General features: G+C 50.1%; 5 protein-coding genes across 16 annotated transcripts; 3 read left to right on the top strand and 2 right to left on the bottom strand.

Moving 5' to 3' along the window:
- Positions 1-7,982: 7,982 nt before the first annotated feature.
- KIF3C (kinesin family member 3C) lies at positions 7,983-21,087 on the bottom strand. 5 transcript variants are annotated; one of them, XR_007508285.1, is made up of 9 exons: positions 19,641-21,087; positions 15,125-15,226; positions 14,913-15,035; positions 14,716-14,834; positions 13,413-13,529; positions 13,011-13,119; positions 12,234-12,409; positions 9,688-11,310; positions 7,983-9,290 (listed from the first exon to the last, which is right to left on the bottom strand). XR_007508285.1 is itself a non-coding variant. In XM_049818387.1 (8 exons), the coding sequence occupies exons 1-8, from the start codon at positions 21,051-21,053 to the stop codon at positions 11,217-11,219; spliced, it is 2,253 nt and encodes a 750-aa protein (XP_049674344.1). In that variant the 5' UTR covers positions 21,054-21,087; the 3' UTR covers positions 7,983-11,216. The 5 variants fall into 5 exon arrangements, 1 of the variants encoding a protein (XP_049674344.1); XR_007508286.1 differs by having other exon boundaries at positions 7,983-9,082; XR_007508287.1 differs by having other exon boundaries at positions 10,231-11,310.
- An 11,976-nt stretch (positions 21,088-33,063) lies between these two features.
- RAB10 (RAB10, member RAS oncogene family) lies at positions 33,064-80,179 on the top strand. Its single transcript, XM_049818421.1, has 6 exons — positions 33,064-33,647; positions 60,009-60,069; positions 70,831-70,969; positions 74,276-74,365; positions 74,887-74,988; positions 77,019-80,179. Exons 1-6 carry the CDS (start codon positions 33,521-33,523, stop codon positions 77,100-77,102), a joined length of 603 nt encoding a protein of 200 aa, XP_049674378.1. The 5' UTR covers positions 33,064-33,520; the 3' UTR covers positions 77,103-80,179.
- A 3,668-nt stretch (positions 80,180-83,847) lies between these two features.
- On the top strand, positions 83,848-91,112 carry GAREM2 (GRB2 associated regulator of MAPK1 subtype 2). Its single transcript, XM_049818743.1, is given in 7 exon segments — positions 83,848-83,959; positions 85,914-86,054; positions 87,534-87,664; positions 87,922-89,037; positions 89,728-89,793; positions 89,795-89,892; positions 90,052-91,112. Coding segments are annotated over 7 exon segments (2,538 nt in total). The 3' UTR covers positions 90,926-91,112.
- A 1,178-nt stretch (positions 91,113-92,290) lies between these two features.
- HADHA (hydroxyacyl-CoA dehydrogenase trifunctional multienzyme complex subunit alpha) lies at positions 92,291-118,888 on the bottom strand. Of its 4 annotated transcripts, none has more exons than XM_049818789.1 (21): positions 118,779-118,888; positions 115,655-115,696; positions 114,407-114,448; positions 114,249-114,319; positions 113,308-113,441; positions 111,925-112,063; positions 110,789-110,908; positions 110,601-110,703; positions 107,611-107,733; positions 106,821-106,939; positions 105,916-105,972; positions 102,158-102,267; positions 101,732-101,866; positions 100,914-101,085; positions 100,285-100,371; positions 97,747-97,887; positions 96,403-96,471; positions 95,826-96,021; positions 94,806-94,920; positions 94,077-94,222; positions 92,291-92,916 (listed from the first exon to the last, which is right to left on the bottom strand). In XM_049818789.1, exons 1-21 carry the CDS (start codon positions 118,864-118,866, stop codon positions 92,771-92,773), a joined length of 2,355 nt encoding a protein of 784 aa, XP_049674746.1. In that variant the 5' UTR covers positions 118,867-118,888; the 3' UTR covers positions 92,291-92,770. The 4 variants fall into 4 exon arrangements, with proteins under 4 accessions (XP_049674746.1, XP_049674744.1, XP_049674743.1 ...); XM_049818787.1 differs by lacking the exon at positions 118,779-118,888 and adding an exon at positions 117,095-117,864; XM_049818786.1 differs by lacking the exon at positions 115,655-115,696.
- Positions 118,889-119,174: 286 nt separating this feature from the next.
- HADHB (hydroxyacyl-CoA dehydrogenase trifunctional multienzyme complex subunit beta) lies at positions 119,175-134,745 on the top strand. Of its 5 annotated transcripts, none has more exons than XM_049818926.1 (16): positions 119,175-119,227; positions 121,031-121,113; positions 121,501-121,542; positions 123,016-123,115; positions 123,750-123,794; positions 125,076-125,175; positions 126,424-126,511; positions 127,105-127,292; positions 128,592-128,772; positions 129,880-130,001; positions 131,305-131,384; positions 131,477-131,524; positions 131,941-132,028; positions 132,597-132,671; positions 133,176-133,340; positions 134,160-134,745. In XM_049818926.1, exons 2-16 carry the CDS (start codon positions 121,047-121,049, stop codon positions 134,193-134,195), a joined length of 1,425 nt encoding a protein of 474 aa, XP_049674883.1. In that variant the 5' UTR covers positions 119,175-119,227; positions 121,031-121,046; the 3' UTR covers positions 134,196-134,745. The 5 variants fall into 5 exon arrangements, with proteins under 5 accessions (XP_049674883.1, XP_049674885.1, XP_049674886.1 ...); XM_049818928.1 differs by lacking the exon at positions 119,175-119,227 and adding an exon at positions 119,254-119,278; XM_049818929.1 differs by lacking the exon at positions 119,175-119,227 and adding an exon at positions 119,327-119,334.
- The last annotated feature ends 1,398 nt before the right edge of the window (positions 134,746-136,143 follow it).

Genomic DNA, 136,143 nt, shown 5'->3' with positions numbered 1-136,143 from the left:
AGGGACGCTCAGGGTCACAGTGGTGAGCGTATTATGGTGACTGGTAATGGGAATCACGTTCGTCTTGTGATTCAATGGTGTACTGCAATTGCTGTTTTCTGCTAACTGTTGTTTGTACGTGCATTGTGATTTCAGTTCACTGCTGTACCACTCTGCTTAATCAAAATCACATGTAACATCAAATAGCTTCAAATAAGTAAATTTGGTATTAAACATTAAAGCCTTCATGTGTGGAATATCTATAAGATCCTGTTCAGAGAGTACTGGGCTCTGACAGGCCATAGGTGAAAAAGTTGACATGGGTGTCCTGAGTCATTGAATTGCCTGTAACCATATGTTTCCTCATGAGAGCCTTTACCTGATCTCCACAAGTTTCACTCCATTTAGTATAATTGTCTGAATATAATTTAGTAACCGCTTGTTCCTTCAGACAATCACAACTGTCTTTGCTGAGCACAAGTCTAGAATAAGATATGCAACAGAATGACTTTCAGTGTGCTTCCACGATCTGAAATGACAGTGAAATGTGCCTTAACAGTTGGGTCTGAGTTCATTTCCAACAGTATAAAAGCTCAGAGTTGGTGATCTCACCTGTCATACAAGATTCATCAGCATCCTCGAAATCAGGGAGCAATGAGAGCAGGTCTGGTGTTTCACTCATGCACGCAAGATTGTCATACACAATAACAAACAATAAGATCACTTTGTTCTATTTCCACAAAAAGGATGCAAACTTCATTTCCCTTTCCTTGGGAAGTGATGCACTAAGCCCCAGGTGCAACTTTCTGCAGCCTGGAGTCTGGAACATGTTAGCGGATGGGTCGTTTCATGCAGCTGGATTACGGGACCTGTCTTCTGGAGCTGAGTTTTCCTGTCTGCCTTCGCTGCGCACAGAAAGAGGAAGGGCAGCCTCCAGAGCCAGGCTCCATGGCCCTCCCAGGGGTATTGTTTCTCCCTTAGTAGGGGAAGTTGATGAACTGCTTTTCTCTTCTGTTCCAAACTTAGCTGAAGGATAAGGCAGGGAGCAATGTGACTAATCGTTTTGGTCTCTGATGGTTTGAAATCATCGCTGTACCAGGAACTCTGCTGCCTGGCTGCTGTGCTCATCATCTCATCTCATCTCATCTCATCTCATCTCATCTCATCTCATCATCTCATCTCATCTCATCTCATCTCATCTCTCCTGGTTCCACTACATCTTCCGACAGCTCACAGCAGGATGCCCCATGCTTTTTTGAGCAGAAAACATTCCAGTGGACATCTAACCGAAGGGGCTGTAATTATTTCCTGATGAACATCCACCCCAGTGGCTTCCATTCAATTTATTCCACTTAACACTTTAAATTACTGCTGGGGCTGAAGTACTCCAAGATCTTCACTAGCCTTTTGTAATACATTTGGTGGCTGTATCTGCCCCCACCCTCAGGAGGAACACTTCTCTCCTTTTTCCATGCTTTCAAGTTTGATGCTCCTTCAAAGATTTCCCCTCATTACACACCAAATTCCTTGGTGGTTTTTGAGCTTAGTCTCATTTCCTCAGCAGAGCTGTCATGCAAGCCTTTGGCTATCCACTGTCTTCATCTTTCAGTAAAGACAGACTTTTTGGTGGCTATCACCACTGGCAAGCAGAAGGGGATGATTAAAATCTGTAAGATTGACTCTTCTTCTGTTGCTATAATTTGGGACAATATTACTGATAAAATTCAACCTAAGTTTTGATTCAAGGTTTAGTCTGAATCTCACCTTGTCAGTACATTGACTATTCTTTTCCCCTAAAGTGCGTACACCTAGGTCTGATGTTTTCCCCATATGTTATGCAGGTGTCTCTATTCCATAGCATGGCCACCTCAAACTCTGTCCACATGTTAACTGCACTTAATACCATTGATGAGGTCTCCAGGTATGTTGCTGCTGTTGGAAGGATGTCCTCTGAAAACTCTGATGTTCTCATCCTAATATTTTGCCACTGAAGACTCTGATGCTCTCTTCCAGCTATTTGGTGGGGTTTAGGTGGTTCTGCTTGCATTCATAGTGTGAATTCAAAGGGAGATGAGCACTCATAGGAGAAAGAAACTTAAATTCCTACTTCTTCCCTTCCCTTAATATTTCTTCTGAGACTGAGGGAAGCTAAGAAGGAAAGTACTTCCCAAGTACGGACAAGTGTGGAATGGTGTGGGAAGCCAGTGGCTGCTGTGTGCCTCCACCAGCATTGCTCTTCAAGGATCAGCCTGATTGTGAGTATACCCACAATGTGAATAAGCATACAGACAACACATTTTAAGGCAGAACAGCTACAAATAATTAATATATCCTTCTGCTGGCACAGAAGTTGGGACTGAGGGGACGAAGGACAAGTATAGTCTTCCAAACAGAGTCTCAACCTGGGGAAATTCATTGTGAAGGAGGTCTCAAATAACCACAGTCCCAGTGGACAGATCACTTGGAACATCTGAAACCTGCTGCTGCATCGCAAGATGTGCCGTGGAGCATGCTTGGGCATGGAGACGTCAGGGTCACCCCACCATCTACTTGCAAAACAACAAATGTTAACAAGACAGCAATGCACAGGAACAGTGTATAACAAATAATATTAGAGACATGGCTCCCTTGCTAAAAGCCATTAAAGACTGAGTTGAGAGCCTGATGAAAAAAAGTCACTAGAGAAAAATGTAGGGCAATGGAGTAGAAGAGCCATTGGGGAGAAAAAGAATGAAATTCTTGGGTCTTTGCACACATACAGTAGTACAAGGAATAGTCCACAGGGTGTCATCAGAGCATCAAGGAACAGCAAAAAAAAAAAACCCAACCCCCAAAAATCCTTTCTCGAATAAAGGCATCCTGCACAGCTTCTGTCTTGGGAAGTCCATGCTACATGTTTATAGTGGCTGTAGTCACCTTTGTGCTGAAATACTTTGGAATCTACTCAGTAGTAAAAACATTTAGCTCCTTTGCAACTTTTTATAGCAAGTAAATCTCAAAGTACTTTACAAAGATGATAATAAGCTTTAGTACTGCTTTAGCAATAGGAAAATTTGGATTCAGAGCAGCTTGCTCATCATGACTCAGGAACAGGGTCAGGAGGAGAGACGAGCTCTCCTGAGAGCCAGGCGTCCTGATGGTCTTTGCGTTCCCTCTGTATGTGCTCCTGGGGCAGGCAGGAGAGCAGCAGCCTCTACCACCACCATCAAGAGTGGCGGGGTAGGGCTGAAAGAGAAGCAGGTCTCAGCGACAGCAAATGTTACCGGTTTTCTTGAATGAGACTGAGATATGAAACATTTGGTAAACCTTGCTTTGAGCTACCCTTGCCTATCTTAACCACACCTCCAAATGTTTTGGAGGTTTCAGAAACAAATCACTATCTGGGTGGCTCATTCTTCACACGCAAGAGGAGAGCAAGAAGAGGAACCAGGAGCTGTACAAATTTCCCCGAACACATCCTTCTGTCCTTGGCACGGGAGACTGAGGGGTGGCCATGTCACTTCCCCTGTCCTTCTCAGCACAGATGTTGTTTTGGTGACCCTGGCTCTAGTACCCAGTTCCACTTCAGACACAGAGTCCTAAATTCACATCACTTACCACATGAATGTCATTGCTCTAGGAGTGAACGTGGTCTGGAGACCAGCACTACTAGAACCAGCTCTGCAGCTGTCCCGTCACAGCGGTCACTGGCTGTGGAGTAACCCAACGTGTGTCTTGCAAAGTGCCCCCTCCAAACCTCTCACCTGTGTCTTACACCGCAGGGAACTGCGATGGTGCCGCAATCAATTACTGCTGCCCAGCAGGTCTGGGCCCACTAAAACCATCTTCTAACAGTTTGAAAGCAGAGCTGGATGCTCTTCAGGGAGTAATTATCTGCAGTAGTTGCAGGCTGTGGACCTTGCCTTGGTAGCCATCTGCCTTCATCCCATCACACTCACCATCTGTTAGAGTCACACAAGCTTCTTGCTGGTTCTTCTGCAGCTCTTTCAATCCATGTCTTCGAAGGGATTTCCATCTCCAAGAGAATCTGAACACCGCGGGTTACGTCAGTATTTATTTAATTTGTAAGTAGCTATCCTACTTCTGTGGGTCCCTGATCTTCACCACCACAAACTGGCCACCCAAGTGTATATGGCGTATGTTGTGTCCTTGCTAGTTCAGCTTCTACTTCTCTTGATCCTCCAGTTTGTACCATGCTTGTGGCTCTTGGGCGTCTCACACTTGTACTTTTCTACATTGCACCTGGACATGGCAGTCATGGAGGAGCACGGAGCCTCCATGGGCATTTTTCTTCAAAGGTGAGATGTAGAAGCTTGGCCCCTTTAAGATATCTACTTATGTTCATCATTGAAAATGTAAATATTGGCATATAGAACCATACAAATCTTAGGAATAAATTTTAGATTTGTGACAGAAAAAGTCCTATGACTTACTCCTATATAGTAAGAAAGAAACCAGAATTGTTCTAGTGAATTTACCCTAAATTTTATAGATTTCAGTTAGAAATAAGAATCTGTTTTGAACTGTCAGTAGATGGGACATAGCTCTTTAAAATCATGTTTCTATAACCTGGTTCAATATTCTCATAAAAACTGCAGGGTTCTGTGTAATGCTGTAGGACTACAAGGGATGGCTGTTCCAGGGAAGCAGAGAGATCTTCAACCTGAGAAAAGATTCTGCTCACTGCTAAAGCCACTGAATGTCATTATCAAAGAAATTGCAGCAGACATTTGTAAAAAGACAAACCAACCCCAAAGAACAAGGAGACAAATCACAAAACAAAACCAAGCTAAGGTGGAAAACATAGACACTCCTGGGTATTTTCTGCATTGCAAATGTTGCGAAGTTGGATCATCAATATTCATGAAATGCAGTAGCTGAGGGCATCTGGGTGCTGCACAAACCTTGTACACGGTCTCCAGGTGCTCGTGCCCTCTTGCCATTGCCGGGGGGGGGGGGGGGGGGGGCGGGAAACACAACACACGACAGGAGAGAGAACCAAAGACGGAGGAAATGTTCATGTTCTTGAAGCCAAACCAGCAGCTCTCTCCGGGCTGATGGTCTGCCACTGGTGTGAGCAAAAGAAAACGGCCCCAAGTCTGTAACATCATTAACCAGACACTGCAGGATTTGCAAGGAAAGAGTATTGTTGGTGACTGGAGCATTTTTACCTGCCTGAAGTCACCTTCTTGTCCCCTGGGACATAGCATGTGCATTGCCAAAGCTGACATTTCAGAATGCATTTGGCAGTTATACTTGGTGTGGAAAAATCCTTTGCCCTTCTCTGCACCCTTCATGCATGATTTCTGAACTCCTTTGGAATAAATAGAGCTCCTGACTGCGTGGCGATGCTTATAATTTGTAATTTTTGCCCTTTTATTCTCTCTGTGTTACCTGGGGACGTTGCTCTCTGATCTGCTCACAGGCTGCCTTGGATGGCAGCAGAGAGGTAAATTGAACATGGCAAACCCTGACTTTCTTCCTTCCTTATCTCGTCCCTCTCCATTTCTTCCAGCTCTGCCCTAGGTTCGGCTGTCCTCCCAGGCGCCCAGGCTGTACCTTGCAGTAATTTCAAATCACAGAATCACATAAAATAGGACTGGAAGAGATGGTCAGGGGTTACCCCATCATCCTTTGCCCTCCAGCGTGATTAACTGCCTCCTAAATGGTTCTTGACAGCTGTCAGTCTAATCCGCTCTGAAAAGTCTCCAGTGGAAGCAGTTCTGTATCATACATGTGTGAACTATCCTAGTGTTGTGTTAATCTTGGGGGCTTACAACAGTTTTCCAGAATGCTAATCTGAATCTTTCTTGCTGTGTTTTAAGACCAGAAATTCTTGTCCTGTCTCCTTTTGGTAGCTGAAACAGGAGCATCTCTTTGCAGGAGTCTTTTTCAGTATTTGAAGAACATGATTACCTCTCTTCCACAGTCTTCTAGCCCTAGGTGGAAACCACCCTGCTTCTTTCAATCTTTCATGTTTTCACATCATTCCCATTGATTTCTTGCAAAATTTTTCCAAATGGTCCCATTCTTGGTTGAAAAGTGGAACCTGGCGTGGCTCACCCGTGGAAGTGCCAGGCTGAAGGAGAACAAATCACATTTCTGTCTCTGCCTCCCTATAGCCTGTTTCTTTTGGAAAAATCTGCCATCGTTAACTCCACTTCAGCCTCACATCTGTGAGCATGTCAGAGTTTCACCAAAATCTCTCAATATATCATAGTTTGTGCTTCCTCCATATCTGCAATGTCTCTTAGCAGAAAATTACGTTGGTTTGATGTGATTTGCTTTGGACCAAACCATGCTGGCTGTTACTTTTCACCTTGTTCTCCTGTGGATACTTATAGACAGATTCTGCTGACCCATTCAGTGTCTTTTCAGGAGTCAAATTTGGTTGAGTATGTAATTCCTTGCATCCTCCTTTCCCCCATTTTAAAGATATTCTTTACGTTTGCCCTGTTCCTGTTTGGACACTTTGCCTGTTCTTTATGAGTTCCCAAAGCCCCTCACTTGCAGCTCCAAGATTGCTTTACCAACCTCCCTACGTATATTGGTGTGAATTAAATCAGACCAGGCTGATTTGGAAACATCCAGAACGTATGAGAAATCCTTAACCTACCGTTTTCTTATGTTAGCCTGAGTCCTCAGCCCTTTTTCGCTGACATTTATTGTAAGCCATCTGATAGCAGCTGACCTTTTAAATGAAGACTGAAGCAAAAAAAATGATTGCATGCTTCATTTTTTCCTCTGATATTATCATTCATTCCCTGGTGCATAGTGAAGAATCCTTTGATTTTTCTCTTACTACTAATGCGCCTATGGATTGCCTTCTTGTTCGCTTTCATTTTCCTTCTTATCATGGGTCTTGTCCCTAACTTTGTCCACATCCTTGCCCCTGTGCCCATGGGCACCCAGGCTGCCCGTGGGACGAGCATACGGAGGCAGCTCACAAGGAAAGGCCGGTGTTAAACCACGCTGGGGAGCAGAGGGAGCCGGGACAGCGGCCGGGAGCGATACCCAGCATCAGCTGCCCGCGCTTCTGGAGTGCCACGGGGGTTGCCAGGACAGGTCAGACTGCCATGGACAATCGCGAAGCATGGGAATTCAGTGTCTTTGCAGTGTTTTCTGAGTAAGAGCTTCGTTAACGCGTAAGACGTAAGAATTTCCCCATTTTTCCAATGGCATGGGGAAAAACGCAGTGGCACTTGGGAGATGCCCAGTCTCTTCCCTGCTCACTATTGCTGCTCCTGAAATGGTGAGGCTACCCAAACTCCTGTTTCGCCAGCAGCTTTGATTCACCTGAAAGTCCATGAGTCCTTCCTTGCTCTCCCCGCAGGCTGTAACTCCCCATTTAATCTCACTTCTTGCTTTTACCCCCAGGCTCTTCCCTCCCTCCTCTGCAAGAACCAACCTCCCCACACGTGTGATGTGCGGGTGCTCCTGGCTCCAGTCTCCTCTTTTACCCACCTCCCATGCTGTGCCTAATGAGGCTGCAGACCTCACTGAATCGATGCCGATAAACCAGACTGTGCCGGGGCCCATTCCTGGCATCGGCATCACCAAGCTGGAAGGAACTAAGTGAGCAAGTAAAATGAAATCCCACCGCCCCAAATCAACTTACCGATTTTCAATAGGCCTCTCCACACTCTTGGAGCCCATACAACGACTTTGAGAGAGAGCTCCTACCTAGCAAAACCAGCTTTTGCCACTTAGACCTTCTCCTAGTGAAGCTTCCTGCAAATTACAGGCGTTTTAGTACAAATGCTCCATCTTATACGAAACAGGAAAAATACATGGAGAAATCCAGGCATCGGTGCCCCTGTTTGTGCAGCAGCAGGAGCCCAAATCCCAAATCCTCGTCTCTAAACACACACAGCCCGGGAGGTCCCCCCGAGCACGGCGCGCGATGCGGACCTGCGCTGAGATTAACGCCATCAGCTGCAGCACCGCGGTGCCGGCGGGTTCCAGCCGGCCAGAGCTGCAGATGAACGAGGCTGCGGACGCCCTTTGCAATGATGCTCATTCCTTTATTGGTGTCATTGCCAGGTTTTGAAGGGTGCTGGCGCCTTCTGGTTGTTCCCAGCACTGGGTCAAAGCTACATTACAGCATATTGAAGAGGTGTCCATCCAAAGCCAGAGGGAGTGTGAGATTAATGACCTCTCTCCATACAGTATGTATAATATATATATATTTATAATATGTCCTGTATATTCATATGTATAGAGTGACAAGGATGGGCCACCATACAGTAAACTTTTGATTTCTAAATAAATCACCAGAGCAACAGGCACAAAAATTTGGTCCTAATCAAGGCCCTCACCTTGTCAATCCGAAACAGACCCGAACCCACCCCCTTGGAAAAAAAAAAAAGTCCAAACCTGAAATCCAAAATAACTAAACAAACAATTAAACAACAAAAAAAAAAGCCCCAGCCCAGCCCTGTCCCCCCCCTCTGGGATTTGCCCCCTGTACAGTCACTCACATTGACGGTAAATAGATCCCTTGGCTACACGCGCGCGCGCACCCACACACACCTACACACACTCATATGTAAATACACACGCACCAACATACAAAGACCAAAGAACATTACAAATATACATCTGGGGTTGCTGCAGCGATGCAGAGAGGCTGCGGAGCCACCCGAGGCAGAGGGAAAACACCGCCGCGAGCTCGTTCAGCCTCAGCTTAAATCACCAGCATCTGCTTACAACCTTCCTCGAGGTTTGTGCTAAGGAGGTCGGGAGGTTGTCGGCAGCGGTGGAGCGAGACAGAGCGATCGCCGGGACATCGCTTGACCCACGCGCACAATAGATGCATTACAAGCGGCACTTGGACGTTGAAAGCAGCTCAGCCCATCCCCTGCACCAGGTAGAGAGATGCCGGTCCTGTGCTCCGCTGGAAGGGCTTCCATGTGGATCCCACCACGCCCAAAATCCTGCTGGACCTGGACCCGTCCTTTGCCATGACACAGATGAGCACCAACGCGTGCCGTGGGAGATGGGTGTGGAGAACATCCACCCTTCAACATGATGCTCCATGGCCTGGGGCAAGCTGGGGGGAATGAGAGGACACCATCAGCTCTTGAGCTTTGTTTCCCATGGCCTGGGTAGAGAACGGAGGTAAAAGAGACTGTCACCAGTTCATCAGCTTCGGGCTCCATGAGCTGCTGATCTGGCTGAAGGTAAACTTGGGGCAATCAGAAAACATGGAAGGGAGGAAAATATATTCCTGCGGGTCACCCTGCAGACAGCTTCTCCCCTTCCTGAGGTCTGTGCTTCATGACGCTGACTCCCAGACCCTATCCTGAAAACTAAATAAAAAAACGGGTCTCTCATCCACAGTGTTTCACGGGGCCAGAGCTAGCCTGCTCCGGGGGATGCACACGGACAACCCCCCAGCTGCTGGTGGTACCTGCTGACAGGACCTCACCCCAAGCCACGGAAGGGACCGATCTCTCACTCCTAAAACGCTTTTCATCCCGCACCCTTCTCCCCAGGCTGAGCGCTGACCAGACCTGGCTGCTGCTCGAAGGGAGTGAGCTCAGTCCTGGGAGCAACGTCAGCTTCCAAAATCGCCTACGAGCCAGCTGCTGGGGTGGAGGAGAAGGGGACAAAGATTTCAAAGAGGCGGAAGGTGTTACGGGACACTGGCAGGGAAGATGGTGGCAGAGGGCAACGATCAAGAAGACGCCAGAAGACAGTCCCTACCTGCACATCTTCTCAGATGTGCCTTCCCAGGGACTGGCCTCAGCGTACGTCCCTCTGAAGACCTGTATCCTCCCATGTCAATCAGGGGCTTGCTCCCTCATTCATTAGGATCTCATCAAACAAACAGATCTCCCCCACCTCCGCACATCCAGAAGCCATCCCAGGGAAACCACAGCTGCTGGCCTGGCACTGCCAGGAATGGTCTTCAACAAGGACCCACCTTCCCTCAGTTGAATTGCTGAAAGCTAAATCACTCAGGAACACCGAGTGATGTCCTGGCACCAACACACGCTGCTGCCTGGGATGGGTTTCAGGTCGCCAAAGTGGCCTTATGGCTTGCCCCCTCCTATCCATTACCCATTTCACGTCCATCCCTCCACGACCCATGCAATAACCAGGAAATTTCTCCCAACTACAAGGTGATCTCCACATGGTATTACCCAGCCCAGAGGGCAGAAATGTTGAAATCACCCCTCTGGGCATCACTATCGTGTCCTGCATTTCTTCGTTGCCTTTAGTTGCCAGGATGGTGGACACGCTCACCTCTGGTTTCACTTAGGTAGCATTGCTCCCCTGACTATGTGTGTCTTTGGCAGGGGTGGGTGGAAGGGGACGGAGATTTCCGTCTCCCGTTCTTGCTGTAAGGAGTTAAACACCCACTCAGTCAGGGATGGGAGCAAGCTGAGTGTCAGGCAACCGAAGAGGACAGGGCCAGCCATCTCCCGAGCGTGGCACAGGTGAACAAAGTCATCACCGGGACTGACTTGGTTTGGTTAATCTGCAAGCCCTCTCTGTGAACGGAGCTGGCATTCCTGGAGCGACAGCCATGGCAAGAAGTCAATGAGATGTCATTGCTGCCACCAGTGTTGATGCAGGCTGGAGAGTCCCTCTGGGCCTCTGACAAGCCCAGCGCAAGGTGCTGCCACCACGATGTCTCCAAATCCTTGTAGAAATCGCCAAATTCCCTGGGATCCAGCAAAGCAAACACGGCACCAGTGTCCGGGGCTGCCTCACCTTCTGCCAAAGCCACCAGAGAGGGGCACGTGCTCTCTCCTGCCTGCTCTGGGGAGCACGATGTTGAGCAGTACGCCGGTGGTGCCCACCCCGGCGGTGTCCCCTTGCCCTGCCCTGCACGGGGGCTGCGGCGGTGCCATGGGGAGAGCTGGTAGCTGAGTGTACCCAAGGAGGGGTCAGCGTGGTGCCCACTGCCAGCCTTGGATGTCCTCCAGTCCGAACGCACCTCCTGACTCTGCGCATCAACCACTCCATAAATAAATACGTTAAATAAATAAAGTGACAGATCCAGATCGGGGAAGGGGGGGGGCAGAAGGAAGGAGGGGGCAGCTTCCCTTGCCCGGGGGGCTGTTCGTGAGCGTCTCACACAAACACAGGCGCACACAAAGTAGCTGAAGACAAAGAAGACGAACTGGGACCGGTGGAGATGCTGCCAGCTGAGGCCGCATCCTCGGCCATCGGCGGGGCACAGTCCTCGCTGCGAGGCAGTGTGGGGGGCGAGGGGGTCCAGGACGTCACTCCTGAGCTGGCATCGTGGCGGCGCACGGGGAGCTGGAGGTGAGGGAGACATGCGTGGTTGAGGATGGCAGTGACCGCGGCGTCTGGCACCTGGATGGGGAGACAAACAGAAAAAACTTGGTTTCCTTCTCTTTTCCCTTCCTCTGCCTCCTGCTGTCCCCGAAATCCAGCCATTTTCTCAGTCATTTGCTATGCAGGCAGCACCAAAGGACACCCAGTGTTGTGCAGGACGATACCTTGTGTCTAACCATCTGGGAGATATGTATATCATAGAATCATAGAATGGTTTGGGTTGGAAGGGACTTTTCCAAGGTCATCTAGTCCAACCCCCCTGCCATGAGCAGGGACATCTTCAACCAGATCAGGTTGCTCAGAGCCCCGTCCAACCTGACCTTGGATGGTTCCAGGGATGGGGCAGCGACCACCTCTCTGGGCAACCTGGGCCAGTGTCTCACCACTCTCAGCATAAACAGTTTCTTCCTTATAACTAGCCTGAATCTCCCATTTTAGTTTAAAACCATTACCCCTTGTCCTGTTGCTACAGGCCCTGCTAAAAAGTCTGTCCCCATCCTTTCTATAAGCCCCCTTTAAGTACTGGAAGGCTGCTGTATGGTCTCCACGGAGCCTTCTCTTCTCCAGGCTGCACAACCCCAACTCTCTCAGCCTGTCCTCACAGCAGAGGTGTTCCAGCCCTCTGATTATCTTTGTGACCTCCTCTGGACCCGCTCCAACAGGTCCATGTCTTTCCTGTGCTGAGATGCATCTGATGATATATGACATCATCACCCTGTTTTTAATACACATCCAACAACCGTTCCCAAAGCAACATTAGCTGTATTTTAAAATCTGACCACACCCCAACAACTCATGGCCAGTTTCCACCCCAAAAGGAACGGGGGGCTTGCGGCTCTGCTGCAACTCCTCTGCCTGCCCCAAGCCCACGCACTGCCGCACACGGAGCATCCCGGCCGCGCCGCATCCCACACGCATCCCCTCCAAACGCTGGTACTCACCAGGAGCGGGACTTCCTCACCCGGGAGGCCGCCGGCCGCTCCAGGAGGCTGTCCAGGTGCATCAGCCTCTCCAGGTGGAGAGCCCGGGGGTCCTGCTCTGCCGGGTCCCTGCTCCGCTCAAACTCAAAGATGGCCGGAGGGGAGAGGTCCAGCTCCAAGAACATGATGTTCTCAGCCTACAGCAGGACAGGGCAACGGGAAAACCAACACGAAGAGTCACCACGTGGCAAAACACAGCACCAGCTCTAGCAAGTCTGCGCTGCCGAGAGAAGCTGACCAGCATGCCGCAGAGTGGGACCCTCCTCTGGCTGCCACAGCCACAGGACAAGCTCCAAACTGGGGTGCAGGCTGACAGCTCTGCTCAGGCTCTTCTGGTTTTTCCTGGGGCTGAGTCCAGCAGGCAAGACTGAATGGCCCCACCCGTTCAAACGGCAGGAGCTGCCACAGCCAGTGAGCTAGCAGCTCAAGGACTGGCTGAGAGCATGGCCACCGATCCTGCCAAGTGGGAGGATAAAGCTGGGAGCTTGAACTGACATATCCCAATTCATCATGAGCTTCTTTACTCTGTGTCCTCTCTCACTGTTCATCCATCCATCCCTCCATCTGTCCACCCACCCATCCATCCACCTACTCAAGCACCCATCCTTCCTTCCTTCCATCCATCCAACCATCCACCCATCCTTCCTTCCTTCCATCCAACCATCCATCCCATTTATCCATCCCATTTATCAAACAACCTCTTGTCCCCCTGGCACGCACCAGTTCCCTCTCACTTACCCGGTACCGAGGATGAGATCCCATGGCCATGGCCACGCGGGCATATTGGCTGATGGGTCTCTTGTACCCCACTGCAGAGGTAGGCCGCTTCTTCATTTGGTTGCTGTTTCTAAAAAATTAATTAAGAGAGGAACATGTGTTAGAGAACATAAATACCTACTGAAACCGCATCCAAACAGTGACGAATGGAGTTTGTCTACAGCAAGTGAAGGGTGGCCCTTCCTGGTGGGGCTTGGCTTGGAGAGGATTTCCACCCGTAGGCACCTACAAGCATCCCGGGGTCCCTGCCGTCCCCCCATCCCCGGGGACATCCCTGCCCTGCAGGCAGAGGCTTCGTGCCCGTGGGTCACAAGCGCCAAGGCAGAGCGTGGGTCGGGGTCGGGGTCGGGGCCGGGGACGTACCCTCCGGTGGGCACCAGCGGCTGGAACTTCCACTGGTCCTCCTCACCGTCGAAGTACAGGCGGTTCATGATCTTGTTCTTCTCTTCTGGTGGGATGAAGTTCTCGATGATCAAGTACCTGAGCGAGTGAGTGGCCAAGAAAGAGACAGAGCAGGAGCAAGGGGGTGGGAAGGAGCAGGAGAGGAAGGAGTTAATGTGACAAGTGACAGAAAACAGGTCGGAAAGGGAGAGAAAAGGGATGTCAGGAAGAGAGGGAGACAGCGCAGGGAAATGGGAAAACAGCCAGAAGATGGAAACATGATGGAAATGGAGAGGTTGAAGCAGTAGATCCAGCCGACAGAGAGGCGAGAGAGGCAGGAGAGGGAGGGCAGAGGAAGATGGTCATCAGAGAGGAGCGAAGACACTCGAGCAGCTCTGCAAGCCTTCCTCCAGGCAGGAACGCCCAGACCCGTCTGCTCCCCCAGCTGCCCGACCAGAAACTAAAGGAAAGCTCAATGATGCAAAATGGACCCCAAAGGGAATCTTTTTTTCCACGTTTTTTGGGGCAAATTGAGCAGCTGCAGAAAATTGTTTCGAGACGATGAGTTGCTTTCATTGAGCTGCTGGCTTTTAAAAAGTTTGAATTGTGTTCGAAGGTAGCAAAATTTGAGATGAAATTTTGTTTCTAGTAAAAGTACAAATATTTCATCTTGAAAATGCTAAAATATATTTATATGCCTGAGTGGGATTTTCTTAAGACATTGAATAAAATAATTGCTTGAAGTGAAAAGAAACCCACTAAAGATGGTGGACTAGAAGCTGCATTTCCAGCTGGGAGGTTCCTGGAGGAAAAGCACTGCCCGGCTTTGCCGGGTGCCCCCACAGGGCTGGGGCTCACACCGAGTCCCCCCCAAAGCTGCCCTCCCTCCGCTGCCCGTGCTGGGGCCGCAGCAGGTCTGCAGGTGCCCTCGGGGGACGCTTACCTCCAGCTACCACGGCCACGTCCCATAACCAAGCCATAGCACGCACTGCTGCCGCGCTGTCGCTTCTGCTTGTGTATTTTCTGGTTTTTCACGTTTCTCAGAAGCTTTTTAATGCTCTCGCGTGCAACCCACCCAGCTCAACGGGTTTAAACGTTTTACACCTTCTCCCGCCGCTGGCAGAGTAGGAAGCACTCAGTTGGGCCCATCACCCTGCATATTGCTCCTTCCAGCTCCGCACCCCAGCTCCGCTCCGAGCACCCCAGCTCCACTCTGTGCACCCCAATTCTGCCCTGCACACCCTGCACGGCTGCGCCCGAGCCCGGGGGCCACAGGACCACCTACTTGAGCTTCAGCTCCCGTGTCTGCTCGTTCTGCGCCTCCTCCAGGTCCTGGCGCACGCGGATGTACTCGTCGTGCTGGTCCTGGATCTCCGCCTTCACGGCCTGCAGCTTGGCGTACAGCTGGGGGAGAGGAGCAGACCCTCAGCCCCGTGGCTCGGGGGCCGGAGGGACAGTCGTCCCCGCCTGCCATGCTCTCACCTTCTTCAGCTTCTTGGTTTTGATCTCCACCTCCTGCTGCAGGGAGGTGTAAGTCTCCCGCAGCTCCATGGTCTCCTCGTCCCGCAGCAACATCTCCTGCTGCATCTCCCGCTCCCGGCGTTTCTGCAGCGCAGGGGGAAACGCTCAGAGCCAGGAGGGGGAACCGGACCCCCGGCACCCGCCTAAGCCGGGTCAGGCCCCCACGCCGTTACCTGCTCGGCTATCTCCTGCCGCTTCAGCTCCAGCATCTTCTGCTGCTCGTTGGTGTGGTCCACGATGGTCCTGCCGCCGATGAGCAACTTGCTCTCCATTGCCTGGGGGGGAACAGAGCGGGGTGGGGGGGGTCAGAGTGTGGCTCTCCCAACCACACACCCCCCCCCGTGGGGTTTGCCCTAAGCCGTCCTCTCCAGGTGGTCACCCCTGTCCCTAGTCCCTGTCCTGGGCACCCTGTCCTCAACTCCGCTTTTGGGGAGGTGGGAGCTTTTGGTGCAGCACATGCTTTGGTCCCCAGCTGACAGGGAGGGGGCTGTGCATGGACACTGACAGGCTTGGGGCCGGATCGGCACCGCCGGCCACGGTGGTGGGGGCTGCGGCGGGGAGTGTGAGTGACGTGGCCCCTCCGTGGGGACCTGACGTGGGGCCGCTGGCACTGAGCCCGGGCTGTTTCGGGTCTCGCTTCCTTCCACACAGCCGTGAGCCAGCGGGACGCCGCGGATGTGCAGCAGCTGCCGGCAGCGGGGACCCGGCCCCAGCCGAGCCGTGGTGAGCTGGGGCGGGGGGGGCTCTGCCCTGAGCCCCCTGGGACCTGCTGGGGGGAGATGCTGCAGGGAAACCACCCACAGCATCCCTTCCCCACCCCAGCATCCCACCCTATCCCGACTCCCTCATCCCACCCTGTCCCATCCCACCCTGTCACCCACAGCCCGCCCCACCCGTGTTTCCCTTTGTCTCCCTGGGGGAACGGGGCTCCCCTCTCCCATGGCAGTGCTCACACACACACACACGTATGAGTGTACGTGCACACACCCAGGTACGCACGTGCCGGTGCGCAGTCACTCCCCCTGCACACACACCACTACACAGACGCCCAAGCACGCAGGCGGTTGTGCTCACACACAAGCACACTCTCTTTTACCCATGCACTCACATGTTAATGTACAGCCCCCCCCCACGCACGCACACCCGTGCATGCTCGTGCACGCAAACTCATTTGCGCACACACACGCAGCCTTCCCTCCAGCCCCAGCGCAGCGCTCTCAGCCCAGCCTTCCCTGGCTCGCACCACGTGTGGGACACGCGTGTGTCCTCCTGCGGCGTGTGTGCAGACGTGTGTGCACCGACATGCAGCCTGTGCACACACGCACGTGCAGGATGTGTGTGCACAGGCACAGGGGTGCGTGCATGATGCGCCAGGTGTGTGCACATATTGAATACGTGTGCACACGTGTGCCGGTGCATGTACAAGTGCCAGGTGTGTGCACACACCCGTGCTGGAGGTGGGAATGCCATGCACCGTGTGTGCGCACACCCATGCAAGACGCGTGTGCACCCACGTGCAGGGTGTGCGCATGCCTGTAGCCGTGTCACCGTGTCCGGTGTCAGTGGGACAGCATGGCCGTCGCTTGTCATTCATCGGTGCTGCCGGCACATGCCCCTGGGCAGGGGTCTCCCCGGGAGGGGGGCCATGTGCCCCCCCGCCATACCACATCACAGCCCCGGGCACCCCAGCTGAAGGCAGGGGCTTGGGCAAACGGGCGACCGCCGTTCACACCGACAGCTATCTGGGGCAATACTCTATTTCTCTTATTTTCCCCCAATTTTTTCCCCTTCCCAGCCCCATGCAGGATGGCTGTGGGGGTGCGCAGCGTGGGGTTTTAGAGGCGCGCAAGCAGCCCCCCAGCACCTGTGGGACAACCCCTGCATCCGTATCACCAGCTCCCACCTTCCTGCACCCCCGCGAGACCCTCGCAGCCGTTCAGTGCTAAGGGCCACATCCCCTCCCAGGTGCCCCATCCAGCCCCCCCCCAACCCTGCTGCACCCCACCAGGCCCCGACACCGAGGATTCCTCCTTCCTCCCAGCCCCGCTGCCTTCGGTTAGGTGCTGCTGGCCGGGTATTTTGCCGGGAAGCCACCGGGTTGCCGCAGTGGGGGGGCTGAGACCCCCAAGGGCAGCCCCCCCACCCAGCCACATGCCGTGCCCTGTTAGGGCTCCCCAGAGCACCCAGGCTGGGGGGGCTGGGGCTCCGTGGACCCCTCACCCCTCCTCCTCCAAACCGAGTTCTTGGCTGGTCCCAGTTGCGCCCTATGCTGGCTAGTGTCCCCTGTGCCCTGCCGGGGTGCGTCCTGCCCCAGCAGGACTGGGGGGCACCAGGAGGGCACAAGGGAGGGGACCAGGGTGACCAGGCGGGTGCTGGGACGATGCTTGGTCAGGGCACGGTGCTGCCATCCTTCCCCGCGGGGTTCACCGCTGGCTACTGCCTTCGCCGAGGGATTAAGGGGTTTCTTAGCGCGGCTGTTTTCCCCCTGACAAAGCATTTATTCCCTCTAAGGAAGACGACTCCCAATCTTCTTTAGCGCGTGGGACAGATTGTACGCTAAGCCTCTCATTTCCGGCACCCAAATATCTTCCCCGGCACTTTCCCGCCTGCCGACCCCGGCTTTGGCACCCGGCAGAGCCGTCGGGAGAGGGGCCGGGAACGGCTGCACCTGGCAGCCTGGCCCAGCCGAGGCAGAGGCTCCACCGCAGCCTGCCGCCGCGGCACAGCCCGGGCACATCTGGGTGCCGAGGTGCACATCTGGGTGCCGCGGTGCACATCTGCCGGGGCAGGCTGGCCCCCGCCTCTCCGAGCTCGATGCTGCCCACGCATCCCAGCCGGATGGTGGGGCACGGCAGAGGCTGAGCCCACGTCCACGAGCACGACGGCGAGACAGGGGTCCAGTGTGGGTCGCATGCGCGCGCGTGGGGCACCCCGTGTCCCCCCAGTTACTACGGCTGCCTTTGTCACGGTTGCTGCCGAGCCGTTCGACACACGAGCGGGACACAGGGCTCCTTGCTTGGCTCCGCTGCGTGGCAGAGCTGCCCGTGGCACCGGGAAGCCACCCAGCATCCCTCGTGATGTCCCCCCAGGCAGGTCCCTGGCAGTGCCCAGTGGGGTGGGTGGGTGTTGCGGCAGGCTCTGCCCCTCCATCGCTGGCACGGGGAGGGATTTTTTGCCCCCTGGGGCGATACCTCACTGGTGCAGCTGTACTGTACCCCCATGCCCAGAGGGTCACGGCATGGAGAGCGGCTCCAAAGGCCACCAAAGGGGATGCGGTGTCATCTCGCCTCGGGCCCTGCCTCGTTACTCAGCAGTTACAGGACACTCCGTGGCCCCGAGCCAGTCCCACTGCGCCGTGCCGGACGAGGAGACCGTGCGGGACGGCTGCCAGTGACAATCTGCCCTCCCCTCCGCTGCAGCGGCGGTGGGGGGGAACCGGCTGCGGGGAGCCCACCCCTGTGCCGAGCATCCTGCTCCGCCAGGACACCCGTCATGGGACGCCAGTCGTGCCAGCTGGCGACCGGTGCGTTCATCCCACGGCGGCACGTCCCAGCGTGAGCCCACGGGTCTCTGCGTTGGCATCCAGGCATTGCCACGCATCCCCAGGCACGGCCACACATCCCTGGGCACGGCCACGCATCCCCGGGGCTGCAACAAACACGGCCCTGGCCATGGAGGAGGGTACGAGAGCATCCCCCTCTTCAGCCCCCGAAATCCCAGGCAGGGACAGACACCCCAGGCATGTCCCTGCCTGTGGGGGGGGGGTCTGTGCTAGGTCTCCAGCCCAGCCACCGCATCCGGGCCACCGCGGTGACGGAGGGGCCATGCCGGAGCGTGACGCGGCGGGTCAGGGTGCCGGAGCTCCTTCCCCACCGCCCCGACAGCCATCCCAGCCCCACGCTCACGCTGGCCCCGTGGCAGGGGGTCAGGACCCCCCAGCCCCACCAGGGACGGGAGCAGGGCTGGGGCTGGGGTGGGGGAGTGGTGCAGCCCCAGACCCCCGGCACGGCCGCCCGGGGCTGGGCTGGGGCTACCATGGCGCCTCGCGCACTCAGCCCCACATCCCTGAGCTGGTGGCTCGGAGGGTGCCGGTAAAATGCCCCCCCCCCCCCCACCGGGCTCTGGCTCGGGGGTGCCAGGAAGGATTTGAGGTGGGGAGGGGGGGTCCCTGCAGAGCTGCCAGACCCTGCCTGCGGGCTCGCAGTCCTGCCTGTCCCCGGCAGAGCCCGGCGGGCAGGGCAGGAGCCGTGGGGCTGGCCGGGAGCGGGGGGCAGGCAGGGGAGAGGCGGGGGGGCAGGCGGTGCCGCGTCCCCAGCCCCAGCCCTGGGCGCGTTCCCGGGGCCACCGGGGACGAATCCGCAGCATCGCTCCCCCGCCCTGCCGCAAGCTGCTTTGTTGTGCCGAGGGGAACGAGAGCTGAGCACAGCAAACTCGTGCCACCGGTGATCCGCTCCCCCGCGGCCCTTCCCAGCCCGCACCCCCAGGAGCTTCCACACCGGGTCACCACACAGGTCCACGCCTGAGGGCAACTCCAGCCCGCCACTACACTGGAGGCATGGGGCTGCCCTTGGGCACCCTGCTTGGGAGCCCACCTCGCTCGGGAGCCCACCTTGGGACCCATTCCAGCCGCCCAGAGGCGAAGCAGGTCTTCCCCCAGCGTCGCTCACGACGGCGGGTGGCGAGACGTACCTTGTACTTGGTGGCCAGCAGCTCCGTGGCCTCCTGCTCCTTCCGCAGATCCTCGATCATCTTCTCCTTCTCCTGCAGCAGCTTCTGCTTCTCCTCGCTCACGAGGCTGTGGTCGTCCTGGATAGCGGCCTTCTCCTCCTCCAGCCTCTCCTTCTGCTCCTTCAAGTAATTCTCCATGTTCTTCTCCAGGCCGTCCTCGTTGTCGTCCTCCCCTTCGTTCTCCGTGGCGCTCTCTCCGTCCACCGCCTTCTTCCTCCGGCTGCTCCTTCTCCTCTTCTTCCCCAGCATGCCGCGCTTCTCCAGCTGGGCTTTCAGCCGGACGATCTCCTCCTGAAACTCCCGCAGCAAGGTGTCCTTGGGGTCCTCGTTGACCCGGGGCTTGTTCTTGATGTTCTTGGCCCTGTTGGCGAACCTGAGGGTGGAGAGGCTCTCGTCGTAGCTGTGGGAGGCCGGGCCCAAGGTGGCCACCATGATTGTCTTGGCGTTGCCCCCGAGGGAGTCCTGCAGCAGGCGGGTCAGCTTGGAGTCCCGGTAGGGGATGTGGGTGCTCTTGCCGTCCACGAGGGCGGAGATGACGTTGCCCAGGGCGGAGAGGGAGAGGTTGATCTTGGAGGCTTCCTTGGGGCGCTCCCCGTGGGCCCCCATTTTGCTCTGGCGCTCGCTGCCGGCCAGGTCCACCAGGTTGAGCTTGCCCACGCGGATGTGCTCCTCGCCGTCCGGCCCCGTCTCGCTGCACTCGATGGTGATGAGGAAGATGGCGTGGGAGCGGGAGCTGTGCTCGTTCATGTTGGTGCTGCCGACGGAGCGCGTCTGGCTCCCCAGGTTCATCACGTGCTCGATCTCCTTGACGTTCTTGGTCACGAAGGAGGAGAGGTCCTTGATGTACACCCCCGTCTCGGGGTTCTCCTTCAGCTCCAGCTTCTTGCTCTGGTCCTTGGCGAGGAGGTCCCTGATCTCCTCCTGGTAGATCTCCAGGTACGAGGCCCTCACCAGGTACTGCTGGTTCTGCGAGCGGGAGATGTGGGTGAAGATGTGCTCGAAGGAGATGGGGATGATGCCCCGCTTCTCCGGCTCCGCCCAGGCCCCCTGCATGGTGTAGGTCTTGCCGGTGCCGGTCTGGCCGTAGGCGAAGATGGTGCCGTTGAAGCCCCGCAGCACGGAGTCGATCAGCGGCCGAACCGTCTCGTCGTAGAGGTCCGCCTGCTTGGAGCTGGCGTCGTAGACGGCGTCGAAGGTGAAGGTCTTGGGCAGCTCCCCGGGGGCGGCGCGGGGGTTTCGGATGCTCACCTGCCCCAGCTTCACGTCCAGCTCCAGGACGCGCTCGTAGCCCGCCGCCTCCTCCTTCCTGCTCATCGGGCGGCACCGGGCCACCACCTTCAGCGCCTCGCAGCCGCTGCGGGACTTACCGGCCATGGCGGCGGCGGCGGCGGCGGCGGGCGGGGCCGGGCGGCGGCGGACGGCGGCGGCGGCGGCGGCGGGGGGGGGGGGGCAGCCGGGGCCGGCGGGAGCTGGGGCCGGGGGTGGGGGGCGGGATGTCGCTCAGCCGCGCCGCCCCCGCAGCATCCCCCGCGCCGCCGGGAGCGGGGCCGGGCGGGGGCCGCGGTCGGAAGCGGACCGGAGGGCTCGGGGGGCCGGGGGGCGGCGGGGGGGGCGGCCCCGCCGGGCGCTCGCTCATGGCAGCCGCGGCCGCTGCGCCCCGCCCGTGTGCGGGGACGGGCAGGGCGGGGCGGGGCGGGGCGGGGCGGCGGCGGCGCGGCTGATTGGCTGCCGGCCCCGCACACACGCACGGGCGCGCACACGCACACGCGCAGGCAGAGGCGGCGGCGCGGGCGGCGGGCGCGCTGCCGGCCCCGGCCCCCCCCCCTCCACGCCCCGCGGCCGTCCGTCCGTCCGTCCGTCCGTCCGTCCGCCGGCCCCCCCTCCCCGGGCCGGGCACGCCGGGAGCTGTAGTCCTGTCTTTGTGCGGCGCCGGCGGGGCGGGGGGAGCGGGATGCGGGGCTGGGATGAAGGGGGCGGGGCGGGGGATGCAGGGCTGGGATGCAGGACGCTGGGTGCGGGACTGGGATACAGGATTGGGAGGCGGGGCCGGGATGCAGGATGCAGGATTGGGACGCAGGATGCAGGATTGAGATGCGGGATTGGGATGCAGGGCTAGGATATGGGATGCAGGATGCAGGACTGGGACGCAGGGTGCAGGGCTGGGATGCAGGGCTGGGATGCAGGATGCAGGGTGCAGGGCTGGGACACAGGATTGGGATGCGGGGCTGGGATGCAGGATGCAGGATTGAGATGCGGGATTGGGATGCAGGGCTAGGATATGGGGTACGGGATGCAGGACTGAGATGCAGGATTGGGATGCAGGGCTAGGATATGGGGTGCAGGATGCAGGATTGAGATGCAGGGTTGGGATGCAGGGCTAGGATATGGGATGCAGGGTGCAGGATTGAGATGCAGGGCTGGGATGCAGGGCTAGGATATGGGATGCAGGATGCAGGATTGGGATGCAGGGCTAGGATATGGGATGCAGGATGCAGGACTGAGATGCAGGATTGGGATGCAGGGCTAGGATATGGGATGCAGGATGCAGGATTGGGATGCAGGGCTAGGATATGGGATGCAGGATGCAGGACTGAGATGCAGGATTGGGATGCAGGGCTAGGATATGGGATGCAGGATGCAGGATTGAGATGCAGGGTTGGGATGCAGGATTGGGATGTTGGATGCAGGGTGCAGGACTGGGGTGCAGGATGCAGGATACAGAAGGCAGAATTGGGATGCAGGGTGCAGGATGTGGGATGCAGAATTGCGATGCAGAATTGGGAAGTTGGATGCAGGGAGCAGGACTGGGATGCGGGACGCAGGATACAGAAGGCAGAATTGGGATGCAGGTGTGGGATGCAGGATGCAGGATTGGGATGCAGGATTGGAATACAGAATGCAGGGTGCAGGATGCGAGATACAGGATGCCTGACGGAGGGTACAGGAAGTGGGATATGGGTTCAGGATTGGGATATGGGTTGTAGGATGCAGGATGCAGGATTTGTCAGTGGGGTGCAGAGCAATTGTGTGGGATGCAGGATTGGGGTGCGGGATGCAGGGTACATGATGTAGGATGCAGGACTGGGATGTGCAATGGAGGGTACAGGATGTGGGATATGGGTTCAGGATTGGGATGCGGGATGCAGGGTGCATTAGGTAGGATGAAGGATGGAGGGTTGGGATGCAGGATGCAGGGCGCAGGGTACATGATGTGGGATAAGGGATGCAGGGTTGGGACACCGGGTGCAGGATGGATGATAGGAGAGGCATGAGAGGGCACGGGGAGGTGCCCAGCCCCAGCAGTCCAGCAGGGACAAAGCTCTTTCCGCATGCCTGGCAGCCAGAACAGGGATATCTCCTCCACACACCCCATCTCCTGCGGGGCTGGGGCAGTGTCACCCTCATCACCCTCGCCAGCTGCCCCTGCGGTGTTTCGGGGTCACTGGCCTGCCCCAGGCTGTGCGTACCCTCAACTCCGGCCTCCCGGTGCCGGTGCCCAGTCCCGTCCCGCTGCCAGCCCCGGCGGCGGCTGGCGCGTCCCTGCATGGGCTCGCTTGCGGCCCAGAGGGAATAATCCCTGGCACCTTACGGGAGAGGCAGCCCGGGCCTTCGGTGGGAGATTAAACATTCTTGTGGTTAATCGAGTCTCAGCAGCCGGCCGTTCCCCGGAACCAGAGATTATCCCATAATTAATTAATTAGGGTATTTGCTGCCATACGCAGGACTGCCTGGTGCAATCCAAGTCCTCTGTCTCCAGAAGGTTTCGCGGGGGGGGACGGTGCCCTTGCCGAAGGCACAGCCCCAGTGATGGAGGGGGATGGAGGCTACAATGGAGGGCATGGTGGAGGGGGGGCGAAGGGGGATGCAGCAGGGGCTGAGGGGAGATGGAAGCGGGATGGGGGGACAAGGGAGGGTGGATGGGGGGGGTTGAAGATGATGGGGAGGGTGGAATGGGACGGAGAGGGGATGGAGGGGGATGGAAGCTTCAGTGGAGGGTATGATGGAGGAGGGGGTGGAAGGGGGGATGCAGCAGCAATGGAGGGAGGGATGGAGGGGGAGCGGAAGGGGGATGGGAGGGACAATGCAGGGGGGATGGAGGCCGTGGTGGAGGCGGGATGGAGATGATGGGCAGGGTGGAGGGGAATGGAGGGAGCAATAGAGGGGGATGGAGGGGGGCGGAGGAGGGCTGGAGGGGCAAGGGAGGGGATGGGGGGCCTATGGAGAGGGGATGGAGGAGGCGTCGGGGAGATGGAGGGGGTAGAGAATGGAAGGAGGGGATGATGGGGGGGGGGGGGCTACGGAGGGGGTCACTGCTGGAGCCTGGGCTGCCCCATTCCCAGTGCTGGAGGACGAGGACAGGGCACCGCAGGACTGGGGTTTACCCCACACCAGGCTGCAGAGTGGGGCCGGGCAGCACCGTACCCCACGTGTGTGTGTCCGGGGGGGTCCCAGCAGGCAGTGATGCCACTTCTCCCCACGGGCACCCGGGGCAGCGGTGCCCCTGGCTCCCACGGAGCCGGCACAGGCCCGATCGTTCCGTCCCTGCTGCAGCCCCCGTGTCCCAGGTCCCTCCCAAATCCCCGTGCCACCGGGCAGGGACACTGGTGCTGCCCAGCTCTGCCTGTGGCACTGGCCCGGCGTTCCCAGGGCGGAGGGGTTCAAGGGCACTGTACCCCCGCTCCCCCCGGCAGCCCCCAGCCCCAGTGCCCCTGCCCCAAATCGCCCACAGGACCAGGCTGCGGTGACGGGTAGGGGTGACACGTAGGAAGGGGGGTGGGTATTTAGGCAGGGCATGAGATAAGGGCAAAGTGACAGAGGGACAGGGTGACACGTCAGGAGGGGTGACCTGTAGGGACGCAGTGACACAGGGGTGTGGTGACGTGCAGGGGCAGAATGACACGGAGGGACGCAGTGCCACGCAGGGCAGCGTGCCGTGCAGGGACGGTCCCTCGCCCGCAGGTGTCAGCACCGGACCCCAGCACGCTGCTGGTGGCCGCTGGCCTCTGGCCTCCGGCCACAGGGCTGACCTTTAGGGCAGCCCCGGGCTGTCCGTGGGGCTTGGGGGGGGGGGACAGCGGACCCTCGTTGTGCCCCTCCTGGGCCAGCCTCGGGGTGCACGGGCAGGGGCACTATGGGGCACGGGGCCACCCACCCCACAGCAGCCCCCAAAGCAGCTGGGGCGGAACTATGACCCCCCCGCTGCCCCCCACCCTTTGCTCCACGGGGGGATATAGTGCCATACCGTGGGCCCCAGGGGACCCCCGTCACCGCCTGTATCCCATCCATGTGCGAGGAGGGGGTAGGGGTTGGGGTGTCCTCGGGCAGCCCTGGCCCGGTGGGGGTCCCGGTGGCGTGGCCGGTGGCATCCCAGTGTGGCCGGCAGCACAGGACAGGGTGCGTGGGTGGCCGAGCGCCCATGGGGGTGGATTGCCGGTCCCTGAGTCACAGGGTGGGATGCAGGGTGACTCACGGCACTGCTCGCCACCCCCCACCCCGGCGGGTCCCCGTGCGGGGTGAGGGGGCACTGCCCTGCTCCCACCCAGACCCCAGGGTTTGAGGGTCTCTGTAGCCCCCCAGGGATGCTGCCCCCTCCCTCATTTGCCACGGGTACCGCACCGGCATCAGTGCCAAAGCTGAGGTGGGGCCGAGCATCCCAGGGGTGACACTGGGCTGGCTGGGACGGGGGACACGGTGGGGTTGGATGCCATTTGAGGCCTGGCTGTGAGCCTACATCAGCCCCAAAATGCTGCCGCCACTGCAGCAGGGCTGGGGGGGGAGGGGGCGGGTGGTGCAGTTCTGGCTCCCGCAGCCTCAGGTTTCCCGTTCCTCGCCCTGTCCCTTGTCTCCATGTCCCACGGCCACCCTGGGACATCACAGCCATCCCTCGGGCATCGTGGCTGCTGTCAGGACAATGCGGACACCCCTGAGATGCCGTATCCAGCCCTTGGAGATCTGGCTGGCTTTGGGTACCACGGCCACCCCTGGGACACCACTGCCATTCCTGGGACACCACAGTTACTCCCAGGACACTGCAGCCACCCCTGGGATATCATGGCCATCCCTGGGACACCGTGCCGCCCCTGGCTATCCCTTACTCTGCCCCGTCCTGGCTGCCGCTGGTCCCCGGCCCCCAGGGTACTGAGCAGGGGGGCCCTGGAGGCAGTTTTCCCTTGGGTTTCTTCCCACCTTGCTGCTTCCCGGGTTCCCCCCAGCTCTGCCAATGCCAGGTCCGTGGTGTCGCTTGTGGGGCGAGGTGGGGGCTGCCCATGCGGCCGGCAGCGGGGACCCTGCCACGGGTGGCTGTTGCCCGCACCCTGGCCGTGCTGAGGGGCCGTGCCAGTAGTTGGCATGGGATGGGATGAAGTGGGGTGGGAAGGGGCTACGGCCTCCCTAAGCCCTGCACGCTCCCATGGAAACACAGCCAAGCTCTGCTCCTGGGAGACACTCCGCACTGGAAAAAATGCTGGAAAACATCAAACAAGCCAATTCCCAGCTCTCGTGGGTGGCCAGGGGGAGCTGGGGGGGCTGTGGCCCCATATCCCCCCACAGCCGTTGGGACACCCAGCGCCCTCTGTCCTCAGGCAGCCCCCCAGGGTGAGGTGTCCCCAGGGGCTGGGTGGGACTGGGGCTGCCCAGACTTGGCAAAGCCACAGGTCGGAGTCATTAAGGAATTAATGAGGAGCAGGAGGGATGCCCTGCCAAGCCGGGCAGGTTTCCGGCAGTGGCCCAGGCCAAATCCTGCCAGCGTTGCTCGTAGTGAAGCCGGAGCTGTGCCGATGAGGGCGGCAGTGATGGAGAGCTCTCCAGCTCGACATCCATGGCACAATGACAGCGGGGCAGCAAGGATGGATGGGCAAAAGGGTCCTGCCTGAGCTGGGTGCTGGCAACAGGCTGGCAGGAGACCTTGTGATGTCCTTCCCATGATCTGCCCCAGCCTCCCGGCTTTCCCTGGCTGCCTGGCCTGGGCAGCAGCATCAGCCAGAGCCGGGCAGATGTGGGAGAGAAAGGACGCCCGGTGCGCCGGCGCTGGCGGTGATGCGCTCCCACCTGTGGGACCCTGCGGTCCCGTCCCATCTCCTTCAGCACCGCAGTCCCTGGGGCGGTTGAGCCATCCCGGGCTTTCTGCTGGGGCTGTGCACAAGGGGAAAGGGTGCCAGGGACATGGGCTGGGAGCAGGGATATGGCGTCTGTGCTGGCAGCAGTGGGTTGACATTACTTAAGCTTTTCTTTGAGGTTTGACTAACTGGTATTGGTGTTGGCTGGACAAGACCTGGAGAAAAGCCTGTCCTCCCTGATGGGGAAAGGATACGTCCCTGTGTGATGCTGTCCCCAGCTCAGGCAGCAGCTGAGAGACTGGACCCTCTCGCTTGCTCCCCACCAATCACCCTTCTTGCTTTCAGCTTTCTTTTGGCTTCTACAGGGGGAAAGGGACCCTGGGGGTCTGGCAGGCATTTGGCTGCTTTCCCCCATAACCAGCTCACCAGCATTCCCAGAGACCCACTGGATTTATTTCCCCATTTCCCTCCTCCACAGCAGTTTTGCGGTTCGGTTCGGCTGTTTCCCCATCTAGTTGTCCCACTCCTCGTCAGCCACGCGCTCCCGGCTTCCCTCATGCTGTCCCTGTTTCGATGTGCCGGCTCAGTGGCGGGGGACCTGGTGAAGCAGCAGGGTGTTTCTGGCTGCTTCTCTCTTCCTGGTGCTGCCGGGGAGCATGGAGGGTGCTCAGTGAGCCACCTGCCCCAAATCCCAGGGCGAGCTGCCTCCCAGCATCCCCAGCTGAGCCCTGTCCCATAGCCAAGCAGCCAGAGCTGGGGGGAATTCAGCCGTTTGCCCAAGAGCTGCCCATTGCTTGAACCAGCTGATGTTTGCCCGGTGCCTTCTCCTCAGGACCTGCAGCTGCTCTGGCCACCCATCATAGCCTCTCCGAGAGCAAAGGCCACCCCACGCAGGTGGCTGCCACGAGCATCTGTGGTGCTGGCCAGCCATGGCCTCAGGCTCCAGCCACCCCTCGGGCTGAAATCTGGAGGTTTATTCTGGCTTTTTCGGACCGCAGCTTGAGCGTTTGTAGAGCAGCAGAGACTGCCCGTGCATGGCATGGGAGAGCAGGGAAAGGGGAGCTCCCGCAGCCACCCAGGAAGGCAGCAGGGGAATCGCTCCAGTGCAAGATTTACCCCATATCAAAAAGGTGGGGGGGAGTTGGAGGGGCAAGGGCAGCTCATACTAAGCCTGGATTTAGGATGGATCAGTTTGCCGGCAGCTGACTCCGCTATAATTAGATGGCAGCAGTGGTACGGGAGCCAGCTCGGGGCGCAAAGCTCCAACATCTTCCCATCCACAGGCATGTCATTAAAGGAAACCGCCCATTTTCCAAATCACCCCCAGACACTTAAAACAGCCGGGTGAGTGCTGAGCTGCATCTCCTGAGGAACGGGAGATGAGCAATAAAAGCTACTGCAAAGTACTGCCTCTCCTGCAGGCCCTTGGGGCTGCTGCCCTCGAGGAGAAGACCCTCTGACCTGGTCCCAGAGGATGAATCCTGTTGGGATGCGGGGCTGGATGGTTTAGCGGTATCTTGTGGCACTTTGCCGATCACTGGCCAGGCTAATGGGGGGCTGGAAGGAGCTGCAGCCCTGCCCGGCTTCGGGGGCTGCAGGCTGGGAGCCTACACGTGTCCTATGCTCCTCATCTGCGGCCCCTGAGCCGCGTCCCAGCTCTGCCTCGACCCCTGCATCACCTGGGGGAACTCTGTGGCTGTTTGCCGAGGTGCCGCAGCCCCGGGTTGTGCCCCACCATCCCTCTTCCCATCTCTGCCATCATCCCATGGGAGCTGAGAGAGGGGGGAAAAGGGATGGCTGGCAACCACGTGGGAAGATGCAGGCTTTTATCTTGGATCTGGGTTTTCAACAGATGTGGTGTGAGCAATGTCTGTAAGGCAACTAGATCAGCATCATTGCTCAGAGATTAAAGGATTTAATAATCTGCTGGCAAGATGTAATTGAAAGAGGCAGAGCCCTGGTTGTACAGCACTCAACAAATGCACTGGGGCGTGCCCACGCTCCCCCCGAGATCCCTCCAAATCCTCCCGTAAGCAGAATAAATCCCCACTGCGTGTGGGGCAGGCCCTTTTCTACACAGAACCAGGGACTAACGCTTCATCTTCCTTCGTGGGTAACTACCTATTTATCATTCACGTGCTCTTAGGGAGCCCTTCATTCGGTGACCTCAAAATGCTCCACAAAGAACAAGGAATTGGAGGCGGCGCTGCCTCTGCGCCAGGTACACGGTGAGTCCCCCGGCACCGGGGGGGAAGCGGTGCTGCCGCTTGCCAGAGGTCAAAGCATCATTCAGCGGTGGCGGCAAGCCGGCAATAGCCGCTTCTCAGTCCCTTGTTCTAATTGCTGCTCTGCTCCCTGGTGAAAAACCTTAGAAAACAAGGCAGTGACTGGCTCTGCAAAGCACTGACGACAACAATGCGGAGCTTCTTCCCCCGCTCGCCGGCAGCGTGGGATCATGACCCAGCGTAAGCAAGCGATGCTACGATCGGAGGGCAGAAACTTTTGGCAGCAGACAGAAGGGCTGAACCTCTTGGAGGGGGGCGACTGTCCTGGGGGCGGGGGGCAGAGGCATGGGAAGACTGAGGTCCTTAAGCATTAAAGCTGGGGAAGGAGCAGTGGTCTGCCCCGTCGCATTGCGCAGAGCCAGACCAGGCAGCGGCGAGGGCAGAAAGCTCCTCGGACACATCCAAGCGTGCTGCCCGCCGCTGGGCAGAGCTGAGCTGCCCGTGCTGGCAATGCTTTGCCAGAAGCTGAGCTGAGGTGACTGTGCAGAAATAAGAGACATGCCCGGCACAGCGAGCCCTCTGCCAAAGGCACTGGGCTCTGTGTGACCTTTGCATCTTCCCCGCTGCCTGGAAGTGCTGACCAAGTCCTTCTGCTCTCAACGGGGTGGTGCCAGCTGGAACAGAAAATGGTGGAGAGGGTCCCCGTTTCAGGGATGTGGAACGGCCTTTCTTGTTCCTCTTATTCTCTGGCTGCCCGCTACAGCCCTGCCTGGGAGACAGGCAGGGTAAGAGGCAGGGACGTATGATCCAAGCTGGTGGAAGTCCAACCCTGCCAGCAGCAGTGGTAGGAGCTGCTCCAAACACCGGCTTGTGGCCTTTTCGGAAACTGTTCTGTCCGGCTGTGCGGATCAGCTGGAGGCACGAGGGTGGCTGGGAAGCCTGGTGAGACCCAACACCACACACGCGAGTATCTGCAAATGAGAAAAGCAGTGTGGGGGACCCTCCTTGCATCGCTTTTACTACCCCCCCCCCCCCCCCGCAAGGAATTAATCTTTCTGACGAAGCTTATTTCTTACAGTGGGTTCTCCAGGCGTGTCTCAAAAAATTCACCCAGCTCCCGGGTATAGTTTGGTATTTATTTATTTTGAGTTCCCCTGCCTTGACAACAACAGCAGCGAAATCAAAAAGGCAGCTGGGCGCCACATGTGCCTACAGCCAGAGGGGTGGCTGGAGTTCAGAGCTCCTGGTCTGGCCCAGGGTCCTCGCAGCACGGACCACACACACACTGTGGTCACTGCTCCTAAGAGGACAGTGTTGTACGGCAGCAGGGGAAGCAACTTCAACCCCTTTTCTGTTCCTCCTCAGACAATGTCTGGAGCACCTGGAGCTGCTACCGCCAGCTCCGCCGGGGCTCTCGTCCCTACACAAGTTTGGGGTTCCAGCCGTTCCTGAAGTGGTGGGAGCTGGAGGTGACCGAGGGCTGGGAGGGTCTGTGCTGGAAGGCTCCATGGGAGCTCATCCCTCAAGGTGAGGACCCAAAAATGGTGGGACCAGAACCTCCTCAGCTGGCCCAACCCGTGCTTGTGGCCAAGCAGCCGAGCCCCCGTCCCTGCCTTGGCTGGGGGAGGAGTTGGAGAAAACAAAGCTGCTTGTTCCCTGCGGCTGTAGGGCTGCTGATGCCTCCTGGATGACAAAGATCTCTTCCATCCCTGCGCACACCAAGGGCTGGGCCCTGCTTTGTGAGAGGATCTGAGTAACCGGCAAGCCTAGCTTGTCACCGCTCTCCCCGAGCAAACCTCCCCAAACTTAAATACTGTTGCACAACTCACTCGTGATTCACTGTTCCCCTCCCCATGGTGAGATCTGGAGGGCAGGCATCTGCGGCACGGTGTTGCAACCCCCGCTGCTCAGCTGTTCCTGGCAAGCAGGCTCTGACAGCTGGGAAGAGGCTGCCGGGTCCTGCTGGCTCTCCTCTTCCACCCCACTCCTCCTAATTTGGTAATTACCCCTCCTCACATCAGATCAGTGCCCTCTTGATGTCACGAAAGGCGATCCTTGGGAGGATGTGGTGGGGAAGAGCTGTGAGAACCCTTCTACCTCTCACTGGACACCCCCAAATCTACCGGCCCTGCAGTAATGGTCTCCTGACCGGGACTCAGCAAGAGCAAGGGTGTCCTTGTCCTGGGTGTCCTTGTCCCGGGTGGGGTGTCTCCTGTGGGATCGGTTCCCTCGGAGGGTAACATTTAACATCAGGGTCAGTCTTAGATGCCAGACAGAAAATGCTTTGTGTTGTTTGCAGTGGGACATGGGAGGCTTCATATTGCTTCCTCTCCAGGATCCTGAAAGATAAACTCCTTTGAAGTCCATTAACAAACTCTCTAGGACAAAAGGTTATTGTAAACATTGGTGCAAACATCTAGCGATGCGCTTGTGCTGATAAACCTTTGGGGAGTGACTGGAAGCCGCCTGCCCGAGGGTCCCTAGTCAGTATCTGTGGCAGTGCCTTTGCCGCGGAGCTCTCCATGAATACTGGCATTTTTCTCCCTATCTGCTCAGTCGTCGACAGGAAGCGTTTCGTACGGTGCCCTTAAACTGATCTAGCGAAGTGCTAAAAATAAAACCTCTTTGTGAAGCCGCAAACTCCTGCCCTATCTGCTGCGTCAGCTCCTGGAGAGAACCTGCTGTGAGAGTTCAAGGTTTCTTGAGACAGAGGCTTGTACCCCACACGCCGCGGGGGAAGCGTGCCTGCAAGCGGGAGCCGTGAAGGCTGAGAAATCAAATTACAAAGGAAAAGAAACCCGACTGTGTGTCTTCAGAGAGGTGCTAAGCCGTACCTTGGGAAGGGCCGGGTGGGAGGGATGCGACTCCTATTAAGCCCTTTGAGGTAACTCCTCCTGCAAGCAGTGGGAAATTACTGATGGGAGGATACTTAATTACGTAAGTGAATTGCAGTTGGCGGTGTGCTGGATGGCACCGTGGGACAGCTTGGGTTCGAACGCTTGTTTGGAAAGGGCTGCTCCTCGCCACGTTGAAGCGACGAGGTCTCTAGCAGCCCCCTGTGATGGGGCATTTCAAATGGATTCAGCGGCGGCTCTGCAGCTTGGCTCTTATGGGAGGGCTCGCTCTCCTGTCCCCTAAGAGCGGGAGCTGTGACCGAACCCCCGTAGTCATCGGGGATGATCTTTACTTTTGCCCGTCGTGCAGCCGCCGGGCTCCACTGCAAACACCACAGCCCGCGCAGGAGGTCCCCGGGCTCCCCGCCTTGGCCGACCCCACACCCCCAGTCCCCCCCTTCCAGCCCCTCGCTTTGTCCGTCCGGTTTTTGCTCCCCGTTTCTGGCCTCTCCGCCCAAGGGCCCGGCTCCGGCAGCTGCTGGGCCGTTGTGCTCAAGACCCTGGTACACCCCCGGTCCCCGGGCAGGGCTCGGATCGGCTCTGGGCAGGCGGACAGCCGCTGTAGGGCTATCCTCACCGACCCCCCACCCCCCGCCTTCACCGGGGAACGGGGCGGGGGGGGGGGGGAGTTGTCCAGGGCCTAGGCCCTGTGTGCCACCGCCTACAGCCGCAGCAGCAGGCCCGGGGAGGCTCGGCCGGGGCTGGCGGGTCCCGGCTGCAGTGGAGGGTCCCTGAGGGGGCCGGGGTCTCCGTGAGGGGCCGCGGTCTCCGTGAGGGGCCGCGGTCCCTGTGAGGAACCGGCGCCCCCTCACCCCGCCCAGCCGCCAGGGGGCGCCCTCCGCCCCGCCGCCGAGGGTGGTGCTGGCGCCTTGCCTCCCCACCCCGCGACACCACCCGCGAGGGGCGGGAGGAGGCGAGACGGGCAGGCGGGAGTACCCAGTAGGAGGCCGGCGAGCGAGGCGGGGAGGCGGGATTTGAGCCGGCGGGCGCAAGCGTAGGGTGGGAAGGCGGAGCCTCCGCCGCCACCGCCCCTCCCCTCAGGCCCCGCCCCGCTCCGGCGCGCGGCCGCGAGGGCGGGTGGCGTCACCACGCCGGGGTTCTGCGGCGGGCCGCGGGCGCGCGCGCGCCCCGCTCCTCTCCCCTCCTCCCTGCCCCGCCCCTCGCATCCCCGTTGCCGCCAGGGGGGCGCTGCGTGCTGACGTCAGGGCGTGCGCGCCCCCGCCCGGAGGCCTGCGCGGTTACCGAGCGGCGCGCGCAGCCTCGGCAGCGCCTGTGAGGAAACCGCCGCCGCTGCCGCCGCCCGGGGGGAGCCGGGCCGAGCTGAACCGAGCCGAACCGAGCCGCGGGGTTATGAGGCCGGGCGCCGCCGCCTCGCCGTGAGGAGCAGCGGGCCCGTGGCGGCGCGGGGAGGAGCGCGCTGAGGCGCCGGGGCCGCCCCGCGGCAGGAAGCCATTTTGTGGGCCCCCTCCTCCTCCTCCTCCTCCTCCGTCCTCCTCCTCCTCCTCCTCCTTCGCCGCCGCCCTCGCGAGCGGCGCGGCCGGTGCTGCCGGCCGGGGTGGGCGGGCGGACCCGAGGCGGGGGCGCCCGGTGAAGGGGGGCGAGCAGGCGGCCGGAGCGGGCGGCGGCGGCGGTGGTGGCGGTGGTGGTGGCGGCCGCCGCGCCTCCCCATGGCGAAGAAAACCTACGACCTGCTCTTCAAGCTGCTCCTCATCGGGGACTCGGGGGTCGGCAAGACCTGCGTGCTCTTCCGCTTCTCCGACGATGCCTTCAACACCACCTTCATCTCCACTATCGGTCAGTGCCTCCCCCGGGTCCGTCTGTCCGTCCGTCCCGGGGGGGTCCCTGCCCCCTGGCTCACCCTCTGCCGGGTCCCCTCCAGCACGCCCCCCCCCCCCCCATCCCTTTCCCGCTCTGGTGGGGTCCTGCAGCCTTCCCCTTCCCTCCCCCGGGGGGCTGCACCCCTGCTCTCCGCTTTGCCTCGCAGCTTTTGGTCATGTTTTCCTCTCTTGCGTCAGCTCCCCGCGTCCGAGTGTCCCCGAGGGTCCCCAGGGACCCCCTGTCCACACCCTTTCGTCTCCTTGCTCTTGCTGTCGACACGAAATTCTCGGAGAGGCGGCCGCCCCAGTCACACCCGACACCGGCTTCGCCTCTGCTGCAGGGAGGAATGGTTTGGTTTCTGTCCGCAGTTGAGCGCAGCAGTTTTCTCCGCCGTCGGTGACCCTGAGCGACCCTCTCCTTCCCTCCCTTGGGGGTTGCGTTGGCAGCTTGTCCCCCGCATCCTCGGCCAGCTAACAGCGAGAGCCCACCTGGCTCCTTCCGTCAGCGGTTAATCTCTAGCCCCCTGCACGCAGGAGGGCGATGGGGTTGCCATCCCTGCACCGTATCTTCACCGCTATTGATGTGGCTTAGCAGAAATGATTACACTTGTGGGTGGGGTCTGTTTTCTCACCCAACAAAGCTGTCCTTCCCTCCTCCGGGAGTGAACCGCTGGGGTTCTGGCAAAGCTGACTTTAGCCCTTAGTTGGTGTGCAGCTCCTGACTAAGGTAGTTTCTTTGACATCGCGAAGGAGACCTGTTTGTTTTCCTAGGCTTTTACTCTCTTCATTTAATCTGTGCTGTAAGGCAAGCCTTGTACCTAACAACCTTTCTCCCTAGGTTTATCAGAGAGTTTTGCTTTTCTTCTCCTGAACGCTGTCTCGTTTTGCAGATGAAGGTTAGCAGCTTCTAATCTTCCTGGTGACTGACTCTGGCAATTTAAGAGAATTCATGCCTCCACTCTTTCTTGCAGTACCCACTGGTGTAATATGTGCAGATACCTACTGTGCATCTGGAAGAAAGAAAATCTTTTTGGGGGGTGGCTTTCTGTGCTTGATACAAATCCCTTAAATGATTGGCTGTACAGCTGTTTGCCAAGGGTGGGCGAACATACAGTATCAGCGTAAACTGTAGTGCTGGGTGTAAGTACACACCCATGTACTTCCTCATCGGTGTTGAAACGTCACCCCCAAAATTGCAGCTATGACTACAAGGCATAAAAAGACACTCTTAAGCAAGCCTCAGGTACTTGGAAGTGAAAGAAAGTGTATTTGGGGGACAACTAAGTGTCAAGACACAGTTGTTGCCTAAAAGCTCTTTGGGCCTGAGCTCAGGGTTTTGCTTAATTGTTTTGAGGGGGATGCGTGCCTGACGGTCACTTTATCTTGTCTCTTAACATCACGTACCTTGACTATCGAAGGCTGTATTTATTTTGCTGCTGTGGCCATAGTGAATTCCGTGCTGCTTGGCAAATTATTGCCTGTATTACATGGTGTTTGTTGCTTTCTGAGTTTGCTGGGAAGGTTTATTTCAATTCTCAAAGTTAAAAGTAGTCAGTGTCTTAGTTATGTCAGCGGATATATGGTGGCTCTTGCTCCAGAGAACCTGTGCTTTTAGTGATCAGCGATGTCTAGTAATTAGTATTAGTTCTTGGTCTAACTGCAGTTTTTGAGCATTCAAGCAGAGTATCATCAGGTTTAGTAGCAAGTGTGCACGTGCAGAGCTTGGAAGCATTTCTGAACACTCAAACTAATTTAGACCAGTAGGTATTTGTTTCTGGAGAAGTTGTTTGTAGTGCATCTACACCAGAAGACAAGTTTTATTTCCTAGGTTCTGAACTAAATGCCTAGGTACGGTGACTGTGAACACCGCTTGATGACTGGTTGGTGTGTCAGGCTTGCGTCTTCACGGTGGGATTTAGCAGATTTTTGGGGTACGAAGGGGTTTGCTGTGTGGTGCTGAATTCCAGGTGCTTACCTGCACAAAGATGGCTTAAATGTATTGATTCCTTAGTTCTTCTGTAAGTAAATGTTTAATGAGGAAACCTGCTGGGAAGGTGTCCTGTGCAAGCAGTGTCAGTGGAAAGGGAAACTGTACATCAGCGCCTTTAAAAAGCAGCCCATCCGTGAAGGGAAAACCTTGAACTGGGTTAAAACACCTGTCCGCTTAGTTGTTCTCTGCGTTATTACAACAAAGTGACTGAGTTATCTCAACTTACCACTGGTAACTACGGTTTTTAGACTTTCTCAGGTTTTCCTCTGCTGCAGCAGTGACAGCAGCAATGGCAATCCAGGAATGTAACACAGAGCCTGGAAAAGTGCTTTGCCTGGTGGTACCTGCTGGTGATAAATTCCCCTGCAGCAGCTGCACAACTTGGGCTGGTTTTGCAGCCGGAAGAGGAGAGTTTCAGGAAAAACCTCAGATGGAGTCTTTGACCTGTAGCAACAAGGAAATACTATTTCCAAAGCACTTGTGTACACAGTTGATGACATTGAAGGTGACTTGCTTATTGGCCAAATCTCTCCTTATATTTAAAAAAATAATACTTGGTAACTTAACTCTGATTCATGCTTTTGTGTTTACACTGAGCTCCACCAAGAACCTGAGATAGTCAAGCACGTAAAATATGCAGTAGTACTGTTGGCTGTAAGCAGGGACTGGTTCAGTCTTTCTAGTCTTTATAGGAAAAGATGGGTCTCAAAGAATATTGAAACTAGCCTGTGTATATAAAAGACAAACAGGGGGAAGTGTTTTAAAACCAAAGGTTTGTCTGCATATGTAAGTGAAGATACAATAATAATGCATTTCTACTTAACGTTAGTAACTTACATTCACTTACTTTCATCTTTGCACATTTTAAGGACTGATGAAGCATGATCTGTGATGGCAGTTTGGATATAATTTGCTATACATGTAATTTGGTATACTCTCTTTAACATTTGACTTGGAAGCGCTTCAATCTAATATTTCCTGCTAAAACAGCAGTTAAGCTTTTGGATGTGATGAGGTGCATGTGTGAATGATTTCATTACCCTGTCTAGAGGTACTATAAATAATCCAGATGGCTCTTCTGCAAGAATCCCTAAGTCATCGTAACCTCCCTACAGAGAGCAGGGGCCTTGTCCTCAAATGCTATGTTGCTGTTTTCAGGCAGAAAGGGAATAACTTTTAGAAGACTTGGTCTATCACAAACCATTTTTAATTTTAATAACTCTTCAGTAATTCTTGGTGGAAAAATCATGTTTATGGTATCATTTTTTTTGGAGAAATTGTGGTGACTTTTCAGTTGTGCTCTACAGATACTCTACAGTTGGGTCAGGCCTGTCAGTGGTAGCTGTTCCTCTGCGCAGTGGTGTTGCTCCCTGGTGCTCCTAAGCACTGAGTACTGGAGGCTTCTCGTAAACGGACTGCTGCTTCGTCTGCCCTCTCTCCAAACACTGCTAATTTTAGTACTTTCTCTTCTACCATTCATGCTACCAGCAGATTTTCTTTATTTTTAATATTAAAAGTGTTAGCGTAAGTAGCTTCCAGTCAGTGTATACTTGAGATCTTAATTTTCTTTAATTTTTTTATTGGCATTCAGTGTGTCAAGTTAATGACAGCTTGAAGTGAACCATTGAAAAATGATCTGTCAGCTCTGGGGGCACACTTTGTGAAGGTGTTCAAGGTCAGCAGGTAAAGTGCTGGCCTTTGGTGCCTGGGCATAATCAGGTAGGGAGGGCTGTTCTTGCAGGGATGTCCATCTAAAAATTTGAATGTCAAACCTGAACTCAAGCATGTAATTGCTATTGTTTGACTAAGTAAAATGCAAATTAAGATGAGTCACAAAAAATGTTTTCCCATGAAGTCTGACTACCTCTAGTAATGTGCTCAAGAGAACAAAGTGTATGTAATTATTGTGAGATTCCCTCTAAATGATACTGATGTAGGTAAAGCTTTCATGGATCTTAACCCACACTGAAGATACATTTGTGTTCTGTATTTCTGGTCTTCACTCACTCTGTCTGCAACTCTACAAATACAAAGAGAAGGAGAGAAAGCAGTATGAGTGTGCAAAACTGTATTGTTTTAAATATAAAGGTATATGAAAACTACTCTCTGAGGAAATCCTTTTTCTCAGTTTTTTTTTTATTTCTTTGGCCTTTATTAGAAGTGATTTTGAGTTGCTAAGCTCTTGCTTTGGAATCATTGCGTATTGATACATTTAAGCAGTGAAATTTGTAAAAAATAAGTCCTCAGATATCAAAAATAGTAAATATAACAAGTTTCTGCATACATCTTACGAGGATTTGTTTGCCCATGATTGTGATATATTAATATTGGAAAGGAAGGAGTCCCAGACAGAGAATGGGGAAAAACTTGATCGACTGTGGGAAGACAAACTAGGCAGAAATTATGTTTTGAACTGTGAAAATTCTTTTGGCTGTATGGTAGTTGCAGTGAAGTTTGAAAAACAAGTAGTTTCTCGGGTTCAAAAAAAGAGTGTTACTACAGCAGTTGAAAGTACTGGATTGCTTTTTCCTTAATATTCCTTTTTTGTCTCATTCCTATAGCTTGTTGGCTTGTTGGAGCAGCAAACAACTTCAAGTTTTGTTTGTATTGTGCCAGGCTGTGGGTCTGTGAGTCTGTATCTGACTCCTGGCATGGAGCAGGTGAATTAGGAAAAAAACCAAACAAACCTAAACCAACAAACCACCCCTCCAACAAAAATCCCACCCCAACTCCTATTCAGTCATTTCCATAACATGGAGTCTAGAAATCATCAGGCAGCAAGAGATGCAAAAATCATTTCTACATATAGGTAATTGAGCTGTAGAACTTTCTGTCATGGGAAGTTTTGGAGGGCAAAATATAAATCAGTTCAGAATGAAAGTAGACAATTGAAGTGGATCCATTGGTGACTGTTGGACATGATGCTCTGGATGCCATCTCGAGCTTGTGAATCCCAACAGCTCTTGGTTGCTGGAGGTTGAACAAGTATTTTTTGGCCTGGAGGGAGTAGTTCTCCTCACCTCTGTCTGCTTGGGACACCCAGTAGAGGGGTTACAGAGTGAATTGGACTTATGGTGTGATATGGTATGATTGAGGGTGTTTTGTTTTTTGTTAATCTAGGGCCGTGGATAATAAGCAGCAGTTTTGCTTGTGCATGCCTCGCAGCGGTGATGAGAAGCGTGTGGATGGCTGTATGGTGAAGAGCTGAGGAGCTGAGCTGGCTGGAAACTTTTTTTTTAACACAGCAATTTTTTCAGCTGAGCTGGATCAGTTTCCTGATCTGGCTTCTTATGTTACCACATAAATCTGTACTGGCAGAGTGCACAGGGCATCTGGGGACATGGAAGTGCTGGAATAGGTGACACTTGTACTGAAAATTCACTTTTAGGGTTGCAGTGCTGCGATACAAAGGGCTTGGCAGCAGTGCCAGTGCCTAGTGTTCCCTTCTCCCTGCCCCTAGTATGAAGCAAACCCTAAACTGGGCTTGCTCCTCTCCCTGTGCTGCTGCTGTCACTGCCTCAGGGCAAAAACAGTTGGTGAAGGGTGAGAACGCTGCTGAACTCCTTACTCAGACACATACCTGTGTGGTGGCAGCACAGGACACGTAACCCTGCTGCTCCTTTTTCTGTTTGTCCTTGCACTGACATGCTATTTATGTTCAACTGAAACTAATAGGCAGCTGTTACCTAAATGTGCTAAGTACGATCAGAAGATGTAGAGACGAATGGGAAGGAGTGTGCTGAGGAGGTTGGCTGCTCCAATTAAGCCAGAGCTGTGTCCAGGAGGAGACGGAACTGTCACTTCAACAATAAGTGGCGAAGATAAAGAGTGGATGAAGTCGCTAACATTTTCTAGGGTAAAGTGTGTTTCAGATTCAGAGCGCAGGCCTGTAGCTTCTTGTGACAGGCCGTCCGTATAATCCGTAGTCTGCTCTTGAATTTTACAAGACCAAATGAAATGCCCGTTGATGTTGGTAGAAAACTTGCCCAGGAACTGCTAAGCAGGGATACAGCCTTCATTTTAAGAAACCGAGAGCTATTTTTTAGTGCCTTGTTGAGTGATAAGCACAACTGGGGGTGCAGAGAAGTGATATCCTCTTGAATTCTTGATTTACCTCTTTAGAAAGAAAATCTGTTACTCCCCTCTCTTTATCCGGAGAAAATGCTTAATCTGATCTACCCTTAAAGTTAATATTGGTATTTAGTTAGAGAATCGGTTGAGAGTATCCTAACTTGAAGGTTTGGGTTTTTTAGGTTGTGCTAAGCAGATGTTGCTGCCTTTAGTCCAGCAGTGCTGGGGGGTGGGGGGTGGGGGGGGTGGGGTGGTGTTGTCTTGGCAGGCCCTGCTCACTGTACCTGCTCTTGGCAGCCCTTGGGAGCAGGGTGTGGGCTGCTTCCACTGTTCGGGTGGCAACAGCTTGCTCTTGTGCTTCTCCTTTCTGGAGCTGTGGAAAGGCAGCATGTTCTTGCTTGTTAGTGGAGGAAGAGCTGGAGAATCTCGGGAAGGATGGTGTCTGGGAACAGGCTGCTCCTGACAGGAAACTTCATCCTGCCTGGGGTTGAGAAATGCCCAGGAAAGACATTGGATGAGAGCAGGTTGCATGGATTCCCCTGGCAGCGGCAGCCGGTGCCTGTTTTGCTATGTGACCTTCTGATGACACGTGGAGAAGGGTTTCAGCCGGTGTTGGTTTTGTGTAACCCTTGCGAGGGGGTAAGGTACTTCAGAAATGCTTTGTGAAAAATGAGCTTGTCAAATTCCTGGTGCTGTGGGAATTCCCTGTCTGGTCCTGAGGAGACAGGAAAGAGACCAGAGCTGCCGCTGCAAGTTGTCTTGAATGTTTAGTGTTTCAGTACAACTTAACTGTGTGGGTTTTTCTTTTCTGTGTGGGTTTAACTAGAAGTCTTGTGTGGGTTTAACTAGAAGTCTCTGCATGTTTTTGTTCTTTTCTGTAGCTAAAACATCTCAAGGCTTTCTTTCCCACTGGGACTGTGACTTGTTTTATACTGCTAACCTAGAGAAATACCTATTTGTGTCTCTCATTTCCAAAATCTGACTTAATGCTCCTTGAGAGATGCCTGCTTGCTTGATTCCATTAAGTATGGAATACCTACACTGACATTCATACCTGTACAGCTTTTTCCTCAAGGGTGCTTTTCAAACTGATGTTCTTTCATATTTGGACTATAATGATTAGCTCTACAGGTACCAGATACGCTGAAGCAGTTGTTGGACTGGGAGGAGTGCTGGAAGCAGACTCTTCCTGATAACATGGGTCTGGTGTGTTGTGCTGCTTCATGTACTGGGAGTTCCTTTAGTACTGCAGTCCAACAGGGCTGTGATCAACATCATCCTCGGTGGGAGGCTGTCTTGGCCCAAGATCTGAGCTTCAGAACTTTTAAAAGATATGGTTACAAGGGTGGGTAGTACTGTGATAAATTCAGGTGTTTACCCATTTTAGGTCAGGGTATGGTACCGCTTACTTGCCTGTTCTTTGATTTATGAGACTATCAGAAGGTTCATTAACGCTGGTCTTGTCAAGTTGTCTCATCTGTGGCTTATGAGATCAAACTTTTGTGTCCTATGTGTCCTTTGTGTTCTATGGCAACATTCACTGAACAGTATGTGCCTGGTCCCGAGTAAAAAGTTATTCTGCCCTCTGAGATGGTTATGTCTTAACTTGGTCTCACCAGCATTTTAGTCTCTTAGAGTAAAGGTGATTTTACATTTTACTTCAGATGTTCAGGTTTTAACTTCAGGCGTCTGGACATATGAATTAACCTATTGATGTCTGATGTATTCATGTGCTAAGTGTCATCTCTCCTGCCCTTCTAACCATAGGCATGTTATCTCTTCTTCCTCACCACCAAATCTCACTGGCAGCCGACTTCCCTGTAGGTAACTAACTTAATTGCAGTTCTTAAACTATTTCACTATTGCAGGTCTATAGTAAATGTCTGAATTTTGATAATTAAAAGAAGTTGAAAATGTTGGAAGTAGCATCTAGATGTTTCCAGTTCCTTAGGTAGCAATCTTAATTTCACACCTTCCAAGGATTGCTGCAGTCTGCATCTTAACCTCTTTCCGTCCTTTTCTGAAATGGGATTCCTCTAGCATAACTAGCTCGTTAAAAGCTGAACTGTCAGCATGGGCTAGCTGTTGAGGCTCCTTCTGTAATTGGGGCGAAGGAAAATAAGAAACTCATCCATCTGAACATGGCAGTACGTATGCATGCCTCTCTGTCACTGTAGAGGAAGCTTAGATGTGTAGCTTAAATAAAGCTGTCTAATTGTTGGTTAAATGAATCTCACCAACGCTTCTGTTTTATTAAGCATACTGTGAGATGCTTTCATGTCAACATAACTTTTTGATCTTGCCAGTAAACAACAAATATTTTTTTAGCTACTCAAGTTTCTGGCAAAAAACAAAGATAACTACTGGCTAGTTCTTTGGGTTTTGTACTTAATGTTGGTATGTCTAGGACAGTGTGGACCAGAAATGTGAGTTCTCTGGAAAAATCTGGTGCTTTTCATTCCTACTTCAGTGAGCGGGACTGGTGAACAGAAGTGCTGGTGGTTTGCATGGAAGAGGGACTCAGAAACTCCACCTACAACAGTGTTAGATCGCTAGTGTCTGCTCGTTCATGGTGGCTGTGTGCCACAGGGCATGTGTCCCAGCGTGCTTGAGGCCTTGAACCATCCAGAGAATCAGGAGGACGCGGCTGCCCAGGTTCGGGTCCTGGGCATTTGCTGCGGTGCTGCCTGAGGCTGCTGCTGAGGGTAAGATGCAGTGGACACAAGTCACAACAGGGCAAATTTGACCTGGGTATTAGGAAAAAATTGATGAAGGTGGTATGCGACTGGAATGGAAATGCAGAGAAATTATGGGATTGCTGTCCTTGGGGGTAGTTAAAGTATTTCTACAAGAGACCCCAGGCAACCTGAGTTAATGTGGCTCTGCTGTGGGGTGTTAGAAGCACAAGCTCCATGCTCCACAGCCTACATTAGTCTTGCTGTTGGTCCTGGGTGCCAGGACAGGACCTGGTTTGGGGATCTGAATTCCCAGTGTGTGACAGCTGCTGCTGGATCTGATCAAAAGCACTACAGTTTGGAGAGATTCCTGCTGGAAGTCTCCTTTTGATCCTTCATAGCATTAGATAATGGCCACCAGCTTTGTAAAGGGTTTCTAACAAAGTAGTTTCTTAAGAGGTAGAAGAAACAACTGATAAAGAAGGCATGTGATGTCTTGCTCAGAGCAAGTTCAGGTGTTCCTCATCTAGCTTTTGCAGGAGCTTCAGCACTGCTGCTGAGCTCAGAGCAGGTGCCTCTTTGGTCAGAGTTGCTGTCAGCATTGTGGTTTCTCACCCTGTAACTTACAGTGCTGCTGGCCCAGCTATTGGTGAAACTTTTCTTTAACCTCAGTTCTTTCTGTGTAAATCCTGATGTCATTTTCTAACCTAGTCCCTTTCAATGTTGTAGTTGAGTGCTTTGTTGCAGAATAGATGTGGGATACAGAGAGCTAGGGACGGTCCGTTGCTGAGGCAGGATGGCTGACTGTGTGACCACTCCTGACTCCCTTCAATGCAAAGGGAAGTGGGTTTATTCCATGAGAATTGAAACTGGGAGTCTCTGTGGTTGCCTTGTGAGTGAGCATCTATTCTGATCTTGAGGCGCAACACCTTTTCACTGGAGTTGAGACTTGGCAAGGTGCTAGCTTGAGGCTTTTTTCTTCTTGCAGATGAGGTGTAGCTAACCTTGTTGCAGCATACAGCAAACTAAAGAATCCAAACAAGTCTTACAGCCTCCAATGCTGCTTTGGGAAAGGCCAACATTTTGGGGTAGCAATGACTTCTGATTCTAGGTGTGTCGTGTGACATTCTTCCAGTTTTTTCCACCCTTTCAAAGGTACATAATTCCTGTTTCTCGGGCTCTTTCTACGAGTTCAATTTGAGTGTCACAGTATCAGTAATAGCTAAAAAAGGTGATGAAACTTAGTGATAAATGTGATGCTTCTGAGCAATGTTGTAGCAATAGGCTTTTTTTTTACTTCAAGCTTTTTTCCCTGCTAATTAGCTTGACAACACTGCCATTCATCTTCTCACTCGCAGGAGAACTTAGAGGTTGGGTAGAAGCATCTGGTGTTAATAATACTTGATCTCCTCCAAGAGTAGGGAGTTGGAGGAACTTTCGTGGTCACGCTGTGCCATATAGCTCGGGGTGTGGAAATTGTCCTACAAATTCCTAGAAGTAGGAGTAAACCAAAGGTAAGTGCCTGCTGCCGTGCTGTGCTTTGACTCTGTGAACTCTCTGTGTTTCTTGATGCTGAAGGGTTAATAAATTAAAGCTTTTTGTGAAACTTAGGTATTGTATAAGCTGATATTCAGTAAATGAAAACTTAAATATGTATTGAATTGTACTGATGCAAGCAATGGAGCTTCAAAGTTGAACGTACTATATCTAGCACTAGAAACAATGCCATTGTCTGGAGTCTCTGTAGAAAATATAGGTGTGTCCTTAACCACCAATTCTGTATTGAAAATTTTACACAAGAAGGGGCTGGGTCACAGCTTATCTCCAACCCTCTTGTAAGCGCAAATGATGCATCTTAGCCTGCAGTGCTTGGTGCTGGAATAATGTCAGTGCGTATCTAATGCCAGCAATGACAAAACTTGCTCCTGTGGTGTAGTCTAGTCACTAGCTTGACTTCGGATACTTTCATAAATAATGGTAATATTTTCTGTTTGTAATGAAAGAAACCTAGTTTTCCAGCAATAAGTAGTCAATTACAACCACATGCATTCTTTTCAGTAAGTTGGAAAAGGCAGCTTGCAGACTGTTTCACCAGAGAAGACATGTAAAAGTCTAAGTGCACTACCACCTGTCCCTCATAAAGCTGCATTGACTTTGAAATACTTCAGACATACTGTAAAGTGTGTAAAGCATGACAAGCTTTCATTTCTCAAATATTGATAGGGACTGCATCATGCAAACAAATGTAAAAATCTGTTTGGAAACAATTGGAGAATCTCTGACTCCTTAGTTTTGCTGTTAGAAGTTTGAAATCCTTGTACCTGTGAGGGTGTTTCAGTGTATTTCATGTCTTTCATCTGCTGGTGTGGCTGAAACTAATCAAATGTAGGTCAGTGGGTTCAGCTGAGTGTGTAAGTTCCAGCAAGTTGTCTGGTCTGAAAATGTTAAGTGATGGTCTCTCATTCCTTTCTTCGGTAGTTCTAGCAGTAAGGAGTTTTAATTATTGAAACAAGAAGTAACTGATCTAAGTTTCTGCACTGCGGTTAAGTCATCGTTACAGAAGCTGGGAAGGCAGAGAGCTTCTGGGCTCCTCTTGAGCTTCCAACTAATTATAACAGGTTGACTGGCTGAATCTTTTTAATGACCTTTAAGACACAGTACTTGCCTCTTTGGTAAAGTTAGTGCTGTTCCTGAATGAGTCTCCCTTCATTTATGTATTACCTGTCTTGTCAAGCTGCTGAGTATAAATCAACCAGGGTAAGTGTTAACTTTAATTTTATTTTTATGTAATTTGAGGACAAAATTACTGTTACAGCAGGTAGTGACAAATTTCCTGTTTTCATAAATAGAAGCAGTTTATGTGAAACCAGATTCATGTAGCGTATTTTCTAGCTAACAAATATACTATAAGTAGGCTAAGACATACATGAAAACTGATTTAATCGGCTGTAATTGAACCTGAATATACTTAGCGTACATCCCTCATGGTTTAGAGTAGAATTCCAATTAGTTGTGAATTTGTGTGTGGACTGTCGGCTTTCTGGAGTCCAGACCTTTCCCTGCCATGATTTTAGGTATGGGACCTAATGGACTTTGACAAAGGGATTCATAAGGAAATATGGCTGCTTCATGTGACACCCTCTCTAAAAATATGTGCTGGTAAAGGTGGCTGGCAGAACTCTGCCTGGACCAGAAGTTAATTTTGAGTAGATTGGAAAATGAAAGATGTAATGGCAGAGAATTAAATCAGCCCTCAAATGTGGAATTAACTGACACTAAGCAGAGATTACTGCTGCATGGGAACAACTCTGAAGTACTGGTTTTGGCTAGAGCTTAATTTCCCCCCCCCTCTTACTACCTTATGAATAAAAACCTTACTGTCTCTTTTGTCTCTTGGTATGCATAAAACATCACTAAAATAGTTCCTTTGTTCATTTTCTTTTGTTTTGTTTGTGGGAGCCTTGTGTAAGGTTTAGCTGCTGGAATAACAAAATGATAAAGTTTCTTTTTTCTGGAAGAAGTAACTGCTTGTGTTGAAACTATGCGTGGTCTCATAGACCTAAGTGGCAGTGTAGGTGGTATCAACAGGAAGCTTTAGTTTTCTTTCTGAGCAGAATTTTTTTAGATGTAAACTTGGAACTGTGCTTTCACATGACTTTTGAAACTCCTTCCCTGAAGGAGTATGGTTAAGAGGGATCCTGTGGGACCCTCATTGGTTGATCTGCTTGCTTTCTGTGGCCACCTCAGATCTTTCTGTGCAGCATGCTTTGAGGACTGTCTAACACATATACGTAGACTTCACTAGACAGAAGTTGCATTAATGCTTATAAATAAGTTCAAGACAGCTGGGGAGGAGAGGATGAGAAAGCTTCATAACAGGTTCTGGCCTGAGAAATGGCTTCTGTCCCTGTTGTATGTGACAGATTACTTGCACCAAAGTGAGACTCTCTGAACCTTTGTCATTGTCTGGGATCTCAGTTTTAGTGTACCTGGCGTGAATGTCGGGTAGACTCACTGCACCCAAAATTCATGGCAGCTGTGCTTTGAACATGTCTACTGAATTGATGCTCAAGTTAAATGTGCCAGATTCTTACCTGTTGGAAACGGCTGTCACTTGATGTCCAGAACCTAGTGCCTGCATCCATTTTACTGGGGAATGGTCCTTGCCCTCGTTATCTCCTGAACTTTGCCCAGGCCCTAGCATAGAGAGTGCTAGCTCTCAAATCAAAACCATGAGATCAAAACCATGCCACAAACACTTAGCTCGCTGGCTGAAGTTCTGGTCCTGGGAATTACCCTTGCCATCAGCTAGCTCGCTGCTGCTTGTGTCCATAGCATGCTGTTCACTGTTTCATACCCTGGAGGGTTCACGGGCATAGCTGTGGCAGCTAGAGCTCACCCAAAGTCCCCTACCTTCTTGCTTTGCCAGAGGTAGAAAACCATGTTGTTCTTTTGTACTGCCTCAGCTGTCTCTGTCAATTTAAATCACCAGTGGCCCATCTGTTAATCACCCAAAATTGTGGTTTGAATTGCTGAGGCAGGAACATGTGTGCTGTTGTCACTCCCCTTGAACATGGAGGAGGACATGATGCCTCTCAAGGAAAAGTTACTAGAAACTGGGTTGTTTTGAGCTCTTGTGGATTTACCTTTAGTTCGTTACAACACCTTTTCCTATGGACCACCAGTCGGGCGCCTCTAATGTTTTTAAGCTCATATATCTCAGTTCCTCCCTTGGAGGAGTCATTACCTTCACTTTACAGGAAAGTTGTATTTTGTACTAATCTTTGCAAATAAACTTCATTACTAGCTTTTTGTTTACAGGTCAGTATTTAAATGTATGCAGTAGATGGAGTAAGGGAGCTAGAACTTGAGATATAAGCAGAACTCTTGGTAAATCACTGCCATGTCATTGTTGAATGAGGCAGTGCTGTTTTAAAATAACTTCCAAGCAGGTACGCGTGATGGGACCTCAACTCTGACTGCACGCTGAATGGTACTGGTGCCTTTCTTACCTTCTGATTATTTGGTTTTGCTGTTTTAATTCCAGGTATGGGGATGAACAGCACTTCATGTTGTAATCAATCTATTAAACATCTGAACAATGCCACTTGAGAAGTGGCTTTGTGGAATTCTTGGTGTATTGATACTCTTTGCTTCCTTACAGCCTTGTGGCTTCTGACATCTAAATGTGTGGACGTAATCTGTATTTAAAAAGAAAAAAAAGTTTTACTGCTTGTGTTCCAGCTAACATAAAGATTTACATCTGCAAGTATCCAGTGCATAATAGCAAGGTAATGGACTTCTGTCTATTGGAGGGGAGTAAAGTGGAACAAGAGAGATCTCAAGGTTTATTTCTGAAGGCGATTAATTTTTTTAATACAGGTGACAAGAATAGTGGAGGTGTGGAAGGTCACAGTTGCTATGTAGGTGCAGCAACCTGGTGTGTGGAAAACAGACAATTCACAATACCTCTGTCTCCTTGATTATTTTTTTATTATTATTACTGCCCCCAAGTGCTCTTAAAGAATTTCTGGTAGCAATATTGACTTTTCTAATGATTTGCTCCAGAGTTAACATGTAGGTGTTAACTTGTGATTTTAATATAAATCTGAAGAATGATTGTTGAGGATGTTTCAATTGAGGCTAGTAGCGAGAGAAAATTTTGGTGCACTAGAAGGCTGTAGTCTTGACCTAGATTTAATATGCATCCTTGAAATGAGTTGATGCACAAAGGACGCTTGCATGCTCACAACTTGTCTGCTGCTTTGAAGGGAAAGAGGAACACTTCAAAAAGAATTTCAAGTTAGGAAAGTGTCCTTCACTCCGGTAGGTCTGAGTCTTGTAATTCTGAATATTGTTGTTCATCTCTGAACTGGCTGGTGGCTGTGGGTGGAATACAAGGCAGGCTGCTTGGAAAGCTCCGGTGAGGCAGCCGTGGGTGGGGAGGCAGCAGTGTGGCGTGAGGATCCTCCGTTTCTGCAAATGGTGAAGATGTGAATGAATTTACAATATGTGGCCTTTCCCAGATAAGAGGTCAGGCTGGATAACAATGGCATTCTATTGTTTTCGGGAGATTAAGCCAGAGTATTGGATTTGTCACCAAAATGAGTATTCAGCTGATTCCCCCATATCAGTTAGTGTTGATCTGCATAAATCAAATATCCCTGCAACACTGAGTCTTACTTGTTCATGACGTGTGACAGCATTTGAAATCACAACAAATGCTGGCACCTAGAATGGAAGAATGTAGGTCACACTAAGAAGCTGCTGTCTTGCAGGATTGTCATCTGCTTCGTTAAGAATAGATTAATTGGTAGGAGGCGATCTGGCAACAGTGCTACTGCTGATGTCCTGTGTTCTCCCTTACATTACCAACTCTGGAATTTATTTGTATTGATATGGTATTAGTGAAACTTAGCTTGTAAAGGCAGTTTTATAAAGATACTATAAAATCATACCAAAAACCTGAAGATTCAGGAAAGAGCCGTGGGGGTCACTAGGAGGGGCTGACAGGACTTGATCAGCCTATTGAAAAGGAAATGCACTTCTTTTAAAAGAATCTCTAGTTTAGCAAATTTTGTGTTAAAAGCTAAAGGTAAGTGGATTGTTTGGATTTTGAGAATCTACTGCATTCCTAAAAATAGATGCTCGAATTAAATGAGTGGTTTAAGATAGACACCAACACAGTAGCAAACATCACTGGTTAAGAATCTTTAACTTATCTTTATGGAGAGAGAGGTCTGGTCATAATTACTTTTCTTGATACCTGCTCTATGAAAATACCATTTTTCAGCATACTGCAGGTGTGGTGGGTCACTAGCAGTTGAAGATACAGCTATTCTCCTGGTAGTTTCTCTGCTTGTTATTATATGAATGTTACTAAGAAAAACAGTTTTGTGTAGCTTTTGCTGTCTAGGTGATGTGGATTGAGGCTGGTGGCCTGGAGATAAAGGAGTGAATGCTTACCCAGGTGATAGTTCATGAGGATACTAAAACAAAATATGCAATGGGTTACGTAAATGGCACCTTGTTTAGTGAATGGGTGACTGGTAGAGTGCTTGGGGAAGGTCCTTTGGGGGAAGAGAGAGGCCTCTAGGAGATAGACTCAATCTGAACATGGAAGGATTGACACCACTGACTGGAAAGAAGGGGAAGGGGGGGAAGTAGCACTAATCACATCATTTGTCGTGGGTGGAATTAAAGTAATTAAATCACTTGGTTCTGTTACCATTGTCCTCCCAGGCCTAGCTCCATCAAAACTGGGCTCACAAACAGGACACTTACCTTCTTGGATGTTTTCCCTTACCCAGTTGTTGTGGAATTTTCTTGGACTACTAGAATTAACTAAGTATATGTTTCCTAAGGTTTCACGTAAGGTATGTGTTACTTTATTTAGATGTAACTTCTGGTGCTCTGTAAATGCTGAATTGTCACAACTTGAAACCTTGCAGAGCAGGAAGAGTGAGTTCTTGTTGCTGCTCTAGTTTGCACACTCTGCACTAGGAAAATCTTAGTGCAGAGAAGATGAAACAGTGAAACGTGAATTCATTGCACTTCTGTTTTACTACTGCATAAATCCATAGTCTGCTCATATCTCTAGTACTTCGTTATGCTCCTGGTCATAGAATGTCAAAAATGATGGAATTAAAGGTTTAGAAGAGGACAGCGAAGACAGCCAAGAGGCCATTTCAATGTCACTGGCTCTGTGATTCCGGATACCTTCCATGTTGGTCTTGGGGGGCTGCTGCTGGTTCTCCCAGTAGCCTTCTTCAGGTGGTGGCTCTGGGAGTCCTGCACTGCCTCAATGCATTTTCTGGGGCCCCTTTGCTGTGACTGCTGAGGCTCTGCTCGCCAGTCCTCGCACTGGGCTGCTGTGCCTGAACAAGTTACATAGGTGCTTCCTAGCCTGCACTTGAATAGGAGTCCTGAGTCATTGTAACTTTGGAGGCTGTAAGGAAACTCTCTCATGGAAGTTTTGTATCATGAACAATTGTAGGGGTTTTTTGTTTGGTTGGTTTTTCTTCTTTTTTTTTTTGGTAAGCATTTATTTTAAATCTGACCAGTGTGCTAATAGCCTTTAGGTAAAATAAATGGAAATCTACAACATGGTCTAACGTAACTGCTAAGTGTTCTCTGTCATCTGTGTGCAGTGGGTACCCTGCATTATTTGTAACTTATTTTGTTTTGCAGCAGTTTGTATGGAGTTATCTTAGGCTAATAGCAGCAATTGGATTGCCTGGCTCCATGTATTCATCTGGTGAGACATACCTGTTTGCCTCCTCTGTTCTCCATCTGCATCTGCATGTGTTCTTCTGATGAGCACTGCTGAACTTAAATTTTTGGAAAGCAGCTTACAAGCTTATTGCTGTGTTAGGATATATAGTTTTGTTTCTGCAGAGAAATGAAAATTACCTTGAGAGCAGAACAATAACTCAGTCACTGACTGATGGTTGCTACCTGGTACAGTTTTCCTTTTGTTTCCCCCCTCCCATCTGTTCCCTTCCACTAACCAGAACAGGCAACTTCAGAAACATCTTGTTAGCGTTTGAAAAAACTTCTATTAATTATTAAATTTATTATTAATTTTCTTTCATATAGGTGCCTCATTTTTTATTTGTCTTACAACAGTGTTTGCTTGCAGTGGTTAATGTCCCTTCAGCTTTTGGAGTCGCCTGCAGTAGTTGGTGCACTTCCAGGTTTTAGTGTGAAGTCAAGCAAAATGAGACAGAAGGAAGAGCCGTGCTGGAAAGCATAGCTTGCTCCATGTGTCAGCTCAGACAACAGCTTGAGACTGTTTTTATTGAAATGAAGGTGATAAAATTGACTTGAGAGACTTAGGTAACTTGCCCTGGCTTTTGTAAGGGGAGGAACTGCTGCTGGGATTGCAGTTGTAACTACTAACCAGAACTTGTGTAGCGCTTTGTTTCTGGCCACTCAACTCCTTCCTTTCACCCTGTTCTTCCCCAGCTCCCCACCTGCAGGTGGAGAACACAGCATGGGCAAGCACTGGGTAAAACATGAGGTACTTGGCTCTGAAATGAGCTGCCTAAAGATAGCCTGGTCCTGAGACAGCTCTGTCCCACAGGGGGTGTCTGACCTGATTTGCATCCTGCGGTAGGTTAGCATTGTGGTGGTTGATCCATGACCGACTACAGCTCTCTGGAAGAGCCATGGAAGATGGTGAGGCTGGGACACTAAGAGGACCCTGAGGACTTGAGTGATTTTGGCTGAACTTGTATTCAGTCATCTTGGTTTTCACTTTTCCAAAGCAAGAGGGGAGCTGTTCATTTTATGTGGAAGTTTGTGTTCAGCAATACTATTTTTTCTATTTCTTCAAAGAATTCATTGCCACACAGAAGTGTAGAAGAGATACAAGTACTGATAATACATACAAGTATGTATATATGGGAGGCTGGAGATATGTTTGCATTGTATGTATGTGTACACATATGCAAAAGAAAATTGGCAGATAAGCATGCATGTGAAGTGAGCTCTCTCCTGAAAGAGGAAGACTAGCTATCTTAGTTACTATCTTGTTTACTCATGAGATTAAATGTATTTGAAAGCTGGAGAGGAGGGTAGATTCAGTACTGTAAAATCAAGAAGTGTGGAGCTGCCATGATAACTGTTTGTACATCCTCCTACAAAGGCATGAGCAAAATCAGTATTGCCCGCTAGGTTTAAACTAAGGGCACTGTGTGTTTGCATCTTGTCAGACTCAAGCATCATAGGCTTCTCCTTGTTTTCGTTTGATCGCTCCTTTTTTATTGCTGGTCACGCTGTCTTTCTTCCCAAGTAGCTGACCATGCTACACGTGATCAGGGCTAAAGACAAGAGTTCAAATGCAATGTAATCCCTCGCTCCTGATGAATAAGTGTCTTGTTAGAGAAAGTAGTTATGACCTAAAGTATCAGTTCCTTACCTGGATCTACAGTTTCTCACTACTGCTTAAAAGAAGCCAAGTAGTCCAGGTTTTCAGGTTTCCTTGTTGTCTCAGTCTCTGATAATCTCGTTTGGACTTGCTTCAGTGAGCAAGAGTTTTGGGACTTTGTCTAATGACTCCTTTTATTGTTTTATTGCAGTTTTCTCCTGAGAAAGAACACTTAAAGAATTAATAGGCACAGGGATCCACCTGTTAGAGAAGTTCATGTGAGATGTAAGCCACAAGCAATAGGGGAGGATAATGTGGGTTCCAGCTCATTTTAGAGACCTGTTACTGGTGTTTTCTCTCATCTGCAGCTGAATGCTGTGCTTTTTGCCAAAGGTAGCAAATCTGTATTTCAGAATGAATTGCCATGACTGCAGAGGCCTGTCCCAGCTAGCCTAAAGCTTCCTCCTGTTCCTTACTGCGTCAGCTGAATTTTGCTCTCTGAGAAAACTTACACTTTCACTCAAGCTTTTGCCAAAGGATGAGTCTTTGAATAGCTTGAGTTTCTCTTCCAGAACAGCCTGAATGGTGATTAGTTTGTAGATGTGCAAAGTATTCCTGAATACTCTTATCAAAAAGTTGTGAATCTTACAAGTGGCACTTTGTGATGGATGCCTATTCCTTTCTTACCTGTTGTGGATAAGAGAAAGGAGACATCCCAGGGAGCTGTAGAGAGGCTGCTCCTGTGGGCCCTGCAGCTGCCTCCCTGGCAGCCCTTGCTAAGAGTAAGAACTGAAGTCTGTCTAGCAGAGGGAGAATCCCTGCTGCAGGCAAGGTGAGAGGCCATCTGGGAAAAAGCAGTCCTTGGATTTCATAGAATCATCAAATCGCAGAATGGTTTGGGTGGGAAGGGACCTTTAAAAGTCATCTAGTCCAAGCCCCTGCCGTGAGCAGGGACATCTTCAACCAGATCAGGTTGCTCAGAGCCCCGTCCAACCTGACCTTGGATGGTTCCAGGGATGGGGCAGCTACCACCTCTCTGGGCAACCTGGGCCAGTGTCTCACCACTCTCAGCATAAACAGTTTCTTCCTTATATCTAGTCTGAATTTCCATTCTTTTAGTTTAAAACCATTATCCCTTGTTCTGCTGCTACAGGCCCTGCTAAAAAGTTTGACCCTGTCTTCCTTATAGGCCCCCTTTAGGTACTGAAAGTCCACAATAAAGTATTTCCTTCTGAGGAATGAGAATTGAGATTATTACTGGATAATCTAACTTCTCTAAGTTTGTCAGCTATAAATGAACTGCTTTTAAGAAGTCACTGCAGTATCAAAACAGAGTTCAATCGAAATTTTGCTAAGAAGCAGGTTTGGGTTTTTTGGTTTTGTTCCTTTTTTTTTAAAATAAGATGAGGATTAAGGTTCTTTAAAACAGGTTTGTATATGTTTGTGTAATCTGTGCGTACTTGCACAGGTATCTGTAGAACTGGAATCAAGTGGTGCCGGCGTGCCTAGAGGCTAAATGCTTACCTGGCCTGGGGTTTGCTATTGCTCCTCCAAAATAAACTCCTCTGTCTGAATTTTGTGCTTCAGCCACCTTTCACACCAAGTGCAAAGCACTGTCTCAGCAAAGTCCCAAGTCGCAGTATTGGGTGCAACACCTGGAAAACCCAGGGTTGAAACTTTATTCTGTGCTGAAGGTGTGAAGAAGGCAGAGAAACTTTAGAAATCTAATATGTATAAAGCCTCTGAAAAGTAATGTTGGTACTTAAAATGTTGAGTGTGGTTGAGAATGTTGTATACTCATACTGTGCAGGTATGAATACCTTGTAGAATAAATATTTTGAAAGACCTAAGTAGTAACTGAGATCACCAAGAGCTTAATTAAAACCAGAACTCTCATCTCTTGCCTGATATGCTTGTGTCGGGCTTTCTTTGGAAAGAGAAAGTATGTTTACATCTGAAGGCTTCTTACAAAATATTTGATCTTAACTACTTCATTGATAACAAATGTTAATGTCTGCTTATTCTTAGTAAAATAACATTCTGATCTATTAAAGCTTGTTTGCAAGACTTGGATAGCCTTTGGAGAGTTTAGAATTCTGGACTTGATATACTTGGAAAGCTTGTTCCTGGGAGGGTTTGGAGGAATCACCTTTTTACTAGTGTTGTGCTCTAGACATAAATAAACTTTCTAAAGCAGTCTCTGGCTCAGGAGTTTTAGAAGTCATCTTCTGCATTAAGGTGATAGGCTTAAGGAAGACTTACAAAATAATAAATCTGGCTCGAGAATCATGGGATCTCATGATCAAATAGTTCTGTGTAAACAGACTAGACAAAGCTTCACAAAGGATTCTGCCCCAAAGTTAATTTTGTGATTTTAAAAGCTTCCAGGCTTAGTTATTGCTGTATTTCCTGCTGTTTGGTAAGTTTTCTTCTATTGCATTTTTGCTTTTTAAATAAAAACATTTTAGGGCTGTTTATTGGGCCCTACAGTAAGCTGTAAACATACCTGAAGGATACAGATTTTCGCTGTGCTTCTGTGGTGGTCGTGATGTGCTAACTATGGGTATGTTACCATTTGTGCTCTTTGTATTAATGTGCCATAAGTCATGAGGCTGTGTTCCTTCTGACTTTGTGAATTTGAAAGTTGTTAATTCAAAGAAAGATAGCAGATAGATTTCTTTCTGCCTGGTCAGTCACTTTTAATGCTGTAATTTCTAGGAAGTTAGGCAGTAAAGATAAGGTTTATATCCTTTTGTGGCTATTAAAGCACTTGAAAGAGCTCCACCTTGCTTTAGTTGTTTGAAGTGTATTAGTGTGGGGGATGTTCAGGTGCACCTTCAAACCCTTGGAGAAAGTGCTGTAGCTCAGGCTGAGATCCTTACCTTCTCCAGGATCGCGGAGCACTGGGACAGGTGCAGGTGAAAGGGTCTGTCCAGATGGCTCCCAGTCCTCATCAGAAAATTTGAACGTGGCCTGAGTTCTGCTGTGTTAATTCAAGTGTTGATGGCTGCAGTTTAGGTACACTCTTAAGAAAAATACTTGCTGTTGTCAGAGCCTGTAACACAAAGGTGGGTAGCTCAAAGGCACAAGACTTGAGTATGAATTTGTGCACATTTGCTTTTCTTTCCTGACTTGTACTTTAATAGCACTATGTATTTTCATTTCCAAAGCAGTTACTAACAAATGAAATACAAAATGCACATATTTATATGCTGCTTATGGTCTGCAGTTGATGGTGATTTGTCGTGCAGGTTGACTGTCAGGCTCCTAGCACTGCAGCGTTGCCCCTCTCTTGCCCTACATTCCGCTTCCTACCGCCCAGCATCCTCACTCAGCTGAATGGTGTCTTTGTTTGGAAAGAATGCAAACAAAATTCATGCTGTCTGAAAAGGGCTAGCTCATCATTTGTAGCTCTGAAATGGACTGGAAAATAACTTTTTCTCCCTCCCTCTTGTATTGATGGCATTCTGTCTTTCACTTTTCAAGAATAGTTGGTTTGTGATTTAGGAACAGAAAAGTGATCTTTATGAAACCTTGGCAGGGGCTTGAGAAGGTGTAAAGTGATATAGAACTGTTTGGGTGCAGTGACTATGGATTTAAAACACACTGTTCTGCTGACGCAAGTCCTGGGTCTTCGTTAATGTCTTTTGCCTGAGAGCAATGGTAACTCAAAACCATTGAGCAAATAGTTCTGTATTGACCAAGACATTCAGATATTTACACTTACATGAATAAAGCTAGAATGTTTTGTCAGGTGTCGTTGACAATAACCTCTGCTGATGTAGGGAGAGAAGAGTTTGACTTCGGTGCCTGATGCACAAGTCTGACCTTCCAGCTTCTGAAACTCCTCTTAGTCTGTGTGTTTACAGTGACTAGGCAGAAGTGACTTTCAGTATTTGTGTGAGGGCAGACCTTGTTTGCACATACCATGAGATCAGCTAATGGTACTTCTTAAGCCTTGATACTTGAAGACCAGTAACCTAAAGAATCCATAAACAGCTTCTGTCTTTTTTTAAAGCTGTGAGTTCAGTTTTTGGTCAGACCTGGGCCCATATATTGCTATAAACAACTGGTACAAGACTTGAAATTGGAAGGAAACCCAGAAGTGAGCCAGAAACCTGGGATGATCTGCCTGTAAGGAAACTTCATTGTTAAACTGTGTGAGCTATACTGAAGTGTAACAAACATTTCCAAATTTTTATCTGGAAGTATGGAGTTAAATTAAGTGTTTCATAGGCTGGCAGTATACTTCCAGATTTTTCTGTGAATTCCAGTTTGCCTTGTTGAAGCTGATGAATATCTTATCAACACTCAATGAGGGAGTAATTTCATGCTCCTCTTTTAATTCAGTAGTTCTGTCATTATCCTCCTGTGATAGTAGTATGTCCATTCTGCACGCCATTCAATTTCTCTGCCCGTTACCCTCTTAAACTCTTTCCCGAACTTATTGTTACTAGAAACTCTCCATACCTGTAATCTCTTCTCTCTGAAGCCTTTGTGTTTGTGCCAGCACAATGTTGCTGGTGACTTCTTTGGAAAGACCTAGAACTGAATGGACACTATAGCAATGCAGAAATTTAGTTTTTTCAGTCTGTCAAAACTACTTTGAAAGTATTTAGAGGCAAATAGTTATTGCCATTTATAACAATCTTTCTGTTACAAAGGCTGAACTAGTATTATATTGTAATTGGAATGGAAGGTGAGTATAACATGGGATTAGAAGATTTATTTTATCCCCAGATACTAGAGTTAGTTAAATCCCTCACAGTGCAGAGAAGAGTTAATTTCCTTGGCTGGGTTAATAGTTTACTTTATCTTAACGCATAAAAGTGGCTGTCAAACATCCTGCTTTATCTGGGCAGAATGTAAAAGTAAGTGTTGTTGTATAATATACTTTTATTTCTGATCTTTTGGCAAATGCTGTTTTCATTTGTTCAGTAGCATTGCTGTGGAGCGCTACATCGTAGCAAACAACTTGGTTAAATGCTGCAAAACATGGGGATAGTTAAGTGTATTTGGGGCAATTTTGTATGTTGGCTATTAATCATTCAGTGGGTTTATTTTTCAAACCACATACATACGATACTAGCTATGTTGATTAATAAATTTAACTTAACATGAATGATGTTGAACTGCTTTGGCTAATTGGAAAAGAGTGGAGCACTGACCTGAAACGGAGGTCTGAAGCTGACATCCTAGAATTAGTGGACAACCTCAGCCTTTAGTCCCTGTACTGCTTTAAATCCTTAGAAATGGGGAATTTTGCCCCTTTACACTCTAGTTCATGTTTATGAAATACTTGGTAACCATAAGAGGCTCCACGAGGAGCTGCATTTGGTATTAATTTAAGGGTTATTCTCCATTTTCCTTTTTGACTGCATACACGGTAGGTGTCCATCTACCAAGTGCCATCCCTGTTCCTGCCCTGTGCTACACAGGCCTGTGGGGAGGGGGGTTCTTCCCCCCCCAAGCTAAAATTGCATAGCCTTTCTAGAGATGCTCTGGTATCCTGATTTTTATGTGAAAAGATTTTACTAATTTAATATTTCAATGTTAAAATGAAGTAGTGTGTGCAGTATATAGAGCTAAAAGGAGTTGGACTTGGTGGAGTTCAAAGCAGACTTTCCATGCAGACTTCTTACATAATAGTGTGTTTCATAAATTCTATTTAATCTTACTTGGTATGAAATGACCTTGTAGATTTAGGAGGGAAGTTTGTGATTGCAGCTGCTGCCTTTTAAAAAGTCTAAATATAAACAGATTTTTGGAAAGCATGAAAAACTATCAGCAGTGTTTCTCTGATTTGAATTCAAAGTCAGAACTCTGGCATCTAATTACTGTCAGAGCATTTTGAGAAGATGGCCTGTAATGTTCCTGCTCCTCTGATGTAGTCCGTGCTACTAATTCTTGTAGGCAGGTTTGGGAAGAGAAGGTTGGAACAAGACATGGTCCTCAAGCCTCTTCTGCTATGGAGGAGCTGGTGGGTGAGGTCCTCATCCTGACTCGTCTTGTGTGGCATCTGCCTCTGAGCCCATCTCTTCTGGGGAAGAGTAGTTAGTTTGCACACATTGCACAAATGAGGTTTCACTAAGGTCTTACACAATGGTGTTCATGTTTCCCTCCTGGGATGGAAATTTCTCACCAGGTGCCTGTAAGGTTGTATTTGTTTATTCTACGGTTGCCTCTCCATCAGTCATTGTTACTCTGTGAAAGTAAAATGGTAATCTCTCAGCCTTCAGTCTTTCTTTGTTGTCATCTGAAAACAGCTGCTGGTTCACAGAAGAAATTCTTAGTTAACAGGCATGTAATGTTACATTTTGCACTGCTGACACCTGTCCCTTGTTTTTATTCTGTCTTCAAGATTATCAGTTTCTTATTTTAATCGTCCTTTGTACTGTGCCTTTCACTTTTGTAAGAAGTAGACTTCAAACAGGACAATTTATTATACCAGAATTAATAATGAAAATATTAAATACTGGTTGCAGTATTGATCTTGGCTAATGATCTGTCTTTGGTTTGATAGTTTCTTCTTTCCTAAGACTTCACAGGACAGCTCTCCTTCATCTCCTCAGTCCTGGCAAATCCTGTAGTTAACTAACTTCCTTGCGATACCATTTCAGCTTTGCCAGAAATTAATGTGAATTATTTTGTATTAGTTGGTATTAAAAGTAAAACCTTACTCATGCTCTGTCAAAATGGTCTCTGCTTACTCTGAGTTTTGAGAGTCCTGGTTGCACACTTCTGTCAAGTCCTGAGTTTGCTCGTACCACGTCAGAGGCTATAGCAGGGCTGGAACCAGACAAAGAGACGTGGCAGTTGGGTGCCAGCTTATGCTGATAACTTGCTTTTTATTGCTGGTTGAAAGCTTCATGTTGCTTAAACCCTTCTGCTTACATTATTGAAGCTTGAGGTTGACTGTCTATAAACCATGCACGTGTGTGTTTAGCTCAAGAGACAATTTAGGGTGTCTGCTGCTTGTTTCCATGGTGTAAAAAACAAGATGACTATTTTTAATAGGCTGGAGTCTTGTCACATGGTCTAGTGTAGGCTCTTGCCCTGACTGCTTTGAGTTATGTTAAACAGGTAACAAGCATTAGGATTTCTGTAGTTAAGGTTATTCTTACAGGTAGATTACTTGAATAAGATTAATGGAATAGAGAATCTTGGGGAAAAGTGGCTTTTTTTCTTCTGAGAGGTTTCTGAAATGGTGGTATCACAAGCATTAGGTCTTAAGAGTAAAAAAAAAAAATAAAAATTCACCACAATATTTCACATAATTTTTCAGCATATGCAAAATATGTGGTTTAATCATTTTGGGGGAAAGAATGTTTTTAGAAAACAGGAAAGCTTGCTGTTTATTTAGGGTGTTTAAATTTATACCCAAACTCCCAAATTTCTTGTTTTTGGAAGTTCTCCAGAAAAATTGCAAAACCCTGATATTTTTATTTCTTAAAAATAAGCAAGAAACTTACAAGCTTTTATAAGTCACATCATCTTAACGGTGTTAGCTGAAGGTGTCCATTGACAGATTGTAGACCCTTTGAGGCCCTGTTGGCATTGGTCGGCACGCTCCTCTTGCGTTCCAGCTTGCTTGGACATCCTTGGTTTACCTGACATTAAAGTAAAAGAAGAAAAAAGCTGCTCTTCTGTCTGGAGCAGTTGTAAATTTATGTGGAATTGCTTTTTTGTAAATAAATACTAATTACTTATTTATGTGTTTGTTTATTTTAGGGATAGACTTCAAGATTAAAACTGTTGAATTACAAGGAAAGAAGATCAAGCTACAGATATGGTAAGTAATATACCCAAGAAGCTATGGGGTGGCATCCTTCCGGATGGCTTCTTTCAGAGGCAGGTTTTTGTGCGAAGAGTTTACTCTTTCTGGAATTACATTCAGGTATCTTATTTTGTAACTGTGATTTGTATTTTCAGTAGTGGTAAAGCTCCATGTGTATTCCCCTGAACATCTTTTAAGAAACGAGGAAGAGATAGATCTCTGTGTTGCATTTGTAACCACTGTTACTGACTGCTCCTTTGGACAGGCTGTTGGCAAATCTCCCATTTGGGAGGACAGGATCCTCGCAGTCTGTGATTTAGTGGGAAGTGTTTTAAAACTGGAATTTTTAAATTAGGAGTTGCCTCGAATCTATGGCTATAAATTGACTAGTAGCCTTGCTTTGTGTCAGCAAGAAAGTGTAATCCACGTCTGCACTTATTTTATATTTCTCAATGGTAAACAGTGGAGAGTTTCTCAGCTGGCTGAAAACATGGCTGCATTTCTGTAGGAAAGTCTAACATGAGGCAAAACTTAAACTCTCCCCTTTTAGCTTGCTGTGCATGTCTAACTAGAGATTTTTTTTTCTAATAGCCCTGTAACAAGTCAGGTCAGGAAAGCTAATGGCTTTTCTTAGCCTGCATGTTTGTTTAGACTCCCTCCTCAACCATGTACACATATTGCTGGTGCATTCTTCAGTTTTACTGAGACTTCAGAATTTGAATTCGTTTAGAACTTGAATTTGCCCATTTTTCCCCCCACTAATAAAAATCTTTTATGGCTTGATGACATTTGTAGATGCGGATGGATGGGTTCCAGTTAGAAGGAAGCACTGGTCTTCCTCTGTGTGAGGAAAGCTGGCTGAATTATTATCCTTCCTAATGAATGTATTCTGAATCCTTCTCGTTACCATCACTCTGAGTGTCCACTTTGTGTCTCGGTTGTTTCTTGTATCCCAGTCCTGCAAGCAGAAGTTGGCCAACTTAGTTATTTTGCTTTGTGCCGTGCAAGGGAAAGACTTGTTGAAATTGATTTCATTGTATGAACTGCGTAGCCTGTTGATAAGGAAGCACTTGGGTGATGAAGTAACTCGGCACGCTGGAATGCTTCAGCAGGGAGCCACAAAGAGTAACCGTGTTCATAAGGACAATGTTTTAGATGGAGCTGTCTGAGGAAGGATGGGTATAGATCAGCTGGGAACTGAGAGCATTAACTAAAGAGGCATTCAGGTGTAATGCAGCTTCACTGATTGACTTGCTGGGCAGCTCTTGCTGTACGAGTTCACCAGACTGTTAACACTCAGATTTTCAACCCAGGTCAAACCATAACTTCTAACAATCGTTTTGTGTTGTATTTTTTACCCCAACAGAGTAGGTGCTGTGAACTACTGTGGGATAGAAAGGTAGAAACATTTGAATGACTTGAAGTGTTAGATTAAACTTAAGAAAAAATCGTCATGAAATGTAAAAGCTGAAAATATGGAACACTAAGGATGTTTAATGTGTACATAGACGAAGAAGCAAGCCATAATGAAGCTGTATGCATTGTAGGTTTTAATGGCTTATGGAAGAGGGGTTTGGGTGAGCTGAGTTTTATGAAATTACAACTTTTAAACATTGCAAAGTTGGGAGGTTGTTGTCTGAATCTGCTTCTTGTTCCTGCCAGTTTAAAATTCTGCATTTGAAATGAAACTTGGAAAGCAAAAAAATGAAGCTTCTATGGCATGCGTCTTTGATGGAATAAATAAAAATAATAATAATAAAAAAAGTGGGCTTTGTTGTTTCCAATCCTGTACAAGGAGTTTTGCCTAGCAGTGGTTTGGTGGCTAGAACAGTAGTGTCTTTTGGTGAAGATACTTTGTGCAATGCATCTATATTTAACCACCACTTCCTGTATTTAAACTCTCCCTGTACTTCTAGGAGTTGTGTAACATATTTCCAGAATTACACTTCACTCCCACTGCAGTTTGGTAAGCAAGGGATGCATTTAGTGGAACACTTCCCTTGTAAACCTGAGGCTGTTCTTGTAGCTTTTCTTGTAAAATCATGACCCGTGCTCTGGACCCAACTGGAGTAAATGCACTGGAAGCAGCTAATGTAGCTGAATCAACAGAACATGTCTTCTGAGTCGTAGGTAGCACTTCCATGGGGACACAGCTCCATACTTGATTAACCTGATCAGAAGATGACAAAAGATGGGTGGTGAAGAGAAAACAGACTTTCAGTTAAAGACAAGAGATGAAACCTGAGGCGCTTGTGTGCTTTCAGTTAGTATTGCATTGTAGGTGTGCTTGTGTTTATGGAGCATATCCATGCTCAGAATTTAGAGGAGGAATGACAGCTATTTCATTTGTGGGTTTTCCCCCTTATCTGAAAACTATCGTCCCATTTGTGAGATTGCCTGTCAGTCTGCCCTGTTTCTTGTATGCACATCTTGAGCTGCTTCTTGTTGTTTAGAGACAGGATACAGGGTGCAATGACATTGGCTCATTCCACAAGTGTAAGTGCAGCCACAGCTCTCCAAAGTGCCACCATATCTCTGTCCAGCCTTTCGTAATGCTGTTTTCTCGCTTCCTGACAGTCCTTTTCATTGTTAGAAGCAAAGACAGTTTTGTCTTGTCATTGTTGCTGTTATTATCATCATCATTATTGTTCTTGGTGCTTATCCAGATTGAAACCTTTTTTTCCATAATAGTGACATGCAGCTGTTTGCAAAATGACAGGTGGCGACAGAATTTTGTACCTTAAAGAACTTAGTATGTGTTAGCCATTTCCCAAATATGACAGTTTCTTTGCATACAGTTGCTCAATGTTTATGAAGGAGCTGTGTTCAGTGAGCCATCACGGGCAAAAGTGATGGCTGAACAAACCTGTCACTTACAGAATAAAGTTTCTACATCAGTGGGAGTGATTAAGTATTTGATTATGTAGCATTTGTTATTTACATAGCAAAAAGTGTATTTCTCTTCACATACAGAAAGCAATAGAAATAAACCATTCCTCAGTTTAAAATTAATACATTGATCTGCCTCTCACCGATTTGTATAATCCTCCATCACTTGCATATTAAATCTTTTTCATGCTGTTGTCCTGGTGTAGGAATTGGTCTCTGGCTGCCTGTAAAGCAGTGCCACTGTGTTTTACTGTGGCTGGTACTGGCTTTTGTACGCCTTGGGGTGGGGATGTGGTCTCAATAGGCAATTAGTTTGACAGAAAACAGGTAAAACCAGCACTTCCTAATATAGCTCTGCTCCTTTCATGCACAGTGGGACAGCTACCTATCTCTCTCCCCAGGTTTGGAAAATGAGCAGATGTGGCAGTATCTCAGTCATGCCTTGACCTCTGAAATATATATAGAGGAGTAAAGCAAGAATACGAAGGTCAAGCTGAGTTAAACCTTGCCAGAGGTGATAAGCAACTTGATACTTCATAGCTATTAAAAAGTGGGGTTGCTGTTCACTAAGGATCAAGCTAGGATTAAAGTGTTTTCATATTGCTCCAAATGTGAATGTGTCTGTTGCAAAACGATGTTGAAATGGGGAGAGGGGAGGTTGGGACAAGAGGAAGTGGAGAATGGTGGGATTGGGTAGCAAGTGGGACTATGTCTGTGTGCAGGGAGCTTCTGGAGGAGCCTCAGCTAGGCTGAGCAAGCCTGGTGTGGTGCATGGGCTGCAAGCAAGGAGGAGGATGGGACGCAGCTCTCGGGACTGGCCTTCTGAAGGAATGAGCTTGTTCAGGGCAGATCCATCAAGAGGACTACTGGTATGTCAAATTCTGGGTGGAAACACATAGAAGAATCAAGTGTCATCTTGGTTTGTCTCTTTAGAAAAATTGTTGATGTGACAGTATATGATACAGTGCAATGTGGAAAGTCACCAATGATGGGCTTTGTACAGGATTTGGGAGAAAGGAATTAAGAGTAAAGATTTGGGAGTAGAAATAGTTATGAAGGGTGGGGCCCGGGAGGGTTGACACTGATGAATGTCTTGAAAAATATTAATACAGTAATTCTCATAGTACGGAGAGGGGAGGGAGAATAAAAGAACCGAAATGAGAGATTATTGCTCCAGGAAAAGATGGAGTTATTGTGAAAGTGGTGAAATGCTTTAGAGGAATAGAATAGTAGAGCTAAAAATTCAGCTATGAAGAGTGTAATATCATACGCTCCAGGAACCTGGATAGAAGTGCTTTGAAATGGAAACCGAAAAGCTTAGGCATCCTGTAATTCACTAAACTTATTAGCATAATGTAGCAATTCAGAAATTAAATGTGACTTTTCTGATACCGTGGCTGCGATCATTTCCATTGGGCAGGGAAGTGTCACAGTCTAACATAATACACAATTTTGATTAGCATGGCCTAGAAAGAAAGGGGTAAGTAGGATGATCAGAAGGATGTAATAGCTATTTTAGGAAGAACAACTAGAAAGATTAAGATTCTTCAGGATGTCAGACAAGCGACCAAAGCACATTTTTAAAATCATGAGTATACTGGAAAAGGTAGGTAGAGATTGATATAACTCTTTGCCTTTTCTAATACCAGAACATTAGTTCTAGCGTAAGACTAGAAGGTGGCATGTGCAAAACACAAGGAAATGAAGTTAAGCTCTGAAACTCCTCTTCACAAGATATTGTGTTAGCTGCAGAAGTACATGGGTTTGCAAGGTATTTCATGAAGGAACAGTCTGGTTTGGACTGTTAAATACACGGATGTGATCTCTGGCCCCAGAAGCCCTTGAACTACACAGAAGTGGAAGCTGGAAAACCTCTGGCCTGACCAGGTATGGCTCTTATGTGCTTCTGAGAATGCACAGAAGTCAGATCTGGGGTTTTCATCCTGGTGAAGCGGAAGCTGAAAGGAAATATTACTGTAATCTAAAAAATACATAGTGGTAGTAGACACAGAAGAGAAGGAAGGACTTTAAGCTCAAGGACAGCGGAAATCAAAGTTCCTGGAAATCCATCAGCAGGAGTGGGAGACTCTGGGAGAAGCTCAAGTTCAGTGTAATGGAAATGAAATAGAGAAAGGGGAACCCCAAATACCCTTATGCTGACTGTGGAATGCTGAAGGGATGGGGTAGAGCAGAAAGCTGTTCAAGAAATAACTGCAGTATTTAGGAATAGGTTTTTAGGGATTATAAACAGGTAGGGGTTATGTGAGCAGTGGTGAGTGATAAGCTTTTTCAAGAGGTCCGTATTAGCATTTCCAAGTCAGACTAGTAAGTAATCCCAAGTTTCTTCAAGCAGCCATGATGTACAAAGTTCTAGTCTTAAACAGTCTTAAACAGTCTTAAACTAGGCTTAAACTGACGTTAAGGAGTAACTAAAATATATGGGTAGAGCTGTATGAAGAGTTAGTTTTGCAAGGGTTTGTGGGGACTAACAGTTGTTGATTCCTCACTTGTGAATTTTCTATTTACCAGTTTTCATGCAGATTGCTTTCCTGGCAGCCTGTCAGTGGGCAGTGTGTCTTGTCAAGCCAGAACAAGGAACTCTGATAGACGGAGGTGAATGACAGTAGGTACAAGTTAGCAAAGTGCTGGATTCTTGTGCTCTTGGAACAGGCTTGTTTGCCGAACTGCCGCCCCAGGAGTCTCTGTGTGCGGGCTTGTTGCAAGACAGTGACTTGCATCATTAAACCAGAAAGTTGAGATCTAAAAGGCTAGATCCTGAAGAGCTTCCACAGCTGGGTAAGACAACTGATCTGTTTCTGTTCGGTGGTGTGTGAAACTATCACACTTGATAGTGTTGTGTTAGTATGGAAGCAGTATGATGATAGAATTAGTTCTGCAGTAAACTGAAAAACAGTTAACTGTTTGCAGTTACCCTAGGAACATCTGAAAGTTAACTCTTGCTGCTGAGAGCTTTTGAGACTATTCACCATGTGCGTAGCTCAAGGTGGAAGAGACTCTTTTGGCATGTCAGTCTGACTTCCTATAAAACAATCAGATACTTCACTCACAGACTTTTTTTTTTCCCCTCTGGCTGAGTATTTTTCAGAAAAGCTGAAATTTCCCAGTCACAAAGTATCTTACAGATGTTCTTTTATGAAGGAAAGTGTTCGACCCAATCGCTAAAGCTTCCAGAGTGCGCCTGATGTCAGCAGTACAGTTTCTTCAATTCAGTATTCTGCTGCATAGTTTTGAAACTATTGTAAGAAGAAACAATGGGACAGTAATAAAATTCTTAGGATTATTTTGCTAGGAATTATTTGGTTTAAAATGTTGAAGACTTTTATTTTGAGCTATGGTGACTGGAAGGATCTTCACATATCATCAGATATAATCCCTTGTTGCAGCCGTGTAAATCTTTCATAAACAAATCATAGTACATTTTAAGGTTTCTTTAGTCTCTGCTAGGTCAACCGGAAAGCTGTCCCAGAAATTCCTTTCTCTGTTGGTTAAACCTCTAATATGATATAGCTTATGCATACTTTAATGTTGGCACGAGAATAACTTAAATAGATTCTTCACTTTCCTTGTGCTTCTCCTTTCCCTAGTCCCACAGGACAACCTTCTTTGTCTTCATTTTGCAGCTAAACAAACCAAGTTCAGTTTCCTCCTGTGCAGTAGGGCTACATTTTCCTTGGCTATCTTAATAGTCCTTGTCTACATGTATTTTAGCTTGGAGAGCTAGCTAGCTTCCACAAATGTTTTTGCCTATATCAAGGATTTATTGCACACCCATAGCTTTGAAGCATATTCTTACTTACTAGGGGTTTGAACAAAAGAATGGAAAGCCAGGGCAGTAAACAAGACATGTGGTCTCTGACTGTCTTGTGCCATTTGCTCAGGGTGGATTCATCAGTCGTAGGCAGTTTGAAAACCATAACTCATTTCCTCTGTTTGCTTCAGTCAGTTCTCTAATCTTGTGTCCATTAAGAGTTATCTCTGAATAATGAATGGAGAATCCATTAAGAAGGGGAAAGGGCAAATATAGTACTTATTTAAAAAAAAAAGGAGGAGGGGGGGGAAGACTCCAGGTTCTTTGTTTTTTCCCTCTCCAGCTTTCTTTTCATCCATTAGCTTAGCTTCAGTTGCCAGAAAAAACACTGGAGGAGTTAACTAAGCAAGTTAGTTGTAGGCACATAGGACGTGACAAGCAATGAGTAACAACTAAGTGCTGCCAATGCCAAGTTTTGTAAAATCAGTCTGAATTCTTACTGTGATGGCTACTGGCATTGTCAAGAGGGGAAAAACAGCAGATGCTGTATGTCTTGATGTTTTTGGTAAGGCTTTTCTGACACTGTCCTGCTTGATATGAGCAAGTTAGGGTGAAGTGACTTAGGTGAAGATGCTATCAAGTAGATACAAAACTCATGGTGAGGGAAAATAAACTATGTGTGAGTAAGAGTTCTGTTGAGATTTTGCAGGAGTCTGTCTTGAGTTTCATGATAGGCAATGTTTTCTTTAACAGTTGGGATAAGGGAATAGAGAGTATGATTATTGTATTTAAGCTAAGCAGGAAAAGATGAAGTTGCAAAGTATAAATTGTGTAGAGGACTGGATTATAATTCAGATTGCTTTTGACCAATTGGAGAAATGTCATTGAAAAAAGTCCTGTGAAATTCAGTAGAGGCAAATGCAAAGTTAGCAAGTTCAGTATGTATAATCAATTACTCAAATGTCAGAAAAATCTGCTTAATTATGAGGAAAGGGAGTGGGATGCATAAACAGGCATGTCCAAGTCTTCTAGCAAATATTCCTGTATGAGGCTGGTAAATTGGAGTATTGTCCTGTTTTTTGCTTAGACATGGGCAAATTGGAGGGAGTCTAGAGAGAGCAACAGGTGAGGCTGTGTATCTTAGACGTTTGGCCAGTGAGTAAAGTCTAAAGAACTTGAGGTGGCTTGAGGAAATTCAGAGAAGGTGCAAGAGCTGTGTTTGAGTATGCAAAATTAGTTGTAGAAAGAAGGGAAATTAACTCCTCTAGTTACCTATGAAGGGTAAAATGAGGATTGACGGCCTTAATTTGCACTAAGGAAGACCCAAGTGTGCCATCAGGAGATGCTTCCAAATGGGACAGAAAGGAGATGAGAGAGGGGGATTCAAGCCAGCAATCGTCAGAGGTCTCCAGCAGAAGATCAGGCATCTTTCAGGGAATAATGTGGGTATCCTTCAACTTTTTGTAGAGCCAGGGAATGGACTAGATGGCCTCTCGGGGTTACTGCCAGTGAGCCAGACCTCTGTGCAGCATGGCCTGTCAGAACATCTCTGAACAAAGTGGTGCTCGGATTTAGGACCTGCCCCTGTTCCTCCTCCCCTGCTCTTTGCCCTCTTCTTGGTGTTTGTCATCTCCTAGGAGAAGATAAAATCTCAGGAGCAATCAGCCTCAAAACTGTGATGCTGGGGTCTGAGCCAAACAGAGCTGATAAGACTCTGAGAAGAAACTTTGTAGAGCGTTTCCCCTGCATCTCAGAAGCTTTTCCTCCATGCCATTTTCAGATTTCAAGGCTTTTCATTTACTTCCCATTGGCCAACTGATACTTGGCCAGAAATCTGATGTGTGCTTAAATTCATTTGGCAATTACAATCAGCGTTTGTTGGTTCAAGTGTAGGTGGTGGGGCGGTGGGGAGAGGTGAGTTTTCACAGGACTCTGTGCCTGGTGGTGTCATTCTGCCAAGGCATTTACTGTGACGTCAGGAACAGTTGAGAGGGAAATGAGTTGAACTAGTTCAACTGCAGTCCATCTTTTCTGAGGTTACTCATTTGTGAGCAAGGAAATGTGGATCTGTGGGTTGGGGAGGAACACTGTATCTTTCTGAAGGCGGTTAGGGAATGTGTAATCTCAATTTAGACGGGTTTAAATTTGGAGACACCTTTGATTCTACCTTGTCATAGAATCATCAAATCATAGAATGGTTTGGGTTGAAAGGGACCATTAAAGGTCCAACTAGTCCAACTCCCCTGCCATAAGCAGGGACATTTTCAACCAGATCAGGTTGCTCAGAGCCCCGTCCAACCTGACCTTGAATGGTTCCAGGAATGGGGCAGCAACCACCTCTCCGGGCAACCTGGGCCAGTGTCTCACTACCCTCACAGTACAGAATCTCTTCCTTATATCTAGCCTGAATCTCCTCTCTTTTAGTTTAAAGCCATCACCCCGTGTCCTGTCGCTGCAGGACCTACTAAAAAGTCTGTCCCCATCTTTCTTATAAGCCCCCTTTTGGTACTGAAAGGCCGCAATAACGTCTCCCCGGAGCCTTCTCTTCTCCAGGCTGAACAACCCCAATCTCTCAGCCTGTCCTTATAGCAGAGGTGCTCCAGCCCTCGGATCATTTTTGTGACCTCCTCTGGACCCACTCCAACAGGTCCATGTCTTTCTTGTGTGAATAGTGTTACTGAAAACTGTCTGTAAACATGTAATCTGTTCGGTTTATGTCCTCCAAAAGGCACTGTAGATTATGTGATTACTAATTCTTAATGTAGTGGCAAGCAGGTTTGTTTAACCAAATCTCATGCATTCCATCAAAGATCTCAGAATGAGATGGGAATATAAATACTCATTAATCTTGCATGATCAATTTTCAGCATATTGCTTATAGAAATCAACAGTTTAATGTTACGGTACATGTCCTAGGTTTTTTCATACACTTTGATCTAAAATTTCAGGAATATACATTTGTAAGACCAACTTAAAGGTTTATAAAACTGATCTGAAAACAAAATTCCTCTCAGTGTTAAGTCTGAGTTCCAGAAAATGTTGAGTGATTGTCTTCGTGGCTGCTCAGCAGCTGCTGAAATGAAAAGGCATCTTCTCGGGCATCGTGGTGGTGTTGACTGGATAATTGGGTCAGGTCATAGTTGATTGCAGTTCCAGACTCTCCTGTCTTTGACAGTGGCACTGCTAAACAACCTACAACATTTTGGGAACTTGCTACAGAAACTTGAGTACTGAGTCAGCTGGGTTTGTGCCATGTCTAATCAGGCTGGTCAGTGGTTACGGTATGTAACTTACAAATTGTAGATAGAGTTTTTATTTTTATGTTCATTTGGGAAAAACTGGTCAGTAACAGGAGAGGGTGTCTGGGACAGTGACATTTCTGGGGTTATTCAGATGCTCCCACTGCTGGAGCTCACAGTCCTGTCAAAGTGTTGGTAGAAGATTTCTTGCTCCTGTTTTCATGCTGTCTGCTACTGGCTTCCACAGAGGCTCAGAAGTCTTTGAGATGCTTCCTGAGATATGAGACTTGGCAATAACAGTTTCCCCTTTTGGGTGCAAGCTTCAAGTTGTCAATAAAAATACAAAGTCTAAAATTAACTAATTTCTACTATGACTTGATACTGGGTTTACTTATTGTGGTAGTGTACCAGAAGAGCTACTGCAACGTACCACTTCGCTGTTCACCACTTTGCTGTTGAACAGATAGCTTCATCTTCTTGACGCCTTAGTGCTGTAAGCCCAGTTAAGTAGACCAGTGTCTTTTGTCTCTGTCATAGTTGACTCTGAAGTGTGGTTTTAAAAAAACAATCGCCTGTAAAATAAAATCCAAAAGAGAAGCTTCAAACCCTATGTTTCTGTACCCTCATGAGCCTGGCTTGCTGAGGCTTGCCCTTTTTGTTCTCTGAGTGTTCAGCTACATCTGGGAGGGAGTGGGGCTTCCTTGAAGCTGCTGCTGATGCACATTGGAATGTGTCCTACCGCTCTTCAAAAACATTGCACATCCCTTGGTAGTAGTGCAATACAGCATGTATTGGGCCATGTGCACTTGTCTGGTAGATATACCATGCTGGTTTCTTTAGAGTATGCCTCTGATATGTACTCTTGTCTGTTTTCCACAGGGATACAGCAGGGCAGGAACGATTTCACACCATCACCACCTCCTATTACAGAGGTGCCATGGGGATCATGCTAGTATATGACATCACCAATGCCAAGAGCTTTGAAAACATCAGCAAGTGGCTCAGAAACATAGATGAGGTGAGTAATATTTCTAAGATTCTGGAATTGAGCTGTTTTTTGTGACCCATAGAGCATGTGATGAGTCCCACAAAACTCAGCTTCTGGATTGCAGCTTTTGCTTCTACCCTGGCAGAAGGTGTAAATTAACACAGGGGTTTGGGTTCTGGTTTTTGGCCGTCCTATGTTCTATGTTCCCTGCCTCAAGCCTCCCTTCAACAATGGCATGAAGGATCACAACACTACGCAGGGGCTACTGGTGTCCTAAAATGTTAAACTTGTACATGAGCAAACTTTGTGCTGGAGAATACTTAGAGGTAAGGAATACATCTTCTGGGCACTGCAGTTTTCAGGAGGAGCTGCCACCACAAGGTGGTGTGCAGAGGAGCAACACTAAGCCATAAGCTGTAGAGTAGCTGTAGAATATGTCACTTCTAGTACTAACCTATTTTATAAGGATGACTGTGTAAATCCTCAAAGATAATTAAATATGATCACCTTTGCTCCCTCAAAATTGATGAAATATTTGCAAGTTTATCATGGCTGTTGCAGGTAGTATGGCAAACTGCTGTTGTTGAATGTTGGCAAACTACTCAAACCTGCATAGCTGATTTTTATCCTTGTGTCCCTGTTAGAGGAGTACCAAACAAGGTACTTGTAGGAGGATTTCAAGCAAGGACAAGTGAAGCAGAATAAACTGATGTGGAAACATTTAGTGCCTGGATCCCCAAGAGTTCATTCTCCTGGAGTTCTGAGATGTTAGAGTGGCACAACTGTTAGTTGTTGCTTTTGTTACGCTATTCCCAAATGGAATAAATGTTTGGATTTTCCAGCTTCATTATTTTCCTAGAAGGCATGAAGACAGCCCTGTAGAACTGACCATCAGCAGATGGGTGCTGTCAAGCGTTGCTAGTTGAAGCATTGAAGCTGGTGAAAGGTTGTTAAAGAGCAAAAATGTGATAATGGTACTTTAATTTCCTAGTGTGAGAAATGGGAAACTATACTGCTTATGGAAAGGTACGTGTTTTGGTGGGTACGGAAGGGAGGTTAGGGGGAGTTAAGGCAGCACAGGAAGAGACTCAGCAATGAGTTGAATGTAAACTTGAAACCAAGGCCTTTAGATTCTGCAGTTGCTTTATTTAAAAAATTCAGTAGTATCCAGGAAGTTGGGTAATGGATCTCATTCATACAATTGTGTCTGAGTAGCAAGTGGTTTTGCTGACCTCATGTTTTTAAATCTGTGTCACACAAACCTCTGCATCTGATTTCAGGTGCATTGTGAAGGCTGCATGGTTACTGCAGTTTTATAAGGGACGTTTGACACCTTAGGAAGCTTTTTTTATCATGGAAGAAGCTCGCTAACGGAGTGCATTTGCAGAAATGATGGGTGAAGTCATCCTCTGGGGTTCTAGATGCACTGTTGAGGCTTCTCGATGTGGCAGGTTTTACCCACTCGCATACAGGATTATTGCAAATGATAGTTGTGCAAGGAATAACTAAGTGCTTTGGTTGTACAAAGAGTTAATATTGCCAAGGATATGCTCTCAAGGAGGAGGATTTTTAATAAGCAAGCTGCTGTTCTGAATTGCTGTTCTGTGCAAGGAGGCTCTTCTACAACATACTTAAGGCTTGATTTAGAAATAACCAGGAAACCTAGAGATGTTACACCTTCATCCTTGCTAAATACTTCATTATTTAAAGTTCACACATTCTGCAGAGGTGTACTATGCCATGCACTTTTGCTTTGGACTAGTAGGAATTAGCTGAGTTGCGCAAATGCACAGTTTTCTGTGTTGGGTCTGGCTGTGTTTGAAAGAAGTCTGTTGCTGTGTAAGCAGTTTTTTGTGTGTGTGTGTATGAGAAGTTAAGATTTTTGGAGTCTTATTCTACATGGTATCTTAATCTGTGCTGTCTGGTTGCTCTTCCTCCTTGTGACCTGAAGGAAAGAAACCTGTGGGTGATTTTCCTCGGGTTATTACTGTAAGCAGGAGTACTGGGTACGTGGATCTCTTGCCTCTCTAGTTCTATTAATAACGCTACAGTAAAGTAGCATTAAGGCTGTTGGAGTGAAAGTAAATTCAGATTAGACTTTCCAAGCAGCTTCTCATGGCAGGTTTCAAAGTACTTCTGTTATCCACTTAAGTGATGCTTTGTGCTGTGGCTGCTGGAACATTTCTGCTAGTCTGGAGGATGTCTTTGGCATGTTCTTTCCTTACTATGATGGATATTGGCAGTACTTCAATAACTGAACAGCCAAGGTATTTTTGCTCATTCAACACTCATTGAGAAAGCATTGGCACTCACTTTTGCCTTACAAAGGGGATTCCCTGTGTATGCGGTCCTCCTTTTCTTTGGATCCTGAGCATTGGTGTGGTGCTTGCTTCCGTTTTCCCTTTGCAGTGTCCTGGTTTACGAGTGCTTGGTATACAGTCTGCGTTCTGTTTCACTGCATGAGTTTCTCAACTTCTGTGTGAAGTACTTCACAGATAGAACTAAGGCACAAAGCTGACATGCAGTCTTGTTCTGATGATTGCGACATCAGAGGAACAGCACGATGCTGGAGAGCTGTAATTTCCTTTTGTTAGTTAACTTGGTAACTCCTCTAAAAAAAAATTACAAGCAAAAGCATTTTTTACTAACTTGGTTATTTGGCTTTGTGGTTGTTGAAAGCATAGTTGCAATTGTTAAGGAGACTTACCTGTCTACAATAAAACTATGCAAAGAACACTTTAAACACCAAAAAAGTAGTAGTGTCAGCTGGAGCTGCTCCAGTGCATGAAGCTTGATTGTTGGCACCTGTAGACTTGGGTGCTTCTTGTCCTGTGATGTTTTCTAGGATCATTTCTGTAATGTTGACGTGCTTGTCTAGTACACATAAAACCTGACGCTTCTAAGTGCCGGGCAGGAAGCTGATTCTTTTCCCACGTCACTGAATGCAAACTAACAAAGATTTGGTAGGCAAGTGTCATTAACTAGAAGGATCTGGGTGGCAGAACAGCACTTAGTCCTTTTCAGAAAGGAAGACTTCACACTTAAAACTTCAGAAATAAAAAGGAAGGGGGAAAATAACGGGCATTGGGATGGTGATAGAGCTGTTAAACCTGTAGCTGTTGTCTCATTCCACTTCCATGTTATATAAGCAACTTAATCTAAAGGCACTGTCTGAAGAATGATTTCTAGCAGTCTTTGTTACAACTCAGGAAAGTGCAGGACACCAAGACTTGTAAATGTTTGCCTGGACTTCAAACAGCCTGGAAGTACAAAAGTGAAGTAGATATTTACTGCTTGTTGGGGAGACGTGTAAACCTGTCTCTTGTCTCATTTTAGCATGCCAATGAAGATGTGGAGAGGATGCTGTTAGGAAACAAGTGTGACATGGAAGATAAAAGAGTTGTCCCTAAAGCAAAAGGTGAACAGGTAAGTGTCAGACAAAAACTTGCTTATCAAAGTAAACAAATCAGTGCCAAGACTTCCCTCCATCTCCAGGTGGTTGAGATGCCACAATGGGATGTGCCAGGGAACGAACAAGGTAGCTGGATTTGCTAATGGTTTGTAAGTCTAGGGAATGTTTTCTCAGAAGCCACATTGCAAACAACTGCCATGAATGGAATGAGTTCAGCTGCACTTTCTGCTTTCTTTGATAACAAAGGATGCCTGAAAATTTTTAGTTAAGTTACTTACCATGTGACAGGCTTGTATGGTATCTGTTGTCTTATGTTCAGACATTGACTTGTGATTTAATACACTTTAATTGCTGTTTCTGAACCATTAAGTTCCAAATCTTCTTTTGTGACACTTTGCCTAGCTAGTACTTCTGATGCCTGCTACGGCTGAAAATATATTCTATGCTTATAAATGCTGCTAGTCCTGAAGTTAGAGCAGCACCAATTGAATAACTCTGCAGTAATGCTAATCATCTTCTTTCTTTTTTGGTTTAGATTGCTAGGGAGCATGGTATTAGGTTTTTCGAAACTAGTGCAAAAGCAAATATAAACATTGAGAAGGCATTCCTCACATTAGCAGAAGACATTCTTCGAAAGGTAGGTGCTTACAAGATTAGTTGGAAAAAAAAAAACCCTAAAATTTCAGCTCCTATTGCTTTTGATGTTTACTTCAATTGTTGCAGCTTTTGACTTTGGCATGCTAAGACAAACCAGTCCCCGAAGGAGGAGTATTGTACATCTAAAGCTTCTAAAGTTTGTTTGATGTTTCATTATTGTAGAGGTACCATGTGGAGTGAGTATTTTACATCAGGGAGTGAAGGAACGTAAGCTTGTAGTTGTTTGGCCTGTAAACTCATGGTTATGTTGTATGTGTGCTTGGAATTAAAACACTTCAGTTGGCGTAGAAGAGAATTGTCCTCTCCCTGCCACCATCTCCATCAATATGCAACACTGTCTAAAAACTCTTGAGTGCCTGTTGGGAAGAGTTTAGGTGTGTTTGATAGAACAGATGAACGAGCTCTGTCACTTCCTACCTTGTTTCCAATGATTAGCCCTCTTGGCCTCTGCATTTCATTGGAGGCTTTATTGGACGGTTGTATTGCAACCGAGAGAAGAATGTGGATCACCAGTTCATCCTGGTGGTTGGTTCCCCTTCCTGAAACGTACAGTGTACCATAAAGATGGTCATCTTGTCCGTAGCCTGTACCCAGATCTTTGTATGTCCAGAGCTACAGGGTACTGCTGTCCTTGTATCCCCGATATCTTTCATGAGTAGAAAATGCATCGGCTTCCAAGAGCTGCCACTGTCATGTTGCAGGATTGAGCTGGGCTGGATACGTGGGTGGCTCCAGGGCTGGCTCCAGTTAGATGATGTATTCCCATAGCCAAGGGCTTGATTTACACAGTAACCCCTGCGCTACCATGTTCCTGCTTATGATCAGGTCACGTCTCTCCAGTGCTGAAGCTCTGTGGAGCTCAAGAGACGTGGGTCAGCCAACTCTAGCATATGTGCTTTTGCCCCTAAACGAATGACCCTGTGTGTTTTTTCTGTGCTCCAGCTTAGTGGTAGGGGCTGCCCTGTATTGAGACTGCCTTCATCAATGTCCTCCACCGCCCTCCTGCATGCATGCTATTGATAATGTCATCTGAGTTAATTGGTTAGAAATAGAGTGCAATGTCAATGCTGAATCTTTTCACATCCCTTTTAAATACACATCTGCTCAACAATGTCTGGTTCACTGTTGTAGTTCTGAGTTGTTTCTTAATCAGTTTTTGACAAGCTGTATGTGAGAAACGGGATGAAAATCCCTGGCCTTTTGTAAACAGGAGGTCAGACTAGCAAGTCTTACTGACCCTTTTGACCTTTAAATTTTTATTTTGGGCCTCAGTGTATTTATCTGAAGAACAGGGGGGTTTGCTTTTGCAAGGCTGTGACAAAGACAATAAGAAAAGGAATATAGAGACTAAACTGCAGTATTTTCATGAATGCTTAGGTTAGTTTCTAAACAGCTGAAAGTAGATGTTAGCATCTGATCAAAACCACTTTGACTTTGATTTTTGCTTTGGTCTAACCAAGTTTACATCCCATGACGCAGACGAGCCTGTTTTGTCCGCTGCCTCGGAAACTGGTGTCTTGGTTGACTGGAAGGCAGATGCTTTTGAACAACCCCTCTTTATCCATAAAATACTGTGTGGTTTTTTAAGGTCATTAGTTCACATAATTTAACTTCAGCTTGTGTTAGTTATACGCTGTGATTTACTTACTCCACCAAAGTCTAAGTGTCAGTTCTAAGAGCAGGATCTAGAAATAGGTTTAGATTACTTTGGGATGGTCCATGTTCAGAAGTTGTTTGTTTGTTTGTTTGTTTGTTCCCCCCTTCCTGCCCCCAGCTTTCCAGTTGTTGTTTATTTAAAACAAAACAAACAAAAAAATCCCCTTAAATGGCTTTTGCGGGAGGGGGGGAGGAGGATTCCTTATGTTTCTGTGGAGCTCTTTGTCCATAGTTTATTGATAATACTGTTTGGTGATGTAAGTCTCTTTGTAAGCAGCTATCTCTTCAGCTCTGAATACTTTATTTCAGAATATCTCAAGAGTCATCTAACTCTTTTTACTTGTCTCATTGCAGACCCCTGTAAAAGAGCCCAACAGTGAAAATGTAGATATCAGCAGTGGAGGTGGGGTGACAGGCTGGAAGAGCAAGTGTTGCTGAACGTTCTCCTATATCACCAATCGCCATCCACCGCCCCTTTTTTCTCGCTGCAAAACAAACCACTCTGCCCGTTTTTAACCTTAAACCAATTTTGTTCCTCATCTTAACAAGCTCCTGTCTCCCTTTGTTTTTCCATTTAGGACAGCTTGCGTACTATAATTTTCTCAACAACATGTATAGGAAAATCATTTCCGTGACTTCATTTTTTAATGTACCTGCTCAACTTACCACTACGTTTTGGTTGTATTATAGTCCTGTTCCTCCTGACATTAAAACATATAGCAATCATATTCAACTCTATTCTGCAAATTGTATAAGAATAAAAGTTAGAATTAACAATTTATTTTGTACAACAGTGGAATTTTCTGTCATGGATAATGTGCTTGAGTCACCATATTCTCTAGATGCATCAGCAAAAGAGCCAGGAAAACACTCATTTTCGCCTTGAGTCTGTGAATGGGGTTTATTTTGTCCTGTGCCTTATGTGGAAAGGAACTTTTGTTTTTTTTTTTTTTCTTTTCTTCTGGTGGAAGCATGTGCAGGAGACGTACCATCCATACTTGACCATTTTAAAATACTGAACTTTTGTGATTGCTTTCTGTAATTGTTGGTGTAATGCATCGAGGACAAAGGGTGGTGCAAAAAAAAAAAACCTACATTTAATCTGCTGTGTCTCCTTTTTGGTGATCTAGCCATTCAGAACTGTTCCTGCTGCCATTTTTTTTTTCCTCACTTGCGGCTCTTTCCTTTTGCCTGCATGCTGCTTTTATTTGCATTTCTTCATGGTGTGATGTGTTAATTAAAAGGATGGCAACGTGGTATGTTTGCCAAAAATTTAATACAAAGCACTGATTTAGCTTTCAAGGTAAAAATGTTGAAGATACCTACTAATTTCCCTCTAGCCAATGTCAGTTCACTAGTATATCTTCTCTCTCCTCCTGCATAGCCGTTGGGTTTTATGATATGGAAGAGTTATTTGCATGCACTAGTTTTTCTATGGAGGGTGATGTGGTTGTCTACTTTATGTGTATGAATATAACATGCAATTCCCAAACTGACAGCAGTTAACATGAACTTTTAAGTTCTCTCTTACTGTTAGCCGCTCCAACAAGTTGTTCAGTAGCCTAGCAAAAGGCTGAGTGAAACTAGATTTTAAAAAAAACAAACAAAAAAACAAACAAAAAAAAAAAAACAAGAAAGGAGAAAAAAAAGTTGGCAGTTTAATTTATTACCTCCCTGAAAACTTTCCATTTTCCAGTGTTAAAAGCTGAGTCATTGGTACTTGGGTCAGTCTTGCTCCCAGTCCGGTGCTGTGGGAACGTGGTGGGTGATCCCAGCAGGGCTGCTCAGCCCCCGCCCCCCCCCCCCCCCCCCGGGATTAACTTGCTTTTCCAGCTCGCCTTCTGCGTTTCCTCGGCCAGGCTGCGTATCACTGATGGCGTGGCTTAGTCATTTCTGAAAGGAAGGGGGTTAAGGACTGCCAGTCTGACGTTGACTGCTCCTGCTGACCCGGGCGTTCAGTCTGCAGGAGTGTTTGTACGTTCACTTGCCTTGCATTTAAAATAACCACATAGGAGAGCTGCTCCAGCCAAGGACAAAAAGATATTTTAAATAGACGCTTCTCCCCGCCCCCCCCGCCAAGCCTCACGTTCTCCTTTAAAGTTGGACAAGCTTGTGCCTCGCTCTTGTCCGCTTGAGTTTTGGACTGCCTTTGGTAAATAATGAAAGTAGTAAATAATGCTGATTTAATTTTAATGAAGTGATGGTGTTTTAACATTGAACTTCTAGTTTCGAATGGCTTCCCGTGTAGTAACTTGACCGAGGTGTCTCCCTTTTCCTCTGTATTTTGGCATTTTGTCTCCGTGTGTGTTAACCCTTCCCAGTCGAGTGGCTGTTGGGGTCAGGCAGGACCCTGGGACTGGCGGATAAATCGGCACCACTGCCTTTCTCGCGTCCTGTGCCTGCCGGTCAGCGTTGTAAATAGAGTACGGCTACCTTTTGGTTAAATCTGCACTTTCTAACGTTATCAAAAAGGGAAAAATGGAAAAATATACATCAAGGGTTTTTGGTTTTTTTTTGTATAATCCTTGTTTTAAACGTGAGCTTTTTATTTGCTTCTAGGGGCTCGGCTCCCTCTGTGTAAATCCCTCGGGATCCTTTGTAGACGCTGTGTTCGTTGCAAGCCAACAGGTAGAGAACAGGCCACTCGCTGGTACTACTAGCTACCACCTCCATTTCCTATTCTCCTTACTGAGCTAATAAACTGAAATATTTCTAGACGGTCTACTTCTGTTCCTATAAAAACCATGAATTTTAACCGCGTGGCTTGGCTTTGTTTTGTGTTGTGGAGTGCAAGGCCCAGCCGAGGAGGAGTGAGCAACAAGAGTCGATGCAGATGCTTTAAAAAAAAAAAGTAATAATAATCATGTTGGAGGAATTTGCAGTAACTTTATTTCTGCCGGTATCTAAACTTCCTGCTAGCTAGCAAACTAACTGCTTGTGAAACCTCTACTTGGAAGACACCCCCCCTCCCCAGCCCTGGGTGTGGAATAAAGCCTAAGGCCAGCCTAGAAAAGGATGCAAAAGCAGCTTTCCCCGCGCCAGCTGCCCCGGTGCCGGCAGTGCCACTGCAGAAGGGGGGGCTTTAGCCGACCTGGCCAGCGGAGGAAGACTCGGCGCTACCTTTTTGTCACGGCAAAAAATGTAACTTGATTAAATTGGTCGTGCTAAACTAAAACCTGAGGTTGAATCTATCCTACAACTGGGTTAACCGCTTTCTGTTTAGTGCTTTGGCACTGCCCGGGGGAGCTGCCGGTGCCACGGCGGTGCGGGGCAGGGGTAAACGCGGCGCTTTGTGCTCTCGGACTCGGATGGTGGAAAAACAGCATCAACTTAAGGTCTAGGATTAATTCCCATGCCTACGATTTTTTACTTAATCTTTTAATATTTTTGCTACTCCACTCTGGCTTTTTATTTAAAACACATTCTTTTGTACCACTTACTGTATCAAATTGTATAAAAGATCACTGTCCCATTCTTGGTCATACCAAGAGCAAATAAAAGCTTTTATAAACTTGCATTGGTTACTTCCTCGGCCCCATTAAATTCCCTTTCGCCAAGCCTCGGCCCGTGCCCTGCGTGCTGGCAGGGAGCAGGCTCGGCACCGGCCCTGCTTGCGGCTGCCCCTTGGAGAAGGTGGGTGCCGGGGCTGGGACAAGCCCCCCCCCCCGGCCCCCCCCTCAAGCCTTTGGGCCAAAGAAAAGCTTTGCACCCAGGCTGTAGCTGCTCTTAGGGCAGCTGTGACTGCTTGGACACACGGTTAAAGCCTGGAAAGCGCAAGCTGGTCTCTTACTTGGAAGAAGTTGTTTGGCTGGAGCTAGAGCTGCTCTTTTCTGTCTTTTTTTTTTTTTTTTTTTTAATTTTTTACAGAAAAAGCTTTAGGCTGTTGTTTTTTGAGGGCATTGCTAAGTGCAACAGCGTGTCTGAGGCTGCCGGCATCTGCCCGCTCCTTCCGTGGAGCCTCCGTGGGTGAGGGTACACCTGGCACTTGGGCCGGTGACTGCAGCACCCCGGGGACCCCCGGCTCCTTGGGGAGGACCTTTGCAAACCTGTTGAAGGAAAGCGGCCGTTTCTGCCCTTCGCTCTGCAGCCGCGGGTCGTGGTGTGGCTGCAAACTGCGGGCGGCTTTTTCAGCTCTCCAAGAGCCCCCGGTGCCGGCTGGTGGTTACGGCCGAGCCGATGTTCTTCTCCACTGAGCAGGATCCGATGGCCCTTGCCAGTTCCCTCTCCATAAGATCTCCTGCCCGGGGGGAGCGGGTGCCCCCCGGGGTCTCCCACAGCCTTCGGGTGCTCCTGGGTTGGGGGTGTCACACCCCTGCAAAGGCTGGGCGAGGGGCCTGTCCCCATCCCGCCATGGCACGGGATGGCAGAGCAGGGACGTGCTTCTCCTTCTTCCCTCCCGCTGCCGTGGTGTCGGTAACCGGGAGAGGGTGTTTTTGTGCCGCTGTGGGTAATAAAGCTGACGCTGAGGCTGCGAGAGCAGCCCCCGGGTCCCCCTCGAAGGGGGAACAAGGCCGTGGGGAGCAGCTCAACGACCCCGAATCCTTCCCATCCCTGGGGACTCGTCAGCTTTTTGTGGTGGGGAGGGAAGAATTCGTCCCAGGCCGAGTCACCTCGGCTGTCGATGCTTGTCGCCAGGATCCGGGGCCTGGAGCACGGCGGCAGGGCCCGGGGGCTCGCGGCGTGGCAGCTCTGCGCAGCCATCGCCACGGCGGTGGGGTTTGCGCGAGGGCTTCCCCGGGGGGCTCGGGGAGAGGGCGCCTGGCAGGGACCTTGCCCCTGGACACCGTCCGGCAGCTCTGGGTGTTCTGCTTGTCAGTGGCATCCTTGTCACCGTCTTGAGTCTTTCCCTGTCCTCCACCTGCTGCTGTCCCTGCTCTGTCCTCATCTCTGCTCCATACCTCTCTCTGCTCCTTCCCCATCCCTGTTCCTTCCCCGTCCCTGCTCCTTCCCATCCCTGCTGTTTCCCATCCCTGCTCCCTTCCCGTCCCTGCTGTTTCCCAGCCCTGTTCCTTCCCTGTCCCTGCTGTTTCCCATCCCTGCTCCCTTCCCATCCCTGCTCCTTCCATCCCTGCTCCCTTCCCATCCCTGCTGTTTCCCATCCCTGTTCCTTCCCATCCCTGCTGTTTCCCAGCCCTGTTCCTTCCCTGTCCCTGCTCTTTCCCATCCCTGTTCCTTCCCCATCCCTGCTCCTTCCCCGTCCCTGCTCCCTTCCCATCCCTGCTGTTTCCCATCCCTGCTCCCTTCCCATCCCTGCTCCTTCCATCCCTGCTCCCTTCCCATCCCTGCTGTTTCCCATCCCTGTTCCTTCCCATCCCTGCTGTTTCCCAGCCCTGTTCCTTCCCTGTCCCTGCTCTTTCCCATCCCTGTTCCTTCCCCATCCCTGCTCCTTCCCCATCCCTGCTCCTTCCCCGTCCCTGCTCCCTTCCCATCCCTGCTGTTTCCCATCCCTGCTCCCTTCCCATCCCTGCTCCTTCCATCCCTGCTCCCTTCCCATCCCTGCTGTTTCCCATCCCTGTTCCTTCCCTGTCCCTGCTCTTTCCCCATCCCTGCTCCCTTCCCATCCCTGCTGTTTCCCAGCCCTGTTCCTTCCCTGTCCCTGCTCTTTCCCCATCCCTGCTCCCTTCCCATCCCTGCTGTTTCCCAGCCCTGTTCCTTCCCTGTCCCTGCTCTTTCCCATCCCTGCTCCCTTCCCATCCCTGCTCCCTTCCCATCCCTGCTGTTTCCCAGCCCTGTTCCTTCCCTGTCCCTGCTCTTTCCCCATCCCTGCTCCCTTCCCATCCCTGCTGTTTCCCAGCCCTGTTCCTTCCCTGTCCCTGCTCTTTCCCCATCCCTGCTCCCTTCCCATCCCTGCTGTTTCCCAGCCCTGTTCCTTCCCTGTCCCTGCTCTTTCCCCATCCCTGCTCCCTTACCATCCCTGCTGTTTCCCAGCCCTGTTCCTTTCCCTGTCCCTGCTCTTTCCCATCCCTGCTCCCTTCCCATCCCTGCTGTTTCCCATCCCTGTTCCTTCCCTGTCCCTGCTCTTTCCCATCCCTGCTCCCTTCCCATCCCTGCTGTTTCCCAGCCCTGTTCCTTCCCTGTCCCTGCTCTTTCCCATCCCTGCTCCCTTCCCCATCCCTGCTGATCCTGGCAAGTTTTTTGTGTCCCAACACATTCGGGCTTTGTCCCAGAGGACCCTGCTGCTGCTCCGAAGGCAACCTCGGGTCCCCCCCCCGCTAACCCACACCAGGACCCCCACCCTGCGCCGAGTCAGGCCCTCGAGGAGGGGTCGGGGGCTCTGGCAGCAGCTCGGGGGGGCACGGACGGACCCCGAACCCTGGCCGGTCCGCGATGCTGCTGAGCTCGGCCGGGGCTTTCCAGCCCCCCCGGCTGGCGAGGAGCGGGTCCCCAGCGCGAGGGGTGCGGGGACCCCCCCGGGCCTGGTGTCCCCGGCTCAGGGGGGCCGTGAGTCCCCAGGGTGCGGGGGTCCCCGCTGCGGGGGATGGCGATGTCCCTGCCGGGGGGGGGGGGGGTGTGTGTGTCTCCGTTTGCCGGTCCCACTCCGTACCTCGGGTCTTGGGGGGGGGGGGGGGGGGGGCGTTGGGACGGGGGGGTCGGGGTCCTCCGTCTGTCCCCCCCCCCGCAGGCCCCCCCGCGTCTCGGCCCTTCCCTCCCCGGTGTCTCCTCGGGAAACCCCCCGCCGGGTCCCAGGAGCCGGATCCGGCGCGGAGGGGGGGGCTCCTCACCCCCTTCCCTCGGCGGTCCAAGGCAGCCGCCCCCCCCCCGGGCGGGCAGCGTCTCCTCCGGGGGGCGCGGGCGGAGCCGCCCCCATCCCCGGGGGCTCCCCTCTGCATCCCGCCCCGGGAGCAGCCCCCGGCCTCGGGGGTGGGGGTCCCCAGCGGGGGGGGCGTGATGGTGAGGAGGGGGATGCCCCCCCCCCGCCTCCTCCTCCTCCTCCTCCCCCCGCCCCCGCCTCTGGGGGGGTCCCCGCCTGCCGGGGCGGGCGGGCAGGAGGGGCCGGGGGCGGGCGGGGGGCGGCTCCCGGCTGCCCCGCTCCCCGCCGCCGCCCCCCCATCCCTCCCTCCCTCCCCGCTCCCCGTCCGCCGCCCCCCGGCCCCGGCGCTGCCCCGGCCCGGCGGCGGCGGCGATGGAGCCCGGCGCGGCCGCCCCCCCCCCGCGGCCCGGGGCCGGCCTGAGCCGCGATGCGATGGAGAAGCTGGCGGCGGGGCTGGCCCGGCTCCGCTGGAGCCCCGCGGCGCTGCCCCTCGACGCGATCGTCAGCCAGTGCCGGCTGCCCACCCTCGTCTGCCTGGGGCAGGGTGAGCTGGAGGGGCCGGGGGGGGGGGAAGGCTGGGGGGGGGAGGGAGGGAGGGAGAAGTAGCCAAGGGGAGATGAAGGCTGGAGGGGCGAGGAGGAGGAGGAGGGAGGGAGGGAGGGAGGCCGGAGTGATGGGGAGGAGGAGGAGGAGGGAGGGAGGAAGGCTGGAGGGAGCGGGAGGAGGGAGGGAGGAGGCTGGAGTGATGGGGAGGAGGAGGAGGAGGGAAGGAGGAAGGCTGGAGGGAGCAGGAGGAGGGAGGCTGGAGTGATGGGGAGGAGGAGGAGGAGGGAGGGAGGAAGGCTGGAGGGAGCGGGAGGAGGGAGGCTGGAGTGATGGGGAGGAGGAGGAGGAGGGAAGGAGGAAGGCTGGAGGGAGCAGGAGGAGGGAGGCTGGAGTGATGGGGAGGAGGAGGAGGAGGGAGGGAGGAAGGCTGGAGGGAGCAGGAGGAGGGAGGGAGGAGGCTGGAGTGATGGGGAGGAGGAGGAGGGAAGGAGGAAGGCTGGAGGGAGCGGGAGGAGGGAGGCTGGAGTGATGGGGAGGAGGAGGAGGAGGGAGGGAGGAAGGCTGGAGGGAGCGGGAGGAGGGAGGCTGGAGTGATGGGGAGGAGGAGGAGGAGGGAAGGAGGAAGGCTGGAGGGAGCAGGAGGAGGGAGGCTGGAGTGATGGGGAGGAGGAGGAGGAGGACGAGGGAGGAAGGCTGAAGAGGTGAGGAGGGAGGAAGTTTGGAGGGAAGGAGGCTGGAGTGAGGAGGAAGAGGGAGGAAGGCTGGAGGGGTGAGGAGGAGGAAGGTTGGAGGGATGAAGAGGACGGAGGGGGACTGGAGGGAAGGGTGGAGGGCGGAGGGGAGAGGGAGATAGGAAGGCTGGAGAGGTGAGGAGGAATGAAGGCTGGAGAGAGGAGGAAGAGGAGTGAGGAAGAGTAGAGGGCTGGAGAGGAGAGAGGAAGGGTAGAGGGAGGAGGGAGAGAGGGAGGCTAGAGGGATGGGGAAGAGGAGGGAGGAAGGCTGGAGGGATGAGGAGGAGGAAGACTAGAGCCACCAGGAGAAGGGAGGTTGGTGTGATGATGAGGAGGAGGAGGGAGGAAGGCTGGAGGGATGAGGAAGACTAGAGCCACCAGGAGAAGGGAGGTTGGAGTGAGGAGGAGGAGGAGGGAGGAAGGCTGGAGGGATGAGGAGGAGGAAGGCTACAGCCACCAGGAGAAGGGAGGTTGGAGTGAGGAGGAGGAGGAGGGAGGAAGGCTGGAGGGATGAGGAGGAGGAAGGCTACAGCCACCAGGAGAAGGGAGGTTGGAGTGAGGAGGAGGAGAAGGGAGCAAGGCTGGAGGGATGAGGAGGAGGAAGGCTACAGCCACCAGGAGAAGGGAGGCTGGAGTGAGGAGGAGGAGGAGGGAGGAAGGCTGGGGGGCCAGGTGAGATGTGACCAAGCTGCTGCCCCAGGTCTGGGGCTGTTGCTGTTCGGCCTCTCCTCTCTGGGGGGCCCCGGGGCTGCCCCCACTGGGCGGGGGGGGGAGGGGGGGGGGGGCTGGGGATACTGGGGGGCTCCGGGGCTGGGGATAGTCTGGGGATACTGGGGGGGGTGCAGGGGAGTGGGGTGCACTGGCATCAGCACAGGGTCACCCCGGTTTGGCGGTGTCCCCCCTCCAGAGCAGGATCCATCCCTCAGAACAGGGTGCGGGTGCTGGGGGCCACGCCGGCGGTGGGTGCCGGGGTGCAGCGGCGGTGGGGGCCCCCGTGCCGGCCCCGTCTCAATAAACTTGTTGTTTGCGGCGGCTGCAGCTTTTCAGGGGGGGACAAAGAAATTGTTTCCTGGGCAACTGGCGGCTCTTGGCAGCGGGCACCTGCTCATCCCTCCGGCTGGCTGTCCGTCCGGCCGGCCGGCCACCCCCGGGTGCCCCGGGGAGGGTGGGGGGGGGGGTCCTGAGGACGGTGACAGTCCCGTCGTCGTCGTCCCCCGGCAGGCGAGCGCGTGGAGGGGGTGAGCGCCCAGGACGTGCTGCTGGTCCACTCCTGCCGGCAGTGGACGACGGTGACGGCCCACAGCCTGGAGGAGGGACACTACGTCATCGGCCCCAAAATCGACATCCCGCTCCAGTACCCAGGTGGGGGCCGCTGGGGCGCGAGGGGTGAGGACGAGGGTGTCGCGTCCTCCGAGGCTTCAGGGCTGAGAGCCCCCCCCCAAACCTCCGGTGGCTGAACTGGGGGTGCTCCAGTATGGTCCAGTCTGGGAGAGGAGATGCTCTGGTTTGGGGGCTGCTCTCTGCCCCTCTCACCCTGCCAGCGCCCAGCCCAAAGGCGGGGGGCTGCGGGGGGGGGGGGGGGGGGGCTGGCAGGGATGGAGTGGGGATGGGGATAAGGACGGGATGGGGACAGGGAGACAGGTGAGGATGGGATGGGATGCAGACAGGGATGAGGATGGGACAGAGAGCCTAATGGGGATGGGGACAGGGACGGGGATGGGGTAGGATGAGGATGAGGATGGGGACGGGCTGGGGCTGGCAACGCAGACGAAGGTGCTGAGACGCTGGCGGCCGCCGTAGCAAGAGCCTTAATGACCACTCTAAGTGCTCGCCATGTCGGTAATGAGTCCTGCTAATAAATAAATAATGGGAAATGGAGCGGGGGAGGGGTTAATCGCCCGTCCCAAGAGGGGGTCCGAGGAGGGGAGGGCCGGGCAGTGTGTTAACCAGCTTCGGGGGGCTCGGCCGTGCCCAAACCGGCCACGCCGGCATATGGGGCTGCCCCCGGCTCAGGCACCGCGGTTCCAGCCTCAACCGACCCCGGTGTCCCCGGTGCCGTGGCCCTGACGGGGACCCTGCCCGGCGAGGGGCAGCCGTGGCCCCGGCGCTGCTTGGCACGGGGCTGGCAGCGGCGGAGCCGGCTGGCGCGGGCACGTCAGGGGATTAATATTCCCCTCAGGTCCATCCCTGCCGAACTGATGCCAATGGAGGCGGTTTCGCTGCCAGCCGCGGCCCCCTCCAGTCCCTGCCATCGCCTCCATTGCCATCCCTGCTGCAAAGCCCCCTGCTTCCCTGCCGGGTGGCTCTCCCACCCGAGGTGTGGGGCAGAGGGGAGTCACGGGGCCCTGGTGGGGCAGGAGCCGTGTTTTGGGGGGGCAATGGGGGCTGCCTGCAATGTTGGCTGCTCCACTGGCCCTGCTCCGGGTGGGTTCCTCCACCCACAGGGCATTTCTGTGGCTGCTTTGGGGTGATCCCTGCGGCCTTGGCGGGGGGGGTTGTGTGTGTGCGTGCTGGAGCAGCATTGCCGAGACACTCCGTGCGCCCAGGGCTTTGCACTTTGTCCCACCCAAAATCCCTCCCCCCCTCCCCCCGATGCTGTGTGTGTGAGGTACAGGTATGGGGGATGCTCTGGTGTCCCCTCGCAGCCCTTGGACACGCTGGGTGAAGCCCACAGAAATGCCCCCCCAAAATGTGATGGGGACCCCCCCCCAGGTCATCCTCAAGGGTGGCTGTCCCCCACGAAGGGCCGGGCCGTCCCTGAGGTGGGTCGCAGCAGATCTCTGGGGCCGAGCACTGGAGGTGGGCTCCTGTCATCACCATGGCTTTGGCGGTCCCTGGCAGGGAAGTTCAAGCTGCTGGACCAGGACCGGGACATCCGTGAGCCCGTGCAGTACTTCAACAGTGTGGAGGAGGTGGCCAGCATCTTCCCAGACCGCGTCTTCGTCATGGAGGCCATCACCTTCAGTGTGAAGGTCCGTATGGGGACAGCAGGGGACAGTGGTGGGACGTTGGGGGTCAGTGGTGGGACATCAGGAGAGGACAGTGGGACATCCAAGAGTTGGTGGTGGGACATCAGGGAATGGTGGTGGGAGTAAGGGGGAGGTGGTGGAAAAGCGGGAGGCGGCGGCGGGACATCAGGAGAGACCGGTGGGACATCAAGGGTTGATGGTGGGACATCAGGGGACGGTGCCAGGGCAGCGGGTCCCACGGTGGGGCTGTCCTGGGGCAGGTGGTGTCGGGGGAGTTCAGCGAGGACAGCGAGGTGTACAACTTCACGCTGCACGCGGGGGACGAGCTGACGCTGATGGGCCAAGCGGAGATCCTCTGCGCCAAGACGGTGAAGGAGAAGTCGCGCTTCAACACCATCCTGCGGAAGCTGGGCAAGGCGGCGCCAGCGGCCGGGGCCAGGCAGGTGAAGGGCAAGATGCCCTGCCTGATCTGCATGAACCACCGCACCAACGAGAGCCTCAGCCTGCCCTTCCAGTGCAAGGGCCGCTTCAGCACCCGCAGCCCCCTCGAGCTGCGGCTGCAGGAGGGCGAGCACACCATCCGCAGCATCATCGAGAAGGTGCGGCTGCCGGTCAACGTGGCCGTGCCCAGCCGACCGGCGCGCAACCCCTACGACCTGCACGCCATCCGCGAGGGCCACTGCTACAAGCTGGTCAGCATCATCTCCAAGACGGTGGTCTTGTGCTGCATCCTCCGCCGCGACGAGCTGGTCCCCTTCCACTTTCTCCTGCTGACCGACATGCCCCGCTTCCAGCTGCCCGAGGGGCTGCTCGCCGGGGACCCCCAGTTGGAGAAGCTGCTGCGGGACAGCGCCGCGTACTGCCACGACCGCTTCAACCCCGACGAGTACTCGCGGGCCGTGCGGGAGGCCAAACCTGACTTTTCGGAGGAGTGCGCCAGCCCCCGGCGCCTGCGGCTCTGCCTGCCTGCCTGCGCCCGCGAGGAGCTCAGCCAGCCCCTCCAGCGCCTTTCCCTCTGCGCCTGCGGCACGGGTGTCCCCCGGGACCCCGCCGCCTGCTGCCAGGGACCGCGGGGCGTCGCGGGGGGCGCGACGCATCCGCCGCTGCCCGATTTCCCCGACCCCGACCGGGAATACATGACGCCCGACTGGGCCGAGCCCGAGTTCAGGACTCAGGAGCTGTTGGAGATCCCCTACGAGGAGCTCTGGAGCAACCCCAGCCCGGAGGGCTGCTGCGATCCGGGCAGCGGTGCCGGCCGGCAGGACCTCGTCTCCTTTGGGGCCGTCACCCCGCTGGGCTCCCCGCATCGCCCCGGTGTGCCCGGGGACGAGCCCCGTGGGGACACCCCACCTCCTGTGCCACCCAAGTCGGAGGCGGTAAGAGCCGTGGTCCCGTTCCCAGGGATGGGGAATGGCACCCCCCGGGGTCCTGCCTGCTCTCAGCCGCCCTGGCCGGGGGCGATGCACCGGGGTAGCCGGGCGGTGAGCCCCGGCATAGCCCCTTTGGCAGTTCTGTGCCACGGGCAAGGGGTGCACAGCCCCGGGCCGCGCTGTCAGCCCCGCGGCACAGCCCGCTTGGCCCCCTCCCAGGTGCTGCGGGGCTCTGGGGTCCCTCCCCAGCTCTGTTAAGTCACCCAAATCCAGCGGGCTCCCTGGCACCATGGGGTACGCAGTTCCCCAGGGCTCTCCATCATCCGGGGGTACCCAAATCCTCAGGACGCCCTTGTACCATGGGGTCCCCGGTTCCCCAGGGCTCTCTGCACCATGGGGGTACCTGAATCTCTTGGGCTTCCCAGCACCGTGGGGTACCCAAATCCTCTGGGCTCCCCTGCACCAAGGGGTACCCAAAATTTCAGGCTCACCTTTACCACGGGGTACCCACTATTTTTGGGATCCCTGCACCACGGGATACATGGTTCCCTGGGGCTCCCTGCTGGTACCCAGAGCTTCGTGGCTCCACTGGGGCTGGCCACCCCCCCATTGCCCCCTCCAACCGCAGGCTCCTGGGGGGCAGACTCCCCCAGCACTGGTGACCGGGGTCCTGACAGTGCTCATCCCCCCTTCCAGGTGAAGGAGGAGTGCCGGCTGCTGAATGCACCTCCTGTGCCACCCCGGGGCAGCCGCCCCCCCCGTGTCCTGCAGCCCCCCAGCACCCCTGCGCTGCCCGAAGCTGGCACCCGCTCCCTCGCCCAGCCCCAGCCTCTCCTACTACTCCTCGGGGCTCCACGATGGGTGAGTGGCTCCGGCGCAGACGTGGGGAGGCCACGACGGGGTGGCAGGCTGACACCCCGGGGTGAGATACCCCTGCAGCGTGAGGGTCAGGGACAGAGTTGGGGGGGGGGGGGGAACTGCAGCCCCGGGGTGATGGTGATGCTCCCCTTCCTCCCACAGGTCAGTCCCACGGAGCGGCAGTGGCTCGCCCTCGCCCGACGCCTACTCCCTGTACTGCTACCCCTGCACCTGGGGTGACTGCAAAGCCGGGGAGGCCCCCGGACGCCCGCTGCCCCCCGCCACGTTGCCCCCCGCCGCCCAGCCCACCCCAACCTCCTGGTCGGACCCCTGGGCGTACGCCGAGGCAGGTGCCGGGGCCGGCAGCGGCTGCTCGACCCCGCTGTCAGGGGCCGACCCCCCTCTGAAGCCCTACCGCAGCTGCCCCCGCCTCAAGCCCCCGCACCCCCAAAAACGTTTTGCCCCTTTCGGGGCGCTCAACCCTTTCGCCGGCCCGACCGAATGGCCGGAGAGCCCGGAATGGCCCAAGCCGCCTTCGGCTCCGGCTGCCCCCTCCTCCTCCTCTTCGCCAGAGCCCTTCGCCCCCGTCGAGGAGCCGGCGCCCCCCCCTCGCCCACCCAAGGGGTTCGAGGGGGACAGCATCGTCATCCGCGGGGCGGCCCCGCTCTCGCCTGCCGTCCTGCGCGGGGCCGAGGGTGGCGTCACCCGCGTCTACCTGGCGCAGGGCGTCATCGAGGTGCCGCCGGTGGCGAGGGGCGACGGGGGGGCTCCGCTGGCCGCCCCCCGTCCCAGTGGGGACGGCTCGCCCTGGCTGCCCCCCGCTGACCTCTCGGCCCTCTCGCTGGAGGAGGTCTCCAAGTGCCTGCGCTTCATTGGCCTCTCCGAGGACGTGGTCAGCTTCTTCGCCCGCGAGCGCATCGACGGCAGCATCTTTGTGCAGCTCAGCGAGGAGATCCTGGCCGACGACTTTCACCTCACCAAGCTCCAGGTGAAGAAGATCATGCAGTTCATCAAGGGCTGGCGCCCCAAGATCTAGCCACACGCTTGGGGACCCCCTGGACCCTTGGGGTCCCCCAGACACCTGGACCGCAGCTCTGGCTCTCCCCACTCCTGTCCCCTGCCCCGCTCCGGGGGTGCCCTGATGCAGCGGTGCCCACCGGCTGTGGGTTTTCCTCCTCCCCAGCAGCTCAGCCCCATTTCCTGGCCCTCCCCCCCTTCCTTTTTAACACTGGACGGTAATTTTGGCCCAAACGGGCTGGAAAACACTGGAGTTCGCATTGACTGGTTTAACTTAATCCTTGTGGATTAGTGTAATAAACGTATGGGAGAAAAACGAGCCATGGGAGAAGCCCCTTGCTTGGGGAGGAAGGGGAAAGGGGCTCTTAGCAGGGATGGAGGCTCTGGCAGTCAGTCCCATCCTCTTTGGAAGGGATCTGTGTCCCCCCCTGCAAGGGAAAGCGTTGCTCCGGGAGCTGCTCCGGGCTGCCTGCACCACAGGGTGATTTCAGGGCCCTGGAAGGAAGCTCCCCTGCCCAACGGACACGGAAGAAAAGGAGGCAGAGACCTACGCTCAGGGCAGCAACCACCACCCAGCGCACCCAACTCTCCCAGGGCCCACGGTGAGGTGCCCCAAGGAGCCCCAAACCCTGCTCTGCGCGGAGCTTGATAGGACCACAGCATCAGAAGGATCTGGGACCAGACCTCGCCCGTCCCGACTCCAGCTCCTTGGCTGCGGAGGGAGAAGCAGGGCTCCCCCCCCCCCCCCCCCCCGCAAGCACAGCTCCTGCACAGCCCTCCACACAGGGGGCAGGTCCTGGGGGCTGCTGCATCCCCCCCACAGGGAGGGCTGAAGGCTGGTTACCAGCTCCACAGGCAGCCCAGTGCCTCCCCCAGCAGGCAGCAGAGGCAGGCTGAGATGATGTCTCAGCCCAGTTTTGCTCCGGTAGTTTTGAGAAACAAGCACAGAAGTGACATGAAAAGAGCAGCAGCACCCAGCTCCCAGCCCGAGCCCTGCCAGGGAACAGGGAAAAGGCTAGAGCCTGGGGAGGCACCACACCAAGCCAGGGAGGAGGTGGCCAGGCCAGCTCTGAAATCACTGACAGGTGCACAGAGATTTAAAGCCTTTTAGTTTAAACTGAGCTCTCCCCACGGGGGACCCTTCTGGCCTTTGGCTGCTTGATTTGCAATTACAGGCGGGTCCATCTGCCAGGATAACCCCGGCAGCAGTGCTCGGGGCCAGACAAAAGAGCCAGAGGCTCCTCACAGACCCTGATTGATGGCAGAGGTGACAGAGCCGGTCTTTGTTCTGCACTGCCGCCATCCCCTGCCTTTCCCCACCCTCTGGCAACTGCCAGCAGCCCCTTTGTGGGGCTTTCAGCCGGCAAGCACGGAGAGGACCCCAGAGGATTGCCTGAATGCTTTATTTCCGACTCGAGCTGTTCCCTTCCTCGGCGCCGAGAGGCTGCTGCCCCAGAGAGACGGGAGAAGCAGGCATGGAGTCCAAACCTAGGAGACGGGGATTTATTTTGTTGGAGGTTTACGGAAAGGCAGGCCCTCAGGGCCAGCTGCATGCTGGATGGTGCCTGCCAGACCTGGAGCTTTGGAGGTTGCGGCATGGAAGTGGACGCAGAAGAAATTCTCTCTTCCAGCAAGGAGCCACCAGGCCCGCGCTGGCAGGGGACGGACGTGCCCAACACAGAGTAGCTGATAAGGCACTTGAAATGACTAGAAGCCACGAGGCAATCTGCCACCGCCTTCCTTCCTTCCCTGCCTCCCCCAGGTGCTTTGCAGATTAACCTACAGAGAATGGGGTGTCGCTGGAGAGCCGGTGGCCCCAGCTCGAGCTGTTGGTGTGTCACAGTCAGGCAGTGTCAGGCCACGCTCACTGGTGGAATTTCTTGCTTGGGCTGTTGGCGTAGTCCAGCAGCAGCTGGCACGGCGTGAACTGGCTGCCGTAGACGGCCTCGTACTTCCGCAGCTTGTCCACCAGCTGCTTGGCTCCATATGAGTCCGCGTACCTGAAGGGACCTGCCGGGGACAGGGGGACACATCTGTGCCAAGGAAGCAAGAAGCACCAAGGTGCCTGGAAGGGCGAGAGCACTAGGTTCGGCCGATCTATCCTTCTCTAAGAGACCTCCAGTCTCTCAGCAGGGCACCAAAAGACCCTGCTCCCTGCCTACCCACCTGTGCTTAAGCAGAGGCAGATTGGATTGCTGGGCACAAGCTGGGGCACAGATAATTGGGACTGCTCCCCTAGTCTGAGCTTGCCTCAAGGAGGGGAAGTGCTGGGTACTCGGCAGAAGCACTATGTCATGTCCAAGAGCCCTTAGTATACTTCAGCTGGGACCCAAACCTCAGCTCATGCTTCGTCCACTGCCCAGGCCGTGACCACAGCCACCCAGGTTGCAGACGGGTCCGGGAAAACTTTGCTGGTGCTCTTGGATAATACCTTGGCCTGAATAGTGCTGTGCGCCATGGCTGAGGTTAGTCAGCTCAGCTTCATCTGTGCCACATGCACGCACGGCGGGGAACAGTGGGTCTTTGGGCACCATTTCTCAACTCTGTGTGCAGCATGAGACCAGGTTTCCAGAAGTGCTGCAAGATGCCTGCCTGGCCACACAGACAAGTAGCAGTAGCAAGAGATGAGACACCAGAGCCTCATTCTTCACCAAGTACCATACGACGGCACAAAAGCAAGCTAGGGATTTCTTAAAAATGTAGGACATTTGCAAGTCTCTCATCCCACCTACACCCCCATAACTATCAGGCACGGTAAGAGCTCTTTCTTTGAAGTTCTCGTGGAAAGTGCTGATGAGGCTGGGGCCAGCATGGCTCTCTGCCTTCTTATTCAAACCCAAAGAGATGGCAAATGACTTGGTTAAGAGTCCTTCAAACCTCACCAGCCCAGCTCTGTGAAACAGCTGTACTAGCAGAGGAACTCCAGTGGGTCCTGGCAGAAACATCGCACAGCAGCTCTCAGGCTCACTGCCACCTCTCGTGGGATAGGAATGCTGGAGCAACCTCTGGTTCAGGCTTTATATGGGAGAAGGACACTCAGGCTTGTCAGACTGCAGCTCAAACCTGGCCTTGACAGCTGACTTATCTCTGGTGGCTAGAAGGCAAGCCCACTACAAAGCTTGCAAGCCAAGCCATGCAGCCTAGCCCAAACCCCAGCTGAGCCCACTTACCTCCCAGACATGGTGGGAAGCCCAAGCCGAACACAGCACCAATATCTCCCTCCACAGGGTTGCTGAGGATCCCTTCCTGCAGGCACATGGCTGCCTCGTTCACAAACCTCGTCACCAAGCGCATCTGGATGTCCTCATCAGTGCAGCTGCAAGGAAAGAGTCAGTAAGGGCTGTGCAGGTAACACAGCAGCTGGATGGAGGAGCACATGAAGCCAGCACAGACTGGGGACAGGGCCAGACCTGGGGTAAGGGAGAGAACGGTTTCTCACTGAGACTGTCCCTATCTGCATGAGGATAAGGACTAAGTTCTGTGATGAGTCCTGAAGCAGGCACGTAAGAATGGCAAAGGCTCCATCAGGCCAGATGGGAACTGCTCCAGGAGATTTTTCAGGGCCAGGCTGTACAACAGGTCCAGTGCCAGGAAGGTCATGGCACCAACCCACCTGCCTTGGCAAGCCCCACCACAGGAAATCTCTCTGCAAAGGTGCCCAAGCAAATGCTGATAAATTCAAGGATGCCCCGTTCCTGCTAGCACAGGCTCTCCACAGCCAACAGTCTGCCCCCCTACACACCAGCTGGGAACAGCCAAATGCCATCTGGAGTGACTCCATGTTCAGCAACCTCTCCAGTGCTGCCTGGTGCAGCCCTCATGCTGCTGCTCAGAGGCCAGAGAAGCAGCTGGGGTGAGAGCCAGCCCACACCACTGCTCGGGCATGCACAGCTACTTACACTTCAGGTTTGGCTGGCACTTTGAACCGTGCCAAGATCTCATCCATGCCAGAATTCAAGCTCCTGTTCTTCACCCCCTCCTGGTAAACATAAAAGCCTTTCCCTGCCTTGCGACCTGCCAGGGATAAAAAGAGACAGTCACATCCTGCCACGTGTCCCGTTTGCTCGTGACACCTTCGCCTCTGATCTCCTTGTGACCCCTGCTTCTGTTAGCATGAGCAGATCCTCCTGGCATAGGCGGTGTCTCTGCACTTCAGAATGAGCCTGTTTGCTGCCTCACCAAGGACACAGGGAAGGGGGCCCACATCCAGCTGACTCCTTGGCAAGATGTTGCCACTGCGTCAGGCACTAATGCCTTCACTAGATCCAGAGCACAGTCAAATAACGCCACCGTTTCTGTGGCTACAGCTGTAAAAAGACACAGTCCTTGTCCACTCCCATTTGGGAGCAAGGTACAGAGATGACAAGATCTCCTGAGTAACCCTCGCTGCCAGGGGTCTGGTCACAGCAAGGGTCACTTGAGGTTAAGAGCTGTCATGGCCCAAGTGCAGGTCCCACTGATGGATGCTGCTCTGTCCTGGCGTGCTCAGAGGCACAGCTGCCTCTGGCATCCAGTGCCACAGCTTCTACCATGTGGACAGAGATGTAATTTTTCCTTGCTCAGAGCTTCTAAAGCTCAGCTCAGGGCTTGTTTCACTTGAGCACATTTATTTCCAGCCACTTGCTCTCCATGTCCCAGAGCACTTGTGCAGGTTTCACAAAGGGCCACACAGAGGTTCGTGAGATCTTGTCTGCTGCTTTTGCTGTGGGCAGCATCTGTGCCTGCTGCTGCCATTTCTGCAAAGGAAGGTCTGGCTACAGCCAAAGGTCTGCCCAGGGTACAGCTGGGAGGGATTCCCAACCCATTCCCAGGGCTGTTCTCTGACTGCCCTCACCTGAGGCACAAGAGGCTGATAGATGCTAGTACTCTTTCTTCAAAAAAGAGGAAACTTGTTCAATTAAAACAGCCTAGCGTCTCACCTAAAAAGCCTTTTTCCACCATTAGCTTGAACAACTCGATGCTGCCTCCTCCAAAGCGCTCGCCAAAGGCCTTGCCAAGGTCCTCAGCCACATGTGTGGCCACATCCACACCCACCTCGTCAATCAGGGTGGCAGCACCCACAGGAAAGCCGAAGGCTGTAGAGATGGCATCTATTTTCTTTGGGTCAATGCCCTCCTGCAGGAATGGAAGGGGAAGCAGTGATGTCTCTGGGTGAGGGTCCTGGAAACCCAGTGTGGGGGGCAGAAAGCCCTTACTCATATGGGGCCACGGGCTGTGACCAGCACCATTAGCTGTTTGATTACAGACAGGAGCAGTGTAATCGTGCTTGCAGCACTCCTGACTCTCCCCTGGTGCTGTGTGGGGAGGAAAGAGCCCCATCACTGCCTGCACCGGGTCTCATCAGCCCACAGCTGGCTGGGGACAACCACAGGCACTGGGGCCAGTTACCCACCTCCCTTCTTGGCCAGGGCTGGGGTCAGCCCGATCGAGGGCAAGGAAGAAGCAGACTTTACATGACCTATTTGGTGGATGTGTGGTAGCTGACAAGATACACACCTGAAGAACTCGGACCACTTCTGCCAGCATTGGCCCTAGGCACCTGGTGGTGTAGAAGCCAGGCCCATCCTAGGGAAGAGAAGCACAGCAGGAAGGTGGGTGAGTACAAACTGCAGGAACACATCCTCTCTCAGCAGCACAAGAACTGCATTTCACAGCCTGGGCTGTAGTTCAAGCACTGATGTCCAGGGCACACACTGAACTCCATTTCTAGCAGTATGTTATTGACTGCTACAGTAGTTTTTTCCTGTAGGGCTTAGCAGTGTTTGAAGATTCCATGAACTTACTCCCTGGAAGCTCCCACCAGAGTGTTTTTACTTGAAACAGCATCCGGAGATCCCAAGCAGGCTGCAGAAGTCCCCTTGCTTCACCAAGCCCAACAGGCTGACAGGGGAAAGGGTGCTCAGTGCAAGTGAAACCAGTTGTTTCACCTCAGATATTGCTCACAAAGTCAGGAAACAACACATTAGCTGCAAACTGCCATTCAGGGAAGCATCTGATATGGGGATGAGCGTTAGAGAAGCAGCACTGTATCTCCACTGGCCTCCAGAGATGCCTAGAGCACTTTTAGACAAGCCAGTTTTCCCAGCACTACAGGAAAGACCTGCTCAGCATTGCTGGCAACCTCACACATCAGTGAAAAGACCAATCCAAAAATACACTCAAACTGCCCTAAGCCTACTGGCTGAACCTCACACACAGCTGAAACAGCATCACTGATGCTCTCTACCATGGAGCATGAGACCAGCTCTGTTTGGAGGGCTGTGTGTTCAACAGCAGCCGTCAGCCTAACAAACCACTCAAAGCCCACGGCTTTTTCTGAGGCTCTGCTGCCTCCTCCTAGAGACCACAGCAGTTTGTTCTCAACTGCTGCCTTGCTGTGCTCAGCCTTCTCGCTCTGCTTGGTATACCTCTTCCCCTACACTTGCACGTGCATTTCTGCCCCCTCTCAAACAAGATTTAAATCCAGAAAGAGGAGGGTTACTGCTTATTGACCCTCTGTCCTTGCAGCTTGTCAGGGAGCAGAGCTGTTGAGAGTCCTGCCCAGACTGCTCCATCTCAGATGTCACTACAGACTTCAGCCTCCTGGAAGCTATGTGGAGGACTGCCAGCTCCTCGTGCTGGCCCGTCAGACTGTTCCTGTGCCTTCTGGCCTTCCATGGCTGCTCCAACAGACACTTGAGGGATCACCTGGGCATCTGCCCTCTTCTAACCTCCATTTTTACTTCTCAGTATGAGTAGCTAATGCCAGTGTATTCACAGCCATGTTTCAGCCCCCTCTCAGTGCACAAGCCTGCCCTTTTATTTATTAACCCAGCTCATATTTGGGGAGTGTTTCCTCACCTTTACAACAATGACGACCTTGCCCTGTTTGAGGCCAACAGCAACTGCAGAAGCAGCAGTGTCCTGCGATGTTTTGTCTGTGGTGATGATTTCCAGCAGCTGCATTCTGTCAACAGGGGAGAAGTAGTGCATCCCAATCACCTAGGCAGAAGGAAGAGCTCAGGGTTAAGCAGGGTTAGACAGACTTTGGCTCCCAGAGTAACTTGCTGGGCAAGTCAAGTGCCCGACTGCAGAGGGAAACAGGCCAGCACGGGCTGCAGGACCCACCACCACAGTGCACTATGCATTCAGCCACACTGTATCCCTCTCTGATGGAATGCTCTCCAATTCCCTTTCTCTCCTTGGCTTTCCCAAGGACATAGCACACGCTCTACAGCTCTTGGCTCAGTGAGGATTTAGGTATAATGCTTACAGGACCAAGAGTGGTGCTCAGCTCTCTCTGTACTTGTTAATAGTCTGGCACCTAAACCTGTCTGGGAATCTTAGCCGAGCTCAGTCCGCACGTGAATTACAGGCACTGCGTGATCTGCAGGTACTATCTGAGCTGGCAGGGCAGCCACATACCTGGGTGGTGCTTCTTCTGGACTATGAGAGTGGAACAGTGGTCAGAGACAGATGTAGAGCAGAGTCCATGTTCTGCTTGTGAATGTTTTGGTTTGGTTTTTTTAGGGGGTGGGTTGTTTTTTTTTGGTGATAAAGTGACTCTAAGGACAAGAAGGCATGTTTCCAGAAACTAATTACAGAAGCAAGCACAGCCTTCCTCTGGAAACAGCATTTAAGTGGAGATTATTGGGCTGTGTGCCTCACCTTCTTAACACGACCATGTAATCAGCATGTCACCTTCATGTCTCCTGGAAGCTACACTTGGCACTAAGACCTAAGTCAGGGACACCTTGCAGGAGAGTTGCAGACTGCAAAACTAATTAAATACACTAATTAGTTAACTGGTTTCCTATCAATTTCCCCATAAAGAGCCACTACACAGGCAATTTATACAGCAAGACGATGTTACTTCCAAGTCTGAAAAAATAAGACTCAGTTTGCATTTCCGATGCAACCAAGGTCTGACAGGAAACGAGGAAGAGGCTCACTAAGGTCACAGGAACCTCCAACAGTTGCAACACACATTGTTACTCTATGGACTTTAGAATAGAATATTACAGTTGGAAGGGACCTACAACGATCATCTAGTCCAACTTTGCAGATGTCCACAGAACTTCTGCAGGGAAGACAAATAGCAGAGGCAATGCACTGCCCTGGGCAGGCTTGAGATCCTTGTAGGAGTTTAGGAAATCAGCCAAGGGTACCTTTGCTTTTGCATTCGTATAACACTTCCCAACAGAGCTCTAGAGCTTTCCCTTCCTTCTGCTCAAGTTGCTGCTGCCTCCCCATCCCACCTGTTTTAGAGAGGGAGATGGGTTTATCTCACAGGAGAACTGCTTGCCCCTTCCTTCATTTTCTGCAGCCCCAGGTAAGCAAAGCAGATTCCTCAAATGAGGGGAAAGCCTTTTCCCCTTTTTCTATCAAGGCTGCCCTAGACCAATGCTTAGCCCTCGGGAGGTGACTCCACCTGGTCATGCAGATCCCTCATGCTACTTCACATGCTGTGGTGTCATGTCTGGTCTCTTGCTGCTGCTCCCTGAAAAGTGCAGGGAGCCTGTGTAGGGCCTGTGTCACCTGCTAGCGTGAGGCTGGCAGATCTATCACAGGTACCCTTCGCAGTCATGGATGGCAATGAAAAACAGCACGCAGCTGCCTCCCTCCCAATCCAGCGCATTCACACCCCTCAGAAGGTAACTCCACCAAGCACATCCCTCAGGGCAGGCTGCCCCACTTGAAGCAATGTTCCCGCTCAGCTGTACTTGCCTGGGCTAAGGGATGAGGAGGCAGCTACATCATATGCTGTTTAGACTTCAAGCAAAGGGATGAAGAATTCCTCTGCTCCAAACCTCTGCCACAAGCTGCTATATTGCTCTTGGTATCCTGTTCACGTGGATCATTTGGAGCCAGAGAGAAAATCCCACCACCCCTTCAGGAGTTGATCCTGTGGCTAACCAAGGCTTCAGTTTCAGCACCTCTGAGTTCAGCTTTCAGCCACCGACTTTTCTTCCCTTTTTATTGCTAGGTTAGTGCCTTCTCCTTGAGAAGGCATTTTCCTGTCATGGCAAGTCACTCCTATGTCTAATCAGTTTATCAAAATGACCGAAGTCTTCCTGGCTGGAATTCTCTCAGCTCAAGCCCTTCCATAGCTTCTCTGTCCCTCTGCGTGCATTGACATTTCCTGAAGTGCTCTCACATCCCTGCTGCACATTGACTTCCCAACATCACCCTGGAAGTGAGTCTACCTTCATCCCCCTCCTACCTGTCCAAAGACCACAAGCTCTTTGTTCAAAGCTTGCACTGGGGACAAATGTTGAGCTGTTTCATGTTCTGAAGAGGAAGCAGAAGATGCCAGCGCTCACCTACAGCAAAGCCAGTTTGCCTCTAACAGACAGCTCAGCACAGACTCATAGCAGGCACATGGCACTGGGTACTCACCTTCTCTGGCCTCTTACTAACAGCAGCAATTTGGCTGATTGGGAGGGCAGATGTGTTACTGGCAAAGATACAGTGAGCAGGGATCACCTGTGGCAGGGGATGGAAAAGACAGTGTAAATGACAGGGTCCACAGCCATATCCAAAGAGTAATGGGCAGAACCCTGAGAAAACAGCACCAGCACCTGATAACCCTAATAAACAAGGCAAACCCAGTGTTCTGTCAGGGCAGATGGCATTAGAAACTAATTCTAAAGCAGCAGCCCAAGTCATAGAATCACAGAATGGTTTGGGTTGGAAAGGACCTTAAAGATCATCTAGTTCTAACCCCCCTGCCACAGGCAGGGACACCTTCCACTAGACCAGGTTGCTCAAGGACCCATCCAACCTGGCCTTGAATGCTTCCAGGGATGGGGCATCCACAGCTTCTCTGGGCAACCTGTGCCAGTGCCTCACCACCCCCATAGTGAAGAACTTCTTCATTACATCTAATCTAAATCTCCCCTCCTTTAGTTTAAATTCATCACCCCTTGTCCTATCACTACAAGCTTGCTAAAAAGTCTGTCCTCATCTTTCTTGTAGGCCCCCTTTAAGTATTGCAAGGCCACAATAAGGTCAGAACTGATACTCACAGCCTCCACTTCCTTCAGCACTTTGTGCTTGATGTTAATGTCCTCGAACACAGCCTCAATCACCATGTCTGCCTTCTCAAAGCCCTTGTAGTCCAGCTGGCCTGTCAGGTTGCTGAGAATGGAGTCCCGCTCAAACGATGTCAAACTCTTCTTCTTCACCTTGCTGTTCAGCCTAGGGAAGGACAGCTCTGTCACAGCTCCTGAGCAGGCCAGCCCAGACTGTTGGAGGTACACCACAACACCAAGGGCATCCCTCCCTCCTGCAGCTGGGACCCAAACCACTATCTCCAATCCAGCAGGCCTGTCACTCCTGGCCCCTCCTTCCATCTAGAAAAAGGAAAGCCATGCTCAGACAACTCAGCTGGTGCATTAGTCTGAATGTCAACTGCTGACTGACATTCCTGAGGATGCACAGCTGAGTACTATTACTGCTGAACCAGGAGAACAGGGGAAAGAAATCCAGCTTTTCAGAAGTCTGACCCAATGCATCCCCTGATATGGGCCTCTATGCAGCCAGGACTACTCCCTCCCTGCTTAACTCTATAAGCTACTGCTAAATCTAAAAGCTAAAGCAATCATCTGTTAAGTCATCTACCTACCTAAGGAACTAAGGCTAAATACCCTGGGGCTGTTTCATACCAATATCCCAGCACACTGCATAGGGCAACCTTAAAAGAAAGCACTTCTGTGACATCTGATGGTAGAAGACTCCAAAGGAAGAGAGGTGTCAGGAGTTCCCGACTGCCTGAAAGCAGAGGGGTATTTTGACTAAAGGCAGCCCCATCCCATCCAGAGCAAATTCCTTTTAACTCACATACCCCTTGAAGACCTGCTGCTGTCCTCTGTCCAAGCCTTGCTGCGCTGTGTCCTTCAGAATGGTCTTCAGTCCCTTATCCACTGAAACCTGCGCGATCCCAGCTCCCATGAGCCCTGCTCCCAGCACTGCCAGAGTCCTGCACAGAAAAGGATCAGGGGACACACTCAAAGCTCGAAATAGCTGAATCTCCATTGCTGCTGTCAGACTTGCACAGATCCTGTCCACCCAGGCACTATTTTTAGTGAGGTCATGCAAGAAGATTTCACTGGTGGATGAGACCTCCGAACTGCAAAGGATTAGCCTCTGGAGGCTGGAAATCTCTCTGCTCTGCTACACTGCTTTTCAGGACTCTAGGCCGCTCGGTCCCAAGAGCCTTCTAGCAGCGGTCCTCCAACTGCTCCTTCAGGCATCCTACGCTTGCACTTACTTGACCTCTCGCTGAGGTGTTCCAAACTTGTTCTTCTTGCAGAGCACCTGCCCGTGGTAAAGTCCAATCAGTGCCTTGGCTTCCTTAGTCACTGCAAGTTGACCAAAGCTCTGGAAGAAAGGGAAGAGGGAAGCAGAGTTTAGCATTTAACAGCTGTCTCGCTTCCAGCACACACACATCAAAAACATGGCAAAGGGGAGAGCACAGCCACCCATGTAACTGCACAGACTGGTAACCTGGTTAGAAAAGGAAGAACAGACAGGGCATATGTATCCTCTGCCCAGAGGCACCTTCTGTGCTAAGCACAGCCCACTTTGCACCACTGCCTCCCATACAGGCTGCCAGAAAGCAGTAGGAAACTGCTTGTTCAATGTCCTTTCTGGTAAACAATTAAAGCATTTGAGAGTGTGTACCTCTAACACTTGTGTCTGGAGGGGCAGGGGTTCTGCCAGGGAACAAGAGCAGCCACAGTATTTCCACATCCATCTTCTTCCTATCCACTGAATCATTCACAGCTCATTTCCATCCATCCAGCACAGCTTTGGGAGGAGCATTCCCTGGCAGTTCACTGGCATGATGGCAAGCCAGAAGCGACCTGGCTGCTGCAGCCAGGCAGCAGCTACAGGGTCCTACGAGATCAATGCAGGAGCCACTTCTACATCCCCAGTGGCAGGACTGTATTTCACTGACATGGCACCCTTTCTCCCCCATGTGCATCCTGCACTAGCTGGGGCCATTGCCCCATTGGCTTTCAGGTGAAAGGGCCCTACCCTCAGGCTTTGAGAAAAATCTTTAAACAGGCCAATTTTCACTGACAGCAGTCACCTGATACTATTTTCAGAGGATCATAGACAGGCAACAAAATCAAAGGCCTGTATAACCTCCCAGCATTCAGCATGAAACGGGAAAGTAGTCAGGAAGACAAAAGACAGCGTAAGGCAACAGAAAACTAATGTTGCCTGAGCCAAGTCAGCTAAGGAAAGCTGCCAACGCAATGTAGTTTAGAGCAGGCTGTATCTTCCTTCACCACTGTCCTGTGAGTTAAAGGCTTGTTAAAATATCAGTAACACAAAGCCTGGAAGAGAATCTGCAAGTCTCCTTGGAAAGAGGAAGGCATTAAAAAAAAGACACGACACTGACACTTATTCTTTAGAGGGTTCTGGGAAGATCTCCATCCTGCTGCTATTCTCACGAAAAAACATTCATTCTTTTCTGTAAGGAACAGAGTATCCCAAGCCTTTTATTCAGCACCAGACCCAACGTGGGTGGAATGCATAACCAGAACAGATGGGGTATACCCAGGAGGTCACTGTTAAGGTAGGAGGCAGACAGCTACATCTCAGACCAGCACCTTGTCACCAGAAGACAACAAAAGGAGCTACTAAGCACAGCAGGAAAAAGACTGCAGGATGTGACAGATAGCAGCGTGAGAAGCTGGTAAAAGTTACAGATAGTACTGCGGGGGACAGATGGATTTCACCGGTGGGTAAGGGGCAGTGATGTGAGAGATGACCCAAATGCAGAGATAACCAGATGGGAGTGTGGTGGATCTTCTGGGGAGTTAGGTCTTGCAGAGCCAGCAGCACCCAGATAACCACACCAGTGACACCGTGCACAGCCAGAATTACCTCTTCAGTACCAGAAATCACAAATTTGAGTACAGATGTAGCAAACCGGGTACCAGTGAGGAAAAACCAATTGGGGGCAGGTTGTTTATTAAAGCAGAGACAAGGGCAGAGAAAGGGAAGGATTGAGATGGCTGAGAATGAACAAGCATGGGAAACCAAAGACTCTGTGTGTATGGGAGGGAATAAAAGGGTCATGCATAAGCAAGCCACTGGTGAGTACGCTTGCCTGCTCAAGCCCTGGACCTGCCCACCACAGTCTGTCCTACCTCCATATTAAATTCTACTCCTATTCTCCTGAGCATGTCACTAGCAAACGTCAAGGAGGACTGGAAGGCATTTAGGACATGAGGTCCATGTGCCAGCAGCTGGTCAGACTGGGCCCTGTGGCCAACTAATTGACCAATGAAACATCTAGAGCCAGGTATTAAAGGGGTGTGTGTGCGCACACATATGTACTTATTGCCGCATGTGAATTTGATTTCTGATCAGCCAACCAGGAGAAACAGCATCAATCTTTGACCATGCCTGCAAGTGGTTTGTGTTTACGTGGGTGTCACTGGTAAAGGTGCTGCGCTGCCTGTGCAGCCAGCCATGCACGTACTCTGTGTTTGTGAACACACATGTGCATACCTATATCTCTGCAATATCTGCTCAGCCTCACCACTGGCTGGACCTACAAAGGGGAATAGCAGCAAGCAGAACAAGAAGTGAAGTCTTCTGGGCCTTAAAATGCAAAAGACTTGACTATCCTTAAGCAGTCATTATTGGTGCTACACTCAACTGACGTGCCAGGCAACTAAAGAATTGAAGGGAAAGGAAAAAAGAAATAGAGGCTCATTTCACAGAATCACTGACTAGTTGAGGTTGGAAGTGACCTGTGGAGATTGACTTGCTGCACCCCATTGCTCAAAGCAGGATCAACCAGAGCAGGCTGCTTAGGACTTTGTCTGGTTGGGTTTTGAGTATTGCCACAGAGGGAGACTCCACAATCTCTTTGGGCAACCTGTTCCAGTGTTCCATCACCTTTACAGTAAAAAGGTTGGTTTGCATATTTAAGTGGAATTTCCCATTTCAGTTTGTGCCCATTACCTCTTATCTGCCACTGGATACCGCTGGGAAGAGTGTAGCTATGCCTTCTTTACTGCTTCCTACCAGGTATTTATACACATTAATAAGATCCACCCAAGCCTTCTCTCTTCCAGTCCCAGGTCTCCCAGCCTCTCCTTGTGTGCCAAATGCTCCAGGCCTTTAATCATCCTTGTGGCCCTTCGTTGGACTCTCTCCAGCCAGCTGGCCACCAGCCTGAACTAGGGCACAAGGTTATTCCTCCCCAAGGGCAGCACTTGGCATTTCCCTCTGCTGAACTTCATGAGGTTCCTGGCAGCCCAGTTCTCCGGTCTGTTGAGGTCCCCCTGAATGGCCAGTACTAGCCAGTATGCTGACTGGAGTGTCTACTAAATAAGTAAGTTTGACCAAGGGATAAGGAGAGAGAAGTCCCGTTCTGGGTGAGAAATCACTACTGAAAAGAACTACCTAATTTTCAGAACTACCCAAAATTATCAACGGGTGAAAAGGGACCAGAACAAAGTACCTGGACTAAAAAACAGCACAACAAGAGCAATTGAGAATCAACACCCTGAACAAAGATGATGGTGAAAAAAGGTGACAGAGTAAACAGAACACTGGTAAAAATGAAAGCTAATTCTTGGAGGAAATGACTTGTTTGCACCAAATTGCCTGGAAACGCTGATGAGACTGACAGCAGAATACCCACTCCTCTGGGTTATCTGTCTTGTGTGACAATCAGAAAAAAACAAACAGTGCCCAGACACACAGAGAAATCAAAGTCCTGTTATGTGAAACCTAGATCAGTGAACTCCATCTGGTTATTCCCCACTGAAAACGATAACACAGACAGGAATGAGAAAAGGCACATTTTTACAGATGAAGAACCTTGACAAACAGTACAAGATAGACCTTTTTCATAGCCCCACTGCCAGAAGAAGGGGCAGGGAGCAAGACACCAGTTTGAGCAGCCTGTGACGAGTATTATCCTTTCTGTGTGATTAAATACAAATCCCCCCAGACTCCATAATTTACTGATTACTACCAGGGATCTGATCTCCTTACCTGGGATTCAATGAGGTATCCAGCGTCACGCCCCTGATCAAGACCAGTCTTTACAACCTAGTCAAAGAACAAGATAGATATGCTACCGTTAAGTCATGTCTGCCAACAATTACTTGTTTAGCTGCACCTCCTGTTTTCACAAGTAACCCCTCCTCAATATTCAAGGCACACTTCAGACTCTCTGGGTCCTGTCCATGCTGTTCAAAGCAGAGCTATGAATCACCTTGTCCTTCTAGCACTGAATAGCTACAATGGCAAGGAGTTTCCATCAGGTTAATATTTTTTTTTTTTTTTTTTTTTTTTTACACATACCTTGTGGTTTCAGTAACTATTTTTATTAGGACTGTGCTCCTGTAATATCACTGCTCTCAGAGGGGCATTCACAGATTTTAGAGAGGTCTTGGCAACAACTTAAATAGTGAAAAGTAATTTTAAGCCATGGACAGTATCTGCAAGTAATACAATACCTGTGTAACTCAGAGCACTAACTTTTAAAGTATTGTGTGGTTAGCGCTATGAAAACAGCAACTTATATTTTCCTAGCTTTGAACAGGTTCACCAAACTCTTTAGAAACTGTATAGGAAACCTGGAAAAACCAGCTGAAAGTTTCACGTACAAAGCATTCCAGCTAAGCCTTCCCTCAAATGGGATTCTTGATCTACCCCTTACTGGTACCAGTACCACATAAATTGGTGATCATATTCTGGGAAGCTATTCTGAATTTTACCGTTCTTGCTCAATACGCCACACAGTTCACACTCATCAAGACTGATCTCCTGTGAATATCAGGATGTATGGCTTAACTCGGGAAGGAACCACAGTCCCTCTGTCTGCTGCCATGTTATCCCACAGATCCACCTTCACTGTAGTTTCTTGGGCCTTGCGGGGTGTGTGGGGGGGTTACCTCAATGATCTTAAGTGGAGCAGGGTAGAGTCCTTTGGTTTGCTTCTGAACTTTGTTCTCCACTGTCTTGTAGACTTGCTGCCTCACAAATGGAAGAGCCATAGCATAGTCTGTTATCTCTGCAAGACAGGACAAAACATGTCTCAGCACAGCGCTATATGCACAATCAGTCTTTAAACGATTAACCTGAAAGTTAAAGAGTACAGATGTGAATGTTGTATATCTGCAATAGAAATATGCACCTGAAACTCAGCCACAGGTAGCATGGTCTGCTCAGAAGGGTTTCTATGGGTTGTATCACAGACAAGTCTCATTTAGGCCTAATACAACAGGTGACAGACTGAGCTCTGTGGAGCAGAACTCATACAGAGATGTCATCATTTCTGGGCTCTCCTAACTGCATAAGGGTGCTGCTAAAGAGGATTAGTACAGAGCAGACCCATGTGCCTCTTCCCACTTGTTTACACAAGCTTGGTACAGAACTTGCTACTAAAGCTTTGAAGATGGATAGTCCTCTGGAGGCAGCTGCTGCTCTCTTCCTGAGGCCTGACTCCCTTCTAGTACACTTTAGGAGCTACCATGTGCAGCTCTGGCAACACCACTAGAAGATCAGATCTGCAGAGCAATGTTTTCTCTTCCAGTCCACCTGGCTCAAGAGATAATTACAACATGAAATAACTTTGTTTTGAAAATGGAATTAAGTAGGAGCATGAACACATCCCTGAGAAGCAAAGCTGGATTATACTCCCTACAGTTCCTTGGGACTTGGCCATGATACCCACAGACTTACTCTGTATTAGCCCTTTCGATCTTTTGGCAGACACTGTCCTGTTGGCTAGTCCTCTGGCAAAGCCAATCGCTACCTCCTCCAAGTACTCAATTGTTCGTGCTTCCGGAGCCTTCATACCTGGCCCTGTGAATATAAAAAAAGAAGTCTTGAGGAAACGCAGCAGAAGTTATCACTGATGGATGATGATGCAGAAAAGCAAGGATGAGACAGCAGCATGATGTTCCTTTGAATTGCTACCGCTCTATTCCCCCCAGCCTGTTTGGCTTTTCTTGATTATGAACAATGATGGAAAGGCTCAACAGGCAAACTACATGAAGGCCCCAAGGCATTTAATATCCATGGCATTATACAGACATACCAAAATGCCAACTCCCAATGGGAGCAAAGAGCAGTATGCCACTTAAACATCAACACTACTTTCACAAAACCATGGAATAGCTTTGGTTGGAAGGGGACATGGAAGGCCATTCGGTCTGACCTGCTGCTCAAAGTAGGGCCAAGTTTAAAGTTAAATCCAACTCTGGAATTAGATCAGGTTGCTCAGGGACATGTTCTGCCAGTACAGGAGGCTAGAGTACGGGGGCTGAAAAGGCAGTTGTGTAAAGTTGCTAGAGGCAAACACAATGAGTCATTAATGAAAGAGCAATGCCCAGCAATTCTGCACAGGGACACCAGCTAAAGGTGCAGCCTTGGGCTGCCTCTGAACTAGCAGAACAAACCTGATGAGGTTACAACTCTGTATACTTGCAGCTGGACAACTTCATTAACTTTCACTGTAAGCTGCTCCAACCACACCCAGATGCTGCAGAGAGTCCTCAGAGCTAAGAATACACCAGAGCAGACAAGTACTCCCTGACACAGGACACAGTTAAAGAACAAAACCAAAACCCCTCACCACTTTCACCTCCCAGTCCTCTCTCCCTCCACCAACAGCTGAGGTCTTCAACTCTAAGGTTTCACCTCTCTGCACATAAAATCTTGAGAGCAGGTACTCAGCAGACCCCACATGCTGCTGTCTGCTGGCAGGTCTCTCAGCAAGCAGCAAATAAAGGAGCACATGCATTTTGACCAGATCATGAAAGCTGTTAGGAAGTCTCACTCATGCCCTGGCAGTATGTCAGAGCCAGTCTAGGGGAGAACAGTCCAAACAAAACAACATATTTCATTTTACAGGCAGCACAGAAAACTTAACCAGAGCTGCTGCATAATCTACATTTCACCAATGCCCAGTGAATTTTAGAGAATTTATTGGAAATTTGAGAGCATTTGGGATTTCTGAGCTCAAAACTTACCAGCTTCCAAATTCTCTTCCCAACACTTCAAGGAAACATGTTTGAGACCTGCAACTTCAGTGGCCTGATGTGCTACAAGATGGGAATACCCGATTTCCCCTTTCCATTAGCTTGGGTGTTCAACACCAACAAGTGCTGGACTTTGATATTACAGCTGAAGAAAAGAGCTATTTGTTTAAGTCTGAGCTATAAGAAATATGCAGGCAAGGTGGTCAAACTGACATAGGTGGGTTTACTTGCGGTGACATCTCAACATTTTGTAGTGTCCTAACCCAGGAGCTACAGGCTGTTGACTTGCATCTGCTTTCTTGTATAAAAGGCACATGCCAGAATTAGATCTGGGCACAGTAGTAAATACATCAAGAGGATGCTGTAGTGCTCCCTACTGAAGGAGAACTGATTGCACCCCATGAAACTGCCTCCTGATTAATGCTGTCTCTCTCCTTCAAAGCTTTCTATAATCAGTTAAAGCATCACCCCAGTTAAAGCTACTTTCCCCCTGACATTGAGAATGAAAATGAGAATACTCAGCAGAAAGCCTTCTGGCACTGGCTGCTATTTGAATGAACAAGGAATGCCTCTAATGCTTGCATATAATTTGTTTTTTGTGTTCCTCCTACACGCTTATCTGGTCTGAGCTAGGCCCAAACAGCTCTTCAGAAAGTTCAGGTTTCCTTTAAGCAAGCCAGTGTAATCATTGGTATAAAAAGCCACATTTGCTGGCTCTTAAAAGCCAATTCACATTTAAGCAAGTATACAGTGGTAAAGTTTATTCAGGCAGTTTTAACTCAAGCCTGAGTACCAGCAATTCATTTTAAAAGTGAGAATGCAGCTAAGGATATCTCACCCAGATGAACACTAGCATGTGAGACAGAACAGACACAGGGACTTCCCTTGCGTTTCTCAGAGTAGGTACCAGCACCTTTTATTTTATTTTATTCAGATTCAGGAGCTAAGGGCCACCAGGGTATTCTGGCCATGCTCTGCTTGGGGAAACCAAACTCAGCACAGTGCAACTGCATGGCAGTACCAGCTGGCACAGTGGTTTCCATTCTAACTCCTGGCTGCAGCTGCTCAGAGCTTTCAGGAGGCTGTGAAGGGTTTGCTCCTCCATTTTGTCACCTTCCAAGAAACCCCCCCTAGGGAAGGAAGAGCAGAAGCAAATTCACTAGCCCACTCAGCACTTGGAAGTGCAATCTGGTCTGCAGTTTGCAAGGAATTTCTCCATCCAACTGAAAGACAGTTGGCAATTTAGAGCACCTAAGCCATGGGGTTGGTTTCTTCACAAGATCTCCTCACAGAGATTAACATCTGCAGGCTGCATAACTGTAGACATCAGTCATCCATTCTCCTTTCATTATGGGTTGTAATCCGTCCCTCTGACATGATAAATGAAGAATGCAGGTTCTTATCTGTATAATTAGCTTATGCAAGAGAGCCAACAGGCCTGCCTTCTATGCTAACCTTTCCCTATTCACTTAGCTTTAGCAAGAGCCTGACGTTTCAAGGTCCCCGTGCGCAGGCCTCTAAGGCGGGAATGGAGATTTCACTGCAGAGCATAGTAAGGACCTTGCAGTCCATATGCTTTGCCCCCACTACACTGCTGGCTGCATCAATGGCTTCTCCACCCATTTCAGTAAGGTGGAGAGGTTAATTGACAGGCAGAAGATCAAGAAATTGAGAGGCATCATGTCTGACCTAGAGGGTCCACCAGCTGGTCAACCAGACCCATCTTCTTTGCTCTGTCAGCACGGATGTTCCTTCCGGTCAGCATCATATCAAAGGCAGCAGGAAGTCCCACCTGGAAGGGCAGAAAGGGGATTTCAGAATGGGAGCACACCATGCAGCAGAAGAGGCTATTGAGCGAAGATCTTCCTCTTACTTACCATCTTTGGCAGCCTCTGAGTAGCCCCTGCCCCTGGCAGGAGACCCAGTAACACTTCAGGTGTTCCCAAGATTGTTTTCTTGTCCTTTGTTGCTATTCTGTAGTGACAGGCAATGGCAACCTTAAAAAGGAAGAGAAAACTAAAGCTTTCCCTGTGAAAGACCACAGAGGAACTGGGCATCCATCACAAAGGTCTCTTCTACAAACTGCCTCAGATTTCCTCCCAATTCTACCCCAATTCTCTAATTCAACTGTCCAGATTCCCTCTGTGCTCACTGATGGCTTCTTCCAGCAAGAGAAGCACACACAGGCAGATGACGGCAAGCAGCTATGACACGAACATGAAACTACCAAACAGAGCCAAGCTATTTTTAAGTCTCATCTAGACCATTCATTCACTACACTGAGAGCATGGTTCCATTTACAGATCAGCCATAATACTTGGTTCATCACTGGATCACCAAGTTCAGATCTGTGTCACCACAGTGCTTGTAAAAAGCTGCGACTGCTTGAGAAATTGGTACACAACTGAAGAGACTCCATTCCCACAAGGTTATTCTGTTTTAGTAACAACTTTGCTCCAGGAATTACCACAGAGACTTTTCAGTTCACAAAACCCTAGATGGAGATTATGAAGCAAGTACTGCACCCAGCCAAAGTGGCAAGTGACAGAGCACAGTATGCAGGCCAGGGTGGAGCCTGGCCAGGTTCCCCACACTCATCCCTCTCACAACAACCTTTTAAAAAACAGAAGTTGCTGGGATACGGGACTCACTTAATCTGAAAAGCAGCAACTTCCAGCCTGGACTCTGCCAGCAACTTTTATCCAGATCCAATGCCTGCCGGAAACAGCCCATTTTCCCTGGGACACTCTCATCTAAATATTAGCCTGGCCCACACAAATTCATATTTGATTAGCTCTCTTTCAACAGAAGCAGAAAAACTAGCATGGCAGAGCCCTGAAGCACAACCAAGCCATTAACTTGCCACAAACTCATTTGAATGGATGTAATGAACCCATGTCAGGTCTCAAATCCTTCTCACAGCAAGTAGTCCTGCAGGCATCATTTGGATAGTTTAGAGAACCAGCGCTGTCAACTCCCACTCCTGCTTGTCAGACCCAGAATTGTTCAATACCTCCAGTCCTCCTCCCAGGCAGGAGCCACTGATGGCAGCAACTATGGGCTTTGGAGACTGCTCAATTTTTTCTAGCATCTTCTGTCCTTCCTGAGAGAGCTGAGTCACTTCCTGAGAAGTCTTGCAGGCTTCAATCATGCTGCAGTGAGGCAGAAAGGCTGATCAGAATTGGAAAAGCACTGAGAAAACAGCAGTAAAATGAGAGTGCTTCAATGAGTTTGTTCCTCTTTTTTCCCACAAAGCTCCAGTGGCTGACAGACAGGCAAGACCTATTTAGTCCCCCAGTCTTAGATTAACAGACAACACAGGAAGACTACTAAATTCAGCGGGTTAAGTCACTGCATGCTGACACTGGGCTGTGCCTGCAGGCAGTGAATGAGTTTCCTTGTGTCAGAGCTTTGAAAGCCTTTGGGGGAGAGGAGGAAGGGTCATAGGAAGCCTCAAAGCACTTGCCAGGAAGGGTGGAGGGGAGAGCCCAGCATCACTTTTTAGAAGAGCAGATGGCCAGTGCTCTGATGTTGCACTCCGCCAATTAGAGACTCCCTGTGCCAATTATTCTCATGGAGGCTAGCAGTGTTTGCCAGGCAGGCGCAATTCAGGAGGCTCGTAGTGTTGAGACCAGCAGACACCTCTTAAACACAGCCTGTCATTTTGCTCTGCTTATCAGCTCTAGCTACTGCCTCCTTCCCACCACAACATACATCAAGTCTCTGCCCCTGAATAAGGCCAGCCAAAAAGGTAATAAGGTTTTGAAAGGTCTGTTTGTAATTTACCTTCTTTCCTCAGAGCGTTCTGGCTTTTAATGTCCTTAAACAACTATTCTGTCCTGCCCAGTGTCAGGACTAGGAGCCAACGGCACCCCAGGTCCCAGTGAGAGCACCCACATGGGTTGTCCCACACCCTGCAAAAGTTAGCCACACTGAATTGCCTGGGAGGCTGCTGAGATGCTCCACACGGCAGAGTGCCAAATCCTGCCTAATCAAGGGGCCACATTGGCAGACCGCCAGGCACTCAAACCCAGCTTAAATGAAATCCTGCATGTAAATTATCTGCTCTTGTTGTGTCCCAGACCAAAGGACAATGCTCACTTCGGAGCCAGGATGGGTTTCCTTGACTGCACCCCAGTATGCAGGAAGGAGCGACCAAGTGTTACAGCCAAATGGGGTTTAGTGACTTGCCATGTTCCTTTTTATCAACGTCCTAACTTCATTTGAGCAAGTTAGGCATCCTGTGCTCAGTATTTCATTCCTAGCCTCTGCCTCACCCCTGGGGAAATGTCAGTGACAAACTGCTCCAACTTCACAGTGCACCAGACCACTGGCCCTGGATGCTGGACTTCAGGGAAAGCTTCATCAGCATAACGACTAATGTTCCCATACTTACTCAATATCTGCTCCAGCAATGAAAGAGCCCGGTTTTGAAGAGATGAGGACAGCACTTTTGACAGCTTCATTGGCCCAGATCTCATTCATTACATCAGTAAACTCTGAGCTCAATTGTCTGGATAGAGTGTTCACCTAAAGGCAGCAAATAAGCATTGTAAATAAGGAGCTCAAGAGCCAGTGGAGTTTAACCTCTGATTAAGTATGGGATTCAACTATCATATCATCAGAAAACTCGCACAGAAGACAGACAACAAAAAGCCAAAGCCAACAGTAGGTCTAAATAGATTTTCCAAGCCAGTAGGAGCTGCAGCTCTATAGCCTTTCAAGACTTGCTTTCTGGAAAAAAAAAAAAAAAAAAAAAAAAGGAATAGACCATCCAGGAATTAGCCCAACAGCCAGACCATTGCTTGGCACAATTATAATGCTTCTGGGGCACTGAAACTGACCTCAGATTTGCTATGAAAGTTAGTTCATCCTGTGTCATAACATAGTGAGGAAAAAAACCTCGAAGATGAAACCCTGCAGCAGGTCATCAAGTAATCTATAACTAAGAAGTTCCTCCTTAACATCACCAACAGTGGGTCTATGACCTCAAACACAGATTTTATGAGCTTCTAGGCTGTTTTTTTCCTATATAATGGACACTCTTGTTAAACGCCTTGAATCCAAGAACTTAGTAAGATTCAGCGGTATCTTGTGCCAGTGAGAGAGACAAGTTAGCTTAGTACACACAAAATATTTCCATGAGGCATTTTCAGATGTCTCATTCAACACCCAAACACTGATTTTCCTATTTCTACTTTGCTTGTAACTTTGAAAAGCTGCAGGTTAGGAAAGTTCTTAATCTTAAATTAGACGTTTCAATGCCTTCTCCGTATGACTGCTCTTCCTGCCATTTCCATTAATATGCCTATTAACCACAGCCAGCTAAACCAGTACCTTTGAATTTGGTGTGTTGAAGCGTACAACAGCAACATCTCCTTTGATATCACAGCTAACATGGGTTCTAGCTGGAAACAAACAGAAACATGTTATCAGCTTATGCTCAGTGGATTTTAAGAAAGAAAATGAACTCAATAAAAAAGCTTTACACTCACTCTGAAGAGCAGTGGACGTGGATATATTACGGCAAGCATAACCTAAAGAAAAGATGTTGCAGATGTTAAAGGAATTCTCAGTAGTCTCAGCTTAACTCTCCTTTATTAATGCATCCTCCCATCTCCCCTCATCTGCTGAGTACAGCATTTTGAAAAATCCTGAGTATGAGCCAGTTCCTTCTCTTATGGCTTGACCTGTGCCACCACAAGAGTTCAGTAGATTCCACACTACTGAAGTGGAAGTGACTTTCACAGCACAGATTCCACACCGCAGCTTCCAACACCAGCAATGCCAAACTGAGAGCAAAAAAAACCACAACCCAACCCAAACCCAAAGCCTTCTTCTCAAAGAGCGGACAAGAGATGAAGCAGGTGGCATACAGGGGTTCTTTGCCTTTAGTATGCACAGTTCAACACTTCTTCACGTGCTAAACCAGAAAACTTCCTGCACTTTGGAGAGTTTCAAGCCTGCAAGTTAACTTCTCTGCAAATCAAACAACTGCCCTAGAATACTTCTGCAAAAACACACTCCTGTGCCAGTGAATGGTGCCACCCCAAGTATACTCCACAGATCTCAGGGTATACATCTGGTAAGCCACAAAAAGAGCACACAAAATATTTATTCTCACCTCCACCTATCAACAAAATACTTCATCCTTCTCTACTAATTACACATGGAAGCACGTAGACAAACTTGTCTTGTTTCAAAGCACTCTGAAAGCTCAGACCACGGTACAAATAAGTTCTGTCCACAAGCAAAATGCCACTTTTCTGACTCATAAATCCCAGATCTCCTTTTTCTGCCGAGAAATTGTATTTGGCCTGATGATCTCTCACTACATGAATGAATCTCAGTTCCATTCAAGCGACCTTGATCTTGACCGAGAGGATCCTCTAACACAGATCTAGGCTGAAGCCCTGCCAAAGCTGCTTTAAGTCTGAAATCTAGTAAAAGTGTTACTTCTTGAGCACCATATGCATGTCTACCAACTGGAACACAGCCATTTAGCTAGGGAAGGTTTACTGCTCAACACTGGTAAAATGTTCAGGAATGAAACATTCCCATTCCCAGCAGCAAAAAAGGCACAAAATCCAGTACAGGGAAAACAACCTTAAAACCTCAGCCTGCACCTCACTGACAAGCGCTTCTCCCTCCCCACAGCCCCGTGACACGGGCTCAGGGCTGGAGCTCCACTGCACTTTGGCCCTCTTTCCACCTTGTCTCCGGTGCTGGCAGTAGGGACTGACCTTTGTGCTCCATTCCCCAAGCCCAGGATACATGGTGCGACGCTGTGGGGATGGAAATTCAGCGTCAGTCTGTCCCGGCAAACAGGTTTGCATGTGCATGCATGTCTCATGTGCCTGTAATACCATTTTATAAACAAAGAATGAACTGGTTTCCACTCCAAAGCTACTTTAAAGTATTTTTGGACTAGGACAATACCCAGATTGTGATTGCTGTAGCGAACATTAATTTCCCTAAACTTCTGCATGCAAAAGTCAGGTACTCCTGAAAATAAGCACGAACGTTCATTTCCCACAGAAAATGAGGGTGGTCTGACAACAATTTCTCTGCTGATAGGTGCTCCTGAGCAGAATATGATGCACTTTTAACAGCAGCATTTTAACCCAATAAAAGCCCCACAGCTCCACTACTTTAAAAAGAAGGCAAGGACTGAACTATCTTACTGAATCCATTCGCTTCAATCCTGTACTGTTGCACATAGCTAGGCACAGCAGGAAGGAGACTTAGACCAAACAAATCTCAGCTGCAAGGAAAGTGACAACATTTTCCTTCCACACTCTCAGCCAGGCATCTGCTAAGGCTGGGATGCAGGAAGGTGAGCAGCACATCACTCCCAACGCTTACCAAAAGCAAAGCACTATGTAGTAAAAACTACACTGCAGGCGAAACATGCAATCTCAATTAAAAATAAAAAGTGAATGGATTAATTAACTTTTTGCTCTTTCTATGGTCTAACATGCTTTTCTTTTTCATGTCAGTTTCCAAACAGACTGCTTCCATGTAAACCTTAAACCTTGAATTCCATGTTGCCTTTCAGTTCTAGCAAAACAAAAGATATGAAGTAGGGGAAAAAAAAATAATCAAGGGCACAACCGAACAAATCTCACTACATTTTAACATAAACTCTTTTGGGAAAGATACTGTCATTAGAGTAACAGCTGCTTAATATTTGAGTGAGGTTTCTTTAGCCTGAGAGTATTTTATTTTAGAGCCCAGAATACTTGTGGAAAACATGTCTAAAACTAAAAGCACATTTACTTGGTCACAGTCACAGCACATCTGCTTTAGGCATTGATTCATTCAACACTACAATGGCAACTTGCCAAGATCAGAGCCAGAAAAATCCCCCTTCACAATGCTGCAGGAAGCAGCAGCAGCAGTAGGCCAGATGTATGCTTCCGCCATTCAAGAATTAAAAGCCTTGAATATCGATTCCTTTCTCGCTATTTCACTCACTCCAATTAAAAGAGCATCTAGAGACAGGGATGCCAATGCTTCAGTTACTCTCAGGACTTTGTTGAGAACTTGGATGCAGCAGAGAACGGGAAATACCCCTTTCACACAGTCCAGCCGGGACCTGTTTCTTCCCACTTTCTCTTTTCTCTGTTACTTCCTTGGCTGCTTCCCTGTCCAGCACTTCCCCTTCCCACCTCTCCACTCACCCGGCCGTGGCATGCCACTTGAAGTGGGAACAGCATCCATGGATGGTTCCAGAGAAAAGCCTTCTTGCAGTCCTGGACCAAGGCAAGCACCAGCAGAGCGAAACAGCTGAAGCTCAGGACAACTGCCCACACTTTCAGCCTGTACGTGTGAGCTGATAGCACAGAGCGCTGAACTGTGAGCCGTAAGACAGGAAGATTTTGACAAACTGAGCTTTCCTATCCCCTCTGGGAACCTGCTAGCACACGGTATGTGGCTCAGCAGGTATGGCCAGCTCTTGAGCTCACACTGTCTTCTGCCTGCTTGCTACCTTTTGCATGCTTTTTGACCTGCCCTGGCAAGGTTTGCATCCAATTTAACAAACACTTTGTTATGGCAGAACAACACTATTAATTACAGTGAGCGACAGTGTCCTCATAGCACCTCCAGGACTGTTTGTGATGAACAATTTTGCCAGTTATAAAAAGAAGTCCAACCAACAACAGCCGGAGCACTCGCTGGAATTCTGCTCGTTATCCATTGCAGTACCCTGGTCCTGGAGTAACTGGCTCACGTACAAACTCACTCCAACACTGCACGTAAACCAGGTATTAGGTTTAAATGAAATGCTGCTAGATTTCAGGTCAACACTGATACCAGACCCTGAGGCCTTTCAAAGAGCAGAAATCAGAACCAGTTTCCAATGCCTTGGCCTTCAGCCTTCCTGAGGGCACCTGGTGACTCCTTGCTTTGGTCGCTCTGAAAGGAAGCGCCACGATCCAGAACTGCAAACAGGAAGGAGAGCTCCAAGGCCCTGCCCGGGTCAGCAGATTGCAAGAGAGCATTAGTCAACAGCTGAGATGCCTGTATACCAAAATAAGGAAAGACTGTGGGGCACCTGGAGACACTTACATGCCTGGCAGCATTCTCCCCACCCATGTGGGGACACAGGGATACCCCCTTCCCACGGATACATGTGTGTGCTTGGAGCCCAGGGATCCAAACATCCAAGGACATGGGGACATCCCCCCTGATGCATGCACACAGGGGCATCAGGGACACACACACATGGGACACAAAGACGCTCTCTCCCTGTGGATCAGCTCAAGTGCACAGAACAAGACTGTGTGGAGGGTCCATCGTCCCCCCAGTGCAGAATCACAGGGACCGCCCCCCCCCCCCCCCCCCGAGCCATACCTGGATTCCCAAAATGGGCCCATGTGCAAGGACACAGGGAGCATGCCAAGGCACACGAAGGCCAGCCTGCCTTGGGGACCAGCATGGGAGCATCTCCCCCGTGGGGGCACGCACACACACACACACACACACATTCCCCATGGCCCCCCCAGGACACGGAGAGATGTGGACCCCTACCCTGGGGAAACCTGGGGGGGGGAGGAAGTTAGCGACACTTCCACGGCGGCAGCTCCCACCCTACGCAGGCACATCAGGAAAGCCCCCCCACCTCTTCTTCACAGACCCCAGGCTGAAACCCGAGGCCACACCGCCCAGCGACCCCCTCCGAGACACCCAGGCCCACCACCCCCCCCAGCAACACCCTCACGCGTGGCACACCGCCCTCTGCCCCTCACAGCCCCCCTCAGTGACACCCCATCCCCCCCACCCTGAGAGAAAGACCGCACCCACTCCCCCCCCCCACCCCGGGGCAGGAGGCAGACAACCGCCGCCCCAGAGCCTCCGTCTCACCCGCGGGCGGTGGGCGGCGGGACGGGCTGTACTTGGCGGCGGCCGTGAAACGCCCCAGGCTGCCGATAGCGCGCACCGCGGCCGCCATCTTGCCTGCCTGCGCGCGAGGTCGAATGAGGGAGAGGCTGCCCGGGGGCTTGGCTCCGCCGTCCCCGCCCCGCCCGAGGCTGCCCGCGGCTCTGCCTGTCCTCCCCGCAGCCGCCGTTTTCCGCTCCCCTCCTTCTCCTCCGCTCACCGCGACGTCTCGGACGTTTCTCATTCACTTCGAGCGAGAGGAGCGGGCGGGGAAGCGGGAGAACGAGGGCAGGGGGCTGCGGAATGGGCTGAGTCCCTCAGGCGGGCGGGTAGGCGGCCCGGAAGGTGGGGCGGGAGCGGGGCCCTTCCTGAGTGGCGGCGCGGCGGGCGGTGGTGGCGGCGGTGTGAGGGGGGGGTGCTGGGTGCTGGCGGAGGTGAGTGGGCGGCTTGGTGGGGGGGGGGGGGGGCTGCTGAGGTAGTGTGGGGTATGTGTCCGTGTCCTGGAGTCCCGGGTGGGGTGAGGGAGGTGTGAAGTGTGGTGGTGAGTTGTGGTGTGTGTGAAGGGAGGTGTATGGGGGGGTTGTTGCTTAATTTTGGGGGGGTGGTGGGGGTGGGGTGTCTGGTGGGGTGTGTGAGGCCCCGTGAGTCTGTACGGGGGCGGGGGGGGTGTCCGTTCGTGGCGTGTGTGCGGCCGAGAAATGTGTGCGCGCGGTGGCTGTGGACCGTGGGGGGTGAGGAGCGGGTATTGGGGGGGGGGGGGGGGGGGTGAGGAAGAGGAGGAGTGGGTGTGTAGTGTGTGTGTGGGTTGTAGCTTGTTTGCGCTGTGGGTACAGGGTGTGGTTGTGTAGGGTGTGAGTGTGTGTGCCTGAAAGGTGTTGCGGTGTGTACAAGGGTCGGGGTGTTGCATGTGTGGAGGGAGGAAGGGGGGCAGGGGCTGTTGTGCAAGTGGGGCTGATGCTGCAGGGTCTGGAAGGAGCTTTGGCCGGATCGATTTGTGTGTGTGTGTGTGTAGGGCTGTCTCGTTGGGGTGCCAGGGGAGCAGCTGACTGTTGAAAACGGGGCTAGCACGCGTTGTGGGGGGGCGAGGTCAGTGGGTGCGTTGTGAGGAAGAGCGGCTGTGCAGTCTGCAGGGTCTGGGTCTGGTTTGGGTACCTGGAGAGGAACAGTTTTCTCAGTTGGGCCAGGAAGATTTGGGGAAAAGCTTTGATCGGGTATGTGGAGGGAGCTCGGCACAGATGGAGGAAGAGCGCTCTTGCAGAGAGATGACACGAAGCGTACCATGGAGGAAAAGTAGAAGGATGTCTGTTTTGAGGACCTTTACTGATGTGAGGAGCCTAGGTTTGGTTTGTGGGATGCCAGCGTAGCCGGAGTGGGCTGGGGAATGAGGAATGCTGCATGGCATGTTGCAGGTGCAGAGCTGTAGGGTGTGAGATGTAAAAGTGGAAGAGGGTGGCTGGCAGCTTACACTGAGTTTTGCGAAGCTGTAGAGTGCTGCAATACCTGGCTGGGCTGGTCTTGGGGCTGCAGGTGTTTCCCTAACCCTCTAGGGAAAGCGTGTGTATTTGGGAGAGAGAATGCTGTTAGCTTGAATGCTAAAAGCGTGAGAGAGTGAGGTGAATGTTGCTACCAAGTAGCCAAAGAAGTGGAGCTGTGAGGACCATTTTTTGCCTTGGGCAATAAAAACTGCAGATGAGGATTTGTTGCTAGGGAAACCCTATTTTAGAATGAGCTTTGGGAAAGCTACAGAGGAAGTTTTGGGGGTAGCAGATACCAACTTATTCTGCTTTCCATGGGGATACGTGACAGAAGTTACTGAGGTTAGTATCAACGGTTAAAACGAGGGCTAGTGGCATGAAATTGTGCCAAGGAGAGCACGTCAGGAGAGTCACGCTGGCAGCAAGATTGGCTGGGCACTGGGACAATTTTCCAGTGGGGAAGTGGTGGAACAGTTATTGGGAAGGGAATTGAAAACTGCACTGGCTGTTGTTAGTACAGTTCTGGGTCACTGGGGAGTTGAGTATTTATTTACAGGAACATTTGCAGGCCACAGTTGTAAGCCAGACTCCTTGTGTGTTAGATGCTGTTCAAAAAGTGTAATAGGAAGTAATTCGCTGTGCTGCTGCCCTTGGAGTGTCTTCTCTTTCTTTGCTTTTTTGGCTCTGTGTGAAGCAGGCAGATCGCTTCCCCTGAAATTGTTCTGAATAGAGCAGATTGGACTAATATCAGTCTTTCTCCAGCTCTCTAGATATCAAAATGAGTTCCATGCTGACCCATGCCATCAGAAACCTCCCTGCTTCCTCAGCATGGGCTGCCAGGATCTGTAAGTATCCTTATATTTATTAAAAGCTTGAATTGGTAGGTATAAAGTTCTGGTTTAAGTTTTGGGTTTGGAATGGATGCTTGTATCTGAATATCTGTTCTGTTGTCATCTTAAAAAAGATTACAATGTTTTTTTTTTAAAATAACTAATTCCATTGTTGCCATATTTGTCCCTTACCACATCAGATGTGGGAGGAATCTTATGTTAATGGGTAATACGAACTGTGTTTTTACAAACAGACTAAACTAAAAAATATCTCACAGATGTTGAGGTGCAGTTGTCTTACTACGACATTATCTTATTTTTTTAACAGTTCTTACAGAAACTAGGAATGTTTTTAACATTTCAGGTTTGACATACCCTATTTTTTTGTTTCTTATTTTTCAGTTGCTCGATCGCTCAGCTGCTCTTCGCAGTTACAAGCTGCAGGTAAAGCAAACCCACTAGGAATCTCAGTGGGTCTGTGCTAGAGAAGACTATTTTTGAAGCTGCCTCCCTTTTTCAGAGTCTTATTCTACATAAATCTCAGAAATACAGTGCAGACAGCCTTGGTTCAAGAAAGTTGCAAACAAATAAAACCACAGGCAAACCACTGTTTGCAGCAGAGTCCTCTCAACCTCTGAATGCCCCTTGCTCCCAGCAGCTATGCCCGGTCCACAGCTTATGCCCCATTGTCACCTGATTGCTATTTCTAGAATCTAGAGAGGCTAAGCTTGGGGTTTATAAGCTGTCCGGGCATAACCAGATTGCTTGCCCAGAGGGGAAGGGATTGTCCCTGACAAGGAGAAGCTTGTGGAATTAGCTCTGAAGTCCAGTGAGACCAATAAGAGGCTCAGGTCTTGGCAGAGCTGCTGAGCACACACAGTTACGTGGGTTTTTAGCTGTGGCCCATAGTGAGCTGGGGGGGTGATCTGGCATTCTGGGCTTCATTGTCGGGGGGTTGCTTAGGTGACTAATGCTTTGAGCTGCCTGGATTTTGGAAACTGGCCTAGAAAGAAGCTCCTCCTCATCTCCTTGGCTTTGAGCAGAGAGTCTTCTATAACCCAAGAACAGTACTGGAGTTTCATCCTGGTGCTCGTGCTTGCTTGAGTATTTAGCTGGACTTAATCTGCTTTTACATGTCTTTGTCCTTTTCCTGCTTGTAAAGGAGCTGCCCCATGCTGCCGTATATGCTCGTTAAGATTTGCAGGCCTTATTGGATTAGGAAATTCTTACTGAACTGTTTGTTAATCATCACTCCAGAAGAGCTCTGACAGTGGCTCGTTGAACGATGTTTTATCATGGCATGCTTTATCTTGAACCTGAGATGCTCGGACACCTTACGGAGAAGTAGCAAGTTACCCACAGCAACTATATGTGCTCTTCTTGCTACTACTTTCCTATGGGATTGAAAGTTAGTTGACTTCTTGAATTGTGTTTTGATTTACCTTGAATTATCTCACCTTTACTGTGCAGTAAAAGCACATACATAGGCAGTTACTGTGGAAGGTGGATTATTGTTTGCAGTCCTTGCTGCTCCCCAAGTGAGAGATCTTACTCAGGCTTTGAATTTGGTCCACCTCATTCGTATTGTAAGCTGTATGGCATTTTGAGGTATGTCTTCCTGCAGTATTCTTGTCAGTGGTAACAGAGCCTGGGAGTCATGTGCCTGTGTTCTCAGCTGTACTTTTGTCTCTGTAGCTATAGATGAATCTCTCTGCTGATGGGGGATGTACTGAGTTGTTAAATCATTTTCAACAGGTCACATAATTAGCCAGAGACAAGATTATAGCTCAGGTGTCCTACCAACTCTGCTTTTGACTTAAGCACCAGAACAGAACCATTTCCCTAGTTTTCTAGTAGTTTTTATGGGGTCTTACTTTAAGCTTACTGGTATTCTTGTTAACATCCCTTCTCTCTTAGCAGTCCAGCCTAAGAGTAAGAAGACCTTAGCCAAAAGTGGTGTGAAGAATATTGTTGTGGTAGAGGGTGTCCGTATTCCGTTTTTGCAGTCTGGCACCTCGTAAGTATAAAATAAGAAGAAAATGCATGTTGACTTAGTTAATAGTAGAATCTTGCTGTGAAAAAAGTTGGTTTACTTGTTCTTCTTGATGTAGTTATGCTTAAAAGTAGTGAAGTAGCAATGAGTTAGGCTGCTACAGTTGTTCCAGCTTACCTAATGAAAACACATGGTTTGAAGAAGATTGTCCATATATATGAATTCTAAGAAGAATGAGGATTTATGCTGCATATCTAGAGGAAGCTGTTGGTGAATCTGTAGCCAATAAAGCAACAAGTGTCACAAAACTAGTAGGACAGGTGCAGAGAATCTGCTGTAGACTCTTCTTACTAGACTGTTAGGTCACCAAATTCACAGCTGAATTAGGACCAGACTGAATTCTTAGTTAGGATGGGTAGAGGGTTTCTTTATTCTGGTACTGCCGCTTTTCAGTGTTTTTATACAGCGATTGTATGCTGACCTATACACAGATAGTCTTCTCAACCTGGGGTATGAAATGTTTGATTACAAATGCAGTGAAGCATTTCTGGTGTGTCACTAGTTCTTTGCTGCTGATGGGCGCTTACAGTGGTAAAGTAGACATTCTGTATCCATTTCTGACACTCCTAAGTTTCTGCCTCTCTTCTTTAACTTCCAGGTATGCAGATCTTATGCCACATGACTTAGCAAGAGCAGCACTGCAGTAAGTAAATTGAATACTAGAAGGGCCCAGAGAACTCGTTGAACTGCTGGGGTCCCAATGTTGGTACCGTGGCTTCAACAGATTTGAAAGCCAAGGCTCTAGCTTTGTCTCTGAACGATACAATCCTGGTGCTTCATTTTTCATGGTCTACCACCACCTTGGTAGGTGGCTTAAGCAGTAGGGTTTACAATAGGCTTGTGTTAAAGTATATTGTTACAAAAAGATGGCATTGCTGTCCTCCTGGACAAATTTTAGTTAATTTTAATTCCGACTGTTATTTTCTAAATACAGAGATTGTAGCTACTGTTGAGGTGTGCTTACAATTTGTGGGAAAAACAATCTGGGCAATGCAGAGAAAACTAAGTGGCAAGAAGAATAACAAGCTAATTCTGTCATTTTGCCTGTCCCTCCCATTCTGTAGTGATTTGACAAAAGCTGTAGGTCATTAGCAGTGGGCTTGTTTTGTTGAGAAGCAGGGGAAAGTGCCGTTGAAAAGAGAGAAGGCTTTACCAAAGGGGGGAAAGAGATTTCAAGGCCTAAGGAAAGATGGTGAGGTTGGGTGTGGTCATGCCAAATCTGAATGCCACGGTTAGCCAAGGCAGGCTAATTGGTTGACAGGCAGTGTGTTGGTCGTGCATGGGGGCTATGTCCTGGACTTTGAGGAGGTTTTAGTGTTCTGTGGAAGAGAAGTTATTGACTGAGGTGCCTTTAGTTTAATTTTTATGTGGCACTTTGTAGCACATGAAATTACATTTGAATCCCATTTGCCTTAAATGACTGCCTGCAATGGGATTTGCACAGCAAAGGTGTTTGTCAAGATGTTCTGGCAAGTTATGCAGTATGTTTTCTAATGAACTGTGAAAACACACTGCTTATTTTCTCTATGTCTTTATTGAAGTTTTACATGTTCCTACACTGAAGGTGATTGGCTTTGTTATCTCTTAAGGCTCTCTCCCTTTAATTTTGATGTCAGAATACTCCAAACTGGGCAAAATACTAACAACTGCTTCGGGGCTGAGGCAGAGCTAGAGTAGTTGCTTTCATGAAATTATGTAATCATTTATTGTGATATTATCACCATGATTATTTGCAATCCATAGTCAATTACACTTTTCATTAAGTACATATGCACACAAGATTTCTTCTGAACTAGGGGCAGAAGATTGGGCTCCATTGTTGCCTTGTTCTCCAGCCAAGCTGGCGGAAAGAGGATGTTTGAGGACTGTGACAAGGTTATTGCTTACATGGTGCAAATTCTGTTTGTTTTCACCTTCTCTGTAGGGGGTTGCTGAACCGGACCAGTGTCCCAAGGGATGTTGTTGATTACATTGTTTATGGCACAGTTATCCAGGAGGTGAAAACAAGTAATGTTGCCAGAGAGGTGAGTTACATGCAGCATTTCCCCTGCGAGTCTGATTTCTGCAACTGGAATGAAGATGACAAACCCTTGCAAAAAAAAAAAAAAAATTCCAGCGTTATGATTCATTTAAACATGATTTGTGAATATGAACTAGTTGTGCAGTATTGTCTGTCAAATAACTGTATGGGGCTCTGCCTCCTGTTGAAATCTGCCATAGATCAAGTGCATTTTAGTGCTGTGAAGCCTCCGCTTGATTCTTCCCTGAAAGGGAAGCTTTTGTTAACGATTGCTGACCACCCAGCTCTTTACCAGTTGGACTCACGTGCTGGCTTGTCCAAAGTACTTGAGAGGACCAGAGCATGCTGTGATATGATTGCTTTACTGTGGTATTTATTTATTTTAGTTGGCTGATCAGATGCAGCTCGTGAATGATTTGAAAAGGAGTAGCTTAGCTACCCTCTTTTCTGGCAGTCAGAAAACACAATTTGTGTATTATACACAGAAAGAAGCTGGTCTACTGAAGGAATGTTACGGAGGCAGCATGTGATTTTCTATAACCCAGAGCCTTTGCTGTTGTTCTCTGCAACTGGGCAAAACCATGATGTAACCTGGGCTGGGAAGACTTAGGAGGTTATGAGGCTCTCCAGTTCCATCGGCAGCTTTAGCCTTGTCTATACAAATACTTGCTTTGGTCACCTGCTGGTCAGATGAGGCTGTGGTGTAATTTTAACTTGGGAACAGCTGTTGAACTTTAAACTAGTTGGCCACATTTCAACTAGGGAAGGTCTTGCTGTGAGCAGTTCTCCCATGATGGGAGGCTGTGCTCTCAGCTGGGTCAAACAAGATGCTGCATTCTGAACTGCAAGAAATGTTTTCTGTTCTGTGTAAAGCAAATCACAGTGCCTTGTACTGAGGGGTCTAAATAATTACTTTCACGTGCTGCCTTTGCAAATAATGTGAAGCAAAGATGATGTCAAGTAGTTGGAAGCTCTTTTGAAATTGTGAGGTGTGTGATCGATTTGTCCCTTTAGTAATGGGTGGGGGACCAGTGACTGTCTGCATAATGCGATTGAGAGCCTGGGCAGCTGCCATCTCCTCCTGTTCCCAGAGTCTAGGGAGGGGATGAGCTGCTGCAGTAATTGGCTGAATGAAAACTCGATGTACTTCTTGTCCCTTTAGTCTGGAAAGGTGTGTTTCTGGGCAGAAAGTAGCTCTGACCCTGTGGAGCAAAAGGTGTAGGTTTCAACAACCATTCTTTGTTGCTCATAGGCTGCCTTGGGAGCGGGTTTCTCTGACAAAACTCCAGCCCATACAGTCACCATGGCTTGCATTTCTTCAAACCAGGCTATGACCACAGGTATGTTGGCTGGAAGAACAAGCTGTGGGTTTGAGACTGAGCTTAGCAACTCCTCTACCTCACTCATCTAACTTGCACTGCTTAGCGAATATAAGTAAGCATCTGAAGACATTCTGGAATGGAAGGAAAATTTTTGAACCAACAAACTATAATACGAATCATGTGCCTACTGTAGACCTGCCGGCAGCTTGACACCCTTTCCATTCAGCAATAGTCTGTGCTCAGTGTGCATGTTAGCTTGGGAGGAGAGACTACATAGTGATAAGGAAGTTGCTGCCTTTCAGGCTACTTTCATCTTTGACGTAGGCTAAACAGAGAAAAAAAATTGAGAGCTGGTTACTGTCTCAAATTGCTGAGGATATTCTCCCAACTGCTGCGTGTGACAAAAGAGAAGTGGAAGCAAAGTTACAAAACTTGTATGATTCAGAAAATGTCTGTTCACCCTGCTCAGTCTCTGTTAAGCATGTATTGTGTAACTTGGCCAAAGCCAGAGGCTGGAGAAGGAAATAAAATGTGGTAGTGTCCAAGGCACTGATGGGGTAAGTGTCACTTCTCCCCGCATCTCTCATGGGAAACTCTGTCTCATTCTGCAGGTGTGGGTATGATTGCAGCTGGACAGTGCGATGTCGTCGTAGCAGGGGGTGTGGAGTTAATGTCAGATGTTCCCATTCGTCACAGTAGGAAGATGAGGAAGACTATGCTGACTCTTAACCGAGCCAAAACCTTGGGCCAAAAGCTCTCCCTGATTTCCAAAATTCGCCCTGACTACTTTGCTCCTGAGGTAATTTTTTTTCCAGGCATTTAGATATTTAGCTAAACTGTTTTATAAGGAGGTGTAAGACAAGTTGGCTTAGGTAATTTTTTTAGCCTCAGTGGAGAGGATTTAAAAAGGGTAAGGTGGCTGCCTGTGGCTTGCTTTTACCGCAACTTTGTCCTGTGCTTTAGGTTAAAACTGCAGTTGATTAATGCTTCTCATAGCATTCCTGACTTTCCGTTTTGTCTTCTTTCATGTTGGTCTTCAGTAAACCTAACTTATATCAAAACCTCCCTCTCCTGCAACTCCAAGACAAACTGTGCTGGAGTCTACAAAAGTAGAAGCTTTTTCCCCCTAAATATAAAAATTCTGCAAGGGTCCTAAAGGGTCAGAAGGATTTTTGTTTCCTAGGTAATAGAAGTAACATGCTTAATATCAAAGAGGAATATCCTCAGTGTATTAATATAATTGTTGTTTGATTAATGCATCTTAAATATGCCTTATGATTACTGTTCCTGGCCAAATCCTGCCAGGTGCTGAATGTGTTCAGCTCCCATGTTTGGGCCCTGATGCAAATCTGCAGTCTGCTGGCTCATGTCAGGAGCCTGCTGTAGAGGGAGCCACTCTTCTCTGTCTTGGAGGTCATGAGAGAGGTGAATTACGACCTGGTGAAGAGAAGGGAAAGCACTTCCCTCCTCACCACTACTGAGCTCTTCACAACAAAGCTATCTGCGTCTCTGCCACTGCTGGCTGCCTTTAGCGTGAGTGCAGTGAAGCACAGTGTACGTACAACAGAGATGAGATCCAAAGTCCAAATAAGATATGAAAATTGCGGACTGAAATGCATGCAAGGATTTCCTGCGTGCTGCTGGAAGAACAAAAGCTAAGCTGAAATCACCTGCTGTCTCTGGTTTTGCTCGTAGAGGTATTTGACAAGGAGTTTTAAGGTCCCAGATGTGTTGTTTCACCTTAGCCCAAAAAGTCCAGTCACCATCTGTAGGGGAGTCCTTATTAAATGCACAGGGCAGCTGCATGTGCAAAGGCAATACAGTTCTTGAACCCCTGGAGTAAGCAGCAGTCTGGACCTCATTTTTATCCATTGTTTTCCTAAAATCTTTGAAAGCAATGGTTCCTCTAATATGTTGACCAAGTCACTTCTGGTATGGTTACCATGTGTTAATTGCATAGCTCTAATATTAACTGCTCTACTTAATAAACAGAAGGGCCTCGCTGGCTGACTGTGCAGGGCTTAACCAACTTCTGAACTTTATCTAACTGCCCAGAGCTGGCAGTTACATGTGCTGACTTTATTTTTCTGTTTCATAGCTCCCAGCTGTGGCAGAGTTCTCAACCAGCGAGACTATGGGGCACTCTGCCGATCGTTTGGCTGCCGCCTTTGGCATTTCCCGTTTGGAGCAAGATGAGTATGCCCTCCGTTCACACACACTAGCCAAGAAAGCCCAGGATGGAGGCTTGCTACTGGATGTGGTACCCTTCAAAGTGCCAGGTAAAAGTGCACGTTTCATTGCTAGCATGCACTGGTTCAATAAAGAAATATTTTATTTAGAAAAGGAGGGGAAGTACTGGGGTCAGATTTATAATGTTCTGTGTATCTGATACAAATTTTAACTCTTTGAAATGGTGTCTGTTTCTCCCTGGAAAACTACTGACATAGAAGCATGTTTCTAAACATGCATGTCAAAATATATAAACATATCTAGATTTTGTTGCACCCACCTCCTACTTGTGCTACTAGAGCAAGGAAAATCGGAATGGTTAGACCAAAAATCTCTCTGCTCTTTCAGCCAGGCAAGCGAACCTGTCTTTATACCCCAAGCTACTAACAACAAATAGAAAGCCTAATAAAATCCTGGCCTGATAGATCAGGTGCTGGATAGGAAGACCTGAAATGTATTCTGCTTGGTGGGCTCCACCAGGCCCCACAGTCAGTGCTTTGATATGAAACAATTTGGGGAGAAACTTGAAGCTGTCCTTTCTGTGGCCTGATTTCTACCTTCATCCCCCATCAGCCACTGGACACACTTTGGTGTAATACCTATTCATTTGGGGCACACTTACTCTATAGTTAGTTTCCTAGAGAGACCTTACTTTTGTAGATCCATGGTTACACATGGTCTTTATACTGAAATTGGTACTCTTTGTTAACCGGCTTATTTAAGCAGTTGGTATAGTTGAAGATGCATATGTTTGGTTCTTCCCAGTGCTCTTGCTTCCTCAAAACTTGGCACATTAATGTATACTGATTTAGGCCTAGTTCTCCAATTTAGGCTTTATAATCTGAATTTAAAGTCTTTTATCAACTGGGTTTTCCATGTGGTAATTTTTTTCTTACATTAAATCAATTGCAGCGCTTCATTTTTGCAGTCTTCAGAGAGAAAGTAATATAGCTTAAATGTTTAAGCACTGCTTTTTAGCCATGTTAAATATCCTGATACCATGAATGGATTTTCCCTTTTTTTCTCCTCCCACTTGTCATAAAAAGCACAGTTTTCTGATATTTTAATTCCCCCCCCCTCCCCCCCCCGACTCCTGATGTGCAAATTCATGTATGTTGCTGACTTTCATAGTTTAAATATGCTTTTTTCATCAACAGGCAAAGATACAGTTACCAAAGATAATGGGATCCGTCCTTCCTCAATGGAGCAGATGGGCAAGCTGAAGCCAGCTTTTGTCAAGCCATACGGAACTGTCACAGCTGCCAACTCCTCCTTCCTGGTAATGCGTGTTCCCATCACTGTGAGCCAGAGGGGAAAACTGTCTGGTTTACCCTCTGCCTCCCATAGCATGTAGGTCAAGCTGGTATAATCTGTGGGAATGAGTTGTCTCCTTTGTGACATCACCTGCTTTTGGATTTTTCAAGGGTAACTTTGAACTGTATTATAATCTGGTGAACTTGGGTACTGGATTGTTTCATTTTAAAATCAATAACTAAAGCCCTGAAGTTTTGGTCTGTCTTACCTGTTTGCTTTTCTGTAGCTGCCTTGTGAGGGTTGGTCATTCAAAGGTACATGTAGAAATTCTGTCCCAGGATGGGATTGATCACATTGTAAGTCTAGAAGTTAGTAGTTTTAGTCTAAATCTGTCACTTTAAGGCTCACCCTGTAATCCACAGAGGGGAAGGAGAGATTTCTGTAGCACATCTACGATTAGCTCTCTTCTGCATATGCTTCTTTTTCTGTATTTAGTGCTTTTAAAGGAAGCTTTTTTAGATGTTGAAGTCTAAGGTAGTTGTGTAAATTAGGTGAGGTGTATCTGAGCCCCAGTAGAAGGTGATTGCCACTGCAAGTCTCCTGCAGAGGGCTCGAGGTGACTGTCTTATCCCTGCATGCAGCCCTGACAGGTTCTTGTGTGTTTAAAAGGCTGTTTCACAGTTTGTGATGAGCACTTCAAAGGAAGCAAGTAACGACTGCTGGGGCTCTTTCAGCAGCAATGCTATTTATTCCTTAGTGTTCTTGGAACTTAGAAAAGCCTGGTAATGCCACAGCCTTGGTGTCAGGAACAGCTGAAATGCTGTTGGTGTGCTCTATGCCACAGGTCTGTATGCCAGCTTAGGCTATTACCCCAGAAATGAGTGGTCATGTGCCAAAGCCATGATGTTCATTTTTGCAATGTGGTGAGCCTGTGGCTTATGTTACCCCAGAATTGTACTCTGGTTTTGGAATGGAGCTGAGCAGACAGGTGAGTTTTTGGGGTAACCAGCTTGTCCTCAGGACTGGCAGGGCTTTTAGGCCTCTCTGTCCTGTTTGAAAGCAGGCGGAGTTGTGGGTCTGGATTGTAAGGAAGTGCTTCAGCGATACATGTGCTAACATCATTCAGACACCATCTGTCTATCGATCCATTGGCTCAATCATACAGGCATGTTCTTTGTCCCATCGCACGGGGATGTCCTGGAAGCTTTGGTTATATTTGGGTCCTCTCCTGCCAGCTGCTCTGCAGGAGGGCTCTCAGGCTCGTTTTGTGTGCAGGGTGTGCTTATTCTTCAGGCAGTGACCTCACAGGGTTTGTCTTCCTGTTTCAGACAGATGGTGCTTCAGCAGTTCTACTTATGTCTGAGGAGAAGGCTCTGGCAATGGGATACAAACCAAAGGCCTACCTAAGGTAAAAAAGGGACTGCTCTATGTGGTCTCTGAAGTCAGCTCTTGCTTCCTTCTGCTCCTCTTTCTGTTACTAATGGCATTTCTCCTGTGCAGGGACTTTGTGTATGTGTCCCAGGATCCAAAGGATCAGCTGCTACTGGGGTAGGTGATGACGATCAAGAGCATCCACTAACAGTCCGTACTAGCACAACAGCCTTGACTTGCCATTACATGTTTGGGTTTTTTGGGAAGTCTCTCACGAGATAGTACATCTCTTCAGGCCTTCTCGCAAAGGTGTGAGAGCCGGTGTGTGGGGTGTGACTCAGGAGGGGGGTGGTGGCTAACATGGGAGAGCAGCTGTGCCAGAAATACCCACCCTGCTTTGTTGGGAAGCACCTCAGCATGTTGGTACTAGCAGTAGTTACTTGAGGTAGTGTTTCAGTTGGAGTGGGACAGACAGAGAGCTGTACTGCGAACCCTAGAGAGAAGGAATGTAACGTGGGTTGCTGGGGAAGAACAGGAGGATGGTGTGTGGAAACATATTCATGCAAGACTTCTCTTTCTTAACTCTTCTTCAGTCCAACATACGCTACTCCCAAAGTGCTAGAGAAGGCTGGTCTAACCATGGCTGATATCGATGTGTTTGAATTCCACGAAGCTTTTGCTGTAAGTACTCTGAACGCGAAGGATGCCTCTAACTGTAAAATGCCATTCTGTAGACACCTGGTTTCGTGTTGGTGAAAGCTCTTAAGACCTTCGCTAAACATAGATGGGTGTGATTCTACATTTATGTCTAAATATAAGTACTGTATATATTTTAGATATGTAACATTTTTACATTGACACCATCCGTGCTAAGAGTGGCTTATATTGCTTGAAGTCACCAGAGGAATACAGATTCTTCTAAAATAATACGTAAAAAAAAAGAAGTAATCTTACTTTCTCAAGACGCTTGTATGAAAGGAACCGCTTCTTTACATCATGTACTAATTGAGTTGGGGACAGGTGTTACTGTGGTGAGGTGGCTTGTTAATTGGATGTCGTCTTTTTCTAGCTAAGGCTGAGTGAACATTGATTAACAGGGCTGATCCTGTAAAATGCTTTTTTCAGTTGGCTGTGTTAGTTTTGTGGCCGTAGCTAGTGTCAGGATATCTCCTATTTGCTAGTACTGTCCATAGGCTTTCCTCGGAGTCTGCCATTACCCTTATTAACGTTGGCCTCCCCTCCCTTTCAGGGGCAGATCCTGGCTAACCTGAAAGCTATGGATTCGGACTGGTTTGCACAAAACTGCATGGGCAGAAAGTCAAAGGTAAGACACAGTCAGGATGATTTTATCTTTAGTTTAGTTTAACTTCAGGATTAATGGAATTCCTCATTGCAGCAGGGTACGCTAGTGCTGCAAAGCAGGGCTTTTGTTATGTTCTGCGAGGAGAAGCAATGTTTCTCGAACTCTGGGTTAGCAAATCCCAATGTGAGCAGTTTCTTTGGGAACAATGGCATTGCCGTTGTCAGCAGGAGGTGGAGGTCTAGAGCCATAATAGTAATTGTTGGAGAGGAAGGAATTAAGAACAGTGGGAGGGGCTCTGTCCTTCTGCATGCTTTCTAACAGCACGGGGTATACCTGTCTGGCTGCAGGTGAAGCAGAGTAAAGCGTTTAGCACAATTTTGTCCAGTCATCAGGCACTGGTATGTGCCAAGGAATGCTTTATATGGCCAGCCTGGACCACTGCAGGTTTGGTGTTGTCGTGAGTAGGTCAAGCAGTCTCCTTCCAGACAGGTGACTGTGTGTGTGTCCCTGTGTGTTTTCTTGCAGGTCGGAGCCCCTCCTCTGGAGAAGTTCAATAACTGGGGCGGCTCTCTCTCGCTGGGACATCCTTTCGCTGCCACTGGCTGCCGTCTAGTAATTACTGCTGCCCATAGATTGAAGAAGGAGGGAGGACAATATGGCCTGGTTGCTGCCTGTGCTGCGGGAGGGCAGGTAATGATGCTGCATGGTCTGGCACTGTTCCTCTGGAGAGGGGCAGTAATTACATTTCTGCTCCTGTCAGTACTGTGAAGTCCTCTCCAGTTACAGCAGGTGTGGGGGCACCTCTGAAGTCCCGTGGTACTGGGTGTTCAAAGGCCCTCCGGCTCGGCTGGCTGCCTCCTTATCACAGCTTGGTTTGGCAAGCTCCCTCCGCCTCGTCCGCTTTAGAGACTCTCCAGCCCATCTCGGAATCATTCCTGGGCGATAGTGACTGCAGCCCCTTGCTGCCCGTATGGTACAAAAGGGGAAGGAGAGATTTCTGCCATGTTCTGAGGGTTTCCTTTGGTGACTCTCAAAGACTTCCCAAATTGTGGTTTGCGAGGATCATTCTTCTAACCTCGGGAAGAAAGATCTTTAGAAGAAAAATGGGGACGAGACTCTTCCTACACCTCTGGAGGATGCAGATGGGAGCCCTGGTTCAGGCTGTGGTGACTGGTGGCAGTTCTGTGGGGACCTAGCAGGGCTGGCCCTCTGTAACCGGAGGGCACTGGTCCCGATGTTGCCTCCACCCTGAATTCCTGGTTTGGCCCTCAGGACAGCCTGATGCGTTGGGTCAGGGTGGACTCTGGTGTCTTGGCCAGCCTGAAGCACATCTGTGCTGTCCTGAAGCCATCAAACCACTGTCTGCAGAATCCTCTTAGTGAATCAGCCCTCGATTTTCATCTCCCCTTTTGTTTTAAGATGGTCAGGAGATGGGCATCTCTTGTTGGGTGTGTGTCTGTAATAATTAGTCTTTTCTGTGACTGTTCCTCTCTTTCTGTCTCCTTCCAGGGGCACGCGATGATAGTGGAGCTTTACCCTCAATAACAGGACAAGGCACTGCTGAGTGGATACTCATATGTCCCGTGCCTGGCAATGCCATTTTAATGCACTAATAAAAACATACATACAGTCCTTCTCGGAAAGGATTTTTGGTGGCCTTTGTAAATACCTTTTAGCTACTCAGCTGGTAATTTTCAACTATTGAAGACGCTCTAAGAAATACTCCACTTCCAGGAGAGCAGAAGTTAATGCGGTTCTTAGTCTCTCTGGCGTCCTTGTAACCTATCTGATTTCTACCGTAACTTTTCAATAAGCAAGGTTTCTCCCCCTGGAGAAGAATGATTCCAAAGCTGTGTACGGAGGACTAAGTTTGGAGATAAAGAGAATGTAAAGTACTGGAGGTGGGTGGGCTGAGATGTGAGTTAATCTGTCCTTGTAGGGAGTAATAACTGTTTTCAGAAACGGGTTCAAACCGAGTTGGCTGATCTCGTTTGTAAGGAGGAAGTTTGCTGTGCGATGTCCAAACAGCACTGGAATTGGCAAATTGCTTCTGACAAATGAGTGTCACTGATGTTAGCCACAATAAATCAGGAAAAAAAAAAAAAAAGTCTGGGTTTTTTTCTTTCCCTCCACTCACCTGAAATGTGTTGGGGAGGGTTTCTGTGGTGTTTGTTGTGGGGGCTGTGTGCTCTGAGGTGGCAGCAGGTGTCTGCCTTCTGAAATGGGAGACAGCTGCTGTGAAATCTGCCCAGAACCCACCTTGAGCTCCAGAGCCCCAGTGAATCATCAAAATCAATGCTTTTGAGACTGTTTTGGTAACTCCTGCTTCTCTATGGCACCTTGATTACACAATTTCAGTGTCTGGCATTTTGAAAATTCAGAAACGGGCAGTGTAATGCTTATGCAGAATCAAGTTGTTGATAAACTTCCGGTGTGCAGGCTTGTGGTCTTTCTCCCAAGGTTTTGGGAAGACGAGGTGGTTGTTCTTGCCCTTTTGGTTAATGTTCTGGGTTATTTTCCTCGCTCATCTCTGTTTTTGTTAGCTGGGGATGGCTTGTGTGACTTGCCAGGAAATAGAGATTCTTCTAAAACAACTTGCAAAAACCTTCAAGTCCTTCGTATGAAGGAAGCAGCTTCTGTGACCCACCAGCTGCTGTGCAGCCCTGCAGCTCAGGAGATGCACCTGAGATAAAGGATGGGTGCGACAGTGGGTGGTTCTTGTTTGTTCCTGGTTGGAAATCTTGTGCAATGCTGCCACTCTGCACCGGTGGGAACGTGGCACAGAGAGGTGGCTGTGGGTCCAAGTGGGAACTGCCTGGGTGAGAAGGGGCCTGTTTGGTTTTGTGGGTGCCTTTGAGGGTAACGTAGCACCACGCAATAAAAATGGTTAGCTCCTTGCTTTGTTGATGAGGCTAAGCCCATGTGTCCTGCCGCTGTGGGCACGGACCCATCTGCAGCAATGGGTGAATAGTGGGGGCAAAACCACCCCCATTGCAAGCCTGGAGGGCGCTGTTGCGGCTGTGCTGGGAGAAAAGGTGTGGATAGGGCTTGCTGCAGGAACCGGAGGGAGCTGAAGCACGTACGCTGCTTGGTGCTGGCGTGTTTGGGGCTGGGAAGACGCTGCTTGTGCTCTGTCTGGGAGATGGTGTGAAATACTTCCACGGCTCAGGTGCAAGCATGTTGCCGGTGTGCTGGGGCAGCCCTTGCAGCCCCCTGGCCCTGTTCCAACTGTTCTGGCCTGCCTGTTCCATAGTGGATCATTTTCACAGTTATTTGGGGGGATTTAATCCCCCTCCAGGGTCTCAGGGAATGTGGAGGGGGGAGAGCAGCCCCCATGGGCTGTTGCAGCCGGTGGCTGGGTCCCTACATGCTCGGCAGGGCCGGGCTGCAGCCCTTCGGGATGTGACTCATCCTTGAGGCTCATCCTGCTCCTCCCGCCTGCTCTGCCGGTGCCTCTCCCGTGTCCCCGCCAGGACCCTCGCCGCCACCGTCC

The sequence above is a fragment of the Accipiter gentilis genome, chromosome 16, assembly GCF_929443795.1.
Source record: "Accipiter gentilis chromosome 16, bAccGen1.1, whole genome shotgun sequence".
In the NCBI taxonomy this organism is placed as follows: domain Eukaryota; kingdom Metazoa; phylum Chordata; class Aves; order Accipitriformes; family Accipitridae; genus Astur; species Astur gentilis.
The sequence above is the reverse complement of the archived record's forward strand: the minus strand, read 5'-3'. Positions and strand labels throughout refer to the sequence as shown.

Excerpts from the sequence above, each read along its gene's own strand:
- KIF3C (XM_049818387.1), bottom strand. The coding sequence starts at position 21,053 with ATGGCCGGTAAGTCCCGCAGCGGCTGCGAGGCGCTGAAGGTGGTGGCC. Across the intron at positions 15,036-15,124 it reads GGCAGGAGATAGCCGAGCAG|AAACGCCGGGAGCGGGAGAT; the intron begins GTAACGGCGTGG and ends CCTGCGCTGCAG. Across the intron at positions 11,311-12,233 it reads GTGAGGAAGTCCCGCTCCTG|GTGCCAGACGCCGCGGTCAC; the intron begins GTGAGTACCAGC and ends CTCCCCATCCAG.
- HADHB (XM_049818926.1), top strand. The coding sequence starts at position 121,047 with ATGAGTTCCATGCTGACCCATGCCATCAGAAACCTCCCTGCTTCCTCA. Across the intron at positions 131,385-131,476 it reads AAACCAAAGGCCTACCTAAG|GGACTTTGTGTATGTGTCCC; the intron begins GTAAAAAAGGGA and ends TCTCCTGTGCAG. Across the intron at positions 131,525-131,940 it reads AAGGATCAGCTGCTACTGGG|TCCAACATACGCTACTCCCA; the intron begins GTAGGTGATGAC and ends ACTCTTCTTCAG.
- HADHA (XM_049818789.1), bottom strand. The coding sequence starts at position 118,866 with ATGGCGGCCGCGGTGCGCGCTATCGGCAGCCTGGGGCGTTTCACGGCC. Across the intron at positions 114,449-115,654 it reads TTGGGGAATGGAGCACAAAG|GTTATGCTTGCCGTAATATA; the intron begins GTCAGTCCCTAC and ends TCTTTTCTTTAG. Across the intron at positions 96,472-97,746 it reads AGGTCGTCATTGTTGTAAAG|GATGGGCCTGGCTTCTACAC; the intron begins GTGAGGAAACAC and ends TCTCTTCCCTAG.
- RAB10 (XM_049818421.1), top strand. The coding sequence starts at position 33,521 with ATGGCGAAGAAAACCTACGACCTGCTCTTCAAGCTGCTCCTCATCGGG. Across the intron at positions 60,070-70,830 it reads AAGATCAAGCTACAGATATG|GGATACAGCAGGGCAGGAAC; the intron begins GTAAGTAATATA and ends TGTTTTCCACAG. Across the intron at positions 74,366-74,886 it reads CTAAAGCAAAAGGTGAACAG|ATTGCTAGGGAGCATGGTAT; the intron begins GTAAGTGTCAGA and ends TTTTTGGTTTAG.